The following is a 140673-nucleotide window of genomic DNA, read 5'->3' on the forward strand; positions in this document are numbered from 1 at the left end:
TTCCCTCTCTTTCCTGGAGTAATTGTCTTCCTGCAGAAGTGTCAATAGGCATTTTTATGTGGAATCCCATTCTAAAGAACTGCTATTTAAAGGAACCAAGCTTAGGGACTTCGATGGTGGTCCAGTGGCTAAGACTCAATGCTCCTAGTGCAGGGGGCCTGGGCTCCCTCCCTGGTCAGGGAACCAAATCCCACATGCCTCAACTAAGAGTTCACAGGCCAGGAATAAATATTCCACATGCTACAACAAAGATTAAGACCCCCAAGTGCAGCGACTAAGAACCCTGTGGCCAAATAAATAAATACATATTTAAAGAAGAAAAAAAAAAAAGGAAGCAAGCTTATAGAAAAAGAAACTTTTTTGTGTGTACCACTGTTAGCCCATCAGTAACTCATTCCCCTGCAACTAACTAGGTATATATTAAATTTCTGTAAATTGAATCCAGATTTCTCATCACTTACATGGGAATTTTAGCAATGTGTTCTAAGGGCTCCCGATTTTTTTACCCCCTCCATCAGGTTAATTTTTATCTCTCCCTGATGCCTGTTCTCTTTGCCATCGCTCTGACAAATAATGCAGTTCAGTTCAGCCACTCAGTCGTGTCCGACTCTTTGCGACCCCATGGACTTCAGCACGCCAGGCCTCCCTGTCCATCACTAACTCCTGGAGTTTACTCACTCATGGTCCATTGGGTCGGTGATGCCATCCAACCATCTCATCCTCTGTCGTCCCCTTCTCCTCCCGCCTTCAATCTTTCCCAACATCAAGGTCTTTTCAAATGAGTCAGTTCTTCCCATTAGGTGGCCCATCCAGTTACATAGATAATTTTTCTGAGATTCGGTTACCTCGTCTGAGAAATAGGGGTATCTACCTCCCAGGAATGTTTCAGAGGCTGTGAGACAGAATATGACTTATTTGCAAATTTGTTACTATTTGCTAATTCCCTGCATCCTCACGGCTTAGCACACCGCGTTAGACTTCTTGGACTAAGTTACTTCTGGCTAGAAAAGGCCGATCAGAGGGGAGTTAAAACACGCCCATTTGACCCTCCGAAAATGTCGGCTCCACGCTCTACTTTAAGAAATGTCTGCCACACTCAATATGGCGTCCTGAGGTACGTCACCGGGTACGAGCTTCTGAAGTCTCGCGTTAGGCGGGCGGGGCCAAGTGGTAGATTCTCGCGAGAGGGCACGTCAATCCCAGTTAGGCGTCGTGTGAACAGCAGCTGGTAGAGGAGGCTAAGGAGTCGCTAGAGCGGTGAGGGGTGGGTTGGAGGCCGGGGTGGCAGGCCAGGGGGTTGCTGGGGGCCAGGGAGGCGTAGAGACTGTATTAGGAGCTCGGGAGGTATGGCAGGTGGCGTGGGGGGAGGTTCTCTTTCGGGTTCACGGTTACTAGAACAAGGCTGCCGGAAGTGCGCCTAGGGGTTTTCCTTCTCCCTGGAAACCCTAGGGGAAACTGAGGCTCGGGGTGGGATTCCGAACTGGGGGTTGGTCTGAGGCCGCTGTCTTTCCCTGCGAGCAGAAGATGTCGGACAGCGAGGACAGCAACTTCTCCGAGGAGGAGGACAGCGAGCGCAGCAGTGACGGCGAGGAGGCCGAGGTCTGTGGCCGGGACGCTGGGGGAGACATGCGGCTTGGGGACAGGACCAGGGTAGAACGGCTCCTGTGGGAGCTTAGAGAGGATCAGGACGAGCTCTGGTCTCTGGGAACTTACAGGTTGTCCGGAGGGAGAGAGAGAGAAATAGGCAAGCCCAAGTCAAGCACAGGTGCTGGAGGCCTTGGTTGGATATTCCAGATGCAGTGAGATAGCAAGTGATGTTTTTGAAGGACTTGACACATAGTAAGAAATATTAGTTTTTATTTTTGGGCATGCTCAGTCTTTGGAGAAATATACTTTTAGTGTTTACTGCATGCTAGACACTATTCTTAACCCTTGGACCAAACCAGTAAACAAGGCAGGTTTTTTAAAAAAAATCTTTTCTTTGCTCTGGTGAAGGTAAACAAACATAACTGATCAGTAAGTCATTTATTAAGCTAGAAGACACTGGAGAAATGTAGAGAAGAGAAGGGGACTAGGGAGTCCTGGTTGAACTTTCAGTAGGACCATGGTGCATCTGTGAGGAGGGTGACATTTGGCGGTGGTGGAGTGAGTCATGTCGTATGCAGGAAGAGTGTTCCCATAAGGGGGAAGAGCAAAGTTGGGAGCGTGTCTCTGGTGGTCAGAAAGTAACGAGTCCAGTTTGCCTGTATCAGAGAGCAACATAGCACTAACAGGAGCCAGATCATGTCAGATCTTGAAGGCTGTGGTGAGGAATTTATCCTTAACTGAGTGAGATGAAGCCATGAGAAGTTTTTGAGCAAAGGAGGCACATGATCTAATATTTTGAAAAGATCACTGTGGCTTTGGATCTGTTGAATGTCAGTGTTTAGGAACCAAATACAGACATTTCCTGGGACATACCTGATTGTAGATATTCTTTTATTCTGCTATTAGCCTCTTATTTATTTTTGATTTATTGATTTGTTGAGCAAATGAATATTTGAACAACTTCTGCTCTGTTCCAGAGACTTCCTAGGTGTTAGAGAGAGTGGAGCAAGGCAAATTTCTGCTTTCACAGAGTTTACATTTAGTAGGCAGTGATTACAGACTAACAAAGAGATGACACTGTGATTACAGAAATGCCAGTTTATTGTTAAAGTTAGTTGCAACACTTGTAAAAAATTTTATGTAAAAATCAGGTGAAGCCCACAGCAGCCCTTTGCTCAAAAAGTGACACACCACCCCCCCTCCCCTTTTTTCACTGTAAATGGCATATCGGATCTTAGTTCCCTGCCCACAGATCAAACCCGTGCCCCCTGCAGTGGAAGCTCAAAGTCTTAACTACTGGACCATCAGGGAAATCCTGACATCCACCTTTAAAACTGGGAATTTGTTTAGTTCCCAGAGTATATTAATTGCCGTTTGTCATTATGCAGATTTGAGAAAAGGAAGATTTCTGGAAAACATCAGATAGGTGGAGAGTGCCATAGGCCTCCCTTGAACTGCCTCATTTACTTATGTTTCCTGCTTGCCCACTTGCGGGCATCTGATTGTCAAGCCTTGTCATGCTCTTTGAGGAGTCCTTAGCTTGCCAGAATAGGAATGGGGCAAATGGGAAGATGACAAGAAAGGCCTTTCCTTCAAGCTGTCTCACTGGGTCCTTGGTCCTCTGACTCATGGCTTCAAGACACTGAGCTTGTGGTTAAAGCCTGGTGGTAATGAGACCAGGATCCCCAGTTCCTTTGCCTGGCTGCGGTAGTGTGATTTGTACTGTGCAAGTCTCACTTCCTTAACACCACATCGGGCTTTTTTTTTTTTTTTTTCCCACATCAGTCTTTTAACTCACCTGCTGGCCCACCTGCTCTCACCAGGAAAGGCAGGAGGGCAGTGTGAGGGCTTTCCTCACCTCCAGAGATAGGTCTGACTGGGCTTTATAGTTTTATTTTAGTTGTGCTGAGTTTTCGTTGTGGCACAGGCTTTCCCTAGCTGTGGCTCACGGGGGCTTCTCTTGTTGCGGAGTGTGGACTCTAGTTGTGGCACATAGGGTCTGGTGCATGCAGGCTCAGGAGTTCGCTGCACTTGGGCTCAGTTGCTCCCTGGCATGTGGCATCTCGGTTCCCTGACCAGGATCAAACCTTCATGCCCTGCTTTGTGAGGCTGATTCTTTTCTTTTCTTTCTTTCTTTCTTTTTTTTTTTTTGAGGCTGATTCTTAACCACTGGACCACCAGGGAAATTCCCTGGCTGGGCTTTTTAGATAGCCAAGTGTTGACGTGGTCCTTAAAGAACTGTCTCCTGTGAATAGACAGGTGTGTGTGTGCTAAGTCTTTTCAGTCATGTCCAAATCTGCAACCCTATGGACTGTGTGTAGCCCACCAGGCTCCTCTGTCCTTCTCCAGGCAAGAATCCTGGAGAGGGTAGCCATGCCCTCCTCCAGGGAATCTTCCCGACCCAGGGATCAAACCCAGGTCTCCTGCATTGCAGGCAGATTCTTTACCATCTGAGCCATCGGGGAAGCCCTAGATAGACAGGTAGATAAGGCAAATAATGAGCCACCAGTTATCTGGTTTATTATTCAGCTTAGTTCCATTACCAGGGATTAAACCAGTACCCCTTGCAGTGGAAGCACAGAGTCTTAACCAGGGAAGTTCCTGAGTGACCTTCTTATTCATCCATTCAGCAAGTGTTCTTTGAGTTCCTGTTATGTTAAGATCACAGTCTCCCTCATGAGCTCCGTATTGAGGTCGAGATAGTTTATAAGCCGATGGTTAACTCCAGGGCATGCTGAGGATGGACTGTGTCAGAGCATGTTCAAGCCCTGAGGTAACAGAGATAACAGTGAGAACTGTCTCCTCAGAGAATGGGGAGCCAGGTTTGGAAAGAAGACTGCTGGAACTGACCCAGGGCGATGATGCAGAGTTCCTGGAAATCAGGCTGTGGTCCTAATTTGAGTTTAAATAAGGGATACTATGGGCTACTCAGAATTCTGTTTTGAGCAAATACAATTGACCCTTGAACACAATGGGTTTGAATTGCTTGGGTCCAATTATATGCGGATTTTTTTTTCAATAATATATTATACCCCAGGTCCAAGATGGGTTAAATCCTGAGATTTATAATGGTGGATACTGAGAAACCCTGTATTTGGAGGGCTGCCAATAAGTTATGTGTGTATTTTTGACTGCATAGAGGGTCAGAGTCCCTAACTCCCATGTTATCTGAAGGGCAGCTGTATTTTTAAAGTTGTCTTCTGTTCCCAGCCCTGGGTTGAGTCGTGTTGAGGACCTAGGAGTGTCTGGGCTGCCTTGGGCCTTTCACTCAGGGAGCTAGCTCACGTGGTCAGGGCTGTGGTGGTGGAAGCCCAGAGGGTTGTGAGCCTAGAGAATGTGCCTGACTCTCCCTGGTGGGGAGAGGGCAAGCATCACTTCCTGAAAGCGTGTTTTGATAGAGGTATGAGCGAGAGGCAGAGGAAGATGGCTTTTCATGCTGAGGATGGATGGTGGCCAGTGCTAGGAGAGCATGCTGTAAGAGGTTCGGTGGGTTTGGACCTAGCACTTAGGAGGGCAGCCTGGGGAGGTGGCACAAGAGAGAGAGGCAGTGGGCACACGTGCACCTCCACACCAGGCTGCCAGGGGGCTGGTTCTTTCCCTGAGGGCAGGGGAGCCCTGGCTGTTTTCAGCAAGGGACTCGATGATCAGATTCATGCTTTAGATCATAGTTTCCCAAGACTGTAGGATGCTTCCCAGGTGGGAAGTAATGAGAACTGCTTTTAGGTGGAATAAAAATAAGAGCTGAAACCACAATGAATCATTTAGTAAGACAGTTATTCCTTTTTATTTGCACATCTTATCTTTTAATTGGATCATGGAAAGTAAGTTTCACTTTAGTGCTACTGTGTCTTGAACACCTTTCTGAAATTTGCTAGTCTCTGTGTTTGGCAGGGAGAACAGGCTTTAGGCTTACCCTGCAGGAGGCAACAGTATCATGTTGGAACTTAGTTAACATTATTTTCCTTTTAACTTTATGGTTACTTTCTATTTATAACAAGTGAAGTGAAAGTTGCTCAGTCCTGTCTACTCTTCGCAACCCCATGGATAGTCCATGGAATTCTCTAGTCCAGAATATTGGAGTCAGTAGCCATTTCTTTTCTTCAGGGGATCTTCCCTACCCACGGGTCAAACCCAGGTCTCCCACATTACAGACGGATTCTTTACCAGCTAAGCGACTGGGGAACCCTATTTATAACAAGCTAACCTTTAGAGTCTTAACTTCTGAAATGTTTAAAAGCAAAAGAAGTGTCTCTTCAGTAAAATTTCCAGTGAATTTAAAGAAAAATACCAAATCAGTTTTTCTGATGTGGAGATGGTGAGAAGTCATGAAGTTAATGAGGGAAAGGTTAATGTTTGAGGATACTGTTTGGTATGAATCATTTCCTTTTGTGATTTGTATGAGGAGAGGGATTGGAGGTCATGAGACAGGAAAGGAGGCTGGGGCAAAGATTCAACTTTAGAGGGCAGTGTTCTGGCCTAGGCTAGGGGACTCTGGGGATGGAGAAGGGACATATTGAAGAGATAATGTTCAGAAAGTAGAAAGATCAAGAGTTTGGTGCCTAGCGGGAGCTAGAGGAGGCTAGCATGGGTCTAGGGAAAGACCCTGAGGTCAGTTTGTGACATGGTGAATGTGAAGAGCTCAGAGAACATCAGGGGAAGGTATCCCGGAGGCTGTTGGCACATGAAGGTGTCTAGTTCTGGGAGAAAGTTGGGGACTGGAGACAGATGGGGTTGTCATCTACAGAGACAGGAAGTGAGATCATGGAAAATAAAAGGGCCAGAAAGAGAGAGTGCATAGAGGGAGAAGGAAAGTGGGCCTTTCGCTGAACCCTGGTGATTGACACCAGCATTTGAGGGGTGAGCCCAGTAAGGGGAGCCTGCAGAGGAGCAGGTGGAGAGGTTAGAGAAAAACCAGGAGAGAGTGATGCGACAGATACCAAGGGTGGAGCATTTCCCTAGGGAGAGAGAAGTCAGTGGGGTGAGAAGTCTTACGGATAAGGACCAGAGACTATCCACAGAATTAGCTATGGAAGGTGATCAATGACCTTGGCAAGCAGTGTAGACTGGAAACAGATATGGGAGTCATTGTCACAGAGATGTCACCACAGCCAAGGGAGTGGGTGAGATGGCCTGGGGGAGTCGTAGTATAAAGACAGGAACCAAGGAGCAAGCCTAAAGGAGAGATAGTGTTCAAAGGCTCGGCAGAGGCTAGCAAGGAGGTCTAGGGGAGGGGGAGCCCGGGTCGGCTCCCAGATACTGGTTGGGTGGATGGTGGTGCCGTCACTGAGATAGGATGGCTACCAGGGAGGCCCGACCAGGGTGGAAGGGCGTGTTCATAGAGCAGAGGGGCCGGTGACTGGCCAGGTAGAGCTGAGGTCAGATTTAGGGATGGAGAGCACGGTGTCTGGATTTGGGGGGTTCAGAACACTGGTTCCAACCCTCCCTGACCCTGCAGGTAGAAGAGGAGCGGCGGAGTGCAGCGGGCAGTGAGAAGGAGGAAGAGCCCGAGGAGGAAGAGGAGGAGGAAGAGGAGGAAGAGTATGATGAGGAAGAGGAGGAGGAAGATGACGACCGGCCCCCCAAGAAACCCCGCCATGGTGGCTTCATTCTGGATGAGGCTGGTATGTGACAGGGCCGGCGAGTGCTGAGCAGACGCTGGACTTCCACCTTCGGTTCTGTCTCTCCAGTGTACTAGACCTGTTGAACTTTTTCTTTTGGTGAATGTCAGACACGCAGTGGTAGGACTGTATATGGTGCCCTGTGTGCCGCCAGCAGTGAGCAGCTCAATGATGCACTGGTTTTATGTATTCCTCCTCACTCCCACCCACTACCAGAAGATGGTGAAGCAAATCTCAAATACATAATTTTACCCTCAAATAGTCCTCTGAATAACCTGTGAAATAGATCCTTTTAAAACCCAGAATTAAAATACCATTGTCATGTTTTTAAAAACTAACGATATATCGTGCTACTCCTGAAAAGCTCAGGTGACCTAGAAGTAGGCAGCTAGACAGGGCAGTGGAGGCGGACAGATCCTGGCCTGGCTCTGCTGTTTTCCCCAGGGGCCCTGGGCAAGTGGCTGCCTGTCTCTCTCAGCCTCTTTCCTGTTCAGTACAAGGCAGCGGGCAGGTCCGCCTACTTCAGCAGGGATTTTTTCAGGGATTTGGGGGATCAAGCATGTAAAGCACATCAAGTTGGTGGCAACCCAAAATGTAATGGCCAGTCTGCAGTAAGCCCTCAGAAAACAGGGTGGTTATTTTTTCATGTTACGTGGGCCCACATCATATCTAACTGTTCTGTAACTGCTTTTCTGTTCAATGATTGTGGAGGTGTATATAATGTAGACAGCTTAGGTTAAATGAGTTCAGTTAAATGTAAGGAAAGTTTTCTTAACATTTGGCAGGTCCTCAATACATTTTGGCTGTTAGTATCATCATCACAGAAATGTTTTTTCTGATGGCTGCTTAGTGTTGCATTCTAAAATGTGCTTTGTGGAACCAGTCTCCGTGGATGTTGAAGCTGTGTGTAATTCTCAGCAGTGCGAGCAGCATTGCCATGAATAGCTCCATGTAATCTAAACACAGATATGCAAGTTATTACCTTGGCTAGGGGTTCTTAATCTTTTTTTGTGCCGTGGCCCCTTTTAGAGTCTGGTGAAGCCTATGGCAATGTGAGTCCCTAACCCTTCTCAGAATCATGTGAAATGCGTTTAAAAAAACTACATAGGATTCCAAAGAAAACAATTATAGTGAAGTACGGTATCTAAATATTAAAAGAACATTGTAATGTGGATTTCTTTGGTGGGCTATTGGTTAAGACTCTGCACTTCCACTGCAGGGAGTGTACGTTCAATCCCTAATTGGGGAAGTTCTCTATGCTGTGCAGTGCAGCCAGAAAAAAGAACACTGTGATGTATGTGCTGCTTATTTTAGCACATTGAAAAAGCAGGGTTTAATGGAGGATCTGTTAAGAATCTAATTTTGAAGTAGCAGTGACTGTGAGTAATATTTTGAGGTATTTGTAGTTATACTATGCTATGAAAGTATGAGACGTCACTGCTTAACACTGCTGTGGTTTGTTGCCATTGTTCATGATAGATGTAAGTACTTAGAGATCAGTGAAAATGAGGATGCGGTTTTTTCATCTAACATAGACCCTGCAGATTTTCTACATGGTAAATCCCTAAGTCAAACTGCTGGACAAAGGGGATACATATTTTTTTTAAAGCTTTTTGATACCTTTGGCAAAATATAAGCTCCCAGAAAGGTCACACTACTTGATACTCCCACCATCTCTACAAGCGATGCTTGTCTCTGTGCTTGTTGGCTATGCCCAGGCATAGGGGAGTGACTTGGAATGCCACCCCTCATTTTCTTGGGACCCTCTTACCGGGGAGGAAACCAGGGCAGAAGGGCAGGAGATGCCCTGGGTATTCCTGGTTCTCAGAGAGCTGCAGGCCTTTTCTCAAAGGCTGAGGGGGAGGGAGTCCTTGCTTAGAGAAAAGGTCTTAGCAGATGGGCTCAGATCAAGAGAGTGGATAACATTCCATCTGACACAGATGGTGGTCACTAGGGACACCCACTTAGTGGCGGTGAGAGCGTCGCTAGGTACTGCAGTGGGAAAGCTACGTGGCAGTGCTCATTAACACTCACCATGCAGGGACCCTCGGAACCAGCAATTCCCTCTGAGGACTTCACCCCCAGGTACGTAAAGATATGAGAACAGATGCTTGCTGCAGTCTGGTGAGCAGCTGCAAGTGTTTGGAGACTTGAGTGTGCACTGATGATTAGGGCCTGGTATAGTGAACTCCGGGCTTCCCTCGTGGTTCAGCAGTAAAGAATTCGCCTGCAATGCTGGAGCCGCTAGTTCGATCCCTGGGTCAGGAAGATCCTCTGGAGAAGGAAAGGGCAGTCCACTCCAGTATTCTTGCCTGGGAAATCCCTTGGACAGAGGAGCAGGATACAGTTTATGGGGTTGCAAAAGAATCGGACATGACTTAGCAACTAAACAGCAACAGCATAATGAACTACAGGGCCAATAATCAGGTAGCATTCGAGGCATGTGCTGCTGTGGAAGAGCTCCAAGCTCGTCTTATTGCTTAAAGAAAGGGTGAGACAGAAATGGGTTAAAAAATTGTGTGGAGGGAAAATAGTCGTGGGGGAGTTTATAGGCATTTCTTAGGTGTGGCCAGATTATCTCTAGACTAGAAGCTGGTCACACAGTTGCATCTGGGAAAGGGGACTGAAAGGGCTTAGACATGGGAGGGAGACTCACTGAACACTTACATCTTCTGTACACTTCAGAATTTTTTGTCATGTTAAGTTTTTAGTGTAGTCTTTGGTACATGCAAAAGAATATATACTAGCGAAGAGGTTAAGTGCATGAACCCTGGAGCCAGACTGCTTCTCAGGTACCAGTTTAACGCCTTTGGACAGGTTAGATGACCTCTTTGTGTCTTGGATCCCTTACTGTGAAATTAGAAGGACAGTGGTACCTCCCTTAGGGTGGCCAGGAAGATTCAGTGAGTAATCTGGCAAGTACTCAGAGGAGGGGCAGGGCACTTGGTACCCTCACATTAAGTGTTGGCTGTTAGAAATGTAAGAGAGTAGTAATAAAACCAACAAACCATGAACCCTGTCTTAAAAACAACAACAACAACAAAAAAAAACTATGTACCAGTCTTCCCTTAATAGTTAGGAGGGAACTTTTTTGCTTGCTTATTTGGATCTTGTTTTTAAAATGGATCTGTGGGTGGTGGGAAGGAGGGATGACTTTTAGAGTCAGGTGGAACCACACGTGCAACTGACCCTGGGGCTTAAAGCAGCTCTGAGGCCTTGGGAAGGACCCTCGCTTGTCCGAGCCTCAGTGTCCTGATCTGGAAGCTGGGAGTCTGTAGTACCTGTTGTCCGGAGGAGATGTCTTCTGGGAGCTGGTGTTACAAGGTCACCTTTGCCCTGGCTGCACCCCTGACCACTCGGCATTCCCGTTTCAGATGTGGATGATGAGTATGAGGATGAGGACCAGTGGGAGGATGGAGCAGAGGACATCCTGGAGAAAGGTGAGGTGGGCCCCACCTCTGGAAGACCACCGGGGGTGTGGCCGAGAGGGTCTTGAGAGCCCATCCCCCACACCCCTGCACTATCCTACCCCACACGCTCCTCACCTTGCTTCTTTCTGTCGTTGCCAGAGAGACCAGCTCTGTACCTTTTTCCTTTTAGGCCCATGAGTTGGGGGGTTGGGGGCTGTGGGGAGAGGACTCTGGGATCCCAGGGCCCCAGTGAATCCCTTCTGGGGGTTGTGTGGCGGGGGGCAGGCTGTATCCCAAGATACCCCCCACTTCTTGGGCCAGTGCCACCCCTTCCCTGTTATTTTCCGTTCTGTGCACCTCATACATTTCGGCTTCTCCCCCAACCACCTGGTGCCTGGCCTTTACTTTTGATTTTCAACCTTCTTGTGTCCCTCCCTTCCCCTCTCCCCAACCCATTGGTTGATTTCGCTGCTATAATTTGGCTCATACTTTGTCTGCCCTCGCCCACCACCACCACCACCACCACCACCACCACCACCACCACCACCTCCTCTTCCTCCAAGTAGAAGAGATTGAAGGTAAGAGTTTGAAAAGTGTGATTCCCCACCCTCCTCCCATATCCTGACATCTCCTCCTTCCTGCCCGTGACACCCTCCCTCACCCCTGACCCTGTCCAGCCCTGGGGGCTGTGCCTCATGCAGGGTCCACAGGCAGGGGCTTCTGGGGCCAGATCTGGCCTGGGAAAGTATGTGTGTGTTTATGTGTGCGTGTGTGTGTGAGTGTTGTGGGCTGCAGGGGTGAAGGGCTGGGTGAGTGGCATGGGATGGAGTTCAGGGTGTGCTTAGACAGTGGTTGTGAGTGGCTATGAACAACTGGGTGTCCCCAACTCCTGGGTCCCACTCCCAGTGGTCACCGAGAGCAGGATGCTGGCGGGCCAGAACAGGGGCTGGGGGGTGGGGCTATCCTCAGTGAGGTGTTTCCTGCCCCAGGACCCAACTCTGACCCCCAATCCCCCACTGCTTTCTCCAGGCCCCCGTTCTTCATCTCCCCTTACTCACCCTGTCTGCCCATTTCTTTGCAGCCTCCAACATCGACAATGTTGTCCTGGATGAAGACCGGTCTGGGGCTCGCCGCCTGCAAAACCTCTGGAGGTGAGCTGAGATGGGAAAGGGTGAGACTGGCTTCCATGGGGAGATCTGGGGGCAGGTCAGCCCACCCTTCTCTCCTCAACCTTCCATTCTCATTCACCTTCTCTCACACACCCCAGGGACCAGCGAGAAGAAGAACTGGGCGAGTATTATATGAAGAAATATGCCAAGTCATCTGTGGGAGAGACGTAAGGGCATGTGCTGGGCCGGGGTGGGGCTGGGAGCATGTGGTCTCTTAGAAGGATCGAGGTCTGTCAAACCCCTTCCTGCCTGACTGCCCCTCTCTCTCCAGGGTATATGGAGGGTCTGATGAGCTCTCGGATGACATCACCCAGCAGCAGCTGCTCCCAGGAGTCAAGTAAGAGGGTGGACAGGAGGGCTTAGGTGGGAATTTTTATGGGGTGATGTGCCAACATGGCTCACTCCCTGAAGTGAATCAGGTCACAGAGTTGCACAGACAGAGTGGTGGCTGGTGGGGAAAGAAGGGAATGACAAGTAGGCGCTTTTCTCTCTCCTTCCTTCTGCCTGTGGATGGCAGGACGGAGAAGAGAGGGGGTGTGGAGGGAGAGGAAGAGGGGTGGGTGTGGTGATTTGTATGTTTCCCATGAGGAGATAGTTGTACTAAAGGGCTTCTTTTTCCTCTCCTGTCAGGGATCCCAATCTGTGGACTGTCAAATGTAAGGTGTGTGCCCTGCCCTCACGGCTTGAGGGAGGCAGAGGATTGGAGAAGCGGCCTTGTCAGGGGAACTCACCTTCTGTCCTTCCCGGGTCTCCTTGACCTGTCAGTCTCTTGGTCCTTCTTTCTCTGCCTCTACATCCTTCTCTCTCCTTCCCCCACCCTCTTCATCCCCTCCCCTCTCCCTCACTTAGTGAGGTTTTCTTGCTGTCTATGCCTCTTGCCCTCTAACCCCTCCATCTCTCTTGTTCTTCTTTCTTTCCTGGTTTGTTTTTGTTTGTTTGTTTTTTTGACCACACTGTGTAGTTTGTGCAGTCTTAGTTCAAGCAGGGATTGAACCCAGGCCCCTGGCAGTGAGAGCACTGAGTCCTTTCTAACCACTGGACAGCCAGGAAAATTCCTGCTATCTTACTTTATCTTTTGCCCAATGACACTGTCTGTCTTTATTTTTCTAATTGAGGTGTAATTGACTTATGATATTATGTAAATTTCAGGTGTACAACATAGTGATTTGCAATTTTTAAAGATACTGCTTTCATACTTATTATAAAATATTGGCTGTGTCCCTTGTGCTGTGCAGTATATCCTTATAGCTTTATTTTATTTTATACATAGTAGTTTGTAGCTCTTAATCCCATACACCTATCCTGCCCACCCTGAGTCTGTCTTCCTTACTGCTCTCTCCTGCCCACTTTTCTGTTTCCTGTTCTCCATCTTGTCATTTCTCTTAAGCCTGCCTTTATTCTTCCAGATTGGGGAGGAACGGGCCACAGCCATTTCCTTGATGCGCAAGTTCATTGCCTACCAGTTCACAGACACGGTAAGTCGGATAGGCAGGCAGCCTCAGTGTGAGAGATGGGTAAAGCCCAGAGTGAGAGACAGAACAGGTTCAGGGGTACCAGGTACCCCAGCTGAGCAGCACTGCCTGTTAAGGGAGCTGCTTCAGCTAGAAAATGACCCCTTTCTGGATTGAAGGGTTCTTTTGTGCCTGTCGAGGTCCTGTCTTCATTCTCTCTGCATTTCTGGCAGAGTTTCCTACATCCCTGTGAAAATCAGCCATCTAGCTTCCTGAGCCTTTTCTGCCTGAGAGTGAGTTCTTCCTGTTCACCCACCCTGGTGGGCAGCTGTCACCCTCTTACTGTTTGGTTGAGAGCCCTAGCAGAGGGCAGTGTGGCTAAGTGCATCACGGAACAGGCCTGTCAGAATTCCTTTCTTCCCTTTTTCAGTGTTATCAGAGTCCATTGAGCCCCTCCTCTGGGCTGGTCCCGGCATTCAGAGATGCTGAGGGTACAGCAATGACCATGCCAGAGCTGGTCCCTGCCCCTTCAGGGCTCACTTACGTGCAGCACACAAAGCATGAAGTAATGCTGACTGCATGCAGGGCAGCAGATGCTGCAGGAATGGCATAGATCTGTCTTTAGACTATTCAGTTTTGAACCCCTGCCCCTGCAGCTTCCTCAGTCTATGACCTTGATCAAGCCGCTTCCCCTCTCTGCGCCCGTTGTTTGCACCTCAGCACCTTTAGAATTAAGTTATCTTTGAACACGTCCAACTGTAAGCCTGGGCTTGTTCTACAGCTTGTGTTCGGTACTTGTAATTGTTTTCAGAGGTGTAATTGTTAGTTTTGGAACCAAGTCGTGCTGACTGGTAACTTTCTCACTGAATGTAATTTGTGTTAGACCGAGTGCATTGCTTTTACCTGCGAGCAGTGGGTGTGTGTCAGTGGGACTAGTGGACAGTTGCAGGATGTGCAGATCGTGGAAATGTGCTCAGAGTTCTGCTTTGTGCCCTGGGCAAGATTCTAGTAACCCCATTTGAGATAGGACTGAAGTGGTACATGTATATCATAAAAGCCAAAATCTCTCCATACCCGAGTCACATTTTCCAGAAGTAATTATTGTTGATTTGTGTGCCTTGGCTTCATAGGTGGCTCAGTGGGAAAGAATCCACTTGCCAGTGCAGGAGCCACAGGAGATGCGGGTTCAGTCTCTGGGTTGGGAAGATCCCCTGGAGGAGGAAATGCAACCCACTCCAGTATTCTTGAGGGGAAAATCCCATGGACAGAGGAGCCTAGCAGGCCAGAGTCCATGGGGTTGCAGAGTCGAACATGGCTGAGGGACTGAGCAGACAATCTTGTGTGTCTTTCCAGACCGTCTTCTCTGCATCCTGAAAAATGTGCTGTGTGCTAAGTTGCTTCAGTTGTGTGACTGTTTGTGACCCCATGGACTGTAGCCCGCCAGGCTCCTCTGTCCATGGGATTCTCCAGGCAAGAATACTGGAGTGGGTTACCATGCCCTCCTCCAGGGCATCTTCCTGACCCAGGGATTGAACCCAAGTCTCTTAAGTCTCCTGCATTGGCAGGTGTATTCTTTACTGCTAGCACCACCTGGGAAGCCCCATTTTGGGTATGTGTATTGTCAAAACTAGGAAAACATGGAATAAAAACTTGAATTTCTATATTTAAATGAATATTAAAATATCTAATACCTAATAGGTATTTTAAAAAATAAAATAGTATTATATACATATCATTCTGCAGAGAGCTTTTCTCAGCACCATGATCATCTTTCCATGCCCAGGAAATGTAAAGTTGTTTCCATTTTTCGCTATTAGGAATAATACTGAAACAATCTGGTGCTTTTTAAAAAATTGAAATGCAGTTCCCATACCATATGAAATTATGTTGCTGGATTTAATGTTCTGTTTCATTGAAGGTTTTTGCATCTGTTTATAAGGGATTTAGTTTGTAGTTTTCTTATGTTGTCTTTCTTATGGTTTTGGTGTCAGGGTAATAATGGATTCACAGGACTGGTTGGGAATGTCCCCCTCCTATTTTTTGGCAGCTTTTGTGAAGGAGTGGTGTTAATTTTTAGATGTTTGGTAAATTTCACCAGTGAAGCCACCTAATTCTTGGCTTTGGGTGAGTGGGTGGGTGTGCGTGTGTGTTTTTTGATTATTAGTTCAAAATTGTTACCTTGTATAGGTCTATTAAGATTTTCTATTTCTTTTTGAGTCAGTTGTAGTAGTTTATGTTTTTCTACAAAAAAGAAATGTTCATTTCATTTAGGTTATCTAGTTTATTGGCAGGCAGCTATTCATAGTATGCCTTAAAATTCTCTAGGTTTGGTTGGTAGTAATGTCCTTTCTTTCATTCCTGATTTTGGTAATTTGAGTTTTTTCTCTTTTTTCCATTGGTCAGTCTGGCTAAAGATTGGTCAAATTTGTCAATCTTTCCAAGCAACCACCTTCAGTGGTCTTCCCTATTTTTCTAACCTCTGTTTCACTTATTTCCAGTCTGATCTTTATTGTTTGTTTCTTCTGCTTGCTTTGGGATTAATTTCCTCTTTCTTTTCTATTTTCTTAAGGTGGAAATTTAGGTTATTGATTTGAAAAAATTTTTAAGTTGGTGTTTACAGGTGTAAATTAACCTCTAAGCACCTTTTTTCTCTACGATAATAACTGCAGTGAACATCCTTGTGATGGGGTTGTTGCACAGCCTGTTTCTGTGGGATAAATCCCTGGAAGAGAGCTTGCTGAGCTGGCAGTCTTGTCTCACTGTCTCTGCCCGCCGACTTGGCCCTCCAGCCCCTGCAGATCAAGTCAGTGGTGGCACCAGAGCATGTGAAGGGTTACATCTACGTGGAGGCCTACAAGCAGACCCACGTGAAGCAGGCCATCGAGGGTGTGGGCAACCTGCGGCTCGGCTACTGGAACCAGCAGATGGTGCCCATCAAGGAGATGACGGATGTGCTCAAAGTGGTGAAGGAGGTGGCCAACCTGAAACCCAAATCCTGGGTCCGCCTCAAGCGGGGCATCTACAAGGATGACATTGCTCAGGTGCCTGGGGCTGGGCTCTCTGTTGTATCCTCCCTTCCGTTTGCTTTATCCTTTCCAGCCCCCTGATTAGTCAGAGAGGAGAACCCCACTCAGGTTAGGTGAAGCAGAGTCTGGACTTTGTTGCGAACACATAGGAAATGGAGGACCATTTTCTGTGGGTGTTGGATGAGTGTTAGGTAATGATCTGAAGATGGTGAGGAAGTGAGCCATGTGAAGTTCTCAGGGAAGAGGTGTGGCAGAAAGTAGCATGTGAGCCAGCACCATCCCTGGGTGAAGCGGAGTGAGCGAGGGTGAGAGTAGCAGGAGATGAGCTCAGGGAGACAGTGGGGTCTCTGGCCCACCCAAGAACTTTGCCTTTGACTGGAGTAAGATGGGAGGCGCCAAGGGAAGCCTGATTCTCAAGCAGGGGTACCCCCAGGGGACCTTTCACATAGAATGGAGACATTTCTGGTGGTTTTAACTGGGAAGTGAGTTGATTCTAACATCCAGTGGATAGAAGTCAGAGATGCTGCCAACATCTGACAAGGCCTGGGATAGTCCCCCACAACAAAGGATCACCTGGCTAAGGAAACCCTGCAATAGAAAGGATTGGGCCACAGGAGCAGGGAGACCAGTGAGGATGCTGCTATCTGGGGTGCTGGTGACGGTGGACAGGACCGAGGTCGCAGTAGTAGAGGGGGGAGAAGAGGTCAGAATTGTTAAAGGCAGAGCTGACAGGTTTGCTTCCAGGTTGGGTGTGGGTGTAACAGAAAGATGGGAGTGAAGGATGCCTCCCACTTTGTGTGCCTGAGCCAAAGGAAGAATGGAGGGGACCTGTGGGGAGAGGAGCAGGTTTGGAGGCAATCAGGAGGTTAGTTGCAGTTATGCTTGGTTTGGCGGGCCTTTTAGACATCCAGGTGGAGTTGTCACGTCGTCAGTGGGTACTTAATTTCAGGCTGGTGGGAAGACAGGCTGGAGAATGAATCTGGAGGAGTTGTCAGCAGTTTCATTTCCTCTCATCATGCTCTGTCCCTGGCCTTTCCTGGCATCTCCTCGCCCTCCCTGTGTCTGGAGTTGGGGAGGGAAGTCTGGGGCCCTGCTGACCTCCCAACTGGACTTCTCAGGTGGATTACGTGGAACCCAGTCAAAACACCATCTCCCTGAAGATGATCCCACGCATCGACTATGACCGCATTAAGGCCCGCATGAGCTTGGTACTGTGGGGATGTGCTGCTGGGGGCGGGGAGGGAGTGCTTGATCTCTGCTGGTGGCCCAAGCCCTCATCCCTCACCTTCCGATCCATGTCTCTTTTCCTACACAGAAAGACTGGTTTGCCAAAAGGAAGAAGTTTAAGCGGCCCCCACAGAGGCTGTTTGATGCAGAAAAGATCAGGTGAGTGTCCTTGGGCTGGGCTGGGTGCCCAGATCTGTGGTGTAGGATGTCCCTTTGCAGGTTCTCCTGTAGAGCTGGACTCCCAGAGCTGTCGAGGGTTTAGTTTGTGAGTGGTTAGCTTGGCAGTGTAGCCTTAGCCAAATTTAACGTACCTGTGCCTCAGAGTTTCCTCTGCTGCAAAGATCAGTAAGAGTAACCCCTGCTTCCTAGGATTGCACTGAGACTCAGAAGAATTAATATGTGTGTGAGCCCAAAATAGCATTTGGTACCTAGTCAGTGTAATGAATGGTATCACATATTGAAATGAGATTTATCGACACATCAGGCCTTATAGTCTCTTTCCCTGATCTCCTAATGCCTGGACACCTCAGATGGGGCTGCAGAGCCCCTTCTGCTCAGGACATCTCTGTCCCCGCCTCCCCGCCCAAGCTGGGTAGACCTCTGGAGCACCCCAGGGTTTTCATTGTCCCAGGGCTGCTGGGGGATCCAGTGGGGAGGGCAGGCGGGGAGGAGATGGAGAAATAAAAGCAGCCAGTGACACTTGCCCTCTGTTCCTGCTCTGGAACACATCGTGAACGTGAGCAGCCAGTTTTTCATTCTGATAAAGGCTGGATTGTAGAATGAGCCTTTTAATCTGCCAGACTGGGCTAATGCCTCCAGGCCAGGCCAGATTAATACTTCACATGCCTGAATTGGACTCATTTACAGCACTGGTCTCCCCCCAACTGGAAATCCCCTTATTGAGAACAAACCAGAGTGACCTTTCCCTGCCCTGCAGCTGTTGGTCTGACGCAGTGCCCAGACCTGCCCAGCTGAGCACACTCGACCCCCTCTCCCCAGATGCACCCAGTGCGTAAGAAGATGATCGGCAGGAGGAATCCAACCTGCTCCACACACTCCCCTTTTTGAGAAAGGGACAGGCTTTCCCTCCCCACTCTAGCAGCATGAGGCAGGATCTGAGGGTCCCCCTGCTCGACCCCACGTGCAGGCCAGTAGAGTTAAAGCACAGGCTTGGGAGTCCTAACCCCTGCATTTGAACCTTGACTCTTAGACTCATAGGCTTGGCCACCTTGGCCATGTCGTGTACCCTCCCTGAGCCTCATTCTCTCACTGCCCTGGAAAAGGAAGGTCATATTACTGATGTCACGGGCTTTGGAGAGGAGTCAGTGAGGTCACGTGTATGTGAATGTTAACTGTTAGCACAGTCTGATACTTTGTCTAGCTCGTACTCACCAAGTGAGTGCCTGCCGGGTGCCAGGCACTATTGTAGGTTAAATAGTGAATAAAAGATGCTGAGTCCCTGCCCTTCTGGAGCTGCCATTCTAGGGAGATGTATCAAACAGGAGCTCCTCAGAGGGTGTTAATGAGTTGTTATTAAAAATGAAGCAGGGAAGGGAGCAGCAGAGTGCAGAGGGGTGGGAGCTGTGTACCCTTCCCTTGAGGCAGGGCCTTCGGGCTTTGTGAGAGGTCACTCCCACCCACAGTGGGTGTTTGGGATGGGATGGCTCAGGCATCCCGTGTCCTCTTCCCCCTTTGCCAGCAGAGGAGACTGAGGCCCAGCAAGCCTCTTAACACCCTCTTCTCTCTCCCACAAAATCCCAGATCCCTGGGGGGTGACGTTGCCTCTGACGGTGACTTCCTCATCTTCGAGGGGAACCGTTACAGCCGGAAGGGCTTTCTGTTCAAGAGCTTTGCCATGTCTGCTGTGGTAAGGGTCCCAGAGGGAGTCATGCTAAGGGTGGTGGTGAGCAGGGAGGCCCAGCTTTCTCCCTCCTGCAGTCCAGGCCCCAGAGCAGTGGGTTATCTGGGTTTGTCCCAGGTAATCCTCAAAGGAGTATCCCCAGGAGAATAGCCTCACCAGCTTCCCAGCCTGGTAAGCTGGGGCTGTGCCACTGATCTTCCTCTTCTTCCTTCTCTTCCTCTTGTTTTGGGGCTCAGATCACAGAGGGTGTAAAGCCCACACTCTCTGAGCTGGAGAAGTTTGAGGACCAGCCAGAGGGCATTGACCTGGAGGTGGTGACTGAAAGCACAGGTATGAGGTCACGGTCGGTAACCCAGTTCAAGGAGAGGGCGGCCCACGGTGAGCAGCCCCCAGGTTAGCCTTGTGTTTGCCCCCACAGGGAAGGAGCGGGAGCACAACTTCCAGCCCGGGGACAATGTGGAGGTGTGTGAGGGCGAGCTCATCAACCTGCAGGGCAAGATCCTCAGCGTGGACGGCAACAAGATCACCATCATGCCCAAGCACGAGGACCTCAAGGTGGGGCCATGCCACCCGTGTGTGCGTGCTGGGTTGAGAGCATGACGAAACCATGGAGTATTCTTGAGGTCACTGGTTTTAGTTTGCTTGGGGGTAGGTGCGTCTGACACTTGTCCAGACACTTGTCCAGTGTGTGTCTAGGGTGAGGCTGTCTCCAGGTGGGTCTGAGGAGGTCTCTGTAGCCTGGTGTCATATGTCTTGGGGATGGCCCAGGGTTAAGGCTTGTCCAGGCTGATATCCTGGGTCTCTGGGGCAGGCTGAGGGTGGTCCCAGTGACCTGAGATGGTCTCTGGTTGGGGGCGTGAGCCTGGCGTGGGTTGTAGCCTGGGCTTTCTGGGAATATGGAATGGAATCTGAAGGCGGGTGGGCACATGGTCTGTGGTGACCTCCTTAACCTGCTCGCTGTCCTCACCCCCATCCCCAGGACATGCTGGAGTTCCCAGCCCAGGAACTTCGCAAGTACTTCAAGATGGGGGACCACGTGAAGGTGATCGCTGGTCGGTTTGAGGGCGACACAGGCCTCATCGTGCGGGTGGAGGAGAACTTTGTCATCCTCTTCTCTGACCTCACCATGCACGAGGTAGCTGGTGGGGGGCCAGGAGCGGGGTGGGATGTGCACGGAGGAGACCCAGGCCAATGAGCCACGTGGACCCTGCTTCACCCACTCCCATCTCCTACAGCTGAAGGTGCTCCCCCGGGACCTGCAGCTCTGCTCGGAGACGGCATCAGGTGTGGATGTCGGGGGCCAGCACGAATGGGGGGAACTGGTGCAGCTGGACCCCCAGACCGTGGGCGTCATTGTGCGACTGGAGCGGGAGACCTTCCAGGTGTGTGTGCTGCACTCAGGGGCCTCCTCTCCCTCCGGCTCTTCATCCTGGGAGGTGGCGGAGCAAGGTGGCTGAGAACCCAGATTGCTCCGGGTGCAGACCCGGCTCTGTCACGCAGGGCCCGCTGTGTGGCATCGGTCGGGCAAGTGCACGTCAGGTACCCTCGCTGTGCCTCAGTGTCACACCTTGTGAAAAGGCAGTAGCAGCGGCACATGCTGCACTAGCTGTGACCGAATCCCTGCAGTCAGATGTGTACCTGGGCACTGGGTGCTGGGCTAAGGGCTGGGTACTGCCGGTGTCTGCCTCCCCTCATTGAGGGTGTGGCAGCCAGAGTATAAATGCTGAGGACCCTGGACTCTGGATTCACGTCTCAGCTCTTTTACGTTCTGCTTTGTGACCCTGAGCTACTGACTTGCTCTCTCTGGGCCTGAGATTTCCCCTCTAAAATGGGAGCTGTGATAGCACCCATCTCAGGGAGCTTTTAAGGCCTCAGTGGAGTCTTGTGTGAAGAGTTTAGCACCCGTCTGGCACAGAGTGATGGATAGACATTAACTATTATGTTAATGTTTGTTTGTCTGCTCATCTCAGGTCCCTGATTCTCAGTCAGAATGGAGTATCCTTCTAGAGGGTGTTTTGGAATGATGGGGGACATTTTTGGTTGACCCGGTGCCCAGATGGTGGTTCCTAACATCGCCTGCCCCAGAGTCAGGAAGTCTAGACATCCTGCAGCGCTTGGGACAGTCTCCTATAGGAAGAACCATCCCACTGCAGGGAAGCCCTGCCCCACATGACCCCTTTCCACTCTCAGCCGCTCGGTATCCCCTCCCCTCCCCTCCCTCTGTAGGTGCTGAACATGTATGGGAAGGTGGTGACTGTCAGGCACCAGGCTGTGACCCGGAAGAAAGACAACCGCTTTGCCGTGGCCCTGGACTCAGAACAGAATAACATCCACGTGAAGGACATCGTCAAGGTCATTGACGGCCCCCACTCGGTGAGTATAAGCTTTGTCCATCTGTTACAACTGAGGGATTTGGGATGGGGCATGGCCACGAGCTGACTGTCCTTCCCCTGTCCAGGGCCGGGAAGGTGAGATTCGCCATCTCTTCCGAAGCTTCGCCTTCCTGCACTGCAAGAAACTGGTGGAGAACGGCGGCATGTTTGTCTGCAAGACCCGCCACCTGGTGCTGGCAGGGGGCTCGAAGGTGAGGCGGGCATAGTGGTACCCTGTCTACTGGCTACCTGGCTCAGTCCTCTGGGCTTGTGGAGGGTTAGGAGGACAGATGTCAGTGTCAGGTCCTTGGCAAATTGTGAAAAAAACGGTTTTGAGATTCTGATCTATTTACCAAATCATTTATTCATTCAGTTTTATTGAGCACCTGTTGGGTGTCTGACACTGGAGTTGCAGCAGTGAACAAAAAAAACTCTGTCCTAGTGCTGCTACTCTGGAGATGAACAGATAAATAAATACATGCATAGTACAACTTGGGCTGATGATGAAGAAAAATAAACCAGGATAAGGAGATAGAGAGTATGGGGGTTGCTGCTTTAGAGAGGACGTTAAGGACAGACTCACCTCCTTGAGGAGGTGGCATTTGAGCCAGAGACCTGAAGGGTCAGGGCACCCTGTGAATGTCTCGGGACAGCACAGTTCCTGAGGTGGGATTTGTAGGAAGTTGTGCAGAACTAGGTATTCGAAAGGAAATCAGACGTGGGGTCTGGGGAGCTGGGGTCAGGAGATGGTTTCCTCAGGGCCCTGCAGATGGAATGCTGAATCCCCATGGCTTACAGTTTGTATGTCACTGGGGGTTTAAATCCCTGACCACCACATGGTATTCCCACTCCTTGCCTCTTGATTGACAGGCCCACAGTGGCATAGGGGTGGCAGTTTTCCTAAAGGGAAATTGAGGCATTGTGACCAGGAGGGAGCGATGGCTGCTGGGCAGGTTCACACAGCAGATGTGGGATGTGTGGGGCCTGGGAACCTGTCACTCGGGCCCTGGCTGCCAGTTCACTTCTTGTCCCTACCCCTAGCCTCGAGATGTGACCAACTTCACAGTAGGAGGCTTCGCCCCTATGAGCCCCCGGATCAGCAGCCCTATGCACCCCAGTGCTGGAGGTGAGGGGGATCTAGGGTGTGGGTGTGTCTGGGGGTGGAGGGGGGAGGTTGTTCAGCCTGCACTCACTATCTGCTCTGGGCTGGCCTGCACATGGTGAGACTCCCAGCCCAGGGGAGACCCGACCCCCAACCCCCACCGGCAGTGACAGCCCAGGGTGGTCAGGGCTGTGAAGGGAAAGCCCAGGGCTCTGGTGGGGGGCCCCCAGAGGAGACTCCTAACCCAGAGGTTGGGGGGAGTCAGGCAAAGAGGGGGCTGGAAGGGACCCTGGCTATGGGCACAGCATGTGGGGGGTGGACCAGGACTAGTGACATTCTGCCTTCCCAGGTCAGCGCGGTGGCTTTGGCAGCCCAGGTGGCGGCAGTGGTGGCATGAGCAGGGGCCGAGGGCGGAGAGACAACGAGCTCATTGGCCAGACTGTGCGCATCTCCCAGGGGCCCTACAAAGGTGACCTGCGGGGCCATGTGAAGGCCTGGGGAGGGGTGTGGGGAGGAGAGCCCACCCGCTGACCTCCTGCCTCCCCACCAGGCTACATTGGTGTGGTAAAGGATGCCACGGAGTCCACTGCCCGCGTGGAGCTGCACTCCACCTGCCAGACCATCTCAGTGGACCGCCAGCGCCTCACCACCGTGTACAGGCCAGGGCAGGGCTGGGAGGAAGGCTGTTGGGTGGTGCGAGGGCCCTGCTCACCCCACTTGTTTTCTGTGTCTATAGGGGCTCACGGCGCCCAGGTGGCATGGCCTCGACCTACGGGCGGACACCCATGTATGGCTCCCAGACGCCCATGTACGGCTCTGGCTCCCGCACGCCCATGTACGGCTCTCAGACGCCCCTCCAGGATGGTGAGCACTCCTGGCAGACAGGGATGAGGGGCGATGTGGAGGGGTCTGGAGACAGGACAGAACTGATGGACACACCTCTCTCCCGTTCCAGGCAGCCGCACCCCGCATTATGGCTCTCAGACGCCCCTGCATGACGGCAGCCGCACTCCTGCCCAGAGTGGGGCCTGGGATCCAAACAACCCCAACACACCGTCACGGTGAGCTGGGGCTGGGGGCAGGGTTCCCTGAGTGTGTGTGCCCATGTGCGTGCCCGTGTGCATGAGTGGTTCCATTGGGTGTCTGCGGAATGGTCAGGTCTGTGTGACCTACCCTGAGTCCTCTGCTCCCAGCCCCAGGCTGGTCAAATGAAGGAGGGTAGGCCTTGCTGGGGCTGGGGGCAAAGTAATTTCCCCATCTCCCATCAGAGTAGTGAGCTGGGATTAAGACCTGGGCCTGAAAACAGTGTGTGACCGTCGTCATGTGGCTGGTTGCGTGATGTTGGACGGGCAACCTCATCTGTTTCCCAAGTCTGCTCACCTGTGAAACGGAGGCCTCTGGACGGGGCTTTTTGTGAGGATGAAGTTGCCTTGGTTTTGCCTGGTGTTCGTGCTGTCCTGGAGGCATTTGCTACCTTGTTGTGATCACCATAGTCATTCTCAACAGACCTCTCTCCCCAACAGGGCTGAGGAAGAATATGAGTATGCCTTTGATGATGAGCCTACCCCATCCCCACAGGCCTACGGGGGCACCCCCAACCCCCAAACACCTGGCTACCCAGACCCCTCGTCCCCGCAGGTCAACCCACAGTACAACCCACAGACTCCAGGGACACCAGCCATGTGAGTCCATTGGGGCTAGCCCTTATCAGCTGCTGCCAAAACCTTCCCGCTGCCAAAGCTTCCTCACTGCCATCACCTCCTTCTCTCCTTCTAATATTTATTTATTTGGTGCATTGGGTCTGCGTTGCATCATGTGGGATCTTTCATTGCAGCATGTGAACTAGTTGTCGCCTGTGGGATCTAGTTCCCTGACCAGGGATCGAACCCAGGCCCCCTGCATTGCAAGGCGGATTCTTAACCACTGGACCACCAGGGAAGTCCCTTCTCTCACCTTCTAATGCCCCCAACTAATACCCGCTTCGCTCCTTGTCTCTGCAGGTACAACACAGACCAGTTTTCCCCCTATGCGGCCCCCTCCCCGCAAGGCTCCTACCAGCCCAGCCCCAGCCCTCAGAGCTACCACCAGGTGGCGCCAAGTCCAGCAGGCTACCAGAATACCCACTCCCCAGCCAGCTACCACCCCACACCCTCGCCAATGGCATATCAGGTACTGGTCAACTTACACGTCCTTGAGTGTGGTGGGCTAAGACGGGCCTTGGGCCTATAGGGACCCAGGCCAAATGACCTGTTCCCAGCAACCGCATCCCCTTTTCCCTACAGGCCAGCCCCAGCCCGAGCCCCGTGGGCTACAGTCCGATGACACCTGGAGCTCCTTCCCCTGGTGGCTACAACCCGCACACGCCGGGCTCAGGCATTGAACAGAACTCCAGCGACTGGGTGACCACTGACATCCAGGTGAAGGTGCGGGACACCTACCTGGATACACAGGTGGTGGGGCAGACAGGAGTCATCCGCAGTGTCACGGTAAGTAAGGCCCCAGCTGGCGGGTGGGCGGGCATCCTCTCCTTTGGGGTCCCCAGTCTCTGTGGTTACTGGTTTGTTTTGGTTTTCATTGTTGTTTGTTTTTCTTCCTGTGTATCCACATCTTCCAGTAGCTATTTATAGCTCCAGATGTAGATGTGGAAAGGTTTGGCATGCAAAATTTCACAAGGCAGGGAGGTCTGCCTTTTATGCTCATGGCCCCCATCAGCCTGGGAGATCTAGTGACTGGCACCCAGGAGTATGGTTATTTTTTGACATACTTTTCTATCAGTTCAGTAACAAGAACTGAGTGCTCCTCTGTGCTAGGCTTTGGCTTAGCACCAGACCCCCATACCCCATGGGCGCCCCCTGCTTTGCTGACCCTTCATTCTTCCTAGTCACTGAATTCTCTTCAGCCGCAGGGCCTTTGCTCATTACTCTCCTTTGTCTAGAACTCTCCTCCCTCCGTTCTTTGTCTAATTAACTCCTACTCCTCCTTCAGGGCGACACCTGGGCTGTCCCGGGTCTGTCTCTTGCAGGTCCGTGTGATTATTTTTCATGTTATCTACCTGCTGCCTAGAAGTTTAGTTTGCCCATATGTGATTCTTTGATTGCCAGATCTGTATTTTCTTCCTAAGTAGCCCCAGTTTCTCGATGAGGGACTGGCACTTTGTTGGCCTTTCAGTAAATATTAATTGAATTAATTAAACACTAGAGATGAAGACAGCTCCAGCCCTACCCTCACAGATCTCACATTCCAGTGGGAGAGATAGACATGTCCCCAGACAGCCTGAATGGCCAGAGCTGGCATATGGGAAGCACAGAGTGAAAGGGGAGCTATGTGAACCCTGGGGAGGCACCTTACCCAACGTTATAAGTGTTCAAGGAGTGCTTCAGGGAGAAGGTTACGTCTGTGTCGAGACCTGAAGAATGAATAGGAGAAAGCCAAGGGAAATGGCATGGGAGCGGGTTGAGGGTGCTCTAGCTAGAGGGCATGTGCAGAAGTCTGGAGGGGAAGGAAAACCTGGCACATGTGGGGGATTGAAGTCTATTCATTGTGGCTGGAACTTAAAGAGTCAAGGGGGAAGGTGAGTCATGAGGCCAGAGGAGAGGCTGGAGCAGGTTACATGCCAGCCTGGAGAACTTGGATTGTGTCCTGAGGACACTGGTGGGTGGGCATCTCAGCAGGGATGGAATCAGATGTGTGGTTGGGAATTAACTCACTTGTTGCTGTGTCATAGTCGGATCAGGTGTGGTGAGACTGGACCAGGGGCTGGGAACCAAGGGGGAGGTCAGGTTGCACTACTGGGCTGTGGGAAGGAGGGAGGTGGGAGAGAGCCTAATTTAGCCTCAGGAGCCTAAATGAACAGGCCAGGGACCTTGGGGCCATCCTTGAGACAGAGGCCCAGGAGGAGGAGCAAGTGTCAGGGAGAAGCTGAGGCCAGCGTGCGACACGAGTGAAGGGCCTGAGCAGCAGTCTCCCTTCTGCCCTGTTAGCTTCATGCAGATGCTTCTCTTGCTGGTCTGGTCACCCTGCCCCCCATCCCCTCTGCACCACAGACCCCAGGCCCTGGAACCAGGCCCAGCCTTCCCCTTCCCTGCCCCTGTGTCACCTTGGGAAGTGACTTCTTAGAATGAGTCCTGATCCTGGGTCCCTTGAGGGCAGGGGAGTATCAGTCCTGTGTTGGGCGCTGGCCAGGCTGACCAGGCTCTCCCCACCCCCAGGGAGGCATGTGCTCTGTGTACCTGAAGGACAGTGAGAAGGTCGTCAGCATCTCCAGTGAGCACCTGGAGCCCATCACCCCCACCAAGAACAACAAGGTAAGGGAGGGCAGGGCGACGTGGGGGCATGGGGCTGCTGCCATGGCCCTGACCCTGTGTACTGTGCCCCTCCAGGTGAAGGTGATCCTGGGTGAGGATCGGGAAGCCACAGGTGTCCTGCTGAGCATCGATGGCGAGGATGGCATTGTCCGCATGGACCTTGACGAACAGCTCAAGATCCTCAACCTCCGCTTCCTGGGGAAGCTCCTGGAGGCCTAAAAGCAGGCAGGGTGGACTTTGGCAGATAATCTGGCAGATGGAGAGCATCCCTCTTTCCTTCCCTGGCCCTTGGCTCTGACTTGGGATCCAGGGCCGGGAGCAGGGCTAGCCTGGTGGTTCAGGATTTCTTTTATTTTCCTTTCTGCGTTCCTATCTCCCTCCCTGATATTCATGGGAATCAGAGTAGAGTCTGGGGGAGGGTCCCCACCTTCTTATTCCCCACCTTCTCTAGCTTGCTTTTGTGTTACGGTCTTTCAATAAAAAACTGTTTGTTCAAAAGGCCTGTCTGTTTGTGTACTGGTTTGTAAGTGGGGTCACTTGCAGACCCAACTTAATACCTTGCTGTGGGGTCTTCAGCAGATAATAGTCCTACTTAAGCCTCATGTTACTCAATGGACATGAGTTTGAGTAAACTCCAGGAGTTGGTGATGGACAGGGAGGCCTGGCGTGCTGCAGTCCATGGGGTCGCAAAGAGTTGAACACAACTGAGCAACTGAACTCAACTCAGCTAGGAAATGATACTCCCTGCCTCAGAGACTATTGAATGTATGAGAAGACACTGGACAGAGATTTTAGAACAGAGACTGCCATGTGATTGACAAAGTTACATCTAACTCATGCATGAGTTAAGTGAAAGTCAGTATCCCTCTGCGAGGAGATCAAACCAGTCAATTGTTTGGAAGAACGGAATGCTAAAACTGAAGCTCCAATACTTTTGCCACCTGATGCGAAACCCGATTCAATAGAAAAGACCCTGATGCTGACAGAGATTGAGAAGGGGACGACAGGACAAGATGGTTGGATCCCATCACTGACTCAGTGGACATGAGTTTGAGCAAGCTCCGAGAGATGGTGGACAGGGAAACCTGGCGTGCTGCAGTTTATGGAATGGCAAAGAGTCGGGACACAACTGAGTGGCGGAACAATTCCTCCACAAATCTAAATAGGAGGACCTATGATGCAGGCTACAGCATCTGATGGTCCTTTCCCTTGAGTCCACCTAGCAGTAACATCAGAATCGCTGTAGCTTGTCTAAGGGCTTGGGTGTGGGGCTGGAGAGAAGTGTAGAGAATGGGGCTTAGTACTTTAACCACCTTCACTTTTCTCATTTGATGTTCACATGTCTTTTTACAAACGTAATATAACTTGTATTATATTAAAATAGTTCAAATGTTTTAAAAGATAAGTCAGGAGCACCCATGTCTCCACCACCCAACTTAGGAGCCATCTGTGTACCAGATAAGAAGGACCAGTCCATTCTCCTCCAGAAGTAACACAACCCTAAAATTCTTTCGCCTAACTTCGCATGTTTACTACCTTAGTTGTTGCTGTTGTTCTGTCGCTCAGTCCTGACTCTTGTGACCGAGCCCATGAACTGTAGCCCAGGTTCCTCTGACCATGGGATTTCCCAGGCAAGAATACTGGAGTGGGTTGATCTTCCCCACCCATGGATGGAACCTGCGTCTCCAGCTTGTCAGGCGGATTCTTTACCACTGAACCACCTGGGAAGTCCTTACTATCTTAGTATTTATCTCTAAATGCTGTATGGTGATTTACATGTGGAAGATTCATCATGGCTCCCGTAGCCTCTAGTTCACGGATTTCCTCTCAATACCCCGAGCCCTTAGCTGTTCGTCTGGCTGAGCCTCCATGAAACTCTGACTTTCCAGACCCAGTTTAAGAAACTCACGCAAGAAAGATTTGGTAGAAGGGGAGGGAAGGTGGATGAGACCTCTCGGCCGCTCGTGAGGAAGAAGGTGTGTGAAGCTGGCTTTTAGTTTTTAGGACAAATCCAGCAGCAACTGGGTCCCTTCCTTATGGCCTCCGCTTGACCTCGGGCAGTGGGTGTCCCGCCCGGTCCTGTGGCGTGGGCGGTGGAACCCCCCTCCGGCCTGAGCATGACGCGGCGCCAGCAGACTCCCAGCCCTAGCGGGAGCGCCCGCGGCACTACGCCCGCAGCCCTTTGTCTCTCTCGGGCTCCCGTCCACCCGCCCCGCCCCTGCATCACCATTGGTCGCGGCCCCGCCCCGGGGCGGGGAGAAGAGAGTGAGGAGGCGGGGCCGCGTGGCGTCAGCGCAAGATGGCGGCCTCGGCGGCGCTGTTCCTGCGATTGCGGAGCGGGCTCCGGCAAGGCGCGCGGGGGCTGTGTGCGAGGCTCGCGACGCCGCCCCCTCGGGCCCCGGACCAGGTGAGCCGGATGGGGTTGGCCCCCGGGTGCTGGGGCTCCCTCCTGGAGTTCCGGGCGGACCGGGGCCGCCCGGGGCTTCTGGAACGCAGCACCTCAGGGTGCTGAATGGAACGCCACCCGCGTTTTGAGTCTTTTCCCCGCTTCCCGGGGTTGGCAGCGCTTGCTCCCCCGGGATAGATGCTTGGGGACTCAAGTGTGTCCTCTGAACCTTACCTCTTCTGGATCCCACCTCTTCTGGACCCCACCTTCTCGACCCCACGTGGGCGCCGGGGAAGGAGGGGTCACCCGTTCTCCTGTCTCAGGGACTGTACAGGTAATACTTGAGGGGGAGGGGCCCGGGACACTGGAGTCCCAGCCTGGCCTCGCGGGTATTTTCCCCGCCATGGTGGTGGTGGTGTTGCTCGGGCTTCTGATTCGACCTGCCTCCATCTTGACAGAGACCCTGTCCTTCTGACCTCTGGGTCCATTACTTCTGTGCCATGCTCCCCAAGTCCCAGCAAGCGATTGCCCCTCCCATCCGTCTCCCTCGATACACCGCTACTGTGAGCTCCAGACGTCCGGAGGACTTAAGTCCCCGTCCTATCTTCCTGCGTGTCCTTCAGTGCTTTGCTCCAGGAATCTTAGTCAGTGTTCAGTCAGGGTCCCTGGTCGTATCTCCCTGCCCTGCTTCCCCACCCCCGCTCCGGGCCTGTAGGATCCTGGGCACAGGGCTTGTTATCTCTTGAACCCCTGGGATCCTAGCGCCAGACAATTTAGTTCTTGACTTTTTTGAGAGACCCAGTCTCCTGCCTGCCCCTCCAGGGACACAACACCAGGAGGCCATATGGGTGACCTCTTCCTGGCTCTCAACCTCGATTCTTCTCAGACCAGGGTGATGGAACCACCCTGACCTTGTTTCTCTCCTCTCTTGGCCAACCTACCCCTTCTCAATTGCAGGCTGCAGAGATTGGGAGCCGAGCAGGCACTAAGGCCCAGACCCAGGGACCACAGCAGCAGAGAAGCTCAGAGGGTCCCAGCTATGCCAAAAAAGTCGCACTCTGGCTCGCTGGGCTGCTCGGGGCTGGTGGGACCGTGAGCGTCATCTATATCTTCGGTGAGGAACATATTCCTGTCCCCCAATTATGTTCTGTTGGCCCTCTATTCTGCTGGGGGGACTTGCCCCTCTTTCCTCTTAAGGGCTTCATTCATCTTCATTCCCTGGCTCCTCCCTCAGGAGGGCAGCCAACTGGAGCTTGGAAGTGAGGGAAGTCCCCCTACTACCCCTCTACTCAAGGTTCTACTTCTAGTTAGTTCCTGTACTAAGCTATAGGGAGTCAGTTTGAAGAGGGGGAAGGAGAGGTCTAAGCTACCTCTCCCTCAGCACCCAAAATTCCAGTCCTTCCTCTAGTCCCTTTATTCCTCAGAGACCCAGGAGACCCTGCCCCAGCCCTCTTGGTCTCAGAGGCCCAGGTATTCTGGCTACCAGTCCCCTCCTCTCTCTCAGGAGACCATGCCTCTAGCCCCCTTCCCTCAGACCCAGGAGGCTAGGCCCTCTGCCCTCTTCCTCCCATAAGTCCCAGGAGACCAGGCCTCAAGCTTCTCATTCATCACTATCTCTCTTGCAGGAAACAACTCTGTGGATGAAAATGGTGCCAAGGTGAGTGGGAGAGAGACCCAGAGGTCTTACCAGGAGTCGCATCCTGTGGGTCTCCTCCCATCTGGTCTGTTCAGGCTCCTTTCGGGTCTGGAGTGAACCCTCCCTCCCAGGGACCTTTGCCTGCTCCTCCCAGAGCCCCATTCTTTGTCTGGGTGTGATGGGGTTCTGCCTCTGCCATCCCAAACCCTTCTTTTTTCTCTCTACCTCCCAGATTCCCGATGAATTCGACAACGGTGAGTATACAAGCGTAGATTCTGGGGTCCCCTGATCCTCTCTACTGTGCCCTCCCCATTTGGTGCCCCCCACTTCCATTGGGAGGTGGGGGAGTCAGCAGCTGTATGGCTTGGGGGGAGAGGGGCATACAGAACTCCAGCCCCCTTCCCTGGCCCCTCAGCCCAGGAGCAGATGGTCAGGGACAGTGGGGGAGGGGGATCCTGGGTAGATGGAACTGCTTGGGGGAGAACTGGGCTTTCTCTGCCAGACACATGGCTTCCTGTGCCTTAGATCTGAGCATCTGCAGCCCCTCACCCCCTTCTTTATGACAGCCTCTTTCCCACCAGGCCATAGCCCATCCAGCTCATTTCCAAAACAATGCCTCCTTCCTCCCTCCCCGCCTTCTGATTAGCCAGCTTTTAGGGAGTTTCTGACAAATTGGATGGCAGAGGGGAGCTGCCAATTCTATCACACCTGGTCCTTCCCAAGAGAAATATAAAACTGGTAGGTCCAGAAAGCCACTTGTTTGTGCTAGGGATGTTTGCAAGCCGGCACGTTATTATGTTGGTGTTTTAAACTCGCAGGTAGGTAAGTATGTTTTAACTGGGCAGATGTAGAGTCATACTATTTTAAACAAGTCAACATACTGATTTAAGGTGAACAGGTAAACCTCGCAGGTAGGTAAGTATGTTTTAACTGGGCAGATGTAGAGTCATACTATTTTAAACAAGTCAACATACTGATTTAAGGTGAACAGGTAAACATTTAAAACCTACCTTAAATCAACATACTGATTTAAGGTAGGTTTAAAGTGTGTGTGTTCACAGCTTAAGTGGTGTTTCAGTATTTTGGTTTCAAAAAGACAGGTCTAGAGATAGTAGTTTAACTACACTAAAAATACCGTATTGAAATAGGGAGTCATGTAAGATTTCTGTTTTAAACTGGACTTGGTGTATTCCTTTAAACCAGGATTTGCTAACCTCAGCCATGTTGATACCTTGGGTCATATAGTTCTTTGTCGTAGGGGAGTGTCCTGTGCATTGTAGGATGTTTAGCAGTGTCTTGGGTGTCTGTCCACTAGATGCCAGTATTGTGACAATCAAAAATGTCTCTAGACATTGTGAAGTTTCCTGGGAAGCGAGGAATAAAATTGTGTTTTTAGTTGAGAACCAACTAGTTTAAAGTATATAGACGGTGTGCTACGTCGCTTCAGTTGTGTCCGACTCTTTACGACCCTATGGACTATAGCCTGCCAGACTCCTCTGTCAATGGGGACTCTCCAGGCCAGAATGCTGGAGCGGGTTGCCATGTCCTCCTCCAGGGGATCTTCCCTACCCAGGGATCGAACCTGAGTGTCTTATGTCTCCTGCATCGGAGGTGGGTTCTTTACCTACCAGTAGTGCCACCTGGGAAGCCCATGTAGACGTGTGTGTATATTTATTGTGGCTTACCTAGATTCCACATACTTGCTTAAAGTGGGCACACCCGGAGACCTAGAGGTTGAGAGTTGACAAAATATACTGCCATAATGTTAGCAGATTTATTTATACACATGTGGGATTTAAGTGGGCAGATACAATATTCTATTTTATACCTAGGGTAATGTGCGGATATAAGTATTCAGATTAAAACTTGACAGGTGAATAAACACATTTGTTCCTACCCGGCAGTGGGTTATGTCATTCCCTTTTGCCTTGGTTCTTGGAAATGAGCTGTTTCAAACCAGGTGGGTGTTTTAGGCCTGTTTGTATCTGGTAGATAAATAAACCCCTGGTTTATCCAAGGGGTTGAGCAGCAGCTTATCCTGGAATCCCTTTTTGCCCTGGTGTTCTCCTAGATCCAATTCTGGTACAGCAGTTGCGCCGGACATACAAATATTTCAAAGATTACAGACAGGTGAGCAGGAGCCCTGGGCCGCAGCCCCGCCCCACCCCACCCTCCGCTGGCCTCCCGCCCCCGTCCGCCCCCTTGTCTGAGTGCCGAGACCTGGTCTCTTTTTCACAGATGATCATCGAGCCCACCAGCCCCTGCCTTCTCCCAGACCCTCTGCGGGAGCCGTACTACCAGCCGCCATACACACTGGTCTTGGAGCTCACTGGCGTCCTCTTGCACCCTGAGTGGTCGGTGTGTCTTGGGGAAAGCAGCGGGTTGGGGACACCGCATAGGCCTGGGCGGCTGGCTTGTGGTGACATGGTCAAGAGCATAGATGCTGGAGCCAGGCTGGGGTGCAGCCCCCATCCTGCTCTGCGGTCTTGGGGAGGAGGTATCACCCCTCCTGGCCTTGCTTTCCTCCCCTGTGCCGCTTCCCCGCTCGTAGTGATTGCAAGTGTCCCTGGGCACACAGTCAGTGCTAGAAGGGAGTCGGCTGTTATTGGGGGACCCAGATCCTGCAGACCCTCAGTCGCAGCCCTGTGCCCGTGAATCCCTCCATGAGCCACAGAGACGGGAGAGAAGGCTCTGGGTCTCAGTGTGTCCCTGTTCTCACTGCATTTCCAGCTAGCCACTGGCTGGAGGTTTAAGAAGCGTCCAGGCATTGAGACCTTATTCCAGCAGCTCGCCCCTTTGTATGAAATTGTCATCTTTACGTCGGAGACTGGCATGGTGAGGGCCCGGGGCTGGGATGGGGTGGTTGACGTGGTAAGAGGTGAGGGAGAGCTGCAAGGCCAGGGCTCAGCCTGACCTTGTTCTTCCCACCCCCATGCGCCACCCCCAGACTGCCTTTCCACTCATCGACAGCGTGGACCCCCACGGCTTCATCTCCTACCGCCTGTTCCGGGACGCCACGAGATACATGGATGGGCACCATGTTAAGGTGCCATGTAGGGGCTGTGGTGGGCCTCTGGGATTTGGGGGAAGGCTGGCACTTGTTTGATTTGGAATCTGTTACTGTGACCGGTGATAGGGGTCCAGGAGTCTGTGGGGCTGTGAATTGGGCCTCTATGGGTTGTTGTCCGAATTATCTTGATGTCTATTGGGTTTCTGACTGTCTTGGTGTGTCTAGGGGTCTGTGGAGTTTTTCAAGGTTCAGAGGGACATGGGTTGTAATGGAGGCTCTTGAAGGGTCTGTGTGGGTGCCTGTCTTCGTGTGACTCCATGTGTGTTGCTGTGGAGCAGTCTGCACCTTTACCTGTGAGAGGTTCACAAACTTGCAGCCTGTCACAAACCCCAGGGGTCTGTGGTTAAATGCACAAGTGCCCACTTCCCTCCTAGGGAACCTCCAAATCAACCTGTCTGTGCGCCTGGCCTCGGGTCCAGGAGTCTGTATGACTTGCTTCCCACTCCTGGGAGGTTGGGTGTCATCATCCCAGCCTGGTCTTCGAGAGGCCCTTTTGTGGCGCTCTCAGTGTGTGTGTGGCCTGTCTGTCTGCCTCTCTCCCCCTCTTTGGTTTCCTGCCTGGAAGAGAAGGAGCACAGGCCTTGACCTGACCTTTCATCCACTTCCAGGACATTTCATGTCTGAATCGGGACCCGGCCCGAGTAGTAGTCGTGGACTGCAAGAAGGAAGCGTTCCGCCTACAGCCCTACAACGGCGTTGCCCTGCGGCCCTGGGATGGCAACTCTGATGACCGGGTCTTATTGGACCTCTCTGCCTTCCTCAAGAGTGAGGCTGACCCCTGACCTCCTGGCCTCTGACCCTGAAGCCCTTGACCCCCAAGAGGAATGATCGTTGCTTGATCCTGGCTTGTTTTTTATGGAAAACTGGGGATTTAAGATGCAGGAGATCCATAAGCATCTTGCATTCTTTAGAAGCTTCCTAGAATGTTGGGGATGCTCTTCTGGAATGGTTAGAGGATGCCCAGGAATGTTCAGGGGGAGCCCTTTTAGGCTACTGAGAAGGGTGCATGTAACTCCAACCCCCCCGCCCAAGTCTGGCCTTTACCCTTGTGGGCCCCACCTCCCTTTGGCCTTCATCCTGGCTGACCCCCACCTGCTGTGTCCACAGCCATTGCTTTGAATGGTGTGGAGGATGTTCGAACTGTGCTGGAGCACTACGCCCTGGAGGAAGACCCACTGGAGGCTTTCAAACAGCGGCAGAGCCGGCTAGAGCAGGTGGGTGCTCAGATCCCCACTGTGGGTGGGGGATGTCCCATCAGCTCCCCAGGCTCTTGATGGAGGAGCCCTAAGCAACCTGTCTCCACTCTGGCTGTGTGACCTCATTACAAGGGCTTTCTCTTCCACACCACCCATCCCAGAAGGCCCTTGTAATGAAGGTTGAATAGATCCTATAGCCTACTCTGAGGACAGGAGGCAGGAAATGCCAGGCATTTGAGATAGGTCCAGAGACCTTGAGGGTTTCCCTGGTGGCTCAGATGGTAAAGAATCTGCCTGCAATGCAGGAGACCCAGTTTGATCTCTGGGTCAAGAAGATCCCCTGGAGGAAGGAATGGCAACGCACTCCAGGATTCTTGCCTGGAGAATTCCATGGACAGAGGAGCCTAGCGGACTCCAGTCCATAGGGTAGCAGAGTTGGATACAACTGAGCAACTAACACTTTTGTCTCTTCTCAGAGACTTGATGTTCTGGGGGTCCTAGTATTTTGTGGGGTGGGGGTTTGGATCAGGTCTGGGAAGAGGGATCCTTGGACACTTGGCCCGAGGTTTGGGCAAGTTCTGATGACCTTGGTGTGATCCTCATCATTTGTAGATGGGGCTAAGAATATAGATTGAGAAAGAGATTCCCAGGCGTCTAGGCTCCGGTTGACCAGGTTTGGGGTTGTGTTCCTGGCTGGTGCGCCTGAGGGCACAAAGTGGGGATCCTTGGAGATTTGGGCCTGGCATCCTTCAGCATCCAGACAGGGGTCTTAGGGCTCAGGGAGCAAGATGATGTCATCAGGGTGGGGCCTGGGCTAGGTGCCCAGGGTTCAGGGGACGGGGATCGTGAGAGTACCTGGGGTCTGAGTCTGGGCTTCTGTGGCTCGCATCTGGCTTTCCTAGTGTCTGACCGCAGTCTTTGCAGTCTGGCCTCACCCTGTGTCTGGGCTGGTGTTCTGAGATTGTGGGTAAAGGAGTCTGGGCTGGGCCGAGGTTTAAGGAAGGAGGTGGCCCTCAGGCTGACTCTCCTCTCTGTCTGCCCCCAACTCCAGGAGGAACAGCAGCGCCTGGCCGAGCTCTCCAAATCCAGCAAGCAGAATCTCTTCTTCAGCTCTCTCACCAGCCGCTTGTGGCCTCGCTCCAAACAGCCCTGACCTCTGGGGCCTCCGCAAACTCAGTGCCTGGGTTCCAGGCCCGAGGCCCGCGCTCCCAGACCATGGCTTGGGCAACCACGTGTCCAATAAAGTTAATCCCAGACGCCACACTCCAGTGTCCAGAGGGTCTCCAGATGGGCGCGTCAGGGTGCAGTGCGGGACAGTGGGGTCCTCGTCCCACAGTGGCTGATCAGCTGCCAATCACAGAGTGGGTGCTCTGGTGGATCAGGTTTGGTCTTTGAGCCTGGCCTGGGAATCTGAAACCCTGGGCAGGACCCTGCCCTGCCTGCGTCTTCCTGTGTGCCGTGTGGTCTGCACAAGTGTGTCTCCCTCTTTGGCCCCAGATTCCCTACAGAAAAAGAAGAGAGGACAGCGCTGTGGGCTTGGAAGACGGAGCCACCAGGCTGCTGCGTAAATGTGTCAAATGTGGGCTTGTGGGGCACCGTGGACCAGAGATGCCTCATGTCAAGGGGGCAGCTGCTGCCCGGCTGGGGCCCTGGAGTGGGCCTGGAGTTGCTTGATCCTCTGATGTTTCAGTAGAAGCCAGGAAAGGGGATGTTTATGTTAAATCTCTCAGTTTTAAAAATGTTGGCTCCTAACTCAGACTGTAGCAGAACTCTGCAGTGGAACTTTCCACCATGTTTACCCCATGTACTGTCCAGTGCAGCTGCCAGGGGCCACGGGACCGTGACGAACTTGAGATGCGGCGAGGGTAACTGAAGGATGAGATTCTTAATTTTGTTTCTTTTTAAATAAATAGCCACCTGCGGCCCCTGGCTCCTGCATTGGACAGCACATTGGGTATCGTTGAAGAGTGTGAATTCCACACTGTCTTTGGAAGCACAGAGTCTCAACCACTGGACAGTCAGGGAAGTCCCTCCAGACTCTGAAATACCCAAATCCAAGTTCAGATCCAAGCCCTCCCACTCCCTGACTTGTGTGGTCACAAGCAAATGAGCAAGTTAACGTCTGCTCTCAGTGCCTCAATTTCCACATCTGTAAATACTAGTACCTACCTCACAGGCTAGGCTTGAGGGTGGACTGAGACCCTCCACGTAGACACCCTGATGGTAGCTGTGGGAACCTCAGAAGCACCTTTCTGCCTCCCTTTCCGCAGCTCTAAAATGGGGGCGATGGTAACACCTGTCTCAGTAGGGTGGTCGTGAGGAGTAAGGGGACAGCTTATGCTCAGGCTGTATGTATGTTCAACGGAGCTTACTGTTGCCAGGCCATATTGGTTCTTCACAGGCTGAACTGTCCTGTACCATCTTGGCAGTCCCCCCCCACCCGCCGTCTGTCCAAGCCTGCTCCAGCCAGCATTTAGTGCTAATACTAGTTAAATACTTTCAGAATGCCCTTCCCTGGTATTTGTTAAAATAATTAAAATGTTTTTGAAACTGCAGGCCAGATTGAACTTCTGAACTCTAATAGATTTTTTTTTTTTTTTTAAAGCTCACAGATGTCTATAAAGAATTAAAAATTGCAATTCCCCATCCCCACCTGGAAGTGTTACCATGAGATATACCATTTGTAATCCAACAGTTTCCCAAAATCCAGGACACCCAAGCTTGAGGGCATCTGCAAAGCCTGTGTTTTTGCACATAGCTTTGAGAGTTGGAAACCCCTAACTGAATGCAGCATATTTGGGGCTCATGATCCTGGGGAGAGTGGATTGTGGACGGAGGGAGCCATTGCAAGTGAATGTTCACCTGCCACAGGAGGTGACACATGGAACCTTCTGAACTAAGACTCAGATCTGTCCACCCACGGGGCATGAAAGGAGGAAGTACCTCTGTTCATTGGCCTGTAGCCCCTGGGAATTAGGGCTAGCACTCTGGGCAGTGCTTCAGTCCAGTGGATTCTCCCAGGCGTTTTCCCCACCGCTGTGCTGGTTTGGGGATGGTGTGGTCAGGTCACACCTGCTCAAAGCTGGAAGGGAGGAGCGGGCTTGACTTGTGCCAGGTGGTCTCTGCCAGGAGACACTGCTTATGCGATGATGTGGCCTTGGGTGTTTATATTAAATGCTGGGGCATCAGGGCATCCTTCAGTGGGCAGGTCTGGGCCAGCATTAGGGCAGAATTCCCAGGTTGCACACCACTCACAAGCCATGTGACCCTGGGCAAGGTCTCAGCTTGCTCATTTATAAGAAGGTAATAATAGGACTTCTCTCAGCAACTCTAAGTACCAACTGCCAGGCCTCATTTTAGGCACAAGGGTGCATCAGTGAACAAATTATAGAGAAAAAGCTCTGCTCCCGAGGTGATGTTTTCATGGAGGAGACAGAAAATGGTCTGATTGCTTGGGGTACAATAAATGCATAAAGAAAATTACGATAGGGAGATAGAGTGGTTTGGGGACTGGAGTACTGTTTTAGATTGAATGGAACAGTCAGGGAAGGCCTCCTGGAAGGGTGTATTTGAGCAGAGATAAGAATGAAATGAGGCAAACCATGGAGAGATTTGTGCCAGGCATGGTTACCCCAGGGCCTTTGCACTTGCTATTCTGTTTTCCTGAACTTTTTTTTTCTGAGATCCATAGGGCTCACTCCTTTCCCTCCTTTAGGTCTTTGCTCAGATGTCACTTCAGCATGGCTTTCTGTGGGCTCTAAGGTGGGCACATAAGGGAGAGTTCTAAATAGCCAAGAAGATGCTTGGAAAGCCCTTAAAGTACACATGTAGACCTAAGAGAATTCACAGGAAACATGCCTAGCACAAGCCCTCAATAAAGGCTGGCAATTTTTACAGTCTTTAAAATTTTTGATCTGTATCAGACCTGGAATCTGTTACCTTTCCCAGTTAGAGTATGGGGAACGTGTCAGTCACTCAGTCATGTCCAATCCTTTGCAGTCCCATGGACTGCCAGGCTCCTTTGTCCACGGGACTCTCCAGGCAAGATACTGGAGTGAGTAGCCATTCCCTCAAACCCAGGTCTCCTGCATTGCAGGCGGATTCTTTACCATCTGAACCATCGGGGGATCTCAGAAGTCTGAAGGCACTGGGGAGCCATGGAAGAGTCTATGAAGGAGGGGGCCATGGTCAGATGTGTGCTTAGAAAGACCTTATTAGCCACAGTGGTTGGGGCTGGCATAGAGGAGACATGGGGGGAGTGGGGCTGTGGGAACTCAGAAGAGGTGCCTGACCCCCTTGAGGAGTGTTAGGGAAGCCCTCCTACAGAAGGAGAAGTCTGAATGGTAAGAACAGAATTAAAGAAAGAAGGAAGTGGAAAGCACATACAAGTAGAAGGAAAATCTGTGCAAAGAAAGCTGGGATGTTCTGCACAATTGACCATGGCCCTCCCCGCCCAGAATCCATGACTTCCATCCTCAGGATGAGGAGCAAACTGTTCAGATTGAGTTCTTTCATTCGTTAAAAATGACAGATCCCTCACTGTATGCCTGGCTCTACTGGGCTGTACTGGATTGAACACCTTTTCCAAAAGAAAAATATGTACGTATATAACTGAGCTTGTATTTTCCTTTTTAATTATTAGCCTCTAAGTAGGATTTTTTTTTTTTTTTTTAAATTCTGGGAGGCGGGGGTGGGGGAGTTTACTACATCTAAAGGGCTTTGCCCAGCACCTGGCACGGAGTGAAATGATTATGGCCAGCGGGCTGGAACATCTGCTCTAACTGGCTGGCCTTGCGGACGTCCTGGAACACTAAGGGGCTTCTGGAGGGCGCGGGGGTGGCCCCCTCTTCCATTCATCCTAGAGTGGAGGGAGCGGGCCCCTGATCCGCGAGGACAGAATTTCCTGCCCATTTGCTGCTCACACCTTCCGGAGGCCAAACGGGCAGCCCAGCTGCGGCCCGAAGGGGGAGGGGCGCGGCCGCCCGGCAGATGGCGGCATTTACATACAGCTGGGAGTCCCCTCTGGGGCGGGGGCTCCTCGCCTGGGCGTCTGGTGCGTCTGTGATGGGGTGGGGGGGAGGTTGGGGGGGTGGCTTTGTTTTGGGGAGGGGAACATACTCGAGCATGCAGGCATACACACGCACACAGAGGTCCACAAAGAACAGTGCATCTTCATCCTATCCACACAGGGCTACATACACCCCTGGACCTTCCACACCCAGACTCCGGCACACACAAATCTTCAGTCGTTCACAGCCTCGCGCAGACCTTACCATGTACACAAACACAGCCACCTAGAGGCACCTGCACAGACCACAAAGTCACAGGTTCCTACATCTATCCAGGAGCTCACATTCACGCATTCACCTGCACGGAGAAGCATCTACACAGCCACGGCAATCTCAGAAAGTCACACAACCATGAGATCGTGGTCGTCGACATTCTCCCATGCAGCTGTGTGCGTGCGACCACCCCCACGCCTCCCCCCACCGCACACACAATCTTAGAATTACTTACGACTTCACGAAGAGGTTTAACCATACAGTTTCAGGCACACGTGGAGCTACACAATCTCACCTAGACACCCAAACACAGTCACGTGGACCCTCTTCTTCCTGTGACTCTCACACCACACACATACTTACTGAGCCTTAAAATCATACCCAACCTGACACACGAGCTTAACCTCCAACCCCACCCTGTCCTCAGTCCACAACGGCAGGTAAGATCACACACTCACTGCACTGTGGCCAGGACAGGATCTCACTGTCGCTCCAGCGCGCTGCTCTCCTTCCCCTGCGACCTCCTCCCCTGGGGTCCCCCGAAGCCCGCGGCTGCCCGAAGGGGCGGAGCCGTCCTCTCAGATATAAGGCTCCGAAGTCCGCAGCTGCGGCTCCCAAGGCCCCCTGAAAGGCCATGGTCGCCCCGCAGATGCCCCAGCTCCTCTCCTCGACGGTGATCCTGGCGCTCTTTTTCCTTCCCCAGGTCAGAGCCGAAGTGGAAAGGGGGGATGGGAGGGAGGGAGACCCGGGGGTCTTGGGGATGGGGCGCGGGGCGGATGAGACGCCTGGTTCCCCCCGACCCCCCTCACGCGGTTCCCCTCTCCGCCCCAGGTACAGCCGGCCGGCGTCTTCGAGCTGCAGATCCACTCTTTCGGGCCGGGACCAGGTCCGGGCGCCCCGCGGTCCCCCTGCAAGGCCGGGGGCTCCTGCCGTCTCTTCTTCAGGGTCTGCCTGAAGCCAGGGCTCTCCGAGGAGACCGCCGAGGCTCCGTGCACCCTGGGCGCGGCGCTGAGTGCGCGCGGACCGGTCTACACTGCGCAACCGGGGGCTCCAGCGCCCGAACTGCGGCTGCCTGACGGCCTCCTGCGCGTGCCTTTCCGGGACGCCTGGCCGGTGAGACCCAGCCCCGGGGCATTCCCGTGTGGGGGCCTCACCAGAACCTCGGCTGCCATCTGCCCTCCAACTTCCAACACCCTGCCCTCCTGGGATTCCAAATTCCCAGTACCGCTATCTCGAATTCCACATTCTCACACGCAGAAACCCTGCCCATGCGTGCATGCTCAGTAGCTAAGTTGTGTCCGACTCTTTGCGACCCAATTTTCTGACTCCAACTTGCCCTCTAGGGATCCCAAGTCCACCCTCCCCCCACCCACATCTGGAAACCCGAATGTCCAGAACCCCATGCTTACCTTCTGGAAATTCTCAATTCACTGACCCCTCGCCATGTTCCTTGGGGATCCCTAAACACTGGGATCCTAATTTTTATACCCAAATTTCCTTGCACCTGGGGACCCTTCTACACTCTGTCTTGGGTACCCCCAATATCTTCTCACCTTATCTCACACCTTTCAGTTGGGGCCTGTAGCCATGACTTTTTCACCTCCAAAATCCTATTTCCCATCCCACAACCCCCAAAGCATAGAGGCGAACACAGGTTTTGGGTTTTTTTTTTTTTAATTCTAGACCCTTGTCCTTTTAGGGAAGAGACTTTCTCTTTTCCAGCCTCAGCTCCCTCATCTGTTAAACAGGGGACCATCATGGTACATCACAGCGGTCCTTTTTGAGGGGTCCTTGAGTATAGTGCTTCCTACATAGTGAGTGCTCAATTGTTATTGTTCAGTCACTCAGTTGTGTTCGCCTCTTTGCCACCCCATGGACTGCAGCACACCAAGCTTCCGTCCTTCACCATCTCCCAGAGTTTGCTCAAATTCACGTCTATTGAGTTGATGCCATCCAACCATCTCGTCCTCGGTCATCCCCTTCTCCTCCTGCCTTCAATCTTTCTCAGCATCAGGGTCTTTTCCAATAAGTCAGCTCTTCGTATCAGGTGGCCAAAGTATTGGAACTTCAGCACCAGTCCTTCCAATGCTCAATAAAGACAGCCAAAACAGTCATTCCTTCCCTGGGCCAGTCCATCTGGGAATTGTCCTGTCCGAGTCTTGCGTCCAGCACGGTCATCACTCTTTACCCCTGAAGTCTGGCCTTGACCAGTACCTGCCCTGACCACTGTCTTCATTCTTTCCTCCCACCTTCCTCCACCCACCCAGGGCACCTTCTCTCTCATCATCGAAACCTGGAGAGAAGAGTTAGGTGGACAGATTGGAGGTGAGTGTCTTCAGTTCTGGGTCTTTGCTGCAGAGTGTGGGGGCTCCAGGGAGTTGGGGCATGATGTGAGGTCAAGGAGAGTGACACTGGGCTGTCCATAGGGTGGGGTGTTCACAGAATTGCTGCCCCCATGGTGTCGTCACAGTTCTGGAGTGTGCTGCAGGGTGTTGACAGCCCCAGGACTCTTGGCATGTCGATACAGAAATGTCCTGACATCAGACAAAATGGGTTGGGGAGTCGGGGGAAGCTCTCTTACTGTCTTGAAATTGAGTCAGTGGACCAGGATATAATATTTAACAGTCCTGTTCTGTCACCATCTGATTTTGAGAACCCAGGGTCCAATATGAGTTACTTTCTCGTTCTTGTGTGTAAAGCTCTGTCACCTTGGCCACATAGAGGGCCCCAGGAGCCCTTTGGGATGTTGCAGTTTCACCAGACAGGTTTCAGGGAGGGACAATGGATGATCTTAACCTTAATTGGAGGGGATCTCTGGTGCTATATAAGACCCACAGTGGGGGTTCTGTCATCATTTTCATATAAGATCCTGAGACACAATTTGGAGGTGTTTTGACCTCACTTCAAAGACTGTCATTGTCCCTTGGCCATAAAGGGGTATCATACGTCCCAGGGTGGTTAAGAGGTCTCTTTACTGTACAAAGATCCTAGGGCAAAATACAGGGGCATTTCAGCTTCGGGAGAACCGTTATCATCATGATGGTCACCGGGATTGCGTCATCAACGATTCCCAAGGCGCACTGGCAGAGTTTGCAGCCTTGCTGAGTAACTCATCCTCAGGACTCAAAAGGAGTGTTTTGACCTCCTTGAGATGGGCAGGGAGAGTGCGACCCTGAGACTGAGTCGGGCTGCACCCCAGCACATCTCCCTTCTCCCCGAAGGTCCCGCCTGGAGCCTGCTGGCGCGCGTGGCGGGCCGGCGTCGCCTGGCGGCCGGCGGCCCATGGACCCGGGACGTGCAGCGCGCAGGCTCCTGGGAGCTGCGCTTCTCCTACCGTGCGCGCTGCGAGCCGCCGGCCGTCGGAGCTGCGTGCGCGCGCCTCTGCCGCTCGCGTGGCGCCCCCTTGCGATGTGACCCGGAACTGCGCCCTTGCGCGCCCGTGGAGGACGAGTGCGAGGAACCGCGTGAGTCCTGCGTTCAACCCCACCCCATCCCGTCACCGTCCCCAGGCCCCTTTCACCACCTAGTTACCCGCTTCAGGGAACTGGGGACCCGAGGACCCCTCCCCAGTTCCATTCAGAGTCTTCAGCCCGCTCCCAGGATCCAGCTACCACCTTCAGGGAAAGTCCTGCCTGGACACTCCAGCCCCGTTCCCTCTTCCCAGCACTCGTCTCCCCCAGTTGGAACCCCACACCCATTTCCCATCTTGTACCCCCAGTTCCTCCCCTAATCCATACTCACACCCCTTTCCCGATGCTCGGACCCCAAAGCTCTTCTTTCTAATTTTGGGGCTTTCCTACTTCTACTCAGGAACTTGGGAGGCTCCTCCCATTCCCCCGCCGCCCTGCCCCACCAATCCGCGCTCCCTGCGATTGCACTCCAGACCTCACTGTGTTCTAAAGCTTGGGATCCCCACCTACCTGGATACCCCAGTGTCTGAGTCCCTAGAACTCCCAGGCTTGCCATAGCCTCCCAAACCTGCCCTAATCCAAGGCCCTCCCATTTCCCCTGAAAGGCTGGAGGTCCCTCCTCAATCTTCTTTCTTCCTTCTCTCTCCAGGCTCAGACCTGGGATCCCTCACTCCATTCTCCTTCCAAGAGCACAGACTCTGGAACTCATTGGTCTGGGTTTTAAATCCTCCCTCTACTGCTTCCTTGCTGGGTGAATCACCCCGCCTCTTGGGGCCTCAGTTTCCCTGTCTGTAAACTGGGGATCTCAATACCATGTAGCTCAGTAGGTTGTCAGTCACAAATATCAAATGAGGGATGCAGGGAAAGTGCTCAGAATCATCTCTGATTTCCTATCCTCCTGACTCTGCTCTTCATCAATATTCCTCTCCCCTCTGCCTCTCTCTCCTTCCCCCCACAGCCGTGTGTCGAGCAGGCTGCAGCCCAGAGCACGGCTTCTGTGAGCAGCCGGATGAGTGTCGATGCCTGGAGGGCTGGACTGGGCCCCTCTGCACGATCCCTGTCTCCAGCAGCAGCTGCCTCAGCTCCAGGGGCCCATCATCTGCCACCACTGGATGCCTTGTACCTGGGCCTGGGCCCTGTGATGGGAACCCGTGTGCCAATGGGGGCAGCTGTAGTGTCAGTATCAACCCTCCCACCTCATCCTGGACCATACTTTACTCGGGGAGTCCCCTGCTTGGGGCTCCATGACTCAGCAGCCTCAGGGAGGCTAGCTATCAGGGAGGGCTTCCTGGAGGTCTCCAGCCTGCATCTGGGGCTCTGAAGTAGGATGAGGTGATGGGGCTTGGGGAGAGCAGGCCCAGTGGGTGGCACCTAATGGGGTGTATGTGGGAGTGCTGAGGGATCCTGTGGGCTAGGGAAGAACTCAGGGCTCAGGTAAGGGTGGTGGGACCAGGTGGGTTGAGGATTCGGGATGGGCGAGCATCAGAGAAGACTTCCTGGAGATGGACCAGGGCTGGGCTTCTGAAGTCTGGTTTGGTGGATGGGGGGTGACTGGAGAAGCTAGACCAGATGAGTGGCCTGGGGGAAGCAAAGGTGGTGGTGGGGGTAAGCCTGGGATGAAGCAGAGCTCAGTGAGGGGGACAGTGACAGAGTTCAAGTTAGAGGCAGGGTGTGAGAAGGAGAGACCCAGGGAAGTCTTCACGGAGGAGGTGGGCTTAGAGCTAGGATCTGGAATTAGGCCTGGGCCATGCAGGCAGCACCAGGGAGGGCAGACAGGGCGGGCAGCATTTGATCGGCAAAGGTATAGTGGTGGGAATGGAATCTCTCTGGGCCTCCAGAGCCTCCCCTCTGTGGGGCCGGATGGGCAGACCCAGAAACACGGAACAGGGGGGTTGTCTTGGCCCAGGGACTTCCCCCAGGAGGCCTCTGTGACCTGGGAGGTGGGACTGGACAGGGAGCAGCCCCCCAGTGACCCAGGGTGAGGAGCGGGATAGGGTTTCACTCCAAGGGAATGCTGACCCCAAGTTTTCTTGTCTGTGCCCAGGAGACCCTGGGGTCCTTCGAATGCACCTGTCCCCGAGGGTTCTACGGGCTGCGGTGTGAGGTGAGCGGGGTGACATGTGCGGACGGACCTTGTTTCAACGGTGGCTTGTGTGTGGGAGGCGCAGACCCCGGCTCGGCCTATATCTGCCACTGCCCGCCCGGGTTCCAAGGCTCCAACTGTGAGAAGAGGCTGGACCGGTGCAGCCTGCAGCCATGCCGGAATGGTGAGGTGGGGAGAGCAGAGCGGGGAGGGATGAAGGCGGGGGCCCCGCACGGTCAGTGGGCAAGAAAAGGGCTTGGCTCACGCAGTCCCGGGGTGGTGGGGGGGCGGGGGCGGGGATCCTGACTTTGCCCTGAGGCCTGAGGAAGTGATCCTCCCCCTGGCTGCCCAGCCTCAGTTTGTTCTGTGAACCGGGTGAGATGATATTCCTATCTCAGAAATCTTTGTTGACCATCCACTGTGTGTCAGGCCCTGTTCTGGGAATGCAATAGGAAATGAGATGAAAACCCCTACCCTCAAAGAGGAACTTCCCAGGTGGCGCTCGTGGTAAAGAACCCACCTGTCAATGCAGGTAGACATAAGAGACGCAGGTTTGATCCCTGGGTCAGGAAAATCCCCTGGAGGAGGGCACGGCAACCCAGTCCAGTATTCTCGCCTGGAGAATCCCATGGACAGAGGAGCCTGGCGGGCTGCAGTCCATGGGGTCGCACATGACTGAAACGACTTTGCATTCACACACACACACAATGAGTAAATAAAGGTTAGATAGTGATAAAAACCTAAGAAGAAACAGTCAGAGGGGGAGTGTGTATAGGTGGCAGATTGACATTTTAGCTAAAATGGGTAGGGAAAGCCTTGCTGAATGGAGGGAGGGAGTCATGTGGGGGTCTGAGGGAAGAGTATATTCCAGGAGGAGGGATGAGCACGTGCAAAGACCCTGAGGCAGGAATGTGCCTGGTGTGCTGAGGACTGTGGGGAAGCGAGTGTGGTTGGAGCAGAGTGAGTGACGAGAGAGTGAGGTCAGGGAGGTGACGGGGACAGAGCCTGTAGGGCTTCATGGGTTACGGGGAGGATTTTGGTGTTACCCAGAGGGAGACGGAGCCACAGGAGGGTACTGAACAGTGGAGAGACCTGATTTGATATAGATATTACAACATTAAAGGAGATCACGAATGTGAAGGCCTCAGTGAGCTCTTCTTATAATACTTGTTTAGTCGCTAAATCGTGTCGGACTTTCTGTGACCCCATGGTCTGTTGCCCGCTAGGCTCCTCTGTCCATGGGATTCCTCAGGCAAGAATACTGGAGTGGGTTGCCATTTCCTTCTCCAGAGGATCTTCCCGAACTGAGCCACCAGGGAAGCCTATTAGAAGCCTACTGCTCTCCAAAACACTCATTGAGTGTGTTGACTCTGGGCTGAGTGGTACTGGGGACACAGTAGTGGCCAGAACAGCTCTGGGCTCTGTCCTCAGAGGGGTGTCAGTCCAGAGGGGAAGGCAGAGTCGTCCTCAGACAGAGCCAACAGTGGCTAAGCGAGCGCAGGGCTGGGATGGAGGAAGAATCAGGGATGGCTTCCTGGAGGAGGGGGCGCCTAAGTGCACCTGAGAAGAGAGCAGGGGAAAAGAATGGGAGAAAAGAAGAGAAAGGGGAAGTGGAGGCGTGGGCAAAGGCAAGGTGGTCCAGACCCGTCGTTCTGGAACTGTTAACTATTTCAGTACGGTAAAGCCGAGACAAAAGACAAGAAACACAGAAGTAAAGAGGTTGTGAGGCTCAGTCAATCCAAGACCACTCGGGGGGAAAGGAGGCGGGTTGGCTTTCCAGGCAAACTCCAAGAGCCCTTGAATTAAACGAGATAGAGGGGCCCAGAGAAGAGGTAGGGGCGAGGATTTCCGAGTTGAGAAAAAGAAGCGCGGGCGGGGTGGGGGAGCCGCTACCCTGACGCTCCCTTCCCCACAGGCGGACTCTGCTTGGATCTGGGCCACGCCCTCCGCTGCCGCTGCCGCGCCGGCTTCGCGGGGCCGCGCTGCGAGCACGACTTGGAAGACTGCACCGGCCACACCTGCGCCAACGGCGGCACCTGCCTGGAGGGCGGCGGCGCGCGCCGCTGCTCCTGCGCGCTGGGCTTCGGCGGCCGCGACTGTCGGGAGCGCGCCGACCCGTGTGCCGCGCGCCCCTGCGCCCACGGCGGCCGCTGCTACGCGCACTTCTCCGGCCTCGTCTGCGCCTGCGCGCCGGGCTTCATGGGCGCGCGGTGCGAGTTCCCGGTTCACCCCGACGGCGCGGGCACATTGCCCGCGGCCCAGCCTGGCCTGAGACAGGGGGACCCACAGCGCTTCCTTTTGCCGCCGGCTTTGGGACTGCTGGTGGCCGCGGGCTTGGCCGGCGCTGCGCTCTTGCTGGTCCACGTGCGACGCCGTGGCCCTAGCCGGGATACTGGGCCTCGCTTGTTGGCGGGGACCCCGGAGCCGTCGGTCCACGCGCTCCCTGATGCACTCAACAACGTGAGGACGCAGGAAGGTCCCGGGGACGGCCCGAGGTGAGGGGCTCGATCGCAGACGTGAGCCTTGTGCTCCTTGGCTGCTTTCGTCAATCTGTGGTGCAATTGGCCTGAGTCCTTGATGGACCTTCCTGATTGGTCCATTTCTGTCCAGCCTTTTTCTGGTTGGGTGGTTTCACAAGTCCCTTAGTTGGCTTTGGGTGGGAAAACAGAATATGAGAATTTAAAGGGTCTAGATCTTACTTTTCTCCCCCGTAGCCCGTCCTCAGACTGGAATCACCCTGAAGATGGAGACGCTCGTTCGATTTACGTCATATCTGCTCCTTCCATCTATGCTCGGGAGGTAGTTAACCCGCCTCTCCCCCCTCTGCGCACTTTAGGCACAGTGGACAGAGGCAGCCCCTGCTTTAGCTGTAGATCCCCTTTCTCTGTAAAATGGGGGTTGGGTGGGGGTGGGTAGAGTCTCTGGAAGATTCTAAAGGCCACTTCTCAGTTTTGACTTGATTTAGTTCTGTTTGCATCCCTTTTACTGTCCTTTGAGCTCCTTGGCATCTTCTCTTTAGATGACCTTTGGGCCTCAAGAGGTGGGGAGCTTCAGGCTAGAGCTTCTCCAGTGATGTCCACTCACTGGAGAAAGGGAAGAGCGGCAGAAGGACAGCCCCTCTCCCCCTTATTTTGGACCTACCCATTGGCTTGGGAGATCTTAGTTCCGGTTCATGGATGGAACCCAGATCTCCGGCATTGAAAGCCTGGATTCTTAACCACTGGACATCCAGGGAAGTCCCAGAAGGCAACCCTTTCTAATGCTTCCTACTTATTCTGTTTCTAGGCTTGACCTGGCCCTTCTCCATCAGCACGTGGAGACAGAACCTGAATATTTTTGTGTTCTCTGCTTCAGACACTTTGGAGTTCAAGCTGGAAGGGGTGACAGAGAGAATTTTGCCATTGGAAGTTGTACATAGTGGTTATTTATATCCTGTCTCTCTCTCCCCATGCCTCCAGAGATATCTATAAAAGCTCTTAGTTTGATCAGCTTTGACTCATCAAGTTGAGTGCTTTGTATGTGGTGTTGGGGCTGAGGGAAGAGATTTTTGTCTCCTGAGAATAGACAGGACTGTGTTGCAGAGGGTCGGAAATAACTCAAAGTTGTTTAAGCAAGAGAATGTATTAGTTCATAAAACTGAAAGCCCCATGGCAGGTGTCGCTTCAGCAGGACTGAGTTCAGAGGCTCAGTGTTTTTCTCCAGTTGTCTCTGGGAGGACTTCATATGTAGGATGGATGGGCTTTCACTGCCCCTGGCTTGTCACATGGCCTTACTTGAACTAGTGGCCAGGCAAGTATGACATATTTTTATTGGCCAGGTTTGGCCATTTGTCTGGTGTGTGGCGGGGATTAAGGTTAGCCTGTTCAAATCACATGGAATATGTGGGCAAAAGAGTGTCCCTTTGTCTAGCAAAAGTCAGGGTTTGTTATTAATACTAGGTGTAAGTACTGTACGTGGCAGGCAAACAAACAGAACCAGTTGGTGAGAACAGAAAGAACCTTTTCTACAGAGGAGTGGGAGGCTCAGAGAGTAGGGTAATTGTTGCAGCTCCTTCCTAATGAGATGGAGCAAATCTAAGATCTAGTAGAGAGGGGGATACCTTCCTAAATTTGAGGACTATCCTAAAACTGCATTATACATCTAATACTACTTCTACCACTGAAGCTATAAAAAAGTCTGCATCAGGACCTCTGGCTGTCCAGTAGTTAAGACTCCACACTTCTCTGTGTGGTGTGGTGCAGCCAAATAAGTAAATGAATAATCTTTTTAAAAAGCCCACATCAGCCAATTTCTGCCAGTCCTCCTTCCCCATATTTTCTAATGGCGGGGACAGTGCCCAAACACCTTTGGAAATGAGCAGAATCATAGGGGTGAAAGAAGAGAGAACAGTGAGAAAAGTAACAACAAATGAAGGAGTCCTTCTATGAAGGACATCAGCCAAGGGATCCACATATTCTTTAAAAAAATTTTTTTTATTGAAGTATAGTTGATTTAATTTATTATAAATTCTTTTAATTTATATATTACTTCTTTTAATTTAGTTGATAGATATCATGTTGAATACATACCTATATGTACAAATTCCTCTTTCATGTTTCACCATATTGAATTTCTGTGTCATGAGGATTCTCTGTACCATTAAGGAATATGGACATTGAGGGACTTCCCTGGTGATCCAGTGTTTAGGACTCCACGCATCCAACACGTAAGGCTCAGGTTTGATTCCTGGTGGGGAGCTCGAATCCCACATTCCACATGAAACAGCCAAAAAGTAAAAATTAAAGAAAAAAAAGGGGGGAATATGGACATGGAAGCAAAAGCCTATCATCAAATAATATTTAAATTGAGATTAAAGGCAGACATCAACACCAGCCCCATTATTCCTTCAAAGACAAGCTGCTATTCAGAGCCCATGTCTTTGCTGCCTTGAACAAATTATGCCATCTGCCCAGAGTGCAGAATTCAGTTTATTTCTTTTTAAACTTTTTTCTTTTTTTAAAATGTATGGCAAAAACCACTACAATAAGAACTCAGTTTAAAAGCAAAGATGGAAAGATAACGTTACCCTCATCATGTGTTTTTGATCAACGACTGCGTAAAATCTGAAAGCGGGCAGCTGAATCCCATGCGCTCTCTCTTTGATGTAGTTCCTTGTGTTAAGGATGCCTTACCTGTCTCAGAATCTTGATACCATCACTGTACATATCTCTGAGTCATCACAGGAACAGTGCTGGCTGGATTATCAAAGAGTGCTGGCTGGATTATCAAAGAGCGATGGCCAGAGTTCTGATTCACCACCATAAGGGAAGAGTCACATACCCAATCCTTCACTTTAAAGGTGTAAGGAGGGAGAGCCGCAGAGGACTAAGGGGTAAGGTATTCCTCACCAAGGAGAAACTGGTCCTTTTTTTTCTCTTTTGGCAAAGCTTTAAATCTTTCAGGTGTACACTTACTGCATTTAGCACAATGGCAATAGTAAATAAAGTAACCTAGATGACCACTCCAAAAAAGAGCAAAAACAAAGACAGTTCCCCACAACCTCACCTAGCCAGGGACTTCCCTGGTGGTCCAGTGGTTAAGAATCTGCCTTGCAATATAGGAGTTCGATCCCTAGTGGGAACTAAGATCCCACATGCCTCAGGGCAACTAAAGCCTGTACACTGCAAGCTTACTGAGCCTGTGTACCACAATTAGAGTTCACGGGCCACAAGGAAAGATCCAGCATGCCGCAACTAAGATCCGATGCAGCCAAAACAAACAAACAAAACCCCAAAGCTTACAAACACAGAGAAATCCGACTGCTTTGGTTCAGATCTTGGTTCTGCCACTTATTCAAACAAGTCACTTTACCTCTCTCTTCTGTAAAATGAGACTAGTAATAGAATCTGCTTCAGAAGGTTGTGAGTAGTGAGTTAATAACTACAAGCATTTTATAACAGAGGCTGGCATATGATAGCTGCTCAGTAAATGTTAGTTCTCAGTATTATGCTATAAGAGGAAAGCCTGTTTCAAGTTCATTTCACAGAGGGGCAAACTGAAGCACAAAGATGTGGTAGAGGCTTACCCAGCATCACACAGAAAGTTCAGTCTTTCTTGATCCTCCTGGTTTTGGGAACCCAGGCCCAAAATTTACCACAGAAAGGACTCTCAGAGGTTGAGAAGCACTGTAGGCTTCTGCTTGAAACTCTTCCATGAATCTGAATAAGGTCTGTACCTGACCTAATAGTATTGGACTAGTTGGTTTTAATAACTTACTGTGGTTACTTAAGATGTTGTTATTAAGGAAAGCTGAGTGAAAGTGACACTGGGATTCTCTGTACTATTTCCCCAATTTCTGGTAAGTGTTACAACTGTTCCAGGGGCTTCCCTGGTGGCTCAGTGGTAAAGAACCTGCCATTTGCCAATGCAGGAGGCATGGGTTCGATCCCTGGTCTGGGAAGATCCTACATGCCATGGAGCAAGTAAGCCCGTGTGCCAGAACTTCTGAGCCCATGTTCTAGAGCCTGGGAACTACAATTCCTGAAGCCTCTGCACATCCTAGAGCCCGTGCTCCTTAACAAGAGAAGTCACTGCAGTGAGAAGCGTGAGCACCACAACTAGAGAACAGTCCCCGTTCACTGCAACTAGAGGAAAGCCTGAGCAACAATGATGACCCAGCACAGTCAAAAATAAATAAAATTATATTTTAAAAAACTGTTTCAAAATAAAAAGACAGATTTATTGAGTGCCTACTGTATGCCAGGCCTTGTTGTAGGAGCTGGGGATTCAGCAGTGAGCCAGACAAGTTCCCACCATGGAGGAGCTCACAGTGTGATAAGATCCCTGTACCCAGGGTTCTGTGTCCGGAGCCTGAAGTCTGATAGCTGTGGTTTGAATCCTGGTTCTGCCACGTCCCAGCTATGGGCATGTGTATAGCATTTAGTGCTATGTGAGTGTAGGATCTGTTGTTGTTCTTCTCCAGGTCACCTCTTCTAGGAAGCCTTCTCTGATTGCCTCAGACTTACTCTAGCACCTCTGCTGGGGTCCCCCAAGTCCCCATGTTTCCTCACCATATCTCTAACTCCTCTGCCTCTGCCTCCTCCACCCTCACTCTGACCTCACTGGAATGTCATTGGTAAGGGGTGTGTCTCCCCTGGGCTTTGCAGGTGGCTCCCTGGTAAAGAATCCACCTGCCAGTCCAAGAGACACAGGCTCCATTCCTGGGTCAGGAAGAACTCCTGGAAGAGGAAATGGCAGCCCACTCCAGTATTCTTGCCTGGAGAATCCCATGGATAGAGGAGCCTGGCGGCCTACAGTCCCTGGGATCGCAGAGTCGGCCATTCGCGCATCTCCCCTACTGGACAGGGAGCCTGATCTCCGGACCCGGTCTTTCCCGACTGCTGTGTCCGAAGTCGCCCAGCTCAGGAGGGCGCACATTGCAGGCTCTCGATAAACATAGTGAATGCCTGAACATTAAGGACGTTGGTAACTGGAGGTAGGGATTCAGGGGATGGGAGTTATCGGGTGAGATCCAGAGATCCCTGCCGCCTCCCCCAGTAGAATCCGCGCGGCCAATGGAACGCCGCGCAACAGCGCCCCATTGTGGTCGCTAGAATCCCGTGCGGATGAGGCGCTTCCAGCCCCAAGGCAGGAAGGTCGGGTGGGATCCCCACCCCGGCTACCGGGGGTACTCCCCGAGACCCCATGAACAACCAGCCGCGGACCCCAGCCCCTACCCCGGTCCGGGCCTCGACTCCGGTCCGGGGTTCGACCCTGCGCAAGACCTCCATCCAGGTTCGGACTCCGACTCCGAGCCCGGACTCGGGCCCGACCCGGATCACGACTCTGGTCCGGACGCCGGCTCTCATCCGGACCCTGACCCCCATCCGGACCCCAACTCCGGTCCGGACCCCGACTCCGGTCCCGCCCTCAACTCCGGTCCGGACCCCAACTCCGGCCCGGACCCCAACTCCGATCCCGCCCTCGACTCCGCTCCGGCCCCCGACTCCCGTCCGGCCCCCGACTCCTATCCGGCCCCCGACTCCTATCCGGCCCCCGACACCGATCGGGACCCCGACACTGATCCGGTTTTCGACTCCGGTCCAGATCCCAACTCCGGACCCGATCCAAACCCTGATCCCATCTCGGGTCCTGATTTCTGCCTTGGAATCCCTCCCCGACTCGGCTCTGCCTTCGGGCCCGCCCCTGGAACTTGAACCCACGCTCACTGTGTCACCTGCCAAGAACCTTGAGCCAACCCCGAGGGTGAAGCAGGTTTCATCAGTCGCCAATGGATTTCCTCCCATCCAAGAGCCCCTTCCTGCTGTTACTCCATTGGCCACCGACTTACAGTCCCCATCCCACGGGTCCCCTCTGGGGACAGACCCATCCACCACCAAGTTGATAGCTTCTTCTTCTGGACATGTCCCAGGGACGCCCATCCTAGGGGCCATCCAGGCCATCTTGCCGGTTCCTGCATTAGCCTCCATCAGTGGGAGCCTCAAAGCAGAAAACAAGATCATGATTCGAGTGGTCTACTGGTAAGGAGCTGTCCCTGCCCACACCTGCTTCTCCCTCTGGACCTGCTATTCTCTTTGGGACGGGAGAGCTCTGGGTTCATTCATTCACTCTCCTGCTGCTGTGGGCCAGGCCTTCAGGAGATAGAGGGCTGAGCCAAGCCATGTTTTCCTGGGGTCGGGGCAGGAGATGGCGGCAGGAAGAGGGAAGAGGAGGAATGGGAGAACTTCAGAGGCTGAGGGCTTAGAAGCAGCCTTTCTTGGGAGGTGGGTCTTAGGCTGCAACTTCTCAGTGATGAGGCTACCAAGTGGGGTGGGGAGGGTCGGATAGAAGTAGGGGGACCCAGGTAGCAAGGGAAAGGGGGAACACCCAATACAAAGGCCAGAGGGGTCCACATTTGTGATCCCAGAGCAGAATCTTTGTGTCAATGACAAGAATAAACAGCAGTGACCTTCCTTGACTTCCTTGAGACCCAGGACTGAATGTGGCTGGAGGTGAGGCTTTGTCTTCCCCTCCAGTCCCCCCCCAACCCTGCCCCTCCCCACCCCCATGTGATGATCTTTCTCTAGCTCTCCAACTCACTCTCTCTTTTCCTTTCCTCTTGTGATGTGTAGCTCTTTCTCCTTCTATCTCTCTTTCCCCCTCTCCCCCACCTCTTTTTCTCTGCCCATCTCCTCCTCCTCCTTCTTTTTTTGGTCAAACCTGTGCTTCATGCAAAGCTTCCCTGACCAAGGATCAAAGATCAAACCCATGCACCCATCAGTGGAAGTGTGAAATTTTAACCACTGGACCACCAGGGGGTTCCCCATCTTCTTTCTCTTTCTCTGACTCCATGGATTCATTCATTATTTTATTCACTGAACAATCATTTATTCAGCACCTGCCATGTGCTGACCCTATTCTCAGCATCAGAGACACAGCAGTGAATAAGACAAAGATGCCTGTGGCACTGACATTCTGATGTGGAGGGGCAGGAATGGGCAATAAACACAGCACATGGCAAGTTATCTAGTATCTTAGAAGGTGACCAGTGCTATGGACAAAAGGCATCTTGGGGGAGGGTGTCCCAGGTTAGCTGGAGTATCCTCAAGGAGGCAGTACTTGACCAAAGATCTGAAAGAGGGGTGAGAAGGAGCCTTTGAGCTACCAGGGAAAGAGTATTCTGCAGAGACAACAGCCAGTATAAAGATCCTGAGGCAAGGCATGCCTGGAGTGTTGGAAGAAGGGCTAGGAGGTCCCTATGGGTGGAGCCAGAGGGACAGAGGGAAGAGATGGAGCAGAGAGGCGATGGGGATGGATCCTGTTGGGGCTTGTGGACCATGGGGAGGACTGTGTTCTTTTTGTGTTCAGATGCTTCTGAGCAGGGGAGGGACAAGATCTGACTTCAGATCTTGTCTCTCTGGACTTCAGGAGATTCTAATGATGTATCTTCCTTCCACCTCTCTCTGCCTCCCTCCTCTCTGCCCTTGGCCCCCCAGTGGCCTCTGAAGCTACAGCCTTCGGGTAAGTAGTTTTGGCTTTGGAGGTGGGGGGAGTTTGGGCCACGATGTCTGGAAGGGGTTCCTGTTTTCCCTCCCCTCAAGACCTCTGACCCTGTGATCCCATAACCACATAATCCTGTCTCCTCCCCACAGTACATCCTACTGAGAAAGAGTCTGGAGCAGCAATTTCCAAACTCTCTAATCTTCGTGAGTGTTCTGGTAGCTTGGGAGAGTGGGGGGGGGGCGGCAATCAGGGCTCCAAGACCCCCCAAGGGACTTGGAGGGGAGTTCTTTGCCTCCACTAACCTCCAACATTCCCTCCCCAGGAGGAGGAAATATCTGCTCAGGCTACAGGGGAGTTTGAAGTGTTTGTGGATGGGAAACTGGTACATTCAAAGAAGGTGACTCTGAGCAAGATTCCTGGACAGGGAGGGAGGCTGGAGCTCCCAGGGGATGAGAGACATACATGTCTGTGCTCTTTCCCTTCTGTGCCCAGAATGGTGATGGCTTTGTGGATGAGGCCAAACTACAGACAATTGTGAACCTGCTCAATGAGGAGTTCAAGAATAGGGTAGCAGGCGACTAGTTGGCTGGAGGTGAGGTGAGGGCAGTGAGGTGGGAGGGGTGGAGGTTGGACTATGGGTGGGTGGGCAGGCAGAAGGCAGGGCCCTGTCTTGGATTCAAAGATACCTTAGCCCCAATCCTAGCTCAACCAGTCCTCACTGTTAAAATGAGGTTAAGTTATCTATATCCTTTTCTGAGCCTCAGTTTCCTCATCTGTAAAATGGGGTTGTTAATTCCATAAAATGTGTCTTATAAGGTAATAAATAGTGCACGACTCAGCATATGTCAGAGTAGGCTCAGCGTATATCAACTATACAGTTTTTTTTTTTTCAAATAACTTTTTTTTTAACTTTTAGTTGTAAAGCTGTGCTGTGGCAGTATTTGACAATAACAACATGTGACTTTTCACCTTAATGGAGTTAATTAAATTAATACATTAAAAGTTCAGTTATTAGTCCCACTAGCCACATTTCAAATGTTCACAGCCACATGTGGCAGCTGTTTTGGACAGTGCAGATACAGAACATGGAATCAACAATTGCAGAAAGTCCTATTGCTAATGTTGCCTTAATGTTTTAAAGCATAGACACAGCAATTTGTTTTCCACCAGTACTGGATTTTTAAAACCACTCACTATGTAGCTATTTGTAAGCTGCTACTGATTTAACACTTTGTCTATTGTGTATCTACTTTACAATTGTTTCCAGCTTTATTGAAGTGTAAGTGATGCATAAGAACCAGTACATGTTTAGAGCACACAAGTTGTTGAGTTTTGATACACTCGTCATAAGTATACCATAATCCCGGCAAAGATTCCCATCGGCGTGGATCAAGTTACATGTCCATCTCTGAATGAATCACTCAGAGCCAAGGGACTGTCACTACACTGCTCTCATTGGCAGTGCTATCACGGCCCGTCTTGAGTCACGTGTTTTTAACCTCACTGGGTTTCATTATAATAAAGTATTTCCTAAGTACCTACGAGGTGTGGTTCTAGGTCCTGGGGATGATACAGTGGTGAACCAAATAGACACAAGCCCTTGGCCTGGTGGAGCTGACAGTTAATGGAAGACAGTGAACAAGACCCTAGGAGAAGAGAAGGCCTTTCATTACCTTTTATTTCTTTTTCTGGCCGCACCGTTCAGCATGTCCAATCTCAGTTCCTCCATGCTGTACTGAGTCGCTCAGTCGTGTCTGACTCTTCGAAACCCCATGGACTATAGCCCCCCAGGCTCCTCTGTCTATGAGGATTCTCCAGGCAAGAATACTGGAGTGGGTTGCCATGCCCTCCTCTCTTACTTTCTCTACCAGGGATCAAACCTGTGCTTCTAGCGAAGTCCCTAGAAGGCGCTTTAGGAGATAAGTGATAAGAAGAAAAATAAAGTAGGGAAAAGGCTTTGGAGGCTGCTGGGGATTTTTTGCAACTCTAAGTTGAGTGGTCAGAGACAATCTCATTGGGAATGTGATATTTAAACACTTGAAGGATGTAAGGGACTGAAGCGAGTGAATATCCAGGGGAAAGTATTCTGGGCAGAAGGAACAGAAAGTGCAAGGGCCCTGTAATAGAAGTGTGTCTGGTTTGCTTCAAAAATGTCAAGGAGACTCTGGCAGGCATTATAAGCCCTGGAAATGGAAAATCTTAGAAAGGTGCCTGAACATAGTAAGCCCTACAAATGCTATTTTTTTTTTTAAGAGTTGCTGCTGTTATTATTATTATTTTTTCTTTCTTGTTTCCCCATTTCAGGAGCCTCAGCAGGATGGTGAGAAGGGCTGAAATGATGTCGAGTCAGGTCCTTTTCTGATGGCGGCTGGGACAAGGTCAGGGAGAGGTGAAGAGGGAAATACAGAGTCTGCCTGCCCGTGTTCTCGTCTGATTGCTACTGTCACCGCGCTCACTTCTGACATCTGGGGAAGTTGCCTGCTACCGTGCTCCCAGCATCTCCTGGACCGGGTGGGCGGGGACGGGGAGGCCAACTTGGAATAGAAGGCTACTCCTGTTGCTCCCCACCTGGTGTGGCCTCAACGTTCTCACACTGTCAAAGTCAATTTATTTCTTTTGTGGGATCTTTATTTCCCATGGCCTGGTTTGGAATTTGAAAACCTCCCATTTCATTGGCATTTGTAGGGGTTGAGTCAGAAATAGGAATGGTGGCAAGCCTCAAAAGACATTCCAAACTTCTATACCTGTCAATGTTCACTTTCGAAACCCACAGATCTTAGAATGTCAGTGCTGAGAGGGGTCTCAACTACCTGGGAGAAGACCATTCGTGCATTCAGCAGGCACTGATGAGCCCCCTGCTCACCATCTGTCTCCGTGGGGTCAGTAGGCACGTGCCAGAAGGCCCAGTGCAAGCCGTGGGAGTCAGACCTTTACCACGGAGCTGCTGTCTGACTTCCAACAGGGGACACTACCTCTCTGATTCTCAATTTCTCCTGCAAAATGACCGTCATACTGCTTAATTATGAAATTTCCAAAGTTTGATAGAGGATACATAGGTTTCAGTTAGAAGTAGATTTGGGGGGACTTTCCTGGTAGTTCAGCTGGTAAAGAATCTGCCTGCCATGCAGGAGACCCCAGTTCGATAGCTGGGTCGGGAAGATCCCCTGGAGAAGGGATAGGCTACCCACTCCAGTATTCTTGGGCTTCCCTAGTGGCTCAGAGGGTAGAGAATTCACCTGCAATGCAGGAGACCTGGGTTCAATCCCTGGGTTGGGAAGATCACCTGGAGGAGCATGTGGCAACCCACTCCAGTATTCTTGCCTGGAGAATCCCCATGGACAGAGGAGCCTGGGGGGCTACCGTCCATGGGGTCACAGAGAGTCCGACACGACTGAGCAACTAAGTGCAGCACTGTTGGTCCAATGTTAAGAATCTGCCTACCGATGCAGGGAACATGGGTTTGATCCCTGGTCTGGGAACTAAGATTCCACCTGCTGAGGGGCAACTAAGCCCGTGAGCCACAACTACTGAAGCCTGCGTGCCCTAGAGCCCTTGCTCTGCAACAAGAGAAGCCACTGCAGTGACCGCACACCACAACTAGAGGAAGCCCACATGTAGCAACAAAGACCCAGGGCAGCCAAAATAAATAAATAAAATGTAAAAAGTAGACATTGGTTAGGATGGCTCTTGCCTTCGAGTAACAACAAGCTGGACCGTCAGTGGCTCACAAAAGATGTGCTCAGTCACTTCAGTCGTGTCTGACTCTTTGTGACGCTATGGACTGTAGCCCGCCAGGTTCCTCTGGGATTCTTCAGGCAAGAACCCTTGAGTGGGTTGCTCTTTCCTACTTCAGGGGATCTTCCTGACCCAGGGATTGAACTCAAGTCTCTTATGCCTCTTGCATTAGCAATCAGGTTCTTCACCACTTAGCACCACCTCAGACAACAGAAACAGCAAATGATTTTGATTTCAAACTGGTGGGGGAGGGCTGAGTTTAGCCAGCTGTCCAGCTCTGCCATGGGAAGCCCGGAGTTTTTCTCCACTTCTTTTCTGCCATCATCAGTGTATGACGATGTGTTGGCTTTGGAGCTCATGCATGTGATTTCATCATTGCGCCCCTACCGGTTATGTCTGTTTTCTAGGCAGAAGAGGGTAGAAGAAGGCAAGGACATGCCCACTGGATCACTTTATTAGGAGAGTAAAACTTTCCCAGAAGTCCCACTCAGTCTTCTGTTGTGACTCCAAGACAATGCCCTGCCCCCTGCCTACCCATCCACCCACAGCCCAGCCTGCACCCTTCCCCACTCCCCTCCCTCACCGCACCTCCAGTTCACCAGCTGCCTACTACCTTTTCCTGATCTCATTAATAGTGTGTATAAATTTTCTGTATCCTGGCCTCATCCACAAAGCTGTCTGGATTATGAGAACAGGGAGTGATTCAGCAGAGGTTGAGTAGGGATAGGAAGCAACAGCTGGGGATGCCATGAAGCCCCCATTCTGATACATACACTAGCATTGGGAGCATGTGAGCAAGAGAGCAGTGGGTGAATCAAAGGGTTTGACTCGAGTTCTTAATATGTCATAAAGTGAAAGTGAAGTTGCTCAGTCATGTCCGACTCTTTGCGACCCCATGGACTGTAGCCCACCAGGCTCCTCCATCCATGGAATTTTCCAGCCAAGAGTACTGGAGTGGGTTGCCGTTTCCTTCTCCAAGGGATCTTCCTGACCCAGGGATTTTTTTTCTTTTTAAGTTTGAGAAAGTTTATGATTATCAGGATTTGTATACATGATCACAATCAAAACAAAGAGATAAACCAAAGAACAGGACTTTTTTAACCCCCCTGAAAGCATAATAAATTACAATTTCTGGTCAAATGTTATTCCTATGCTATATTCATTGTGATCTCATTTTCCATTTTATACTCTGGCATTTCTTTTCTGAATACAGGTTACATATAATATTTTGTGTTAACTCCCTAGTCCTAATACCACAAAGTCACCTGTTTTACCATGGGTATATTTTTATCATTTAGAGTAGGATATGCTTGTTAATAAGCCAGTTATACTTAAGTAACTTTGTGAATGCAAAAACATTGAGAAGTAAGAACAAATAATGGAGTTATTATTTCACAGATCCTCATTCAAGTTCAGGAAAATTACTTCCAGAAAGCTGCAATTCTGCCAAATATATTCTATGTTTAAATGGAATCTGAAAAGTGAAATTACTGGAAGCCTTTGATGGTTCACTAGACATTGTGTGCTTTAAATAGTTCAACACTGTTATGCTTGATAATCAAGAGTAAATTAATAGGCTAACATTTTAAAATATATACTTTAATTAAGGTATAAAGTATATAAACAATCAGGTAAGCTTATAGAGAAGCTGACCAAGATACATAAATTAGGAGATATAAGTGTCTATCAATTTTCTATTACTTCATCTTTTTTTTTTCCTTTTTACAGAATATTTATTAAAGTTGTTTAATATACAATTTCTCATTTGTCATTTTGGAAGTCCTTTTTTAGAAAGCCTCTTCTTTGTCTGATGACAACAGCCACATTGTCAGTGATTATTCTGAACCTCCACATTGGATAAATTCAATTTCTTCTTGAGACACAAGTTTCCTTCTGTGTTTCTGAGGTAAAGTTTGTCTTATCTCTGCGGTGTCTCGTGGACCCTGATGCATCAGCCAGTCTGGCGATTTACTTCCCTTAGAATGCTATGAGGGAGAAGGCAATGGCACCCCACTCCAGTCCTCTTGCCTGGAAAATCCCGTGGACGGAGGAGCCTGGTGGGCTGCAGTCCACGAGGTCGCTAAGAGTTGGACACAACTGAGCGACTTTCCTTTCGCTTTTCACTTTCATGCATTGGAGAAGGAAATGGCAACCCACTCCAGTGTTCTTGCCTGGAGAATCCCAGGGACGGGGGAGCCTGGTGGGCTGCCATCTATGGGGTCGCACAGAGTCAGACACGACTGAAGTGACTTAGCAGCTGTGGCAGCAGAATGCTGTGAAATTGAAGAAGTATGAGATGGTAGTCCCGCTGATCTTAGAACTTCTGAGACATTTGGTTTAGGATGTCTCTTCTGTCAGGGAAACTTATTAATGGAGTCTGTGGCTTGACTACCTAAACGAACCTGCTGGCAGACGCCATCTTGCTGCCCACCATGACCCCCGAGAAGGGGCAACTTCCGGGGCGCTGGCGAGCCGCAGTTATATCAGGAGTCCTGGGCGGCTGGGGGCCCTGACCCAGGGATTGAACCCGGGTCTCCCGCATTGCAGGCAGACGCTTTTACCGTCTGAGCCAACAGGGAAGCCCAATATGTCATAAGATAAATATAAGGAACCATAAGGTAGTAATTTAATAAAGGTTTTTATTGTAAGCAGAATTCTAAGGTGATCCTCAAAGACCTACACCTTCATATAACCCCCACCCCTTTTTTACAAACAAACATGTTTATTTATTTGGCTGTGCCTGGTGTTAGTTGCAGCACAAAGGATCTTCTTTGCTGCCGGTGGCACCTTTAGTTGCAGTAGCATGTGGAACCTTTTTTTTTTTTTTTTAATTGCGGCATGTGGGATCTAATTCCCTAAACAGGGATTGAACCCAGGCCCCCTGCATTGGGAGTGGAGCGTCTTAACCACTGGACCACTGGGGAAGTCCTGGGTTCAGTTACTGTGTCCTTCATTTCTGGTAGTTCTTCATATTTTTTAGCTCTTTTGTTAAAAAAAAAAAAAGTCTAACTTCTCACTCTGTATATCTGTTCTCCTCCTAAGTTCTTTATCATCTTTGTGATAATTACTCTGAAAACTTCTCAGGCAGATTGCCTCTCTCTACCTTGTTCTTCTGGAGTTTTATCTTGTTCTGCCATCTGAGACATAGTCCTCTACCATCTCATCTTGTGTAAGTTGCCGTTTGTCTTTTTATGTATGTGGCAGGTCAGTTAAGATTTTTTTCTTTTTTTTTTTTTAGTTTTTTGAATGTGGAGTTATTTTTCTTTTTCTTTTTTAAAAATTTTATTTATTCTGTAGTTTTGGTTCTGCTGGATCTCCGTTTCTACATGAGGGCTTTTCTCCTAGTTGCAGTGAGTGGAGACTGGGGGCTGCCCTTTAGCTGTGGTGAGCAGGCTTCTCATCACAGGGGTATTTTTCTTTTTAAAAATTTTATTTTTATTTTAAATTAATTTTATTTTAATAAATTTTTAATAAAATTTTTAAATAAAAATTTTTAATAAAATTTAAAATTTTTATTTTTAATTAATTTATTTTAATTGGAAGATAATTACTTTAATATTGTGGTGGGTTTGGTCATAGATTGACATGAATCAGCCATGGGTGCATGTGTCCCCCCATCCTCAACCCCCCTCCCACCTCCCTCCACACCCCATCCCTCTGGGTTGTCCCAGAGCACTGTAGTTACATTTCTTGACCTTGGAACAGTGACCCTCTGTAGGATGCAGCCTATGTATCCTAGCAGTGCACTCCCCTCTCGTCAACCAAGCTATATGCTCTGGGGGTTCCCCCTAAGTGGGCTCTGTGGGTCTTTCTGTAACGGAGGGCTCCCTGTGTGGGTAATCTGATAGGCTTGGTTGGCCCCCACTCAGGTCGGTTGCCAAGCCCTGACTTGTGTGAGTGCTGCTGGCTGTTGTTTGGGGGGGAGTGGGGTCTGGTCATGAGGTGGCTGGTTGCAGAATACTAGGCGCCCCAGGGCTAGCGCTGGCTAACTGGTGGATGGAGTCAGAGTCCTGAGGACTCTGGGGCTGTTGCCCACCCACTGGCAGGTGAAGCTAAGTCTTGGGGTTAGTGCCAGAATACTGGCAGGTACAACTGGCTCCTGGCATCTGGCTGCAGTGGTCAAGGATCCCAGAGCTCATTTCAGATCATTGATGGTGCAGTAGGGGTGGGAGGTGGCTCCTGACACCGCTGGATATGAGCTCTGGCGTGTCCCAAAGGTTCATTGGCCTGCTAGTGGCTTCTGGGGCCAGGGTAGGGTTCTGGCCTGCACTGGGAGATCATAGCCTTTTCTCTTTTTTTGTGACTGCACTGGCTTTTTAGTGCTGCATGCAGGCTTTCTCTAGCTGTGGAGAGCAGGGGCTGCTCCCTAGTTGCGGTGTGTAGGCTTCTCTTGTGGAGCACAGGCTCTGGGGTGCAGCGGCTTCAGGAGTTGTGCTTCATCGCTCAGTAGTTGCTGTTGAGTCCTGCCCCAGGCTACAGGTGCAAGGCTTTGCACCAAGGCCACAGAAGCAGAGCCCAGAACCAAGGTCACCTCCGAAGCTGGCTGACCCCCTTTGTAACCTTTCCAAAAGCCCCCTGATCATCACTAACAAGCTGCCTGACCCCCAATTAGGCAAAGATGTCAGTAAACACCCTATGGCGCACCACCCAATCACCTAAGGCAATCTTCCAGCAGAAATTTTGTCTGGAGGCTATGAAAGTTGGCTAGTAGCCCCGGAAATGCTTCGCCTCTTCCTTGAGCTAAGCCCGCCGTTTTAACAGCATCTCCTGTTCAATAAATTCTACTCTCCCCTCATTCTGCCTTGTGTCTGGAAATTCTTTTCCAACCTGAATTCGGACCAAGACAGGAGGGACCATGGCTCTGCCCCTCTAGTCGCCTGGCCGGAGGCATCCAGAACCCACACCCCGCAGGCGGCTGGGCGGGGCCCGGTTCCCGCACCCACGAGCCAACGTGGCAGCCGCCGCGCTCTCTGGGCCAAATGCTCCTCAACCTGTCTGCTACTGATGTCTCTGTTTCCACCGGGAGTCACAGTCACCCCCATCTCCGCAGGAGGCTCTCCAAGACCAGCAGGTAGGTCTGGCCCAGGCTCCCACCAAATCGCTGCTTTTGCCCTGGGTTCAGTGCAAAGTGCCTTTTGAAAGGGACGTTCCCCACCTCCCCGAGTTCTGTGGGGCTCCCACAATCCGGCACTGAAGTGAAGTGTTAGTTGCTCCATCCTGTCTGACTCTTTGCGACCCCATGAACTATAACCCACCAGGCTCCTCTGTCCATGGGATTCTCCAGGCAAGAATACTGGAGTGAATTGCCATTCCCTTCTCCAGGGAATCTTCCCGACCCAGGGATTGAACCTAGGTCTCCTGCATTGCAGGCAGATTCATAACCCTTTGGGCCACCAGGGAAGCCCCGCTGAACTTTAAAGCCAAATGCTCAGGGGGCTCATCTTCCTGGTGCCGAGGTCAGGGCTGGGGACCCTGATGTGGTGCTCAGAACTCTCTCTCCTGAGGGAGAGCCTCCACAGAACGTCTGTTCTCCAGCTTGTGGGTTGCCCACCCTGGGGTATAGGATTTGATTGTATCACGAGTCTACCCTCCCACCTGTCGCACCATGGTTCCTTCCCTGAGTCTTTTTGAAAGTATGTGGTTTTTTCCTACTTACGTGGCTGCACCAGGTCTTAGTTGAGGCAGGTAGGCTCTTTAGTTGGTGCATGTGGGATCTAGTTCCCTGACCAGGGATTGAACCTGGGCCCTGGAGTTGCAGCCACTGAACCACCAGGCAAGTTCCCCTCCCTAGGTCTTTTTTTTTTTTTTTGGTCCCACAGCGAGGCATGCAGGATCTTAGTTCCCTCACCAGGGATTGAACCCGAGCTCTATGCAATGGGAGCACGGATTCTTAACCGCTGGACCACTAGGGAAGCTCCCATTTGGCAGGCTCCAACTCCTTTTCATTGATGGCTGTTCTGCCGACAGCCGTGACCCCAGCGCGCTGGTGAGAGGAGGTGAGCCCAGGGCCTCTTCACTCTGCTGCCTTGGCTGCTTTTGTATTATTTCTTTATCTTTCTTTTTTTTGAGTTGGAGTAGACCCAGGGTTACAGCAGTGCCCCCTCCCAAGCCCATTTTTGTTATTTTGGTTTTGATGCTCTGTTCTACTTGACAGAACAATGTCCAAATCTACATGATGGGGTCATGGTCCATCAGAGACATAAGGCTAAAGAGGCTTCATGTAGCTCCTTGGCAGCTGGGTTGGTGGCCTGGTATTCAGGCCTCCTCCGGAAGCCTGTCCTTTCTCTTCCTGGCTGAGCCAGCGCTGGCTTTTCTTTTTCCCCCACGCTGCTTGGCTTGTGAGATCTTAGCTCCCCAACCAAGGATCGAACCCCGGCCCTTGGCAGTGAGAGCGCAAGGGTCCTAACCACTGAACTTCCAGGGAATTCCCTCCTATTATTTCTTTTTTTAAATATAAATTTATTTTAATTGGAGGCTAATTACTTTACAAAATTGTAGTGGTTTTGCCATACATTGACATGAATCCCCGACGGGTGTACATGTGTTCCCCACCCTGAACCTCCCTCCCACCCTATTATTTCTTTAAATAAATTCTCAACCCTCTCCTCTCTTCTCCTGAGACACCCACTCCCCTAATGTTGCCGTTGCTAAAACAGATAGCCCTCCTAGAATTTCCTCATTTAAAAAATCTTATTGCTACTTTCTCTTCTACTTGTATTACTTATAGATTTCTATCTTCAAGCTTGCTAATTGTCTTTTTCAAACATTGTGTGCTCTATTTCCAATGCTTTCTGGTGCATTCTTCATCTCATCTACTGAATTGTCCCGCTCCAGAATTTGTAATTTCTCTTTAGAGTTTCAATTTCTTTGGTAAAGTATTTCATCTGTTCATTAATTTTAATCCCGAGTTCACTGAACTACCTTTCTGAATTTTCTTGTAGCTCTTTGATTTTCTTCATAGAACTATTTTGAATTCTCTACCAGGGAGATATCAACACTCTGCAAGTTCAAGTTTAGTTTCTGGAGGATTGTCACTTTCTTTTGGGTCACAGTGTTTCCGTGGTTCTTCATGGTTCTTGACGCGTTGCTCCTCTGCCGTTGTATCTGAAGTATGGTGCTAACGATTTAACAGGTTAGAAATTGAGGCATTCCAGAGAGTTCCCTGGCGGTCCAGTGGTTAGGACTCTGAACGCTCATTGTCAAGGGCCAGTGTTCAAATCCCGATTTGGGAACTAAAGTACCGCGAGCGAGGGGAGACCTGCAAGAAAAAGTTGAGGCGTTTCTCCCATTTTCCAGTAGGTGGCGCTATAGCCCAAGGTTTGGATTTCTCTTTTCGGCGCTGCCTCTGGTTACACTGGCCTTTGCCACCCTCCATGGCTTTTATGGTTGCTCCAAACCCTCCTTATTGCTCCTTGTGCCTCTGGAGGCACCGATGCCTTGTTTCTGCCAGTATTGCTGGTATCGCCGCCTGGGGCTCGGAGACCGTGGGCTCTTCGCTTGCTTTCGGGATCCGCGCTCCTTGCAGACTCCGCCCCCTGAGGGGAGGGCGAGGGTGGCGGGGAGCTGGGTTGCACCTGGCTCCTCTGCCGTGTCCAGGGTTGTAAGGTTTGTCCCCGCCCAACCCCCTCTACGTGTGCAGATGTGTGGCATTCTCTGGACACCTGGTCTGGTGGACCGAGGTGCCTTTATTGTGTTGTGAATGTTTTAGTGGCTGTAGATTGAAGAGCAGAGTTTTTCATCTGCCAAGTTGCTGATGTTATCTTCTGAAAGTTATTTTTCGTGCCTGCTTCAGTCGTTTCAGTTGTGTCCAACGCTTTGCGACCCTATGGGCGGACTGTAGCCTGTCAGGCTCCTCTGTCCATGGGATTCTCCAGGCAAGAATATTAGAGTGGTTTGCCGTTTCTCCTCCAGGGAGCTTGGGTTTGATCCCTGGGCAGGGAACTAAAATCTCACATACGCTGAGCAGCCAAAAGGTTTTTTAAAAAGTGGAATTTTTCTTCAGATTGCAACATAAATATTCTGCCTGAGTTTCTAGCCTTCACATTCAAGACCACAACATGAGCTTTACCTGTTACCAGACTGCTGGCTTCGCCTTCGAATTTGGACTTGCCAGCCTCCACAATCCTGTGAGCCAGTTCCTTAAAATCTCTTTTTCTCTTTGTCTGTACAGTATGCATGTTCAGTTGCTTCAGTCATGTCTGCCTCTTTGAAACCCTATGGATTGTAGCCCACCAGGCTCCTCTGTGTGGGATTCTTCGGGCAAAGAATACTGGAGTGAGTTGCCATGCCCTCCTCCAGGGGATCTTCCCGACCCAGGGATCGAACCCATGTCTCTTATGTCTCCTTTATTGGCAGGCGGGTTCTTTACCACAAGTGCCACCTGGGAAGCCCGTATACAGTATATATGTATACATGTATAATGTACGTTATACGCACATACACACAAACATAAATGACAGAAGTTTTTCCTATTAGTGCTATTTCTCAGGAGGACCCTGATTGAGACAGCTAGTAAGCCTCAATTTTCTTATCTGTAAAATGCATATGCTAACGCTAATAGTCTTTACAACTGTGAAAATTCCATGAGATGCCATATATAAAGCACTCTTAATGAATGACCATGGTGGGTATATCATCTATGTGACTGGTTTCCAAAGATGGCCCCTCATGAACCACAGCGCTCAGGATTTGCCTCCTTGGGTATGGCCTCCCCTCCCCTGAAATGAGCTGGGACTTTATAACCCATAGAATGAGGCAGAAATGTGCTAGCTTGGGGCGTGAGCTATCGGAGGGCCTGGCAGCTTCTCACTTTTGCACTTTTGGAAGCCCACTTTTGGAGGCAGCCACATAAGAAATCTGGCAGGACTTCCCTGGTGGTGCAGTGGATAAGAATCTGCCTGCCAATGCAGGGGACACGGGTTCGATCCCTGGTCCGGGAAGATCACATATGCTGTGGGGCAACTAACTAAGCCTGTGTGCCCCAACTACTGAGCCCGCATGCTGCAGCTACTAAAGCCCGTGTGCCTAGAGCCTGTGCTCTGCAACAAGAGAAGCCAACGCAATGAGGAGTTGATGCATCTAAATGGAGAGCAGCCCCTGCTCTTCACATCTAGAGAAAGCCCAAGAGTAGTGATGAAGACCCACTGCAAGGAGGAAGAAAAAATTAAAGAAAGAAATTTGGCTACAGTGTTGGAGAGGAAGAGGGTTTGGAACTCCATGAAGGGAGAGGCCCAGCCTTCCAGCCTGCCCCTACCAGGGTGACAGACGGGTGAGTGACATGTCCTGGACATTCCAGCCTAATTGAGCTTCTGGCCAACATCCCAGGAGCAGAACTGCTGAGCTGAGCCCGTCAACCTACGGAAGAGTGAACAGTGAAAAGATAGTTGTTGCTTAAAGCCACTAAATTTTAGGGTGATTTGTTGCACATAGAGATAACTGGGACATCAATCTTGGGGGCAGAAACTCTCTTCCCCCAGAATTCATAAAGAGAGGCCAGTATTAGTTTGGAAGAACTGTCATGTTAATTTGCCTGGACTTTGCCCCTGGTTCCCAGAAGGTGTCATGTAAGTCTTTGGAATTTCCAGCGACAGAGTTTCTGAATGCAAGTCCAACGCACAGTGAGGTCAAATAACACCAAGACGTCGGGGTTTGAAACAGAGAAATGTTTATTACAGGGCCGCTCAAGGAGATGTGGCTCGTGCCTTAAAAATCCCAAACTTGAAAGCTTTCAGCAGAGCCCTTTTACCGGCAAGGTGAGGGAGAGGCATGTTGTTGTAAGCTTCCTGGTGTCAGATCCTTTGTGCTTGAAGTTAGGTCAAAGGTCAGGTAATGATGTTCCTGTAAATCTCCTAACACGTTACTCTCTGAAAAAAGGGCAAGGTCCCAAGGCACAACTTTCACCCTCTGAATCCGGGTCCTGGCTAGGGGTGGGGGGGGTCCCTGCAGGGTCATTACCCCGCCGGGGAGCGTTTATCCAGCACAGCACCCAGTCTGGGTCCTCCCACAGTGCCCAGGTCTGGCTGAAGAGGCCAATCTAAGCTGGCGGTACCCTCCAGGCCAGGCCCCCAGGCCCTGCCCAGCTGCCATGTCTGAGGGGCTGGGTGCCCAGGATTTAACAGGCCCTCAGACTTCAGGCTGCCCAAAGAGGGGCCGGGTCCCGCAGACTGTGACCCACGCTGGCTGCCTCTGCCGTTAGGCCATGGTGGCAGGGACAGAAGCGGCTCGCCGCTGCCTCAAGGCCTGGGCCCTGCCAGGGTGGCCTTGGTGAGGACCCTGGCGTCCCGTTGGACACAGCCCCAGCCTGTTCCCTGGGCCTCTTAGCTCCCCCACCAGCCCGAGGCTGGAGAGTCTGGAGGGCCCCTGGGAGAAGGTTGTGATCCACCTCTTCCCTCAGCCTCCACAGGAGAACCACCAACCGCAGGATCACTGGCCAGAGGAGGCCTCTAACCTCCCAGCTCGCAAGCTGAATGGTGATAACGGTTGCCTGGTAACGGTAGTCTGTGCCTGCAAGCAGCAGCCCCTGTTATAATAGGAGTGTCTTTGTTACTCAGGTGGGGAGAGGTTTGGGCCACCCCGGAGTTTTAGGGAGTTTGAACCTTGCAATTTAAGTCTGAGCCTGGTGACCCAGACGGTAAAGAATCTGCCTACAATACAGGAGACCTGGGTTCAATCCCTGGGTCAGGAAGATCCCCTGGAGAAGAGAATGGCTACCCATTCCAGTTTTCTTGCCTAGAGAATTCCATGGACAGAGGAGCCTGGGGGCTACAGTCCATGGAGATGCAAAAAGTCGGAAGTGACTGAGTGACTAACGTGTTCAGGGCTCGGTGAGCTTCCCTGGTTGGTAAATAGGCTGCATGTTTTCAGGCTTCCCTCATATCTTAGTTGGTAAAGAATCCGCCTGCAATTCAGTTTTCAATTAGCAGTACTCGCGCCTCGGATAAACCTCACTGGCTATGATACAGCCACTGGGCAAAGCTAAGAATCCGCCTGCAATTCAGGAGACCCCGGTTTGATTTCTGGGTCAGGAAGATCCCCTGGAGAAGGGAGAGGCTACCCACTTCAGTATTCTTGGGCTTCCCTTGTGGCTTAGCTGGTAAAGATTCCACCTGCAATGTGGGAGACCTGGGTTCGATCCCTGGGTTGGGAAGATCCCCTGGAGAAAGGAAAGGCTACCTATTCCAGTTTTCTGGCCTGGAGAATTCCATGGACTGTATAGTCCATGGGCTCACAAAGAGTCGGACACGACGAAGCGACTTTTGCTTTCATTGCATGTTTTCATACATGGATGTGTTGGCAGGATGATGTGTCCCTGAGGATGGCAATAATGTCACATTTGGGAAACCCTCCCAGATCTGGTCCCACTTGTCTCTTCCTCTGAGCTGGGGTTATGATTTGTATCTTTAGCTATCATGAAACTGTAATCATAACTATGGTGCTTTCTTGAGTTCTGTGAGTCATCTTAGCACATTATCGAAACTGCATGGGGAGTGAGAATCCTTGAACTTGAAGCCAGCCGGTCAGAAGTGGGCGAGGCCGGGACCGCTGAACTTACAGCAGGTGTCTGTAACTGAGCGCTGTGTCCCTGACCTGGGGAGCTGGTGTGAAGTCACTACATGGTGACACTGCCGCTTAAATTGTCCGGGCAAAAGCAAAGGCTCCTTAAAGTACTTTGGGAGACAAAGAGAGGACTTGATTTTGCTCCTGAGATGAAAGGGGAAGAGGGGAGAGGGGGAAAAGGGTTGAGGTACAGAGACGTTGAAAGGAGCCAGCCAGGTGGGGAGGACTGTCCTCCATGGGGTGACCCCAGCCCTGTGACCATTCCCCCCACCCCCCTATCTTCAGTCAAGGCTACCAAAGTGAAAGGGTATGTTGTGAGAGTGGATTTGATTGGAAATGTTAGGTAGTTAGAATAGGGAAAAGGAGTCCAGAACGGTGGTGGCTAAAAGACCTGGAAGGGAAAAGCCCGCGAAAATAGAACAAAGGAAGGTCCGAGGACTGGAGTGAGAACCTCAGGTAAAACAACACTTTAATCCTGCTATTATCTAAATAAATAGAGCTGTAACACGGAGCTATAACACTGATTTATTTAAGAGCTACAACACAGTCTGTCCTCTGAGAGCTGTGACCCGCCCAAGGGGCTTTAATGTCCGTCACTCCAAATTTTTGTTGTGATGAGACAAAGAACCGAGGAGCATACACTCGCGTGACAGAAAGATATGAAGGAACTGGTAGGGAAGGGGAAATTTCCCCCTGCATCCGTCCTGAGGCCTCCTGGCTGGACTAATAGTGAAATTAACACAAGACAGATTAACAGGAGAAAAAGAAACAAAATTTAGTTTCTGTGCATGCAGGTCTCATAGAAATGGAATCTAAGAAGTGGCCAGGGGAATTCCCTGGTAGTCTGTGGTTAGGACTTGGCGCTTTCACTGCTGAGCCCTGTACGGGGAACTGTTCCCCAGTTTGGAGAACTAAGATCCTGCCAACCGCTTGGCAGGGCCAAAAAAAAGGGGGTGGATTGTACCTCCTAGGATCATCGAAGAATGCAAGAATTGCAAGAACGCAATCATGGTGGTAGATAGAAATATAATACCCTCATAGATTATGAAAATGCCTTTGAGAGCGTCCCTGGTGGTGTAGTGGTAAAGAATTTGCCTGCCAATGCAGGAGACATGGGTTAGATCCCTGATACAGGAAAATCCCAAAATCCCGTATGCTGAGGGGTAACTAACCCCCTGAGCCACAACTACTGAGCCCAAGCTCTAGGGCCTGGGGGCTGCAACAAGAGAAGCCTCCACAATGAGAAGCCTGAGCACCACAACTGGAGAGTAGCCCCCACTCTCTGCAACTAGCGAAAAGCCTGCATGGCCGTGAAGACTGGGCACAGTCAAAACAAAAAAGCTTCTGACAAAATTTGGGATGTTTCACTATCATTCATATTATTTTACACTAGAAAGTACTAGCCAAGGAACTAACAAAGAGAAAGAAGTCAGAGGTATGAAGATTATAAAAGGGCCATACTGTCACTATTTGCATATGACATGTTCCCCGATCCAGGAGATTCAAATGAAAAACTACGGTAAAACAGAGAATTCAGGATGTTAACAGGCTATCAAATAAATATGCAGCAATGAATTATTTTCAAATATACGGGGGCAAGCTTTTAGGAAGTATAACACAGGGACTTCCCTGGTACTCCAGTGGCTAAGACTTTGAGTTCCCAATGCAAGAGGCCTGGGTTCGAGCCCTGATCAGAGAACTAGATCCCACATGCTACAACTAAGAGCCCGCATGCCACAGCTAAAGATGCTGCCTGCTGCAAATAAGACCCGGCACAGCCAAATAAATAAATATTTAAAAAGGAAGGAAATATAACACAGATAATCCTCATTTACTACAGAAAAACCATAAAAGATAAAATACCGACAAATAAATGATTAGATCCATGAAAGACCTACTTTAGGAACTTTCATTTAAGGACAAACATTAATACTCTTCTGGAGGATACAAAGGAAATTTTTATTTTTTATTTTTTATTTTTTGTCACTCAGTCATGTCCAACTCTTTGCGACCCCATGGACTGTAGCCTACCAGGCTCCTCCCTCCATGGGATTCTCCAAGCAAGAATAATGGAGTGGGTTGCCATTTCCTTCTCCAGGGGATCTTCCCGACTCAGGGATCGAACCCGAGTCTCCTGCACTGCAGGCAGACGCTTTAACCTCTGAGCCACCAGGGAAGCCCCCTCAAAGGAAATGTTTAATGGAAAAACAGGACTTACTTTCCTGGTGGCGCCCTGGGTAAAAATCTGCCAGCCAATGCAAGAGACATGATGGGGCGAATTCCACATGGAGCAGAGCAACTAGGCCCGTGAGCCACAACTACTGAGCTTGTGCGCCTGGATTCTGTACTCCACAACAAGAGGAGCCACCGCAATGAGAAGCCTGCGCACCGCACCGAAGCGGGGTGACCCCCGCTCACTGTAACTAGAGAAAAGCCTTCCCAAAGCCACGAAGACCCACCGCAGCCAAAAATAAATAAGTAAATAAAGTTCAATTTTTAAAAAATGGAAAAACGAATCATTTGGGTGCGTTAGAAATAGCAGTTATTCCAGATTTATTAAATATTAAATGTAATGTGATTCTGATAAAGAACTTTGTTCGAAATAAGGTAAGCTGACTTTGAGGTTGATATAGTAATAAACAGAAACAAAAAGAGCCAGAACACTCTGAAAATGGAGTATAAAGAGATGGGCTTCCTTGGTGGTTCAGCAGCAAAGTATCTGCCTGCCAATGCAGGAGATGCAGGAGACGCGGGTTTGATCTTTGGATTGGGAAGATCCCCTGGAGAAGGAAATGGCAACCCACTTCAGTATTCTTGCCTGGGAAACTTCATGGACAGAGAAACCTGGTGGGCTACAAACCCTGGGGTTGCAGAGAATGGGACACAATTTAGTGACAAAGACCATTGCCATTACATGTAAAATTAATTAGAAAATTTAAGCTACAGTTTAGTATATGATGAAGAAGCATCTTTAAACAAAGTTAGGAGGGAAAAGCTGGGCTGGTTAGTAACTGGTGTTGGGGCAGCCAGGTAGCCATCTAAAAAAGAAAATTAGATCGTTACTTTATACTGTATGTACATCAGGATAAATTCCATATGGTTCAAAGATTCACATATGAATAATGAAACCATACACATACATACATACCAAGAAAACCTTGAGATTCAAAATCTTGCAGGTTTCTCTCTCTCTCTCTTTTATGGCCATGCCTGGAAGCTTGCAGAATCTTCGTTTCCCCACCAGGGATCAAACCCATGCCCCAGTACTGGACTGGTAAGAAATTCCCCAAATCTGGCAGGTTTAAAAGAAAAGAGGAAACAAAAGCAAAAATCTCCATGCCAAAAGGCTTTCAGGAAAATGAAAGACAAATGACAAAACAGGAAAAAATATCCATAACTCACATTATAATCTATTATCATATCTCATCTCACTATGGCATTAGTAGTTACCACAGTCCATAAAGAAAGGACAAAATGATTCAGGAGGGAAAGAGAGAAAAGATATGAACAGGGGCTTCCCTGGTGGCTCAGTAGTAAATAATCTAGCTGCCAATACAGGAAACACGGGCTCAATCCCTGATCTGGGAAGATCCCAGAGGTCTTGAAGCAACTAAGCCTGTGCGCCTCAACTATTCAGCCTGTGCTCTAGAGCCCGGGAACACCCTACATGCCACAACTACTGAAGCCCGCAAGCCCTAGAGCCCAAGCTCCTCGACAAGAGAAGCCACCACAATGAGAAGACACTCACTGCCAACAGAGAGTAGCCCCTGCTGTCTGCAACTAGAGAAGGCCCACACAGCAAACAAAGACCCAGTACAGCCAAAAATAAAGTAATAAATAAAATTACATACATACAAAAGAGATGAACAGGTAGTTAATGGAAAAGGGAATACATGTGAGTCAAACGAAGAGATATTTAACTTCACTCATAATGAGAGAAAAGAAAATTAAAACTCTTATGCCATTTCCCACCTTTCTAGATTGGCAAAATTCAGACATTTGATAACACTGTTGGTGAGGCTATAGGGGAAATGCCGACCACCAGCAATTGCTGGTGGGAGCGCAAAGTGGTACAACAAGGATGGAAGGCAACATAGCAATATCTATAAACTTTCAAATGGGTGCATTCAGCTCAGAATTCTCACTTCTGGAAATCCTACAAACTTATGTACTACAGAGAGCTTCCCAGGTGGCCCTAGTGGTGAAGAACCCGCCTGCCAATGCAGGAGATGTAAGAGATCCTGGTTTGACGCAGGTTCAATCCCTGGGTCGGGAAGATCTTCTGGAGGAGGGCATGGCAACCCACTCCAGTATTCTTGCCTGAGAATCCCATGGACAGAGGAGCCTGGCAGGCTACAGTTCATAGGGTTGCACAGAGTTGGACATGATTGAAGCGACTTAGCATGCACGCACATACTACAAATATTCTATATAATAAAGAATCTAAGATGTGCCATTATTTTTATGAAAATGCTGTATTCACCATCAAATGTAAGATAGACCTCAATATCAGAGATGTCAGTATATGAAAACTGTATTTAGAATTAGAGTAATACTATATTTGTGCCCATGCTTTGAGATATGCAGGTAAGATTATTATAGCTTTTTATTTTTTGGCCAATAGAAAATGATGGGAAAAGACCTAAATGCCCACCAGTATGTTCCTGGTTATGTAAATTACAACATAATCACAGAATGGAATGAAACGCACCTCCTCCGGTTCTTACTGAAAATGCAATGCATAAATCAATAAATATAATTTGCCAACTTCGGTAATGAAGAAAGCAAAACCAAAAAACCACCCAGCTTTGCATTTACTTGTGTATATATAGGGAAACTGGAAAGACAGAAGTACTGTGGTTACAGATGGGAATTGTACTAAGCACTGGGTGGAGGGGGGGCAGAGATAGAAGAATTTTCATTGTGCATTTTATATATGGGGGACTTGTAAATATTTACCAAAAAGGTACTAAAAAAGGAAAAAATCCAGAAATTTCAGATATTCTTGAATACACAATTTATCGTATAATATATAGGGCATTGACTTTGCTTGTCCTTTGTAATGCCTCATAAAGCACAAAACCAATCTTACACTAAAAACTTCTGTTGAAACTGACATGAAGAAAACTCAAGAAGAATCATCAGAACTGACAATTTCCAGTTCTCTCCATGGCCTTCCAGTCCTACAGGAATTCCTGTTCCCATCACTGCTATTTGATGATTTCTTGCATCACCATGGGCTCTATTGGCAGTTTTTCTTCATCAAGTCTCAATTTTAGAAAACCATTCTTCACTTCAGTGAAGCAACTTGAAAAGCCATTTCCACAATGCTGGGAAAAGAATCTGGGTCAATCACAAACTCAAAGGACGTCAGAAGAGTCATAAGGCTTTGACCTTTTTTCCATTTCTTCTGAGTTTTTCTTGATAAGCTTCCTTTTTTCCCCCAACTGTGCTTTGCCTTATTCTCACATACTTTGACTTTGTAAAATCAAGTTACAGGAGTGGTATATAATACTGTCTTGAAGGCAGAGGTTCTGAAAGTAGTTGCATCATTAAACTATTCTCTACTGATATACTTATCACAACCAAGTTCTTCTATCAGAGGATTGATAATTTCAGATGCAGTCAGAGTTATACTAAATGTTAAAATATCAAAATCCATCCTCTGAGGATTCCGCTGATACTCGGCGTCAAACGCCGCTTCTCTGGCTCTGCAGGCTTCCACAAATCTCCTGCGGCGTCCTTCAAGCTCCTGGATTCGGCCAGGAGCAATCGGGTAGTGTTCCAGATAGTGGCGGAGGAACTGCTGGTAATTAATTCCTAAAACGCCAAGTGGGTGACGGAGGCGGAGATATGGCAACGCAGCAAGGCCTGGGCCGTTCCCGGGCCTGGACCGGGGTCTGCCCTCGGGACCCTCTTCCTCCGCTGGCTCCGCCAACAATCGGGCGACCTCTGCCATCCGGGCTTCCCTGGCCGCTGCCCCCAGGCCTTCTCTGGACGCCGCCATCGGACCTTCCCTGGCCTCCGGCACCGGACCTTCCCCGGGTGAAGCCATTGGACCTTCTCCGGCCGCCGCCATCGGGCTCTCCCCGGCCTCCACAGGCTGCGCGGGGGCCGGCTCCGGCCTCCTGCCGCCTACCTCCGCCTGCCGGACGTCGCCGTTGTCATTTACTGCGCCCGCCGGTGGGACACCTTTGTCCGCGGGCAGCTCGGACATCCCGGGTTGCGGGGTCAGCTCGGCCGCTCCCACAAATACTGGGATAACGGCACAGCGCGGTCAGCGATGTGCACGTACGTGCACGTAACTGCGCGTGCGTGAGCGCTGTGCACACTGCTCCACGCTGTGTGTGCAAACTCAGGTGCACGAGCGTAGGGTGTGCGGCTGAAATTGAGCACTGCGCATGCGTCCTGCCCGCGCGCCTGCAATCTTCCAGGTGCCACCTAGCGGAGACACACCTGAAGTCTTCCCGGGAACGTCTGAGGGCGGTGTTAAGCCGCTTCAGTCTTGTGTCCCACGCTTTCCGACCCTACGGACTGTAGCCCGCCAGGCTCCTCTGTGCATGGGATTCTTCGGGCACGGATACTGAAGTGGTTTGCCATTCTCTCCTCCAGTGGACCACCTTTTGTCAGAACTCTTCACTATGACCTGTCTTGGGTGGCCCTGCACGGCATGGCTCATAGCTTCATTGAGTTTGGCACGTCTTTTCACCACAAGACTGTGATCCATGAAGGTGTGCGCCACCAGGAAAGTCCTCTAAACTTTTTTTTTTTTTACAACATACCATGCAGAAAAAAATATACAAAATATAAATATACAACCGAATGACATCGCAGAGTGAACGTCCGTATGACCACCACTCGGGTCAAGGAATTATTTCTAGTATCCTGGAATCCTTCCTCCCTTCTTATCACTTTCTACCTGGGGGTAACTACTATACTGATGGTATAGTAGTGGTAATGGTGATCATTTTCTTGCTTTTCTTTTTGTTTTACTACCTAGGGGTGCATTCCTTAATTTTGCTTGTTTTGTTTTTTTTTAAGTTTATGTACTCTTGTGTCTGGTTTCTTTCACACATTATTTTTACGATTCACCTATGTTTTTCATTGTAATTATAAATGGATCATTTTCTTGATAGTTACATGTTCATTACCATTATTTTTATGTCTCATAATATTGCAACATGCATCTTAAGTACTGACTCTCCAGTTATTTTTTCTTTATTCTAATTAACATGAGAAATATAAAGAAATTCCCCCTTTAATGTTGTTCTCAATGTTATGCCCGATGTCCGAATCCCCGAGCGGGAATAGAGAAGGCCTCCAAGACAATGCAACTCGCAGGAAGGGAAGTTTATTACTGACTCGAGCCAGGACTCTCTGCCACAACCAACGCAGTGTTGTTATTTGGGGGCTCTCGGGGATTCGGACATCGGGCATAACACTCAATAACCCCCGTTGTGATGCCATGATTCACAGGCATCAGCAAATATAGTGACTCACTGTTTTCTGCCCTGTCAGGAGCAGTTATTTTGAGGCATTAGGTCTCATCTGCAGATCATAAAGTTGAATTTTTATTTTCCTAAGCACTACATGGATAAAACAACATCCAGCCTGCGTTGCTTCAAACACAGCTTCCCCCCAGCCTCTCTGCAGTCTCTTAAGTGTGCGTGGCTCCTTTAAGGTGCCCAGGCTAGTTTGTAGACCTAAGGTTCATTGCTGCCACCCTCAGGCTGCCTGGAAAATCACAAATATTTAATAAAAGAATTTCCAGACTTAGATGGGATAGGAATAGCTCTAAACAAAATCATGGTTTACTCGGGTCTTCCCTGATGGTACAGCGGATAAGAATCCGCCTGCCAATGCAGAGGACACGGGTGCGATCCCTGGTCCTGGAAGATCCCTCATGCCACAGAGCAACTAAACCTGAGAGCCACAACTGCTGAAGCCCGTGAGCCTAAAGCCTGTGCTCCGCAACTAGAGAAGCCACTGCCGTGAGAAGCCTGTGCACTACAGTAAAGAGTAATACCTGATCGCTGCAACTACAGAAAGCCCGTGCATAGCAACAAAGGCCTGGGGCAGGCAAATAGATAAGTAAAATTATGATGTTTCGGGAATTCCTTGGTAGTTCAGTGGTTAGGACTCTGATCTCCCTGCCGAGGGTATAGGTGTGTGATGTGGCCCCCAAAAATCTAAAACATCCCCCCCAATTTTGGTGTATTGAACAAAAATGCTCATGTGGGGGAGATGAAAGCAAATGTTTGAGATAGATTCCAGGTTAGCTATTGCTCCCAATATTTTTCCTGTGTAGTGGCTGCAGGATCCTTGTCTCTGACTCATTACCAGTGTTTCAGAGTCATTTGAGGACAATTTCAGTCATGCTGCAGACTAAACAATCAAGGGAGCTGATACCAGGGGCTCCACACTGATATATTCTTTACAGGAAAAATAAGAGCAATTATAAGGAAAGAGACAGGATCTGCTTTTCCCAAAGGCTGCAAAGTCTGTGATAAATAGCACTGGTGGGAAATTTGTCCTTCCTCTGACCACAGATATCCTTTAAAGGATAAATACCCATGTTAACCTCGAAATTAAACCTGTACTTTTATGGATATGGGATGAAACCACAACTCAGAATGTGCACTTGGCTTAAATAATTGGGGGAATCATAACGTCCTTCTTGCATCTGTTTTTCCCCCAAAGACTATTTTTTTTAAATTACAATTTTATTTATTTGTGGCTGCGCTGGGTCTTCATTGCTGTGTGTGGGTTTTCTCTAGTTGCAATGTGCAGGTTTTTCATTGAGGTGGCTTCTCTTGTTGCGGAGCACAGGCTCTACGTGCATGGACTTCAGTAGCTGGAGTACTTGGGCTTAGTCTCTCCAGGGCATATGGAATCTTCCTGGACCAGGAATCGAACCTGTGTCCTCTGCCTTGACAGAAACAAAGAAGAAAAATGTAGCTCAGTTGTGTCTCTTTGTGACCCCATGAGCTATACAGTCCATGGAATTCTCCAGGCCAGAATACTGGAGTGGGTAGCCTTTCCCTTCTCCAGGGGATCTTCCCCACCCAGGGATCGAACCCAGGTCTGCTGCAGTGGCAGGCAGACTCTTATCAACTGGACCTCCAAGGAAGTCCCATTCTTGCATCCTTATTACCCATGATTATCCTAGGCTTTACATCTGCTCACTAGATGGGCCTGAACTGACTTAATGGGAGATATGACCCACCTAGACAGCATATTAAAAAGCAGAGACATTACTTTGACAACAAAGTTCCATCTAGTCAAAGCTATGGTTTTTCCAGTAGTCATGTATGGATGTGAGAGTTGACTATAAAGAAAGCTGAATGCCGCAGAATTGATGCTTTTGAACTGTGGTGTTGGAGAAGACTCTTGAGAGTTTCTTAAACAGCAAGGAGATCCAACCAGTCCATCCTAAAGGAAATCAGTCCTCAATATTCACTGGAAGGACTGATGTTGAAGCTGAAACTCCAATACTTTGGCCACCTGATGTGAAGAACTGATTCATTGGAAAAGACCCTGATGCTGGGAAAGATTGAAGGCAGGAGGAGAAGGGGATGACAGAGGATGAGATGGTTGGATGGCATCACCGACTCAATGGACATGAGTTTGAGTAAACTCCGGGAGTTGGTGATGGACAGGAAGAGCTGGTGTGCTGCAGTCCATGGGGTCGCAGAGAGGAACATGACTGAGCGATTGAACTGAACTGAGCGACTGGTAGATATAGGTGCCTCTTTCTCTAAAGGGCTTTTCCATATTTGCCTCTCTCTCCTGAGCTACTTAATGCTGCCGTGAGACCTAAGCATGATGTTACAAGCCTTGTCTCTTTTCCCAAGATTGTCACTGTGCTAGATTAATTGTAAAAGTAGCCCACATTCTCCATCCTCTCTGTTTCCTACACCCTTCGTGATAAGACTTTGCAGTTCTTCTCATCAGAATGTGGATTGTTTTCCTCTATCCCTTGAATCTGAGCTGGCCTTGTGACTTGCTTTGACCAGTAGGATGAGGCAGAAATGATGGTGTGTCAGTCTGGAGACTGAGCTTCAAGAAGCATTTCTTTCTTCCATTCTCTCTTGGACTCCTGTCTCAACCATGAGAACAACCCTGGACCAGCTTGCTGGATGGTGGAAGACAATTTGGGGCTGAGGAAAGTGGTCTCAGACAAGGCATATAGACCAGTCAGTCCTTGGATTTTTTTTTTTTTTTTTTCGGTCCTGGGAATTCTGTCTGTTTAGTGCTTAGGACTCTGGGCTTACACTGTTGGGGCCTGGATTCAATCACTGGTCAGGGCAGACCCCCCCAAAAAAATCAGTCCCCAGCTGAGCTAGACTTAGGCTTAGGCTCATGGGTTAAATAAATGCTTGTTATTTTGTGTTGTTATGATGAATGTGAATTGCCATGCAACATTATTACAACGACAGATAACTGTTCCAGAAATTGGTATCAGGAGTTAGGTAATGTCCTAAGAAAAGGCTAAAATACAGACGGAAAGCTGTGAGGAAATTGTTAGTGGAGCAGAAAAAATGATGATGCATGTTACATTGTAGTGAAATAATTGGCCAGCTGTTGCCTGTGATTACCCAGAAATAGAAACAGAAATAGAAAATGGAAAGTATTTGGCTAAGGCAATACTGACACATAACGCTGGTTACTCACAGCTGAGTATCATAAGGGTTAGCAAGAAAGGGCTGAGCTATAGAAGGAATTGACTGATTTCCCAGAATTTAGAGGAACTACAGAAGGCCTATGACTTGCTAGGTTGGGAAGGAAAGGCTTTGCTCGCATCCAGTCTCTCCAGTCACAAAAGGCGGTCAAAGTGAAAAAGCCTGTGAGTACTGATCAAATTAAAGGTGTGGCTTTATGACCCTTTATTAAGAGCTCAAAAATATGAGGCAGTGCCTCCCAATGAGACAAAAGGATTTCTAGAAAGTTTATGGGCATGGTCCTGTGGAAAAATGATCTTCATACAGGAAGAAGTCTAGAGAGCAAGGTGCCCCCAACTTTTTGAGATGAAGTGACATGTAATATTGTTTAAGTTTTGGGCCTCCAGGTGGCTCAGATGGTAAAGAATCTGTCTGCAATTCAGGAGACCTGGGTTCGATTCTTGGGTGGAGAAGATTCTCTGGAGAAGGGAATGGCTAACCGACTCCAGTATTCTTGCCTGGAAAATTTTCATGAACAGAGGAGCCTGGAGGACTACAGTCTGTGGGGTCGCAAGGAGTCGGACATGACTGACTGACCAATTCTCCCCACTTCCCCCACTTCCCAGTCCCTAACAACCACCAATCTACTCTCTGCTTCTGTGACTATGGATTTTTTAGTTTCCACATATAAGTGATAACATACAGTATTTGTCTTTCTCTGTCTGACTTATCTCACTTAGCATAATGCCCTCTAGGTACATCCAGGCTGTCACAAATGGCATGATTTTCTTTTTTCCCACAGTGGAACAATTTGTTGTCATTCAGTCATTGAGTTTTGCTCGACTCTTTGCAACCTCATGGACTGTGGCACGCCAGGCTTCCCTCTCCTTTACTATCTCCTGGAGTTTGCTCAGATTCATGTCCAATGAGTCAGTGATGCTATCTAATCATCTCATCCTCTCCCACTCTCTTCTCCTTTTGCCTTCAATCTTTCCCAGCATCAGGGTCTTTTCCAATAAGTCGGCTCTAGCATCAGGTGGCCAATGTATTGGACCTTCAGCTTCAGCATCAGTCCTTTCAATGAATATTCAGGGTTGATTTCCTTTAGGATTGACTGGTTTGATCTTGCTATCCAAGAGACTCTCAAGAGTCTTCTCTAGCACCACAATTCCAAAGCATTAATTCTTTGGTGGTCAGCCTTCTTTATGATCCAACTCTCAAATCCGTACATGACTACTGGAAAAACCATAGTATACAGACCTTTTGCCGGCAAAGTGATAGCTCTCCTTTTTAATACACTGTCTAGGTTTGTCATAGCTTTCCTCCTGAGGAACTAGCGTCTTTTAATTTCATTGCTGCAGTCACTGTCCACGAAAAGAAAATCTGCCACTGCTTCCATTTTTTCCCTATTTGCCTTGAAGTGATGGGACCTGATGCCATGATCTTAGTTTTTTGAATGTTAAGTTTTAAGCCAGCTTTTTCACTCTCCTCTTTCACCCTCTTCAAGAGGCTCTTCAGTTCCTCTTCATTTTCTGCTGTTAGAGTGGTATCATCTGCATATCTGAGGTTGTTGATATTTCTCCTAGCAATCTTGATTCCAGCCTGGCATTTTGCATGACGTACTCTGCATACCTGGGGTTCCTATATGGCACTAGTGGTAAAGAACCCATCTGCCAATGGAGGAGATGCAAGAGATGCAGATTTGATTCCTAGGTTGAGAAGATCCCTGGGGAAAGGCATGGCAACCCACTCCAGTATTCTTGCCTGGAGAATCCCATGGACAGAGGAGCCCTGCAGGCTGCAGTCCATAGGGTCGCACAGAGTTGAACAGGACTGAAGTGACTTAGCATGCACGCACTCTGCGTGTAAGTTAAAGAAACAGGGTGACAGTATACAGGCTGTCGTACTCCTTTCCCAATTCTGAACCAGTAAGTTGTTCCATGTAAGGTTCTAACTCTTGCTTCTTGACTGGCATACAGGTTTCTCAGGAGACAGGTAAGGTGGCCTGGTATTCCTTTCTCTGTAAGAATTTTCCACAGTTTGTTGTGATTCACAGTCAAAGGCTTCAGCATGGTCAATGAAGCAGAAGTAGGTGTTTTTCTGGAATTCCCTTGTTTTCTGTATAATACAATGAATGTTGGCAATTTGACCTGTGGTTCCTCTGTCTTTTTTAAACCTAGCTTGTACATCTGGAAGTTCTCGGTTCACATACTGCTGAAGCCTAGCTTGAAGGATTTTGAGCACAACCTTACTGCATGTGAAGTGAGAACAGTTGTACAGTAGTTTGAACATTCTTTGGCATTGCCCTACTTTGGGATTGGAATGAAAACTGACCTTTTCCAGTTCTGTGGCCATTGCCGAGTTTTCCAAATTTGCTGACCTATTGTGTGCAGCACTTTATCAGTATCATCTTTTAGGATTTTAAATAGTTCAGCTGGAATTCTATTACCTCCACTAGCCTTGTTTGTAGTAATGCTTCCTAAGGCCCACTTGACTTCAGATTCCAGAATGTCAAACTCCAGGTGAGTGACCACACCGTCGTGGTTATCTGGGTCATTAAGACATTTTTTCGTTATAGTTCTTCTGGTGTATTCTTGCCACCTCTTTTTAGTCTTCTGCATCTGTTAGGTCCTTACCGTTTCTGTCCTTTATCATGCCCATTCTTGCATGAAATGTTCCCTTGATAGTGCCAATTTTCTTGACGAGATCTCTAGTCTTTCCCATCCTACTATTTTCCTCTTTCTTTCTCTCTATCTCTCTATATGTATATATATATATATATAAAACATATATATAGAATATATGTATATATATATGGTTTCTGCCTATCTATCTATCTCATTCTCTTTATCCATTTACCCATAGATAGAAATGTAGGTTTTTTCCATATCTTGGCTATTGTGAATAATGATGTAATGAGCATTGGTGGGTACAGACACCCCTTTGAGATTTTTATTTCATTTCTTTTGGATGTATACACAGAAGTGGGATTGCTGGATCATAGAGTAGACCTATTTTTATTTTATTATTTTTTTTAAGAACCTTTCATACTGCTTTCCATTGTGACCATACCAATTTACATTCTCACCAAGAGTGAACAAGGGTTCCTTTTTCTCCACATCCTTGCCAACACTTGCTATTTCTTGTCTTCTTGATCACAGCCATTCTAACAGTGTGAGGAGATACCTCACTGTGGTTTTGCTTTGCATTTCCCCAGTGATAAGTGATGCTGAGCATCTTTTCATGTACTTCTCGGCCATTTGTATTTCTTCTTTAGAAAAATGTTCATCCAAGTGCTCTGCTCATTTAAAAATCAGATTTGTTGTCTTCTTTTGCAATTGAGTTATATGAGTCCCTTATATATTTTGGATGTTAACCCCTTATCAGATAGATGGTTCACAATCCATTCCATGGATTGCCTTTTCATTTTGTTGAGCATTACTTTTCCTCTGTGGGAGCTACTTATTTATTTAAAATTTTAATTTTTATACAATTTTAAAGCTTATTTCTCATTTACAGTTATTACAAAATATTGACTATATCCCCCATGTGGTACAGCACATCCTTGAGCTTATCTTATTCCTAATGGTTTGTATCCCCCACTCTTCCTCCACGCCCCCACTGGTAATCACTTGCTTGTTCTCTGTGTCTGTGAGTCTATACAGAAGCTTTCTAGTTTTATGTAATCCCACTTACTCATATTTTTTTGCTTTTGGTATCATATCAAAATTATTGCCAAGATCTATGTCAAGGTGCTGTTTCCCTATGCTTCCTTCTAGGAGTTCTGTGGTTTCATGTTTTATGTTTAAGTCTTTAATCCATCGCAAATTAATTTTTAAAATTTTATTTATTTATTTGACTGTGCTGGGTCTTAGTTGTGGCATGCAGAATCTTCATTGGGGCATGTGGCCTCTTTAGTAGCGGGATGCAGACTCTCAGTTGTGACACGTGGGATATTTCACTGCAGCATGTGAACCCTTAGTTGTGGCATGTGGGATCTAGTTCCCTGACCAGGGATCGAACCCAGGCCCCCTGCATTGGGAGTTCACAGTCTTAGCCATTGGACCACCAGGGACCCCCCCCATTGCAAGTTAATTTTTGTGAATGGTATAAAATTGGGGTCTATTTTCATCTTCTGTCTATTTTAGCACCCCACACAGTGTTTTTTTTTATTTTATTTTTTATGTAGTGGGCACTCAAAAAATATATGTTGAATCAGAGTGAAGTTAAGCTCCCTCTTCCCCACCACTGACTTTCACATACCAAGGTGTCCAATAATCCTGAAGCTCCGTTGAAGCCTCCCAAATCCCCGAAACTAAATGAATGATATGGAACTCACAAAAATTCATTCAATAGGTTTAAAATATCTTATCCAACGGGTGTGCAAAGAAAATAACTATCTTGCTTGACTTTTATCTGGATCATTTTTGGTTTCCTTTCATCTGTATCTTATAAAAGCTCTGAAGCTACCAAAGAAAATAACCCACACCATTCATCTACTGCCTGGGACACAATATTTCTGCAGGACATGTGACGGCCCAATAACTAGGACAGCTGTTCTCAGGACCTAGAGAGACTCGCTTGTTCTGAGTTTCACAAATTCGTCTCTTCGTATTTGTGACTTGCTATTGCCAACAATGGAATTAGGATATTGATCTGTCATGCACGTGTGTGTGCTAAGTTGCTTCAGTTGTGTCCGACTCTGTGTGACCCTATGAACTGTAGCCTGACCCCCTCCCGAGGCTCTTCTGTCCATGGGATTCTTGAGGCAGGAATACTGGAGTGGGTTGCCATGCCCTCCTCCAGGGGATCTTCCCAACCCAGGGATCGAACCCATGTCTCTTAGGTCTCCTGCACTGGCAGGCGGGTTCTTTACCACTAGTGCTGCCTGGGAAGCCCTTGAGCCCAATAATGAATTCTTTCTAATTATATCAAAATTACTTTCTTTTACCTTCAAAAGAGTGACATTATACTGGAAATACTGATACAAAACTGCAGTGACAAACATCTTCCATAACCTACTGCGGTTTTCTTCTAAATGCAGAAATTTCTGTTTCATTTCCTTGTCTTGTTTCCATAGCTGCTGTTGTTATCAGAGAAAGAATATAGACACAGTAAAGGCCCATCATTTATAAAGAACTTCCATCTTACCCAGTCTTTTTTAATAAAAAATAAGTTTATTTGTTTTAGTTTTGGCAGTGCTAGGTCTTCGTTGCTGCGTGGGCTTCTCTCTAGTTGTGGTGCTCGGGCTCCTCGTTGCCACGGCTTCTCTTGTTTCCGAGCACGGGCTCCAGGCTCTAGGGCTTCAGTAGTTGTGGCTCCCAGGCCTTAGGGCTTCAATAGTTGCAGTGCTCCAGCTTAGATTTGCTCCACACCATGTGGGATCTTTCCTGACCAGGGATCAAACCTGTGTCTCCTACATTGGAGACACAACTACGGAACCCATGTTCTTTACCACCGAGCTACCAGGGAAGCCCTTATCCAGTACTTGAGCATGAGACTTATTTGCTTTTATAGGGGCTCAGTGACTAAGTCAGTACATTGAGTATTAACAGTGCAGTGGCCAGAAAGCATCACAGAGCTTGCTCTCTGATACCACGTGGTTGATTTTTTTTCCGTATGGCTAAGCTGTGGCTCATAGGAACTTAGTTCCCCAAACCTGAGTACTTGGCAATAAAAGCTCAGAGTCCTAACCATGGACTGCCAGGGCAGTCTCCTCACCTAATTGATGTGAGCCGGGATGGGTAATTGTATTCATATCCCTCGGTGGCCATAACAGATGAGCACAAACTGGATGGTTTAACACAACAGCAGTGTATCCGCTCATAGTTCTGGAGGCCAGGAGTCTGAAATCAAGGTGTTTAGCAGTGCTGCACCCGCTCTGGAGACCTCAGGGGAGAAGGCAGTGTCTTATCTCTTCCAGTTTCTGGGGGTTGTTGACCTTCCTTGCCTTGTGGCTCTATCACTTCCATCTCTCTGCATGGTCACATTGCTTCCTTCTCTCTCTCTTTTTAAAAATGATGTGGAACACGGGTTCTAGGGCTCAGGCTTCAGTAGTTGCGGCACACGGGCTCCTTTGCTCCATGGCGGGTGCGATCTTCTGGGACCAGGGATCGAACCCGTGTCTCCTGCACTGACAGCCGCAGTCTTTACCACTGAGTCACCGGGGAAGCCCACAAGTTATTTGCTAACCAAATCCTTGTGATAGGCTCAGTCATACTGTCTGATAGCTAATCCGATGAATAGTGACACAGTCAAGATTCCCATGATGTTATTAATTCAGTTATATTATCTTCATCCCTTTTTCTTCCCAACCCACCCACAATAGAGGCCAGTTTACTAACTTGGTAAGCAGTTTCTGTTGCAATCCTACTTGAGCACTGATAATGGTGTCTGGTATAGAGGAAATGCTTAATTCTCATTTACTGACTGACATAATAAGTTCTTTCTTTCCACAGAAAAATTTTTCCAGCATAGCATGACAATGTCGTTCTTCACCCCAATTCTAAACATATTATTGAGGTCACACTGAGCTTCTGACCAATCAATAATCATTTATTAGATTGATGACCTGACTCTTGTTCAAAGCGAATATATTTTATTTATTTTTGGCTGCAGCCTGGACGTTCTCTAGTTGTGGCAAGTGGGGGCTACTTGGGGCCACTCTTTGTTGCGGTGCGCAGGCTTCTCATTACGATGACTTCTCCTGCAGAGTGTGGGCTCTAGGCTTGAGGGGTCAGTAGTTGTGGCCCCGGGCTTAGTTGCCCTGAGGCATGTGGGATCCTCTGGGATCAGGGATCGAATCGGTGTTCCCCTACATGGCAGATAGTTTCTTAACCACTGGCCCACCAGGCAAGTAAAAAGGTATATTTTTAAAAGGTGGTCATCAAGTACGTCAATTAAAAAAAGATAAATTAAAAAAAAAGATGGCCATTTTGTTTTAATCTATAGCCTACAAGGGTGAAAGTGAAAGTTAGTCACTCAGTCCTGTCCTACTCTTTGTGACCCCGTGGACTATAGCCCACCAGGTTCCTCTGTCCATGGGATTCTCCAGGCAAGAATGCTGGAGTGGGTTGCCATTTCCTTCTCCAGGGGATCTTCCTGACCCAGGGATCAAACCCAGGTCTCCCTCATTGCAGGCAGACTCTTTACTGACTGAGCCACCAGTGAAATCACTGGTGAGCTACAAAGGTAGCTCATATATTTGGTAACATTCTTCTGCTGTCCGAGTTTGATTTTTTTGATATCCTTTCCCCCAAGTCACTACTGTGAATAAACCTTGGAAAGAAAAGTTTGCACATAAACCACTAAATAGGGGGAATTCCCTGATGGCCCAGTGGTTAGGACTCTGTTCGTTGACTGCCAACCAAGCACCTGGGTTCAGTCCCTGGTCAGGGAACTATGACTCCCCAAGCCATGCGGTGCGACATGAAATGAAATAAAATAAAGAGTTTCCCCAGTGACTCAGTGGTAAAGAATCCTCCTGCCAATGCAGGAGATACGGGTTCAATCCCTGGTCTGGGAAGATCCCACAGGCTGAGGAGCTACTAAGCTGGGGAACCACAACTGCTAAACCCATGAGCTGCAACTCCTGAAGCCTGAGCGCCCTAGAGCCCGTGCTCCACAGTAAGAGAAGTCTCCACAATGGCAAACCCGTACACCGCGAGTAGAGAAAAGCCCAAGCCACAGTGAAGACCCAGCACGGGCAAAAATAAACGAAAAATAAATAATAGAAACCTCTAAATAGAGTTCAGTCCTCAGAGGATCCTAGAAATGGCTGTCCAGAAGCCACCCTCCAGTTAGGACCACTAGGTGGTGTGGTTCATTCATTATTTCCCAGGACTGGTCACCTTTGGGTCAGTCTTCTGCCCTCTAGAGGGCAGCCAAGACAAATTCTTGATAGAAACAAGGGCTGAAAGGAGTTAGAGGGACTTCTCAGATTTGCTGAGGGCTTCTGAAGTCGTTGACCCTGTGAGAAAACTCTAGGCAAGCTGTCAACCACTGCTCATGTCTTCCCATGAGGGTTGTTTGGGGATTATGTCAGAGTAGTTGATCAAGTGCTTCCTCTCTCATTAACTTGTCAAGGGAAAGTCTTTTCTGAAATTTTGTATGTATTTTGAGATGCACTATTTCTGAAAGTCTCCCCTGAACTGAAACTGATCTTACCATTCAGAATCTACTTGCTCATTGTCTTCAAATAGGCAAAAAAAATTAGGCGAAACATTCTTAACCTTTTTCCCCTTTATGTTTCACTGAGGAAAATGAAGTGGAAGCTGGTCTTATTCATTCTACTGGGCCAGTTCAAATTAGGCTACACTCTTTGCAACCCCACAGATTGTAGCCCGCCAGGCTCCTCTGTCCATGGAATTCTCCAGGCAGGAATACTGGAAGTGGGTTGCCATTCCTTTCTCCAGGGGATCTTCTCCAGCCCAGTGGTTGAACCCGGGTCTCCCACATTGCAGGCAGATTCTTTACCAACCGAGCCACGAAGGAAGCCCAGGCTACACTCACTCAGATAAGCGTTTTCCCAAATTTTCCCAACACCTCTTGTGGAGGCTATGACTGTGCTCGTGTAATAACATCAATCCTGTGACAAATTATTCTTCTAACCCACTGGTTCTCAGTCTTGTCTGCACACTGGAGTCGCCAGGAGCTTTACTGGTGCCCATATCCCTCTTCTCTAGATTCTGACTTGATTATTGTCAGAAGCAGCCTGGCCCTGTGGTTTTTAAGAGCTCTCTAGGCAATGTTAATGCATAGCCAAAGTTAGAACCATGGTAATAACCAAACTCTTGCAATCACCCTGCAATTTTTGTTTGAAAACTAATGAGAATATCTACTCATTTGTTAATTCAGTTATGTTGCCTTCATTTCTCTTTTTAAAAAATATTTATTTATTTGGCTGTGCATGTCTTAATTTCAGCCTGCAGGTTCTTTTTAGTTGTGGCATGTGGGATCCAGCCCTGCACTGGGGGCTCAGAGTCTCATCCACTGGACTACCAGGGAAGTCCCCTGTTGCCTTCATTTCTGATTGTTCCTAATCCAGAAACAATTTTGGCCAACTAATATACTATGAACTATGTCACACCTACATTCCCTAGCCCTTGTTTATTCAGGTACCTTTAACAGTTTCTGACACAAAGTGTGTATTCAGTATGTAATTACTGGATGAAGGAACTAACATTCTTTGGACATATTCTTTCATAAAACCAAGGCCTCCAATATTCTCAGAACCATTCTCTTTTGATGCAACTTTTACAATGTAAGGAACATTGTGTTTCCTACTTAATACACTGTTTTCTTTTGCTTTTTTTAAAACTGTTTTTTCCTTCACCAGGTGTATTAAAGAAAATTGGCATTTTGCTTCCATGTCTAGCCTGGAAGACCACAGAGCTTACAAAGTATAGAATTTTGGTAGTGCTCGACATGACTCTGAAACCATTTGGTTGTTGTTATGATGATGATGATGATGTGAAGTCGCTCAGTCGTGTCTGACCCTTTGCGACCCCATGGACTGTAACCCACCAGGCTCCTCCGTCCATGGAATTCTCCAGGCAAGAATACTGGAGTGGGTTGCCATTTCCTTCTCCAGGTTGTTGTTATAGGGGGCTCCAAAGAGCTCTGTACGGTACCACAGTCCTTTATGTCTCAGGGCAGAAAAGAATTCAGCCAAAGGCAAAGTGATAGGTAAAAAGTGATTTATTAGACTAGGACCCTTGCGAGGCTTACAAGTGGGTGGGTGAGAAATGCCACACCCCTGAGAACTTACTGGGCTACTGTTTCATGTGTGTGACAGTTGTTCAGTTGTGTCCTACTCTTTGGGATCCCATGGAGTGTAGCCCGCCATGCTCCTCTGCTCATGGAATTCTCCAGGCAAGAATACTGGAGTGGTTTGCCATGCCCTCTTCCAGGGGATTGAACCCAGGTCTCCTGCACAACAGGCAGATTACCACCTCAGCCACCAGGGAAGCCCACAGTTTTATAATCAAAGGAAAAGTAAGGAGGGGGAGAAGTACTTCTTTGTCATTCTTGAGTAGATGTCATGCTTCCATCATCAGCTCCTCCTCCAAGTTGAGCAGGGGAGTTTTCTTGTCCCTACCTGGTCAAGCCAGGTCCATAAATTATTGTTTTTTTATGTGTGCAGAGAGAGTGTCCTAGAGATCATTTATCTTACTGAGCTCACTGGGCAGGCTGTGGGGCTCATGGCACTAGTATTTTATTGTTTGGGGGCATGTCTTGCGCTTCTGTTGCTAAGCAAGCCTGCCTGATTCTGTGGTTAAGCAAAACCGCTTTCTTTCCTTTTTAAAGAAAGTGTCTTCTCTTTCACTTATTTATTTTTGGCTGAACTGGGTCTTCGTTGCTGCCCAAGCTTTTTCTCTAGTTGTGGCGAGTGAGGGCTATTCTTCGTTGTAGTACACGGGCTTCTCATTGCCGTGGCTCCTCTAGCTGTAGAGTATGGGCTCCAGGCAAACGGGCTTCACTAGTAGCTCCCGGCCTCTCGAGCACAGACAGGCTCAGTAGTTGTGGCACATGGGTCTTCTCAGGCCAGGGATTGAATCTGTGTCTCCTGCATTGGCAGGCAGATTCTTACTGAGCCAGCAGTGAAGCCCCAAACCTGCTTTCCTGAGTAATCATTAACTTACAGGGGTCTCCCATATTTTTTCTGCTTATAATCTTTTAGTGGAATTAACTATTTATCTACTTTGTCCCTATCAATTCCACTGTCTACAAAACCATAATCCTGCAGGAGAGTGATGGTTCTCCACAGCCAGGAGAGACTGTTCTCTCTCTCTCTCTCTCCGACGCCGTTCATTCTGGAGGTACCCCCTGGATCCTGCCAAGGCTGGACCCCGGCATTGTATCTTGTACATAATTTGCCTCAACTCTGCAGCACGCAGTTATCTTTAGTTCCTTATAGTTTCTTTATATTTTATTGCTCTGGGAGGCCCTTGTCCAGGTGCAACCACTGCAGCAAAGGGTCCCAGGTTCGAGCTCATCTCACAGGTACAAATGTTTTTATTTTTGAAGCTTGGTGGGAACGTGACTATTTTTTAAAATTTCATTTTAATTGCTCTGATTTCTTATATAAGGTTTATGTGCATGATACATTTTGCATTTTAAACTTCGCATGCCTTTTATTGTTTTTGAATTTTAGAAACGTTAAGCATTTGTTTGCTGTTGTGAATGGGCTCTTTATTGCAGTGGGACTCTTAGGCTGGTGTATAAGAAGGCCAATGGTTCCCATGTTGTCTTGTCCAGTAACTTTGCTGAATGTTTGTAAGTTCTAATAGACACTAAAAATAGTTTCTTTGACAATTGCAAATAATTTGAGCTTTCTCTCTTTTTTCTTGGTCAGTCTCCCTAACGGTTGTCAGTTTTATTAATCTTCTCAGGGAACCAACTTTTGATTCTTGATTTTGTCTGTTTCGCTTCTCTGTTTCATTTCTGTTTTAATCTTCATGATTTCTTTCTGCTTGTTTTGGATTTAGTTTGCTCTTCTAGTTTCTTAAAGTGGAATGTTAAGTTATTTATTTGAAAATTTTCTTTTTTGTTAATGTATTTGCAACTCTAAATTTCCCTGCAGACAGTACTTGTGCTGCACCTCATAAGTTGTGTGTTTTTGTTTTCATTTATCTCAAAATATTTTAAAATTTCTCTTGTGATTTTTTTCTTTGACCAGATGATTCTTCAGGAGAGTATTGTTTAATTTCCACACATTTGTGAATTTCCCAAATTTTCTTCTGTTATTGATTTTAGTTCTGTTGTACTCAACATACTGTGAAAGATTTCAGTCCTCTAAAAATGTTGAATTGGCGGGGCCGCCCCGCCCTGCGGGCCTGGGTGCTCTTAGTGCAGCGCAGAGACCCTCTGCACACCCGCGAACACTCTCTGCACACCCGCGAACACGCGCTGCACACCCGCGAACACTCTCTGCACACCCGCGAACACTGTGGGCGGGTGCCGTCCGGGCGCTATGCACCAGCCACACTCTGCTGTCGGTGCGGCACAGAAAAACACGAATGGGTTACAACAGAAAACGGCGTTGAAACAGTGGGAATCAGCAATTTTGCACAGGAAGCTTTGGGTGATGTTTACTGTAGTCTGCCTGAAGTTGGGACAAAATTGAACTAACAGGAGGAGTCTGGTGCTTGGAAAGTGTGAAAGCTCCTAGTGAACTCTATTCTCCATCAGGAGAAGTAACTGAAATTAATAAAACTCTAGCAGAAAATCCAGGACTTGTCAACAAATCTCGTTATGAAGATGGTTGGCCGATGAAGACGACATTCAGTAACCCTTCAGAACTAGGTGAACTAGTGAAAGGCAGCCTGATGGCTCAGATGGTAAAGTGTCTGCTTACAATGCGGGAGACCTGGGTTCAATCCCTGGGGTGGGAAGATCTCCTGGAGAAGAAAATGGCAACCCACTCTAGTATTCTTGCCTGGAAAATCGCATGGACAGAGGATCCTGGCAGGCTACACTCCATGGGGTTGCAAACAGTTGGACATGATTGAGTGACTTCGCTTTCTTTCTTTCTTTATTGAGGAGTGAAAATGGAAACCCTAAATAAACTAATTTGAAACAGCTTAAAACACTTGAACTTCTAGATGTTCAAACTGGATTTGGAAAAGGCAGAGGAACCAGAGATCAAATTGCCAACATCCATTGGATCATCAAAAAAGCAAGAGAGTTCCAGAAGAACATCTACTTCTGCTTTATTGACTACGCCAAAGCCTTTGTGTGGATCACAACAAACTGGAAAATTCTTAAAGAAATGGGAATACCAGACCACCTGACCTGCCTCCTGAGAAATCTGTATGCAGATCAAGAAGCAACAGTTAGAACTGGACATGGAACAACAGACTGGTTCCAAATCGGGAAAGGAGTATGTCAAGGCTGTATGTTGTCATCCTGCTTATTTAACTTATATGCAGAGTATGTCATGAGAAATGCTGGATTGGATGAAGCACAAGCTGGAATCAAGATTGCTGGGAGCAATATCAATAACCTCAGATATGCAGATGACACCACCCTTATGGTAGAAAGAGAAGAAGAACTAAAGAGCCTCTTGATGAAAGTGAAAGAGGAGAGTGAAAAAGTTGGCTTAAAGCTTAACATTCAGAAAACTAAGATCATGGCATCTGGTCCCATCGCTTCATGGCAGGTAGATGGGGAAACAGTGGAAAAAGTGTCAGACTTTATTTTTTGGGGCTCCAAAATCAGTGCAGATGGTGATTGCAGCCATGAAATTAAAAGAGGCTTACTCCTTGGAAGAAAAGTTATGACCAACCTAGACAGCATATTAAAAAGCAGAGACATTACTTTGCCAACAAAGGTCTATCTAGTCAAGGCTATGGTTTTTCCAGTGGTCATGTATGGATGTGAGAGTTGGACTATAAAGCAAGCTGAGCGCTGGAAAATTGATGCTTTTGAACTGTGGTGTTGGAGAAGATTCTTGAGAGTCCTTTGGACAGCAAGGAGATCCAACCAGTCCATCCTAAAGGAAATCAGTCCTGAATATTCATTGGAAGGACTGATGTTGAAGCTGAAACTCCAATACTTTGGCCACCTGATGTGAAGAACTGACTCGTTTGAAAAGACCCTGATGCTGGGCAAGATTGAAGGTGGGAGGAGAAAGGGATGACAGAGGATGAGATGGTTGGATGGCATGACTGACTCAATGGACATGTGTTTGAGTAAACTCTGGGAGTTGGTGATGGACAGGGAGGCCTGGCATGCTGCAGTCCATGTGGTAGCAAAGAGTCAGACACTACTGAGTGACTGAACTGAACTGATGGTCTACCCTGGAGAATGATTCATGTACACTTAAGAAGAATCTGCATTCTTTTGTTGGGTGAATGATAGATTTCTGATAGGACTAGTTGTGCAAGTCTTCTGTGTCCTTGGCTTTCTGCCTAATTGTTCTGTCCATTATTGAGAGTGGAGTACTGAAATTTCCAACTATTATTGTCAAACTGTTTGTTTATCCATTTGATTCTGTTTTTTGCTTCATGTATTTAGGGGCTCTGTTGTTAGGTGCTTATATGTTTGTTATATCTTCTTGATGAAATTATCTCTTTTAATATGTCATTCTTTGTCTCTAGTAAAAAAAAATTTTTTTGTCTGTAGTAATAATTTTTATCTTAAAGTCTAATTTTAAAGTGTTCACATAGCCACTCTAGCTTTCTTTTGTTTACTGTTTGCTTGGTAGATCTCTTCCCATATTTTTACTTTTAGTCTATTTGTGTTTTTGAATCTGATTTGTGTCTTGTAGATAGCATATAAATGAAAGTGTTAGTCGCTCAGTTGTGTCTGACTCTTTTTGACCCCAGGGACTGTGGCCCGCCAGGCTCCTCTGTCCATGGAATCCTTCAGGCAAGAATGCTGGAGTGGGTAGCCATTCCCTTCTCCAGGGGATCTTCCTGATCCAGGGATTGAACCCGGGTCTCCCACATTGCAGCCAGATTCTTTACCATCTGAGCCACCATATGTTTGAATCATAAAAAATAATTTTTACCAATCTCTGCTTTTTAATTGGAGTGCTCTGTGCTGTCATTCAGGGAGCCAGGCTGGTCTCAGCCCTGCCATTCCCACACATGGGTTCCCAGGTCACCTTGGAGATTTGCTTCCAGTCAGCTTGAAGAAGAAGGGAAAATGGTGCCTGCATAGGAGGTTTTTGTAGGACAAGCTTGGACATGGTGCTACGACTTATATTCCATTGGCTACAAGTCAGCCGTAGAATTACTTAACTGCAAGGGAGGCTGGGAAGTGTGCTTATCTCTATGACAAAAATGACAAGGACTTTATGAAAGACTAGCAGAGCCCACCACAGTAATATAAGAGAAGGACAGTGTATTTGGAGAATAACATTACCATTAATGAGGTTGTATATTCCATTTTCTAAAAGATCTTGGTGATAACTTCTTTGGATTAGATGACTTGAGATAGTGGCTATTGGAACTATAGTCCTGCAGAATTCATGGCTCTGGATTTTGCTTGGCTAGCAGGAGGATTTAATATTGCAATTGTCAATTTATGGTAGACCTTAACTAGTAGAAGGGATGTGTACTGTCACTGGTAAGAAATATCAGGCCTGTGTGACCCAGAAACTGTTAATTGAAAATGTCCATAAAGAAGCATTGAGGTTGCACAAGACTAAGAGCTGGATTCTGTTTACCTACTTGTAGCCTTTTGGGAATTTGGGGATAAATATTTTACAGTTATTTTAGTAATACTAGAAATAATAATTGGCACATATACAGTAGAAGTGCTTATAAAAAGTGTCAGTCATAGGAACACATCAAGAGCTTTCTCACCTGAAACAAAACAAGTAATGTGCCTAGAAAATGAAACCTGAAGAGAGATGAAGAGTCTTGGACATAGGCAAATTTAAGATAAACTATCCTTAAGGTTTATCTTAAATTTGCTTATGCCCAAGAAAGTATCCTTAAGCTGGGCTTCCCCAGTGGCTCAGTGGTCAAGAATCCACCTGCAATGCAGAAGCCACAGGAGACACGGGTGTGCTCCCTGGGTCAGGAGGATGGCCTGGAGGAGAGCATGCCAACCCACTCCAGTATTCTTGCCTGAAGAATCCCATGGACAGAGGAGCCTGGTGGGCTACAGTCCATAGGTCACAAAGAGTTGCATATGACTGAATCGACTTAGTGTGCACGTATCCTCAAGGTGCAACAGAAAAGGGAAACTGTTGAAAAATATTACAGAATGTCTATTCATTTGGGTTTTTCCAGAAGTAGACCCTTAGACCTGGGAGCAAGTGCCAGTGATTTATTTGGGAAGTGAAGGGAGTGAGGATGTATTAACAGGGAAGGGAAGGCAGTAAAGAGTGCTTTATTAACCCAGTGACTACACTGCAAAGCAGAAATTTAAGGCCACATGAAAACTCTGGAAAGTAACGCAAAACATACCTCAGAATTATCTCATGGGAGACTGAGGGTTTTGGGCAGTTTATACACCAACTCCTGAGCGTCTTTGATTAGGGTTGTTTCCTGGTACATGGTAATTCTTTGGCATTTCCAAATTGCCATGCATCTATGGGGAGTATTGTTTCCTATAGTTCCAGAAAAGGACAGTAAGGCTCTGATGAAGGTACTGGCTGTTGGAAATGCACTGGTGCCCAGACACCAGGGAGTATAAGCAAGGCGCTGATGGTTTCTGTTAGAGTCTCCCCTGCACCGCTCATGTCCACTGGTGCCTCAGGGAAGTTCAGTCCATCCTGCCACTGATCTGTTAAGTGGCAGCAAGTCACACTTGGTTTTCAAAAAGGTATACCATTGGACAAATTAAGGTCTTCACTGCTGTAGTTGGCTGGCCTTGGTCAAATTTTACTTCTATATTATTCTAGACTCCTCTCATGCTTGGCCAGTACTTCTCTTGATCTGTATTGCTTAGTTGCCGGAATAAATTATATACCTTCTTGTCTGAGCAATCTGAACCTGTGGTTACTTTTCCCTCATCACATTGATGCTGCTGCAATCCTCTTTCTACACTTAGTTCTAGAACATCAAAAGTTCTAGGTGTATTCTTCCTTGTTCCTGTTACATGGCGTCAGTTCTGTATCCTGCCAGTATAGTAATCTGTTTCTTTGCTTGATGTTCTCTTGGCATGAAGAGCCCAAAAGTGATTGGGTGGCAACCAGAGCTTAAGATTAATGAAACTCTGGCTGTATCCTCTGGTGGATATGGTCCCTCTCCTGAGAACCAAGACCTCTGGAGCTGCAAGCTCTGGAATTTCCAGGACAGAAACTCATATTCTCCAAGTGGGTCATAAGAGTCATGGTGAGAGGGGTCACTTCTCCATCCACCTCTCGTTTGCCCGAACCCGGGTATTCTGCTTATTGAGAACTATACCTTACAATGGCTCTTGGTTTAAGGTGTCTCGAGGGACTGCTGTCCAGCACCACAGGGTAGACTCTCAAGCTGATGCCTTAGCTGTGCTTGTAAAGGGTCACACAGAGGCAGTAGTGAAGCCTGGATTCTGTTCTCAACTGCTTTTGATATACTCAGCTCATTCAGATCTGAGGCATGCTCCCATTAGAGTCTGGGCTATTTTCAAGAATTGCCCTCTTCCCTATATAGATGGAGTTTCTCTTCTTGTCCTGCCCCAGCCTTTCACCATCAAGGGAGGTGGGAGGAGACATCACCCTTGTAGATCTTGTATATCAGAGAGATCTGTAAGAAACAATGTCCCAGGTTTACTCTTCAGGTTAGAAGGGGGCACATTCACTCACTCGGTTATTTGTGCACTCCTTCCAGACGTCTGTTTTCAGTAGCTTCTCTATGACAGGCCCCCTTGAAATAAACATCCCCTGATTTCCAAACCATGCTTTCTGTCCATGTGACAGCTTTCGCAGCAGAGGTTCTGGGGATGGGACAGTCTTCAGGGGTGGGAGTCACTTGTCTTTCACCAATTGTTCTATTTAATAAATGGTATCTGATGGCAGAAGATGACCTGTTGCTTTTCTTGTAGCTTCCCAAGGCTCACAAGTGTACTTAGAACCAAACATAAGCCTCTTATGTTGGTGCTTAAAGTCTTTGTGATAGGGATCCTGCTTCTCTGATATTTACCAGAACTTCTTAACTCATCTTGAGAGCCCTAAAAATAAAACATTGAACTAGTGCCATAAACACGCTATGATACATTTCTTTTTTCCATTGGTTATATTGCAACTTCTGCTTAATTTTTATTGATAGAAGATACTAGTACTTTAATATTAAGAATAACTGCCAACTCTTGTTGAATTATCCCTATATTAATATTTTGTCTATTTTGTGAGGGAAGCATAAGGAAATTCCATCTCTCTTAATATATGGCTTATAAGACCATAGTATGGAATGTAGGTTTATTTTACTATTGCAGTTTTTAAAAAATTTTTTTATTTTATTCATTTTATTTTCTGGGGGTTGTGCCAAGTCTTTGTGTACAGTCTTTCTCTAGTTGTGGGGAGCAAGGAGTACTTTTCATTTCAGTGCACAGGCTTCTCATTGTGGTGGCTTCTCTTGTTGCAGAACACAGATTCTAGGTGCACAGGATTTAGTAGTTGCAGCACACAGGCTCAGTAGTTGGTGACTCTCGGGCTCCAGAGCACAGGGTCAGCATTTTGGCACGTGGGCTTAGTTGTCCCACAGCCTGTAGAATTTTCCCAGACCAGAGATCAAGCCCATGTCCCCTGCATTGGCGGGTGAATTCTTAACCACTGTACTGAAAGGGCAGTCCATCACTACAGTTTTATGAAAATGAAAATAGAAAAATTTTTACACAACTCTACAGCATCTTGGTTCTTTGGGAGAAAGAATATGTAAAAGATTTTTTAAAACTTGCTTTATTTATTTGGCTGTGCTGGGTCTTAGTTGCGGCATATGGGATCTTTGATTTTCATTGCCGTATGTGGGATGTAGTTCCCCGACCCAGGCCTCCTGCATTGGGAGCTCAGAGTTTTAACCACTGGACCACCAGGGAAGTCCCTGTAAAAGATTTTAATAGTTGTTGAGGAGTCAATATAGGAAATGCTGATGAAAATGGAATTTTCCTCTAGTCTTAAACTCTGTCGCATAAGAATTCCTGTTAGAACAATCTGAAACAGTTTGCAAATTTCTGTTCAGAAAATCCAAAGTGAATTTGTGTTTCATGCATCATAGAGACTTAGAGCTATGACTTATCAGGGGAAAAAAGTGTGTTGCCCGCCCCTCACTTGAAAACAGGCAGGCTTCCACATTAGGGCCATCATCATGAGTCAGCACCGCAGAGGCGACCCAGCTTTTGGGGACTTAAGCATCAAAGATCAAACTATCACAGAACAGAACTTCTTCTTTGGGGAGGAGGGGGGCTTTGGCACAGAATGGGAAGAGTGAAAGGCACTGAGAAGAGAAGGTTTTAGGACCCAGGACTGGCTTTCCATTTCTTGAGAAATGCCCTGTTTGCTGAGAGATGATCAGGGACTTGGATTGAGGAGGATTGAGAAAAATGGGGTCTGGGGAAGCCCCCAGAAGCCCTTCAAAGATTTTTTGTTCCCTGGACTCTCTCTCTCTTTTTTTTTTTTATTAGTTGGAGGTTAGTTACTTCACAACATTGCAGTGGGTTTTGTCATACATTGACATGAATCAGCCATAGAGTTACACGTATTCCCCATCCCGATCCCCCCTCCCACCTCCCTCTCCACCCGACTCCCCTGGGTCTTCCCAGCCCACCAGGCCCGAGCACTTGTCTCATGCATCCCACCTGGGCTGGTGGTCTGTTTCACCATAGATAATATACATGCTGTTCTTTCAAAACATCCCACCCTCACCTTCTCCCACAGAGTTCAAAAGTCTGTTCTGTACTTCTGTGTCTCTTTTTCTTTTTTGCATATAGGGTTATCGTTACCATCTTTCTAAATTCCATATATATGTGTTAGTATGCTGTATCCCTGGACTCTCTATATTTTAAAAAACATACTTATATTTATTTGGCCACCTTGGATGTTAGTTTCATCATGTGAGATCTTTAGTTGGAGCTCTCTAGTTGGGGCACACCATCTTGGTAGTTGCTGCATGTGGGCTTATTTGCCATGTGACATGTGGGATCTTAGTTTGCCAACAAGGAATCGAACCTGCATCTCCTCATTACAAGGCAGATTCTTAACCATTGGACCACCAGGGAAGTCCGTGGACTCTCTGTTTTATATTTGTATCTGAGACATCTCTACTGGCCACCGTGAGCACAAGCAGTATCTAAGATAGAGATGAACAGTCCTTGTGAAGTGGACTGGTTGAGAAATATCATTCAAGGAAGGGCAGTTATTACATGTTTGTTTAGCAGGGCCTCCATGTACAGTTGGGTAGGTTATTCAAATAAAATAGCCACCAGCCAAGGGACAAGTAGAAATGAAATATAACTCATGCTCTGCTCAGTAAGCTATGGGCCACAGGATAGTTTTCATTCACTTAGAGTAAGAATTTCCTAGTTCTCCAAAACATGAATTGCAAGTTACTTGATGAGGTTCTGTGATCCATTATGAAAATGCTGAAATGATCAAGAGTGAGGCAGGAGATTGTGTCAAATCAGAACCGAAGAGTTAAATAGGAAATTTCCACTGTGGAATGAAAGCAGGAAGAAAGGCCTGAGGAGTACTGTTAGCTGTGAGTTGCCACCTCAGTGTGTCTGCAGGTTAGGTTGAAGGACGTTTAAGGCAAGAGGCAGACCACTTAGTAAGATTGCTGTTGAACAACAAACTGTGACATTGAACACAGTGTGAGATGACTGTTGTTGTCGTTCAGTCACTAAGGCGTGTCCAGCTCCTCTTTGTGACCGCATGGACTACAGCACTCCAGGCTCCTTTGTCCTTCACTGTCTCCCGGAGTTTGCTCAAATTCATCTCCGTTTACTCAGGAATGCTATTTAACATTTCATCTTCTGTCACCCCCTTCTCCTTTTGCCTTCAGTCTTTCCCAGCATCAGTCTTTTCCAGTGAGTTGGCTCTTCCCAGCAGGTGGCCAAAATGTTAGAGAGCTTCAGCGTCAGTCCTTCCAGTGAATATTCAAGGTTGCTTTCCTTTAGGATTGACTGGTTTGATCTCCTAGCAGTCCAAAGGACTCTCAAGAGTCTCCTCCAGCACCACGATTCAAAAGCATCAGTTCAAAAAAAAAAAAAAAAAAAATCAAAAAAACAAATGCATCAGTTCTTTAGCGCTCACCCTGCTTTATGGTTCAACTCTCACATCCATACATGACTACTGGAAAAACCATAGCCTTGACCATGCAGACCTTGTCAACAAAGTGATGTCTCTGGTTTTTAATACACTTTCTACGTTTGTCATAGCTTTCCTTCTGAGGAGCAAGCATCTTTTAATTTCATGGTTGTGGTCACTGTCCACAGTGGTTTTGGAGCCCAAGAAAAGAAAATCTGTCACTGCTTCTACTTTTCCCCCTTCTGTTTGCCATGAAGTAATGAGATCAGATGCCTTAGTTTTTTGAATGTTTAGTTTTATGAAAGCTTTTCCACTGTCCTGTTTCACCCTCATCAAGAAACTCTTTAATTCCTCTACAAATTCTGCCATTAGAGTGGTATCATCTGCATATTTGAGGTTGTTGATATTTCTCCTGGCAGTCTTGATTCCAGCTTGTGCTTCATCCAGTCCAGCATTTCACATTATGTACTATGCATATAAGTTAAATAAGCAGGGCGACAATATACAGCCTTGTACTCCTTTCTCAATTTTGAACCAGTCCGTTGTTCTATGTCCAGTTTAACTGTTGCTTCTTGACCCTCATGCTGGTTTCTCAGGAGACAGGTAAGGTGGTCCGATACTCCCATTTCTTTCAGAATTTTCCAGACAGTTTGTTGTGATCCACGCAGTCAAAGGCTTTAGCATAGACAGTGAAATTTGTGGACATACTGAGTGCAGCATTACTAGTATCATCTTTTAGAATTTGAAATACTTCAGCTGAAGTTCCATCACCTCCACCAGCTTTCTTCATAATAACGCTTCCTAAGGCCCACTTGACTTCACACTCCAGGATGCTTGGCGAGTGTGAGTGATCACACCATGATCGTTTTCCCAGTCTTTGAGACTCTTTGTGTAGGTCTTCTGTATATTACTGCCACCTCTTCTTAACCTGTTCTGCCTCTGTTAGGTCCTTACTGTTTCTGTCCTTTATTACCCCTGTCCTTACATGTAATGTTCCCTTGATATCTCCAATTTTCTTGAAGAAACCTTTAGGCTTTCCCATTCTATTGTTTTCCTCTATTTCTTTGCATTATTCATTTAACAAGGCCTTCTTACCTCTCCTTGCTGTTCTCTGGAACTCTGCATTCAATTGGGTTTATCTTTCCCTTTCTCCTTTGTCTTTCATTTCTTTTCTTTCCTCAGCTATTCTTAAAGCCTCTTGAGGCAACTACTTTGCCTTCTTGCATTTCTTTTTCTGTGGGATGGTCTTGATCACTGCCTCCTGTATGGTGTTACAAACCTCTGTCCATAGTTCCTTAGGCACACTGGTGCCTATTATATTGGTGTTAGCTCTACCAGATCTAATCCTTTGGATTTATTCATCACCTCCACTGTATAATCATAAGGGATTTGATTTAGGTCATACCCGAATGGTCTAGTGGTTTCCCCTACTTCCTCAGTTTAAGCCTGAATTTTGCATAAGGAGTTCATGATCTGAGCCACAGTCAGCTCCAGGTCTTGTTTTGGTGACTGTATAGAGCTGCTTCATCTTTGGCTGCAAAGAATATAATCACTCTGAGTTTGGTATTGACTGTTTGGTGATGTCCATGTGTAGAGTTGTCTCTTGAAAGAGACGTTGTTGGAAAAGGATGTTTCCTCTGACCAGAGTGTTCTCTTGACAGAACTCTATTAACCTTTGCCCTTCTTCATTTTGTACTCCAAGGCCAAACTTGCCTTTTACTCTGTGTATGTATTGATTTCCTCTGTTTACATTCCAGTCCCTTCTGATGAAAAGGATATCTTCTTATTTTGGTGTTAGTTCTTGAAGATCTTGTAGGTCTTCATAGAACTGGTCAACCTCAGCTTCTTTGGCATTAGTGGTTGGGGCAAAGACTGGGATTACTGTCATGTTGAATGATTTGTTTTGGAAACAAACTGAAATTATTTTCTTGTTTTTGAGGTTGCAGTAAAGTACTGTATTTCAGACTCTTGTCGACCCTGAGGTCTACTCCATTTCTTCTAAGGAATTCTTGTCCACAGTAGTAGGTATAATGGTCATCTGAAATTTAATTTGCCCGTTCTGTCCATTTTAGTTCACTGATTGATAAAATTTCGGTGTTCTCTCTTGCCATCGCCTGCTTGACAGTGTCCAAATTAGCTTGATTCATGGACCTACCATTCCAGGTTCCTATGCAGTGTCATTCTTTATGGTGTGAGATGATATGAATTATCAAAACTGATGCCTAAGATAGTCCTTGTAAACACTGAGGTGAAGTCGCTCAATCGTGTCTGACTCTTTGCAACCGCATGGCCTGTAGCTTACTAGGCTCCTCCATCCTTGGGATTTTCCAGGCAAGAGTAGTGGAGTGGGTTGCCATTTCCTTCTCCAGGGGATCTTCCTAACCCAGAGACTGAACCCAGGTCTCCCGCATTGTAAGCAGACGCTTTACCATCTGAGCCACCAGGGAATTTCTTAAATCTGTCTTGGTCTGTTTTTAGGCAGCCACTTGTGTCTCCTAAGTGGTTCTCCAGTGTTATAAGGAACAGATGGTCAGAGCCTCTGGAAGGGAGGAGTTGTCATTCTGTCATCTTGCAGGCGCTAATAGAAGCTGATAATGAGTTTGGTGCCAGTTGCCACAGAGAAGGATTCCCGTGGGCAGTGATTGATTGGAGCACGGCCGGTGCTCGCAGTGATGGGAACCAGGGGCTGCTGTTTATCCCCTGTGGCCCCCTTAGCATGGGGGTGTGGACTGTATATTCCTCCGTGCCTGCTGTAGCGCTCTGTGCTCGGTGTGCGTGAGGCCGATGATTTGTCCCTTTAGTGCACACACTGAAAGGAACTGCGCCTGAGAATTTCTACTCGTTTGATTTCATGAGTCCTGATTTAGATGTTGAGATGCTGGACGTCAGTCCGGAGCCTGTTGCTGTGATTGTACTACATTTGGGAGTTCTTCAGAGTGATGTTAGTGTTTTTGGTCTGTGGGAAGTGGAAAGGTAGCTAGTCCCCAGGGATGACTTCTCAGGAACCACAAGTCAGAACACCCATGCCCCGATGTTGCCTCTTCCCCATGGTTTTGGCTGTCTCTCTAACTTGGTTTTGAACAACAGGATGTAACAGGAGTGACACTGCATGACTCCCAGAGCTAGGTCCTGTTATATCTTGTACCTTCTGCTTCACTGGTGGAAGCCAGTCATTAAGTCCAAAACCCATGAGACCTTCATAATTTGAGGTGATCTGGGATAAACTTGAATGTTTGTAAGAAAGAAATAACCAGCCAGTCCCTAGCTGTTTTAGCCACCCCAAGTGAAGTGTCAGGCATGAGGAAAGCATCTGTCTGGTCATCTGGACCAAGAGATCCTTCAGAAAACTTGATTCCTGGGAATTCCCTGGTGATCCAGTGGTCAGGAGTCAGCGCTTTAACTGCAGGGCCCCAGGTTTGATCCCTGATCAGGGAACTAAGATCCTACATGCTGCACAGTGCAGGCAAAAACAAAAAATAAGAAACTTAATTTCCCACCACAATGTGGTACCCATATGAGTCTGTAAAACTGGGAGAGAGCATAAACTGTTGTTTTGAACCAAATGATTTTGGGGAGATTTGCTATTCTACAGTAGTTAATGGAAACAACGTCAACACCAGACTCTGATCACTGCATTGATGTGTATAAATTGTGATTTTTCCAGCAGTAAATTCTGTCCTTCCTGCTCTAAGACCCTGATAGTTCATTTCTAAAATGCAAGCCTCAGGTTTCTGCCCATATAAATTGAATAAATATTGTAATTTTTGGATAAAAAGATTTTTTGAAGTTCATTTTCCATTGTTCTCCAACTCTTTCTTGGATTAAAATTTCAAATGCTGACCATGTCATTTTCCCTCTTAATTTTTCTAGTGCGTCTTGCACAAAGCAAGGCAGAATGTCAGTTAACAATAGACAACCTTAGAATAAAGGAAGAATTAAGAAATTTCACCTGAATTTTAAAAATTTATGTGAAGCACTGTTTTTAAAAAATTAATTTTCTTGAAGATTAGTTGATTTACAATGTTGTATTAATTTCTGTTCAGCAGAGTGACTCAGTTATACACACATGTACATTCTTTTTCATATTCTTTCAGATAATGGTTTATGACAGGATATCGAGTATAATTCCTTGTGGTATACAGTAAGACCTTGTTGTTTATCCATTCTAAATGTAATAGTTTGCATCTGCTGATCCCAAACTCGCAGTCCATCCCTCCCCTAACCCCATACTGCCTTGGCAACCACAAGTCTGTTCTCTATGTCTATGAGTCTGTTTCTTTTGTAGACAAGTTTGTTTGTTTCATATTTTAGATTCACATGTAAGTGACATCATATCACTTATATGATATCGTATCACATAGTCCCCTTTTCTGGCTTACTTCACTTAGTATGATAATCTCCCGGTCCAGCCGTGTTGCTGCAAATGGCATCGTTTCCTTTCTATGGCTGAGTAGGATCGCATTGTACACATGCACCGCACCTTCAGCCATCCATCTGCAGATGGACGTTCCGTTTGTCTCCCTGTCTTGACAGTTGTAAATCGTGCTGCTTTGGACATAGAGGTGCGTGCATCTTTTCGTTGTTGTTTTGTCTGGATATATGCCCAGGAGTGGGGCTGCTGGATCCTATGACAACTCTTTTTTAGTTTTTTGAGGAACCTGCTTGCTTTTCCCACAGTGGATGTTATCTATTAACATTCCCACCAACAGTGTAGGAGGGTTCCCTTTTTTCCATATCCTCCTGAGTATTTGTTATTTGTAGACTTTTAAGTGATGGCTATTCTGACTGGTGTGAGGTGGTACCTCATCGCAGTATTGATTTGCATTTCTTTAAGAATATAGTGGTATTGTGCATCTTTTCATGTCCTGGTTGGGCAGCTGTAAGACTTCTTTGGGGGAAGTGTCTATTTAGGTCTTCTGACCATTTTTTTATTGTGTTGGTATTTTTTTTTTTTTTGGTATTGACTTGTATGAATTGTTTGGAAATTAAGTCCTTGTTGGTCGCCTCCAAATACCCTCTCCCAGTCTGTAAGTTCTCTTTTTGTTTTCTTTGTGGTTTCCTTTCCTGTACAGAAACTTTTACGTTTGGCTAGGTTCCATTTGCTTAATTTGCTTTTGTTTTTGTTGCTTTGGGAGACTGACAGCTGTCCTTCACCATCTCCCAGAGCTTGTTCAAACTCACATCCATTGAGTTGGCGATGCCCCCTTCTCCTCCTGCCCTCAGTCTTTCTCAACAACAGGGTCTTTTCTAATGAGTTGGCCGTCCCCATCAGGTGGCACAAGTATCGGAGCTTCAGCTTCAGCATCAGCCCTTCCAGTGAATATTCAGGACTGATTTCCTTTAGGAATTGACTGGTTTGATCTCCTTGCTGTCCATGGGGCTCTCAAAAATCTTCTCCACCACCACAGTTCAAACGCATCAGTTCTTTGGCGCTGCTACTGCTACTGCTGCTAAGTCACTTCAGTCGTGTCTGACTCTGTGCGACCCCATCCCTGGGATTCTCCAGGCAAGAACACCGGAGTGGGTTGCCATTTCCTTCTCCAATGCATAAACGTGAAAGTGAAGTCGCTCAGTCATGTCTTTGGTGCTAGGCCTTCTTTATGGTCCAGCTCTCACACCCATACATGACTACATGCAACAGTAAATACTTTATTATCCATAGAGTGAACTTTATTATCCATAGAGTAAATAGTAAAGGAGTTCCCCAGAAGACGGCTCAGCTGGCAGGGAGTGAAGTCAGAGCAAAGTGGGGCAGGAGGCTTTGGCTTTATTGGGGAGGAGGTGGGTCCAGGCTCTGGGTTTATGAAGGGCCAGAAGCCTCTATTTGAAATTCCCCTGCTGGACCCTTGCGCTTTGTTGATGTGGCCCCAGAGGTAGTAAGCATTAAGCAGAGAAAGGATAGGGTGCCTGTCCAGGACCCGACAAGACATGTTTATAAATTAGGGACTTCCCTGGTGGTCCAGTGGTCAAGACTGCTTCCACTGCAGGGGGCACGGGTTGGATCCCTGGTTGGGGAACCAAGATCCCACATACCTCTTGGTGCATCAAAAAAAAAAAGTGTTTATAAATGTAAATAACATAAACATGATTGCACTTTTCCCCCATGCCAGCACACTCAGGCCTTCCTGCAGCAGAGAAGCAGTCCACCGTCCGTCTTTGTCTCTGTCACAGCAGCTCAGGCCAGACCTGAGTCATCCCTGCCCATCTTTCCATCACACCTGGAATGTGCTCTGTCCACAAGTCCTATTGGCTCTGCTTTAAAAGTTGTCAGTGATGGAGCCCCGCTTTTCACTTGACAGCTCAGTGAAGCCAGAGATTGTATCTGAAATCTTACTGTTCATTCCCATGTCCCTGAAATTGCCTTGCTCCTAGTAGATGCTTCATAGTTATTTTATAATCCTTCGTTTAAATGAATGCTTTCTCTTCCCTCTGTAATAAAAGCCTAGTGTTTCTCAGAAATCCTCAGTAACTTCTATTGGTTAATAAATCTCAACTATTTCTTCAGAATCTCTTTATGATTATATAACCTAAAGAAAAGTAAATAGGTATTTCATGTTTAAAACGTAGTCAGAATAAGGAAAAGAAAATTCTGGCGAACACATGCTGAGATATCTTATCTTAGGATTTAATCCAAAAAGTATTTAGTAGCCATGTCAACGTTGTTGTAATGCCAAGACAGTAGGAAATGTTAAACAATATAAAAAGTAATGTGTGTAACACACAGCGATGAGGAAATTGCAAATAGTATCAACACTGCTGTCAATTGCTTCATTTTCTAGAAGAAGAGGTGACTGCTTTCTTATGTTCGTTGGGCATCTTCATTTAAGGTTGGCGGGAATGATTTTTAACACTGGCTTCCAGGGACTTCCCTGGTGGTGCACTGGTTAGGACTCTGTTCTTCCACTGCAGGGGGTGCAGGTTCGATCCCTTGTCGTGGAGCTAAGATCCCGCATACCACAGAACAGCTAAGCCAGTGGGCCACAACTCCGGAAGCTCACACACCACAATGAAAGCGTCTGCGCACTGCAATGAAAGACCCCGTGTGACACTAGTTTTTTAAAAAGCACAAGGCTTTGTTAGAAGTTAAGCAGTTTTTGCATGTCCTCGGTGTGTTTGTGTGAGATACCACCTCATTTTGTCATGTGTGTAACCGCCATGGAAACACCGCCACAGCTCACGCACACAAACTCCCTTGTGCTGTCCCCTTTATCGTCAGGGCCTCAACCGCATCCTCAGCCTTGATGAGCACTGAGCTTCATCACTAGAGTTTTGTGCTTCAGGAGTTGAGTCCTACAGTAAGTAACTGTTGAGATTGACATCTTTCATTCCTCACAGTACCCTTGAAAGTCATTCTGTTTTTTTTTTTTTAATCATCAAGTAATCTATAAAAAGTCTCCTTAACTCTAGGCAGGGTCAGACTTTCTGTTCCATTTATTTTATTTCCTTTTCTTGCCTTATTTTGCTGACTAAAACCTCCAGTACTAGGTCAGGTTGTAGTGATAATAATGAGTCTTGGCTCGTTTTGGATCTTAGACTGAAAGCATTCAGTTTTTCATTATTGAGTGTGATGTTGACTGTAGATTTATTATAGCTTTCTATCAGGTTGAGAAATTTCCCTTCTATATCTAGTTTGCTGATGATGTTTGACAGAACATCATTAATCTTCAATTAAATCAGCAGACGAATGGATAAGGAAGCTGTGGTACATATACACCATGGAATATTACTTAGCCGTTAAAAAGAATTCAGTTCTAATGAGATGGATGAAACTGGAGCCCATTATACAGAGTGAAGTAAGCCAGAAAGATAAAGAATATTACAGCATACTAACACATATATATGGAATTTAGAAAGATGGTAACGATAACCCTATATGCAAAACAGAAAAAGAGACACAGAAGTACAGAACAGACTTTTGGACTCTGTGGGAGAAGGCAAGGGTGGGATGTTTCGAGAGAACAGCATGTATATTATCTATAGTGAAACAGATCACCAGCCCAGGTGGGATGCATGAGACAAGTGCTCGGGCCTGGTGCACTGGGAGGACCCAGAGGAATCTGGTGGAGAGGGAGGTGGAAGGGGGGATCGGGATGCGGAATACATGTAACTCCATGGCTGATTCATGTCAATGTATGACAAAACCCACTGCAATGTTGTGAAGTAATTAGCCTCCAACTAATAAAAATAAATAAATTAATTAATTAACAACAATTTGTATGGAAATACAAAAAACGTCAAATAGCCAAAGGAATCTTGAGAAAGAAGAATGGAACTAGAGGAATCAACCTGCCTGACTTCAGACTCTACTACAAAGCTACAGTCATCAAGACAGTATGGTACTGGCACAAAGACAGAAATATAGATCAATGGAACAGAATAGAAAGCCCAGAGATAAATCCACGAACCTATGGACACCTTATCTTTGATAAAGAAGGCAAGATTATACAATGGAGAAAAGACAATCTCTTTAACAAGTGGTGCTGGGAAAACTGGTCAACCACGTGTAAAAGAATGAAACTAGAACACTTTCTAACACCACACACAAAAATAAACTCAAAATGGATTAAAGATCTAAATATAAGACCAGAAACTATAAAACTCCTAGAGGAGAACATAGGCAAAACACTCTCCGACATAAATCACAGCAGGATCCTCTATGACCTACCTCCCAGAGTAATGGAAATAAAAGCAAAAATAAATAAATGGGACCTAATTAAACTTAAAAGCTTTTGTACAATGAAGGAAACTATAAGCAAGGTGAAAAGACAGCCTTCAGAATGGGAGAAAATAACAGCAAATGAAGCAACCAACAAAGAATTGATCTCAAAAATTTACAAGCAACTCCTGCAGCTCAATTCCAGAAAAATAAACGACCCAATCAAAAAATGGGTCAAAGAACTAAACAGACATTTCTCCAAAGAAGACATACAGATGGCTAACAAACACATGAAAAGATGCTGAACATCACTTATTATCAGAAATGCAAATCAAAACCACAATGAAGTACCATTTCACGCTGGTCAGAATGGCTGCTATCCAAAAGTCTACAAACAATAAATGCTGGAGAGGGTGTGGAGAAAAGGGAACCCTCTTACACTGTTGGTGGGAATGCAAACTAGTACAGCCACAATGGAGAACAGCGTGGAGATTCCTTAAAAAACTGGAAATAGAACTGCCACATGACCCAGCAATCCCACTGCTGGGCTTACACACCGAGGAAACCAGATCTGAAAGAGACACATGCACCCCAATGTTCATTGCAGCACTGTTTATAATAGCCAGGACATGGAAGCAATCTAGATGTCCATCGGCAGATGAATAGATAAGACAACCAGGGTACATATACACAATGGAATATTACTCAGTCATTAAAAAGAATATATTTGAATCAGTTCTAATGAGATGGATGAAACTGGAGCCTATTATACAGAGTGAAGTAAGCCAGAAAGAAAAACACCAATACAGTATACTAATGCATATATATGGAATTTAGAAAGATGGTAACGATAACCCTATATGCGAGACAGCAAAAGAGACCCAGGTGCATAGAACAGTCTTTTGGACTCTGTGGGAGAAGGTGAGGGCGGGATGATTTGAGAGAATGGCATTGAAACATGTATGGTATCATATGTGAAACAGACCACCAGTCCAGGTTCATTGCATGAGACAGGGTGCTCAGGGCTGGTGTACTGGTATGACCCAGAGGGATGGGATGGGGAGGGAGGTGGGAGAGGGGCTTAGGATGGGGAACACATGTACACCTATGGCTTATTCTTGTCAATGATGGCAAAACAACTACATTGTAACATAATTAACCTCCAATTAAAATAAATAAAATTTAAAAAGGAAAAGATTTTTTTAAAAGAAAAACTTTTTTTGGAAAGAATTACGAATTCTCAGGAAGCTGCAAATGTTGAAGAGTGAGGTCCCACGCATCCAATGCCTGTGCTGTGCTAAGGCGCTTCAGTCAAGTCTGACTCTGCGATCCTATGGACTGTAGCCTCCAGGTTCCTCTGTTCATGGAATTCTCCAAGCAAGGATACTGGAGTGGATTGCCATGCCCTCCTCCAGGAGATCTTCCTGACCCAGTGACTGAACCCATGACTTTCACGTCTCCTGCATTGGCAGACAGGTTCTTTACTGCTAGTGCCACCCATTGCCTAGTTTTTCCCAATTGGATACATCTGACATAATTATAGTCCAGGGTCAAACCCAGGGATTATACTTTGGTACAATGTATGCATATAGTTCTGTGTCATTTTATGAGAAATGTAGGTATATGTAACCAGCACCACAACCAAGATAAAAAATTATTCCAACATCAAGATAGACCGCATGTTATTCCTGTGTAGCAGCATCTAACACTTCTCCCTGACCACCATCTATAAGCCACCACCACCACCCATCTACTTTCTGTCTCTAACTTTAAAATTTTGAGGTTGTTAACAAATGCACTTATACATTATGTGACTTTTTAAGGTTGGCTTTCCCATTCAGGACAGTGCTCATATAATCTCTTGATTTCTTCTTAACCTCACTGTCCTTCACCTCTCCCTGTTTTTCTTTTGGGTCCTTGATCTGAACAAATCAGTGCCAATTCATTCCCATTGTAAGCTGCACTCACTCCCTTGGTGATCTCAACCTTTCACAGTTTTCATTGCTATCTATATGTTAGAGTTTCAAATTTTATATCTCTGACCAGAGCTCTCTTCCAAATTCATGCATTAAACCCTGTACAATAGGCATCTCAACCTCCGAGTGCCCAAAGCTGGATTCCTTATCTTTTTCCTCCCCAATGGTTCCAGCCACAGTTTGCTGACCTCAGTGTATGACTTCAGCAGTTGAGTAATAAGACCACAGTCCTACTAGTCATTCTTGATTCTCATTTGTAATTTTTTATTGACGTAACACTGGTTTATAACATTATAAAAGTTTCATGTGAACAGCATTATATTTCTGCATCTGTATACTCTGAATCACGAAAATTGTGTCTTTGTCCGTCATCGTACAGTTGATCTGCTTTACCCATTCCCCTCCACCCCACCGTAACTACTATTCTGTTTTCTATGCATTTATTTTCATTAGGTTTGTTTGTTTATTTTGTTGATGTTGTTTGCTTTTTATATTCCACATATGAGTGAAGTCGTATGATATTTGTCTCTCTCAATCTGACTTATTTCACTTAGCATGATACCCTCAAGCCCTGTCCGTAATGGTTTGATAAACATAGGGGTGCATTTATCTTTGGAGAAGGCAATGGTAACCCACTCCAGTACTCTTGCCTGGAGAATCCCATGGACGGAGGAGCCTGGTAGGCTGCAGTCCCTGGGGTCGCTAAGAGTCAGACACGACTGAGTGCCTTCACTTCACCTTTCACTTTCACTTTTCACTTTTCACTTTCATGCATTGGAGAAGGAAATGGCTATCCACTCCAGCATTCTTGCCTGGAGAATCCCAGGGAGGGGGGAGCCTGGTGGACTGCCGTCTGTGGGATCACACAGAGTCGGACACGACTGAAGTGACTTAGCAGCAGCAGCAGTATTTATCTTTATGAATTAGTGTTTTTGTCTTCTTTGGATACATACCCTAAAGTGGGATAGCTGGATCGTATGTTAGTTCTGTCCTCAATTTTTTCCATAGTGGCTATACCAATTTACATTCCCAGCAACAGTGTATGAGGGTTCCATTTTCTATACATCCTTGCCAACACTTGTCATTTTTTACCTTTTTGTTAATAGTCATTCTGATAGGCATGAATTGATATCTAATTGTGGTTTTGATCTGCGTTTCCCTAGTAATTTGTGGTGTTAAACAATCTTTTCATGTGCCCATTCACCATCTGGATGTCTTCTTCCAGAAAATGAAAAACTGTCTATTCAGCTTCTGTCCACTTTTTTTTTTTTGGAAACAGTTCTACCTTTTATTTGTATAGAATCACATTTGAAAATAAAGGTTCCATAGTTTAAAAACCTCTGACCTGAATTTTGGACTAGGACCAACGAGCTGACAGTTTGTGTCAGCGGCTGTCATAATACTCCTGCACCAGGACCAGACGAGGAGAAGGGACACAAACTATCTGTTTTCACTTTCTGTACATATGAAATTTGATCAAATAATGTGTCTTTTACAAAGCAATCCTGTACATGAAAGACCCTGGATTTTAAAAGGCAGTGAGTTTGAGACCTGCTTTACAACCCCACCCCAGTCATGATACTGAATATTCTCACTTTTATATCAGAAAATGAAGCTCAGCTCCAGCCTCATCCTGTGTTGCGATCCCCTGACGAACCCCAGCCCCTGCTTGTGCATCTCATCCTGCAGGTAGAAACCCCACCTCTGAAAGCATCACCTGGGGATTTCCCTGGTGGCCCAGTGGCTAAGACTCTGCATTCCTAACATAGGGGTCCTGGGTTTGATCCCTGGTCAGGGGAACTAGATCCCACATGCTGAAATTGAGAGTTAGCATGCTGCAATTAAATATCCCAGGTACTGCAACGAAGACTTGGCACAGCCAAATAAATAAATAAATATTCTTAAAAAAAAAAAAATGAAAGCATCACCTTTTCTTTAGAAGGCTGTCCAGTACTCACAGACTGCAGTCACAGAGTCCTTTGACTAAGCCCATCCTTAAGGAAACATAAAGAAAACCAGTTCTCTGTATGTCATTTAAAGACACCTGTGCCTCCCCAAGGCTTTTTCAATCAAGGTACATGAGTGATGTCAGGGCAGAGACCTTAGTGACATGCCTGGGACTGAGGCCCATCGGGTACCCACCCTGGACCTGCCGTCCAGTCTGCTCCCCATCACCCCTCCAGGGGGACAGTCCACACACTGCTCTCGGCTCCAGCCCGCCCTCTGTGGTGCTGTCACGCACATCACTTCCCTTCCTTGGAGACACTGCCTCCCTTTCACCCCCATTAATCCCTCCCTTGTTCGCATCTTACTTCTTTCTCTCAAGACCCAGCGGAAGAGCTCAACTCTCCACCGAGCTGTTCCTAAGGCCCCCTTGCCTTCAGCAAGTCTTGTGAAGTTGGGGACGTGGCAGAGCCGGGGCAGCCCTCTCTCCTCGCGGCACTGACAGCAGAAGCGGAGGACACGGGGCTTCCCCTGAGGAATCCGAGCTCTGTCTGGGTAAGGCCTGAAAGGTCTTATGAAGTTGCAGTAACCACTTATTAAAAATATTTATCTGTTCCTAAGTTAAATAAACAAGTTTTAATGCAAACACTCAATAGGGCATCTTCCCCATTGCTCCTAAGATCTTGTCTCTCTCTGCTGTCATGGGCATGGGCGGCTTCACTCCATTCTATCTTCTCTGGATCATGACAGGGTTCCAGAACTTCCAGCAGTTCTTGTACTTTAAGAAGTGAAAGGAACAGCTCTCCTTGTCATAGTTATTTTTGGCCATGCATCTGGTAGACGCATCCGATTCCGACAAACAGGGTTTATGTTAGGATCCCTCAGCCTCCGTGTCACCGTGGGCATCCCAAATGTCTTCTCCCTAGAAGCTTCTTCCTCTCCCGAACACAATTTCTTTGCGGGCTTGACTTCTTCCTAAGACAGGTGAGGGCACAAAATGAACTCACGGCTTTCTTGTCTACATGTGTCCCGTGCTCTGAATACAGAGCTCTGCTCTGCTGTTCACACTCCTTGGATGTAACCTCAACAATGATCAGATGCAGACTGAACTCAGGTTGCCCCCCTTCCGTGAAAGCGTTCTACCTTTTATCACCATCGTCGGACCACCTCAGGCGGCCGCTCCACCAGCGCCCAGGCTGTCTCCAGCTCCAAACACCTTCAGTCCACTTTTTAATCAGGTTGTTTATTTTCTTGTTGTTGACTTGTATGTGTTCTTTATATACTTTGGCTATTAACCTGTATCAAATACATCATTTGCAAATATCTTCCCCTGTTTGGTAGGTTATTTTTTCATTTCCTTGATGGTTTCGTTTACCATGAAGGAGATTTTTAGTTTGATGTTTACTTTTGCTTTTGTTTCCCTCCAATCAGGTGACATATCTAGAAAGATACTGTTAAGACAGGTGTCAGTGAGCATACTGCCTATGTTTTCTCCTTGGAGTTTTATGGTTTCAGGTCTTAGATTCAAGCTTTTAATCAATTTTGAGTTGTTTTTTGTATATGATGTGAGATAATAGTTTCTTTTTTTGTATGCCCAACTTTCATAGCACTTATTGAAGAGACTGTCCTTTCTCCATGGTCTGTTCTTTGTTCCTTTGTCATAAATCAATTATCCATTTATGTGTGGATTTTTTCTGAGGTCTCAATTCTGTTCCATTGGTTATGTATCTCTCTCTCTCTCTCTCTCTCTTTTTTTTTTGCCAGTACTGTGCAGTTTTGATTATCATGTTTTTTCTGCCAGGTACCATGACTTTTTAATATAGTTTGAGACCCCAAGAGTATGACTTTTAGCTTTGTTTCTTTTCTTCAGTATTTCTTTGGCTATTGGGGTCTGTTGTGGTTCCATACAAATTTTAGCATTTTCTATTTGTGAAAAATGTCTTTGAGATTTTGATAGGGATTGCATGGAATATGTAAGTTGTATAGGTAATATGGACATTTTAACATTTTATTTCATTCAATTCATGAACATGGACTATCTTTCCATTTGAGTCTTCAGTTTCTTTCAACATTATATAGGTTTCAGTGTATGGGTCTTTCACCTCCTTGGTTACATTTATTCCTGTGTATTTTCTTCTTTTTGTTGTGATTATAAGTGCAATTGCTTTCTTAATTTCTCTTTCTGCTAGCTCACTTTTAGCATGTAGAAATGCAACATGTTTTTCTCTATTGTTTTTGTACCCTGCAACTTTATTCATTTATGTGCTTAGTCACTCAGTCATGTCCGGCTCTTTGTGACCCCATGGACTCTAGCCCGCCAGGCTCCTCTGTCCATGGGGTTTCTCCAGGCAAGAATCCTGGAGTGGGTTGCCATGCCCTCCTCCAGGGGATCTTCCCAACTCAGGGATCGAACTCAGGTCTCCTGCATTGCAGGTGGATTCTTTACTGTCTGAGCCACCAGGGAAGCCTTATATTCATTTATAATTTTTAATAATTTCTGGTGGAGTTATTTGGGTTTTCTGTGTATAAAATCATGACATCCAAAAATAGCATCAGTTTTCTTTTTTCCTTTCCGATTTGGACATCTTTTTTTTTTTCTTTTTCTCGTCTAATTGCTCTGGCTAGGACTTCCAATATTATGTTGAATAGGAGTGGCAGAGTGGACATCTTTGTCTTGTTCTTGATTTTAAGGGGACAGCTTTCAGCTTTTCACCCTTGAATGTATGATGTTTGCTAGGAGTTTGTCATATGTCACCTTTACTATTTTGAAATGCATTTCTTCTGTATCCAATATTGAGGTTTTTTGATCATTAATGGATGTTGAATATTGACAAATGCTTTTATGCGTCTGTTGAGATAATCACATAGCTTTTATTGTTTTATTTTTCTTTGCTGTGGTGTATCACATTTATTGCTATCTGGATGTTGAACCATCCTTGCCTTTGGTTAGCACTTTCCACCTTCCACTGCCTGTGTCAGGAGCAAGGCTCCAAGCCCTGACTATCACTGCTTCTGCCTCCAGGGTCCTTGGTGCCTTGCAGATGCCAGTGTCATTGGTTTCACTGCCTGGGACACTGGGATGGTGAGCTCCTCTCCTGAGCTTGCCTGAGTCACAGCCTCTACCGCTCTTGGGGAGTGGGGAGGGTGAATGGGAAGCCTGGTTGCATGGGTCTCTGCCATGTCCAGGGCTGTAACTAAGCCTTGAAGGCTTCACTGCTATGGGTGGGGACCTCTTTACTGAACTCCACAGTTCTACCAACTTCCCTTCCACAAGCCTCATCCAAGTCCCTGTCGCTGCTCTCCAGGATGACTATAATGGCCTTGTGAATGGTCTTTCTTATTTTGTCCATGTCCATGTACAGTCTATTTTCCACACAGCAGCAGAGGAGATCCTTTTAAAACACAAATGAGAACAGATCCCTTCTCTGCCTCAGGCTCCCATCTCACTTAAAGCAAGAGTCCTGCAAAGGCCTGTGATCTACTTTTCCGTCTCCTGAGCTCAGCCCTCCTTCTCTGCCCCTTTACTCCAGTCACAGAGTCACCCTTTTGTTCCTCGAAACTTCATGTTGTCCTTTCACATCGTGGTCCATGTTGGTGGCTGATCTCGCTAACTAGAAGTTCTTCCCCAGCATACTCATGGCTCTTTTCTTGACCTCTAAGCCTTTGGTCAGATCTCATCTCCTCAACAAGGGCCACCTTAACCAGCCTATTTGAGATTAAGCCCTCTGTTAATAACCGACATCTTTTTCAAGACACTTATTCCCTTCTAACACATTATATATTTTGCTTGTGTATTATAAGTTTTTACTGCATATATTTTCCAACCGGAGTTTAAGCTCCAAGGAGCAAGATTTTTATCTGTTTTTTTTTTTTTCCCACTTATGCAGATAGTACAGAGCCTGCTGCCGGTTCATCATTCAATAAGCATTCATGAAATGAATGGCTAGATGGTTGGATCCCTCTGATTGCTTTACTAACAACCCTCTGATTTGGGATTGTGGTCATCAGGTATTCTATGTGTAGGAAGATTTGGTCTAACAGAGGTTACAGTTTTAATAAGGCCTCACAGTGGCAGAGCTGGCAGTCACATCCAGGTGTTGTGTCTTTTCAAGTCTAGAGTGGATAGGGAAATGGCCAGCAAAGATTCTGGAATAGAGTTGATGTCAGAGAAAAAGTCAGTTGCATACAGCATGGGATGGGCACCACTTTTATGAGGAAGGGTAGCCAGGGAGCTCTCTGTTACAGTTGTATCATTGTTGCTTATCAGCAGACATAAGCAATTGCACTTAAGACTAAGCATATCAGCATCTCTAGTACAGTTAGAAGCCACTTCTTATTATCACAGTGGACTTTGGATGGTGTGGACTGAATATACGTTTGATGTCACGAATTGCAGAAGAATAGAGGGCAGGGCTCTATAGCCTGAGTGACAGGCTCAGTGGTAACTCACCTCCTAACTGTATTTATAGGGCACCTTCTCCAGACAGACTCGCACACACAGTTTCAACAGAGAAGAAAGGCCCAGCTGGAGACTATGGCCTCCTTGGTATGAAGGATGGGAGGAAGGAATCTGATTAGTTCTGCTGCTTGTGCCAGGTCACCTTGACACAAATCATTGCATGAATGCTGGTAGAGAATGGGAAAGAGTGTGTGTGTGTGAGTGGGAATCACTGAATTTGCATTATTGTATGTCCTTTTGCATATTGTTTCTCTGAGTTTGGAAGTGTTTGTACATACTATATGTATCTGTGCCTCTGAGTGCATGTCTGGACGTGAATTAATGTCTCCTTGTTGGAGGTATACTAATGTCTCTTAGCTGCGGGAGGAGATCATGTTTTGTGTCCTGATTCTGCTTGGGCCGTGATGTGGGGGAGAGAACACCGGCTCTTCATTTACTGATGCGTCCGTCTCTTCCATAGCCGATCCCCTACTACCAGTCTGTTTCCCTGTCTGTGGGTTACATGGTGAAGATCAAGGGAAATTTTCAGTTTCCTTGTGGGTGAGTAGAGGCCAGTTTATGTCTGATGGAGGGTTAAGCACAAGGGGAGACTGTTTGCATGTCTTGGGGACACTCTTTGAAAACAACTTGATCTTCTTTAATCATCAGAATAAGCTGAGATGTCACATGCAAAATTGTGTGATTACACTCCAGGCTGGATTTCCTTCCTCTGTATGTGTCTGTATGTTTGTGTGTGGTGGCGGGTGGAGGGGGGATGGGGCAAGGCAGGGGAGGAAAAGGAAAGAGAGAAATGGCAAAGTGAGAAAGGTATAATTATTTTGAGAAAGAGGGCGGGGGGAAGGGGGAGGAGGGAGGGAGAGAGAGAGAGAGAGAGAAAAGACTGTGGTTGTTCCTGAGGAAGTTGTTTTCTGCAGTAAATGCCTGTCTGCAGGAGCCATCCTCTTGTCTTTGCAGGGGGAACCCAGAGCTTGTGGTGGAATTCTGCACAGGTATTGAGGAAGACAGCGACATTGCATTCCATTTCCGACTCTACAACAGCATGGTGGTGATGAACAGTTTCCAGGACGGGAAATGGCAGGAGGAAAAGAGAGTGTCTTCTGACAATTTCGTTTTAGGCCATTCATTTGAGTTGCGATTCTTGGTGCTGGAGAACGGATACCAGGTGTGTGGGCCCTCCAGGGTGTGGAGCACCATGGCTGTGTTGGGCCTGCTGTGGAGAAACACATGGAGAGTCCAACTCTGATGTGATTGCAACAGACCAAAATTTTTTTGTTTTGTACTTTTAACACATGTGCTTTTTAAAATTGAAGTATCGTTGGTTTACCTTACTGTGTTAGTTTCAGGTGTACGACAGAGTGACTGAGCACCTTGTCCCTGGATAGCCTAGGCATCTATACTCAGTATCTCGAGCAGTGTGTGAGCTGTACAGGCGAGCTTCTGAGGTGAACTCCACACCGCTCTTGCTGTATCGGACAGGCAGCAGTGTGGAGGGAGACATGCAGGCCCCCCGCCCTCAGGGTGAAGCAGGGATGGAGGCGAGGAAGTGGATGTGGAGCATGACTCCTACAGCAGTGTCCTGGCAGGATGACCTGGAGGAGAATTTCTGCTTTACTTTCACAGAGTAAAGAATTTTTACAGCAGGCAATGAAAAGAGGAAAGGGAAAGAGGAGGCCTAATTGTTCTGAGCTCACAAGCAATATATCTCCTTCCTTAGGTGTTTCTGAATAACAAGTCCATCCTCATCTTTGCCCACTGCCTGCCTCTACAGTCTGTGAAAATGCTGAAGGTGAGGGGAGATGTTGTGCTGACTTCAGTGGATACGTTGTAAGGGGCAGAAGATCTTCCAGTGAAGATATACACCCCGTTACACTCTTCTATAATGTTCAGGATCACTGCCACTCCCAGAAGATGCTGGGATGTCCCTCTGCCCTCACAGTTATGCCAGTGCTAATAAAATATTCCTGACATGAACCAGGACTTGGCTCTTGCTCGTAGGGAAGACATCAAGTGCAGGTTTGGCGCAGAGAGTACGTTGTTCCAGGTGTGGAATGGGGAGTGTGGTTTGGGAAGGGCCCAGTTGGCCAAAATGTCAAGGGCTGTCCCTGAAATAGACACACAGAGAGAGTGTCTCAGAATGTCATGAAGAAGATGGTCAGGTGTGGGGCTGTTTAAAGAAGGGATGCGACTTTATATGTGAGCCTCTTTTGACTTGTTTTTTCATTCCACAAATATTTATTGGTCCCTGTATTTGTCAGGGTTCTCCAGAGAAACTGGTGTGTATGTGTGTGTGTGTGTGTGTGTGTGTGTGTGTGTGTACACATGTACACACAGGAATTCGTTTATATGATTATGGAGACTGACAGGTCCCAAGATGTTCAATGATGTAGTTCAGGTCTGAGTCTGGAGGCCTGAGACACAGGAAGAGCCAGTGTTTTGGTTCCATTGAGAAGGCAGGAGAAATCCTCCCTTCTCTAGACTGGTGAGCTTTTTTGTTCTGTTCAGGTCTTCTGATGATGGGAGGAAGCCCGTCCACCTTAGGGAGGGCAGGCTGCTTTACTCAGTCTGGATTCAGCTGTTAATCTCCAGGAACACTGTCACAGATACACTGAAAACAATGTGTAACCCAAGACTTGACCACCCAGCATCGCGTCAGGATGACACAGACGATTAACTGTTACAGCCCCTTTCTGTAACATGCCTGTATACGTGCCAGACATTCCCTATGAACCCTACGTGATGCTGAGAGGACTAGAGAATGGGGTTGTTGGCACAAGGAACTTGATACTGAGAAGTCAAGGATAAAGTCAGCCCGGTGGGGCGTTTGGAACTCAGGAGCTGAATGTTAGATGTTCAGGCAGATACAGCATAAACCATGGTGCATGGCTTTCCTGGTTTCTGTCTCCCCTCACTTAGGAATATCTCCAGCTTACAGGGGTTATGAAGTGTGATGTAAGAGGCTGCACCAGATCCTTCCAGACCCCTCCAGTCTGGGGGTCTTGTAGAGACATAGGACCTAATGAATCCCTAAGTTTCTGAGTGCCTAGAGTTTCCCAGACACTCCACATATAAAGGAAGGCTGCTTGTTTTTGTCATCTTTGGGCCCTCTGAGCTTTCTTCCCTATTTCTATACCTTGACAATGAACAACGTGTAAAAGGAATGTAAGAAACCAATTCTTTTAGAGTAGTGTAAAAAAGAATACAATGCTTAAGACAAAATCTAACCAGGGAGGTGTAAGACTTCTACATTGAAAATGACAAAACACCATTGATGGAAATGACAGACGAGGAACCTCAATAAATAAAAGACGTTCCATGTTTGTGGGTTGGAAGACAATATTGCTAATACTGTTAATGATTCTAAATACTGTTATCCAGTGCGGTTTGAGAGATTCAGTGCACCCCCTGTCAGAATGCCGGTGGCCTTTTTCTGCAGAATGGAAAAGAGATCCTAAAATTCATCTGGCACTGAAAGGGACACCAAACAGCCAAGATAGTCTGGACAAAGAACAGGTTTGGAGGATTCCCACGTCTCGGTTTCAAAACTGAATACAAAGTTATGCTAAGAGCTCTAAGGAAGAAAGTACAGCCTACAGGAACAGATGGATAATAGAAGCAGAGTGATGGAAATTCTGAGAGTCAAAAAGAACCTCTACGGATTAAAATATTTACATAGGTGAAGACTGCATTTGATGAGCCCATTATCTAGATTAGCTATAGCTAGGAAAAAATCTCGGAGGTTGAGGATATGTCAATAGAAACTTCCAAAACTGAAAAAAAGAAAAAAGACTGGAAAAATACAGAATATCAAAAAACCTCTGAGACAGGTGCAGAAAGTGTAGCGTGTTTTTAATGGGAGCACTAGACGCAGAAAAGAGAAAGGAACAGAAGGAATACCTGAAATAATAATGTCTGAGAATTTCCCAGATTTTATGCTAAACACCAAAGCCACAGACACAAAGAAGCCAGAGGGAAGCAGCACGTGCCCACATAGGAGCAAAAATAAGAATTATGTCGAACCTCGCCTTAGAAACCATGCAAACAAGAGGAGAGTGGAGTGAAAGTTGAGAGAAATTTGGTGCAAGCATCATGGGAAACAGTATGGCGATTTCTCTAAAAATTGAAAATGTAATTGTCATATAATCTAGCAGTTGCACTTCTGGATATTCCTCAAAGGAAATGAAGATCCCCGACTCAAAAAAATATACAGTAGTGGCCCCTTAGAAACAGGGGTTACGTTCCAAGCCCAGAGTGGATGCCTGAAATCCTGGATAGAACCAAATCCTACATATGTGTATATAGTTAACCCTTGAGCAAGGGAAAGCCACTGGGGAACTTGGTTGCAGAGAATCAAGTCACCTGAAGCTGGAAGGAATAACTTCCCCCTCAGTCCAGAGTTTACAATAGACATCAGTCAATAGCTTGTAGATTCTCCCAATTACTTCCTTGTCCTTCACCCTTTGGACAAGCACTGACCGGGTTCTCAACAGTGCTGTGCACGTTCTTGAAATGACATGCGTTCCCCTTGGTAATTTCGATGCATATGCATCCCACACTTAGGGGGTTGCTTTCCCATTAGTTCCTTCTCTCTTTCAATAAATAGTTTTCACTGAAGTAAATTTTTTCTAATCAATGACTTTTTTTCAAGATTTATTTATTTATTTACAGCTGCACTGGGTCTTTGCTGCTGCGTGCGGGCTGCTTCCCATTGCGGGGAGCAGGGGCTGCTCTCTAGTTCTGGTGCGAGAGCTTCTCACTGCAGTGGTTTCTCTTGCTGAGGCTCCCGAGCCCTGGGGCACAGGCTTAGCTGCCCTGTGGCATGTGGCATCTTCCCAGACCAGGGTTCAAACCTGTGTCCCCTGCATTGACAGGCAAATTCTCTCCCAGGGAAGCCCTGCAGTGAGTTTTTTTCATTTCTACATTTTTACATCCTTAGGTCTTGTTTTTAGAGTTTAAGATGTTAGAAAATAATACAAGAATGGTATTTCGGAAAGGGTCCTCCCTTTCTGACAATTCCCCCCCTGCATGTGCCAGTGATTAGGCTAAAGGTTTACATATACTAGCTCATCTGTTCCTGAGCACATCCTAGGAAGTAGGAATTTCTGATAACCCTCCTTGTGCCAAGGAAACTGAGACTGGGGGAGTTTAATGAATCTTAAGATCTCACTGTTAGGAAGGAACCGAATCAGGACTGAATCCAGGCAGCTGGCTTCTGAATCTGTGCTCTTAATCTGATGTGAGGAGACAACTCAGTGGAAAAGACCCTGATGCTGGGAAAGACTAAAAGCAACAGGAGAAGAGGGCAGCAGAGGGTGAGATGGTTAGATAGCAGCAGTGACTCAATGGACATGAATCTGAGAAAACTCCAGGAAATAGGGAAGAACGGGGGAGCCTAGCGTGCTGCAGTCGTGGGGTCACAGAGTCAGATACAACTTAGCGACCCCAAACAGCAAGAGTCTGCCCTTTGATGTCTAACCTGCTGCACCCCTGGGAACTGCTGTAGGGCAGGAGCCCACGCCTGGCCTTGCCCCTTACCCACTCTCATCTCCCCTGGCAAGTCCCTTACACACAGCGTGTGTCCTTGACTGTTGGATCTTCAGTGACAATCAAAGGGAATCTTGCCGTCTCTTTCAGGTGGGTATGTTATAACCCATGGCTGTGGAGGTGAGGGAGGAGTGAGAACACTGGAGTGTGTGTGGGGACGGTCACTTCATGCATGAGTGATGCTCAAACGTGTAATCAGCATCAAGGTGACACAGTGCAGGGGCAGGATGGCTGGCAGGTCTCGGGGTCTGGGAGAAGGGGTTGGGGCTTTGGCTCTTTATCAGGGGATGTAGAATGTCCAGAAGATACAGGCCCAGGCCAGTGTCTGTTGCTCAACCTGAATCTTGGGCCAAGGACCAGGGCATCCCGCCAGCCCAGGCATGGTGAGCAGATGAAGCAGGTCTCCAGGAACAAGGATGACAGCTTCCCCAGGAAGGCCAGCCTTCCACGAGGGAGGAGCTGGGAGAGGAGGGGTGTGTGTGTCCCTTGTGGGTCCCCACACAAAGCTGTAGCTGGTTGGTTGTTCTAAGGATATTTATTGTATATCAAGCCCCTGCCTGGCTTTGTGCAAAATGCATGGGAGAAATTAAAGAGAGAAAATGGCCAAGTCAGCACTTGAAATTTTTAATTAAAGACAGAGTTAGAGAACCATAGAAAACTGACCTCAAGAATCTCTCTTTTTTTCTTGTATCCAAACAGTTGCATGTTTTTTTCCAGTTCATGTGGTCAGAAACCTAGGTCTTTATGTTTGGAAATGAATTGTCAGTGTTTTAGACTGAGGAGGATAGAATTTATTGTTGAACAAGCACGGTTATACACATGGATGCAGTGACCAGACTCTGGTTTTGATGTTCCCATTAATCATTGCAGAATAATAAATCTCCTGAAAATATATTGGTTTAAAGCAATGATTTATTATCTCTCCCAGTTTTGCAGGTTTTTTGCACTCATATGAGTATCATGTGGCTTTAGTCAGATTATGGTGGGAAATTCAGTTTAATTTAAATCTGCTTTTAAATGGATTATTGATATGGTTAAATATTGAATCTAATATATTGCTACTTTTTTTTTCTATTTGTCTCAGCTATTCTCTGTTCCGAAAGATATGGGCATACCAGACCACCTGACCTGCCTCTTGAGAAACCTGTATGCAGGTCAGGAAGCAACAGTTAGAACTGGACATGGAACAACAAACTGGTTCCAAATAGGAAAAGGAGTACATCAAGGCTGTATATTGTCACCCTGCTTATTTAACTTACATGCAGGGTACATCATGAGAAACGCTGGGCTGGAAGAAGCACAAGCTGGAATCAAGTTTGCCGGGAGAAATGTCAATAATCTCAGATATGCAGATGATACCACCCTTATGGCAGAAAGTAAAGAAGAACTAAAGAACCTCTTGATGAAAGTGAAAGAGGAGAGTGAAGAAGTTGGCTTAAAGCTCAACATTCAGAAAACTAAGATCATGGCATCCAGTCCCATCACTTCATGGCAGATAGATGGGGAAACAGTAAACAGTGGCTGACTTTATTTTTCTGGGCTCCAGAATCACTGCAGATGGTGATTGCAGCCATGAAATTAAAAGATGCTTACTCCTTGGAAGGAAAGTTATGGCCAGCCTAGATAGCATATTAAAAAGCAGAGACATTACTTTGCCAACAAAGGTCCGTTTAGTCAAGGCTATGGTTTTTCCAGTGGTCATGTATGGATGTGAGAGTTGGACTATAAAGAAAACTGAGAGCCGAAGAATTGATGCTTTTGAACTGTGGTGTTGGAGAAGACTCTTGAGAGTCCCTTGGACTGCAAGGAGATCCAACCAGTCCATCCTAAAGGAGAGCAGTCCTGGGTGTTCATTGGAAGGACTAAGGTTGAAGCTGAAACTCCAATACTTTGGCCACCTGATGCGAAGAACTGATTCATTTGAAAAGACCCTGATGCTGGGAAAGATTGGGGGCAGAAGGAAAAGGGGACGACAGAGGATGAGATGGTTGGATGATACCACCAACTCAATGGACATGGGTTTGGGTGGACTCCGGGAGTTGGTGATGGACAGGGAGGCCTGGCATGCTGCTGTTCATGGGGTCACAAAGAGTCAGACATGACTGAGCAACTGAACTGAACTGATCCTGAACCTGTGAAAGTGTTGTCTGCTCTAGTAAATAAAATAATCACGGGATGCTGGTTTCAGAGCTTTGAATCATTTAATGCAGTTAGATTTTACAAATTTAATTTGTGTAAGTAGACTTGTATGAAATAATCTCCTGGTATGCCTGCTAAACTTTTAATGAAGGGAGTGTTTATATATATATATATATATATATATATATATATATATTTTTTTTTTTTTTTTTTTTTTTTAGATGCACGCATTCTTAAAGCTTTAAATTGTGTTATCAATTAACACACGTGGATTAACTTTTCTAAGTGGATTAACTTTTCCAGGTAAGGAGATCAAACCAGTCAATCTTAAAGGAAATCAATCCTGAATGTTCACTGGAAGGACTGATGCTGAAGCTGAAGCTCCAATACTTTGGTCACGTGATGCAAAGAGCCGACTCATTGGAAAAGACCCTGATGGTGAGAAAGACCGAAGGCAGGAGGAGAAGGGGACTGACAGAAGATGAGATGGTTGGATGGCATCATCAACTCAATGGACATGAGTCTGAGCAAGCTCTGGGAGATGGTGAGGGACAGGGAAGCCTGGCGTGCTGCAGTCTATGGGGTCGAGAAGAGTCAGACAGGACTGAGCAACTGAACAACAGTGAGGATACATTCTTTCATCCAAATAAAAACAGAGCTGATTAGATTCAGTCTTACCTGCTTTGAGAGGTGATTATAATGATACACTTAATCTCCTAGGTACTTTAGCCTAAGGCGCTTATCAAATCTCCTCCCTTTGGCAAGTACCAAGCTCCAATTTTTATACCTTCCACTAGATTGCTAGATGTTCAGCTCTGCTCCTGCTTAAGAATTGGCAACTAATATATATATAACACATATTTAAGCTTCCCCAAATTGTCCAAACACGTGTCCTTTATAGCAAATTTTAAGCCCAGGATCCGGTCGGATTCCATGCATTCCATTGGGCTGCTGTGTCCCTTAGCCTCTTTTTGTTGTTGTTCACTTGCTCAGTCACGTCCAACTGTTCAAAACCCCATAGTGGCATTGCAGGCTTCGCTGCCCTTCACCATCTCCTGAAGTTGACTCAAACTCGTGTCCATTGAGTCGATGATGCCATCCAACCATCTCATCCTCTGTTGGTCCCCTTCTTCTCTTACCCTCAGTCTTTCCCAGCATCAGGGTCTTTTCCAGAGAGTTGGCTCTTTGCATCAGGTGACCAAAGTATTGGAGCTTCAGCATCAGTCCTTCCAATGAATATTCAGGATTGATTTCCTTTAGGATTGACTGGTTTGATCTCCTTGCAGTTCAAGGGACTCTTAAGAGTCTTCTCCAGTTCAGTTCAGTTCAGTCACTCAGTCATGTCCAACTCTTTGTGACCCGATGAACTGTAGCATGCCAGGCCTCCCTGTCCATCACCAACTCCCGGAGTTTACCCAAACTCATGTCCATTGAGTCGGTGATGCCATCTAACCATCTCCAGTACCACAATTCAAAAGCATCAATTTTTTGGCACTCGGCTTTCAGGAAAGCATCTGCCCACAATGCGGGAGACCTGGGTTCAATTCCTGGGTTGGGAAGCTCCCCTGGAGAAGGAAATGGCAACCTACTCCAGTATTCTTGCTTGGAGAATTCCATGGACAGAGGAGCCTGGCAGGCTACAGTTAATGGGATCACAAGAGTCGGACATGACTTAGTGCTATCTTTCCTTTTTCTTTATGATCCAACTCTCGCATCCATACGTGACTACTGGTAAAACCATATCTTTGACTAGATGGACCTTTGTCAGCTAAGTGATGTTTTTCTCTTTTTAATATGCTTTCTAGGTTTATCATAGCTATTCTACCAAGGGGCAAGCATCTTTTAATTTCATGGCTGCAGTCACCATCTGAAGTGATTTTGGAGTCCAGGAAAATAAAGTCTGTCACTGTTTCCATTGTTTCCCCATCTATTTGCCGTGAAATGTTGGGATCCGATGCAGTGATCTTAATTTTTTGAATGTGGAGTTTTAAGCCAGCTTTTTTACTCTCCTCTTTCACCTTCATCAAGAGGCTCTTTAGTTCCTCTTTGCTTTCTGCCTTTAGGATGGTGTCATCTGCATATCTGAAGTTATTGATATCTAGCCTCTTTTAATCGAGAACACTCTTCTGCCTTGTACTGGTTTTGTTAAGTTTCCAGGAGCATTCTATCAGTAAGGGCTCGTCTACCTATGGCCAAGAAAGACAGACTCTTTTGTGGGGGGGGGGGGGGGGCGGGTGTTTGTAGCAAAGTAAGGGTTTATGCAGGGCATCCAGGCAGGGAGTGGGAGACGAGCCATTAGATTCACTCCAACCTGGTTTTTGAGTTAGGGGGTTTTATAAAGGGGAAGAATGCAGAGATAGGGATCAAGCATCATGACATTCCTGAATATAATTTCAGGAATCAGGATGTGTCTGGTTATGATTCTCTGGCCATGTGGTCAGTAGCTCTGGAGTGTCTTAGCTCATTTTGCTCTGGAGAAACAACCTGCATTTGTACATTAATAATGATATCTGTAACAGCAATGTTAGTACATTAATGATGTTATTGAAAACAGCAGTTATAGCCATCTGTCCCTGGTGGAGTAGTGTTCAGTTAGCACAGGATTGCAGTCCAAGGGGACAAGAAAGAAGTTTTGAATAGAGAGATTAATCAGAAACTTGGTAAGGAGACTTGGTTTTAGAGAAATTCGGTTTCAATCCCCACTCTTGGTTTTAACTTCCCCGAAATCTTTGAGGAAACAAGACGACAGTTGCTCTAGCTAATTCTTGCTGAAACAGATCATCGTCCTGCCTCAATATGGGGAACTGACCCTGCTTTGGGATCTTCCATGTTCCAAATACTGGATCTGAGTCTTTCATGATTTAAGGTTTTTAGTCCCTGGGTCCACACTTTTGGGGCAACAGACCCAATTACGAGTAAGTGCAAGAGTGATGACTAGAAATTTAGTAAGTTTCAGAAAGCAGATCTCATTCCCTGAGGAAAGAAGGAGAATAATCCTGAAGAACAGGCTGGCCTGGGCACTTCTGGGGAGACTTCTTTTAGCCTGATAGGCAGTTGTTTAATTTTATCTAAGTAGGTCTAACTTTGTAATCTGGCCATTAACATATAAAACACGTATGGCTACTGCACATACGTGTCCTTTTTCTGCTAAAATCTAATCTAAAACAATTGTTTAGTACTATTCATGGTAAAAAAAAATCTAGTGTTTTATTCTGAGAGGCTGTAGCTTAAGCTCTCTCATTTGTTACTACTGTTCTTTTTTATTTTATTTATTTTTGGCTGTGCTGGGTCTTCACTGTGGCTCTTGGGCTTTCTCTGGTTGCAGTGAGCGGGGGCTGCTCTCTTGTTGCAGAGCATGGGCTGTGGAGCGCAGGCTCAGTAGTTGTGGCACCCAGGCTTAGTTGCCCCATGGCATGTGGAATCTTCCAGGACCAGGGATCGCACCCGAGTCCCTTACATTGGCAGGCAGATTCCCACTGAGCCACCAGGGAAGTTCTGTTACTACTATTCTTAAGTAAGAGAAAGATTTCATTGTTACCTTGAGACTATAATGCTATAGTTGGCAGCTGCTGGCAGATATTGTTTTGAGAATTGATGGTGGTATCCTTGATTCTGATACACTTCAGAAAATTCAAGTTCACAGTAATACAGACATTTGTCTGAAACCATGTCCACAAGGGCTATCCAGCTCTGTTTTGATTTCTAAATATATTTTTTCCTTAATGGTTAAAGCAGATGTACAGTGTATAAGCCAGAATGACTTCCCCATACCTCAATATATGAACATTTCTTCTGCCATCTCCTGTTTTGATTACAGATCTTTTGCTAGGTCAAAATATTTGCCCCTTGGTGCCAGGGTGGTTGGTCCATCATGTCCTGTGGTGCTAAGCATACTTTTTGTTTATATATATATTTTTGCCTAGCTATCCACATTGGGAGAAAACAGATCAGACATAGTGAACAAACTCAGAGGCATTTTAATGAGGAAACATTTTATAGGCTGTACATTTTATCAATTATACCAATTTGTCACAGAAACATTGTATTAATATGTTGCTTTTAGCATAGACTTAAAACAGGCAGTGATATGTTATGAGTAGCTACACTGTTAGAACTTCACTGAACAGTTTCCTTTCCGTCTTAAATATTGGGGGTAACAGTATGGTTGGAAGTAAAAAAAAATAATTTTCAGTGTTGTAGGAAGACAAACAGCTTGTGAACAGTTCAGTCACATGAACTGGATGGGTCTCAAGCCTGGCTCCGATTCTCCACCTATCACTGCTGTGGTCTTATCCTGATGTGGGTGTCTTTTGGCATCAGCAGGGCTTTCTATAGGCCAGTCCAACACAGAGCCCTTTCTTAAGTGGGAAATAAATTCAACAGTCAGTTCGCTTCAGTTTTGTTGCAGATGTGCTTTTTAAGAGTACCTGATGAAGGCCCTCTTATCTAGGTTTCAGACAGTCCTTTAAGTGATGCCTTCTCAAGTATACACAGTCTCCTGGTTGCAGTTCTTAGGGCATCTGATCTTCATCCAAAGATAGACTGCTGTGATCAGCTTCAGAAGTAAACTTAAAAGTGCCCTTCAATAATTCAATTAAACTTTACACAATAATGTAACATAATCATAAGGAGGTATCTTTGGAGGTGAGTCTTAGGCAGTAAATACAGATCTCAATCAACAAAACTAGGATTTAATATCTACTGAAATATAATCTTTTCTCTCTGCTTCAGTGTGCGTTTGCAGCCAAGTAAAAGTTAATTGAAGGGTGCCAAGCACGGGGGTGTGAGACGAGCCTTGGATCCCTTCTGACCTGGTCTTTGGGTTAGGTTTTGTTGTCGTTGCTTTGAGAGGAAGCACAAAGAAGCTGAACTGTATGGCCCAGGAGTCCCTGTCCTGGCCGACCCACTGGTGGGTGGGGCTGGGGCGCCCCGAGGGTGCTGGTGTCAGTGCTGGCCCATCGGCGGGCAGAGCCAGGTGCTGGTATGACTGGTTGAGGGGCCAGGGCCCCAGAGCTGGTGTTGTCCTGCTGTTTGCTGGGCCGGATTCTGGGGCAGCTGGCTCAGGAGCCCCAGGTAACTTGAGGCTGGTACCAGCCAGCTGGTGGGTGACCCAGGTCCCAGCCTGTCTGGCAGCGGGGTTGAGGTGGTCCTGGGTTGAGGTGGTCCTGGGCTGAGGCTGATCCCCACACACTGGGGAATGAGGCAGTGTCTTAGGACCGTTGCTGAACCACTGGTGGGTGGAGCCAGGTCCAGGGGTTTCTGGCAGCAGGGCCTGGGGTGCCCAGAGCTGGTGTCACCCACTGGTGGGCTAGCTGTGGGGCCCCAGGGTTCCCAGAGCTAATAGCAGCCCACTGGTGGGTCCCGGACCCTCTGGATGGTGGGGCCAGGACCCTGGGGAGTCGCCTGATTGATACTGGGTATCCCAGGACTGGTGCCAACTGACTGATGGGTGGGTCCAAGTCCTGTGCTAACAGGCTAGAGGGAGGGTTCCAGAAGGACGCGCACTAGCAGCAGTGTTCTTGTAGTAGAATGAGCACCTCAGAGTGGCTGCTGGCAGATGAGTTCCAGTTTCCTCCCGCCCCTCCAGGAGGCTCTCCCGGATCTGCAGGTGTGTCTGACACAGCTTCCTTTCAAATTACTGCTCCTGCCCTGGCTCTCAGAGCATCAGAGATTTCGTGTGCACCCTTTCAATTGAGTCTGTTTCCTGTACCCACTGACTCTCCCAGAGTAGGTCCCACTGGCCTTCCAAGCCAAACAGTCCGGGTGTCTGTCTTCCTGATGGAGAAGCTCTAGGTTGGGGAGTTCAGACTCCTCACTCCTCTGGTGAATCTCTGCCGTTGTAATCATCCTCTTGTTTGTGGGTTGCCTACCTAAAGCAGGTCTTGACTGCACCTCTGCTTATCTTGTCATGGTTTCTTTTTTATACCTTTGTATCTTTAGTTGTAGAAGATGTTTTCAGCTAGTTTTGGGGTCATTTTCATAGACAGTTGCTTTGTAAATAGTTGTAGTTATTATGTGCTCATGAGAGGAGGTGAGCTCAGGGTCCTCCTACTCTGCCATCTTGGCCACTCAGCCAAATACTTTTTTTTTTAGTATACCACAACTGACTGAAGAAAAAATATGTAATAATATAAACAGAACTATAAAAGTAAAGAGGTTGACTCAGTAACCTCCCTACTAGAACTCCCCTAGTGAGATGGCTTCACTACTGAAGTATGCGATACATTGTATGAAGTCAACATTACTCTGATACCAAAGGCAGACAAAGATATCACAAGAAAGGAACATCACAGATCAATATCCATATGTATTTTTCCACATGCCTGGCAAAGAGGAAATGTGATTGGTGAATATCTAGCTATCCTCTCCCACAGTGACTCATCTGTGATTTTTACAGGTTTGCAAATGACCCCTTCTAAACTAAATTCTCTCCAAATTATGGAAAATACACAATTTCAGAAAATGTTAGAATTAAATTATATTCATGGTAGAAGGTAATGAATATTGCTAACATTTCTGTGCTCTACAATGACCTAAATTAAAGTGGTTCTTTAAAAGAAAAAACTGCCATCAAATTTGGATGCTGAAAATATTTATAACAGATACAGAGTTGACCTGAGGCTTTATAGTTCATCTAGAAAGTCATCAGCAGGTTTCAATACATATGAAAAGACTACCCTGGGATTGCTAGAACAGTGGTCCTCTGAGTGTGGTTTCCAGATCAACAAATCAGCTCATCTGGGAATTTATTAAAATGTATATTTATAGGTCCCAATTGGTACCTACATATATAGTGATATATTGAACTCTGGGGGTGGGACCCAGCTTTATATGTTTTTATAAGCCTACAAGGTGATTCTCATGTATCCTAAAGTTTGAGAACTACTGGCTGACAAAGATATCTCTTCTGGTCAAAAAAAGGTCAAAACCTTGCAAACTCAAGAGAATGAGAAGGCCAGACACACATATTGGGAGAAAATAATTGCAGAACACATATCTGATAAGACTCTTGTCAAAACAAAGAATTCTCAAATACACAATAATAAGAACAAATCAATTTAAAAATGGGCCAGAGATCTGAAGAAGCTTCTCTGGTGGCTCAGTGGTAAAGAACCTGCCTGCCTAGGCAGGGTTCGATCCCTGGGTCAGGAAGATCCCCTGGAGAAGGAAATGGCAACCCACTCCAGTCTTCTTGCTGGGAGAATCCCATGAACAGAGAAGCCTGGCAGGCTACAGTTCATGGGGTCTGAAAAGAGGCGGACAGAACTTAGTGACTGAACAACAGCAGAGATCTGAACAGATCCCATAACAAAGAAGATACACAGATGCAAATAAGTATATATGATGCTTAACATTGATATCATTAGAGAACTGTAAATTAGAACAAGAAGTGAACACCACAAACCCTTTAGTATATGTGAAGCTAAACACAGACAGTAGCAAACGCTGAGGAGGGTGTGGAGGGACCAGGAGTCTCGTTCTGTGCCGGTGGGAGAGCCAGGTGGTACAGCTGCTTTGGGAGACAGTCTGATGGTTTCTTACAAAACTAAACATATTCTTACTGTGTTTACCACCAGTTGTGCTCCTATTATGTTTACCCAAAGGGATTGAAAACTTATGTCCATTGAAAAACTTGCACAGAAATATTTATAGCAGCATTTTTCATAATCGCCAGAAATTGAAAGAAATCAAGGTGTTTCTGGGTAGGTAAATGGGTAAACAAACTCTGGTACATTCAGACAATGGGATATTATTCAGCACTAAGAAGTGTGAGCTATGAAGACATGGAAGAATCTTAAAGGCGTATTACTAAGTGAAAGAACCCAATCTGAAAAGGCTACATACTGTATGATTCTGACATAGGACATTCAGTAAAGGTTACAACTGTGAGGATGGGGAAATGATCTTCACTCCCAGGGTGAAGATGAGTAGGTGGGGCACAGACGATTTTTAGGTCAGTGAAAACCCCCTGCATAATAGTTTAAGGGTGAATGTGTTAGTCCACATGTCTCTAGACCCACAGGATGTATAACCCCAAGAGTGAACCCTCAGGTAAACTGTGGATTTGGGATGATTGTGATGTGTTGGTGTAAGTTCATCTGTTATAAAAAATGTACCACTCTGATGGGGTGGGTGGATAATGGTGGGGGTGCTATGTGTGTGTGGCAACAGACGGTATATGGGAAATCTCTTTGTCTTACTCTCTTACTCCAGCTTTGCCTGGAACCTGGAACTGTCCTTAAAAAAAAAGTCTAAAAAAAAACATTAGGGGAGAGCTGGTGAGAGATAAAATAGTCTGGGAACTTCCCTGGTGGTCCAGAGGTTTACAATTTGTTGCCAGTGCTGGGGACATGGGTTCAGTCCCTGATAGGAGAATTAAGATCCCACATTCTTCAGGGCAGTTAAGCCTGCACACAACTAGAGAGCCTGCATGCTGCAGCGAAGACCCAGTGCAGCAAAAAAGAAGAAGAAAGTCTGAAACTTAGTTACTATACCAATGTAAATTTCTTGGTTTTGGCAAATGTACCTGGGTATGTAAGGCATTAAACATTAGAGGGAGCTGGATGAATTGTTTGTGGAAACTCTCTAATTATCTTTGCAACTTCTCTGTAAATCTAAAATTATTCCATTATAGAAAGTTTATTCACACAAACAAAAAACCACTACAAGCCCTAAGTGGATAGCTAGAGTGTAGGAGGCTCCAGTGACCAGTTCAGCGCAGTGCATGACAAACTCAACACGCTACATATGGTTTTTGAGAAAGCGTAATCTCCCAATCTGGGTCCTGCGAAAAATTCCTCAGAAAATACAGGAATGTTTACATATGTTCACCAAAATACATAAGACCTCTTGCAGAGAAAAACATTGTGAGGAAGAATAAATGAAAGTGAGAGGGAAAAAAATGAACAAAAGGTCAGGGAAAGGGAAGCTAAGAGGCAAGAGAGCAGCATGATTTTTTTTAATTTAGTTTGAGGATTTCCCTGGTGGTCCAGTGGAATCCCTGGCTTTCCTGGTGGCTTAGCTGGTAAAGAATCTGCCTGCAATACAGGAGACCAGAGTTCGATCCCTGGGCTGGGAAGATCCCATGAAGAAGGGAATGGTTACCCACTCCAGTATTCTGGCCTGGAGAATTCATGGACTGTATAGTCCTTGGGCTTGCAAAGAGTCGGACACGAGCAACTTTCACTTTCACTGGTGGTCCAGTGGTTAAGAATCCACCTTGCAATGCAGGGGACTCAGGTTCGATCCTGATCAGGGAACTAAGATCCCACATACTGCGCGGCAACTGAGCCCGTGTGTCTCAACAAAAGATCCCACAAGATGCAACAAAGATCCCAAAATGACCAAAAACAAAAAAGTCTTGAATTAAACAATTCAAGTTTGTTAAGTTCGCTTGCTTAGAATTGTCCGTGGACTTTCAGCTATCCCAAATTCGAAAACTCCTTAACCTAAGTTACAAGGACCTCTGTGATTCAAGCTCTGCCAAATTCTTCCCCCAAGTCGGCTGCTATCTCGTGTGGGAAGGCTGGGAAGACCTGATGTTGGGGGGGCTTTGGCAGTCCATCTCCTCCACAAGCTGTCCCTTAGACATTCATTCTTGACCCCCAGTTCACACCGAGAGCGGCCCACCCACAAAACCCCTTCTTTACCTTTTGATTTCAGGTGTCTCACCAACTTGTTCTTTCTCCCAGCATCCTGTTTATTTATTTTTATTCTGTGAGTGACAGTGTTGAACATTTTATCCATGTCCTCCTTGACTTTGATTGATTTTCCTCCACTATTTGAGGTCAGAAATGAAATCTGGATTCACACCTTATCCCCAGGACCCTGGACAACCCCAGGCACAGACTAGATTCTCATTAATCCTGTTGAGTGGATGATGGGAGGGTGTGGCATTAGGGAGGGGTAGGGTGGGGGCATGATTTTGTTAAAATTTTGCTTAAATATTAGGCCTCTAAACCCAGCAGATATATAAGACTACAATTCAGAGTCAGGCAACATCTGGTTGAATCACTGGCTTCTCAAGGATTTCTCATGGCAGGTAAGCTGGGTAAAGGCAATGCATGCTGAAGTTGCTAGAGGTGGAGTAGTTGGGTTGTGATCAACCGAGGTGAGAGTTTGTGGTAGTCTCTGAGCGTTGCCAATACTGGCTCATCAGTTTTGGGAACCATTGGGTTATACCAACAGGGAGTATTTGAAAAACAGTGCTTACTGCATGACAGGTCAATAAATCGACAGACGATTTTCTTTTTGTTGTTTTTGGCTGTGCTGGATCTTTGTTGCTGCTCGAGGGCTTTCTCTAGTTGTGGCGAGTGGAGGCTGCACTTCGTCGTGGTGTTGGGGCTTCTCATTGCTTCTCTTGTTGAAGAGCACAGGCTCTAGGGGCTTTGAGGGATGTGGAATCTTCCCAGACCAGGGATCGAACCCATATCTCCCGCATTGGCAAGCAGATTCCTATCCCCAGTGAAGTCCACAGACAAGTTGTGGGGACAAGGAATATCGACCTTATTCAGAAAACCAGCAGACCAAGAGGATGGTGGACTGGAGTTCCAAAGAACCTCCATGTCTGAGTTACAATTCAGGCTTCTTATGTTCTAAAAGGGGAGGAAGTAATGTCAGACATTTCCTGGTTCCCATCAACCTCCGGAGGGAATGTGTTAATGACTTTCCTGCAGTTGTTCTCAGGTGAGCCTGGTCTAGATACTTCTTATATGGTAAACAAAGATATTTTAGCTTAATGATCATTACCTGGGAGGGTTCCCAGAGATGGGCTGTTATATGTATAATTTAAGCTTATAGGCAACATTCCTTTAGTGAATAATGTGTAGTAGAAAATTACATCACCAGTAATTTAAGTTTTTGTTTCTCCACCTTCTTTTTAACAAGTGGTACTGTCATACTTTTAAATGTCAACCATTTGGTGGTGTTCAGAAAACAAAAGTGAACTGAGTAAATTTTAAAGATTTTATTGGCTTTATTCAGTGATTCATGAATCAGGCAGGATCCAGTCTAGCATATCAAAAGGAGTTCAGAGGAGCTGTGTCAAGTGAATGATTTGTATTGTACAGGCAGAAGGGAATAGGAACTAGGTTATACAAGGTGGGAAATCAGATTATTGCAGGGTTACTTCCCTTATGGGATAGCAGGGGTCTATCAGACAGTTACCTAACTAGTACTGATTGACCAATTACTGATTGATGGGCTTAAGATTCCATTTCTGGGAGAGCTGAAATTGTAAATTAAGTCTGTTGGCAGTGTGGAGCATAAGTGACTCCATTTGGCTTCTTTTGTTTTTAATAGTGGGTACATGAAATTTGATCCAGTTCCATTTCTTTATCAACCAATGAAATTGAGACTCTTCACTCTATTTTAAAGTCTGTTTTGCTTTTCTCTTTTGCTAATTTCCTACTTCTTTCCTTTGGCATTTTTCTAGTGTTTTTCTCCCCCTTTGAGGCTTAGTGGAACATTTTTGTTGTATTCTGGACACCAATAATTTATTTCTTATATTGGTTGCAGATGTACATGTATGTGTACTCAATCATGTCTTGACTGGGATTCCATGGACTGTAGCCCACCAGGCTCTGTCCACAGAATTTCCCAGACAAGAATACTGGAGTGGGTTGCCATTTCCTCCTCCAGGAATCAGCTCTGTTTGTTTTCCAGGCCTGTTGTATAGGACTCAACCTGGAAGTTCCCCTTGTCATCCTCTTGTGTGGATTCTCCTTTCATCCACACAAATTCCTCCTTGTTTGTTACCACCACCCCCAAAGCCTGCACTGGGTGGCATGGGAGATCTTAGTGTTTGACCAGGGATTGAACCCATACCTCCATGCATGGGAAGCTCAGATTCTTACCCTCTGGACCACGAGGGAACGCCCCTCCCTCTTGTTCTTTATTTTTCTGAGTTGAACTGTATCCTCATGTAGCACACAAAATAAGTTGGTTGAACCTATGAGTATCTGAATGTATCTTTATTCTGTTCTCATTCTGTTCCATTCTGTATCCATGGAAGGATAAATTTGACTGCATAGAGAATTTTATCTTGAAAATAATTTCCTTAAGAATGTAATATTAAAGTCCCCAACTATTACTGTGTTGCTGTATATTTCTCCCTTTATTTCTTTAATACTTACTTTGTATATTTATGTCCAGATGAGAGTGAAAAAGTTGCTTAAAGCTTAACATTCAGAAAACTAAGATCATGGCATCTGGTCCCATCACTTGATGGGAAATAGATGGGGAGACAGTGGAAACAGTGTCAGATTTTATTTTTTGGGGGGGTTCCAAAATCACTGCAGATGGTGACTGCAGCCATGAAATTAAAAGACACTCACTCCTTGGAAGGAAAGTTATGACCAACCTAGACAGCATATTAAAAAGCAGAGACATTACTTTGCCAACAAAGGTCCATCTGGTCAAGGCTATGGTTTTTCCAGTGGTCATGTATGGATGTGAGAGTTGGACTGTGAAGAAAGCTGAGTGCCGAAAAATTGATGCTTTTGAACTATGGTGTTGGAGAAGACTCTTTGAGAGTCCCTTGGACTGCAAGGAGATCCAACCAGTCCATCCTAAAGGAGATCAGTCCTGGGTGTTCACTGGAAGGACTGATGCTGAAGCTGAAGCTCCAATACTTTGGCCACCTCATGCAAAGAGCTGACTCATAGGAAAAGACCCTGATGCTGGGAGGGATTGTGGGCAGGAGGAGAAGGGGACGACAGAGGATGAGATTGCTGGATGGCATCACCAACTTGATGGACATGGGTTTGAGTAGACTCCGGGAGTTGGTGATGGACAGGGAGGCCTGGCGTGCTGCGATTCATGGGGTCGCAAAGAGTCATGTGTCCGCTCAGTGAACACAACTGAGCGAATGAACTGAACTGATGCTGGGGGCAGAAATGTCTGCAAATGTATCTTCTTGTTGGATTGACCCCTTTATCCTTCTGTAATGACCTTTTTTTTGTTGTTGTCTTTTGTTACAGTCTTTTGTTTTAAAGTATACTTCTTCTGATACAAGTATTGGTACCCCAGCATTCTTTTCCTTCCCATTGGCATTGCTGTTATTCAGTCGCTTAGTCCTGTCAGACTCTTTGCAACCCCATGGACTGCAGCTCACCAGGTTTCCCTGTCCTTCACCATCTCCTGGAGTTTGCTCAA

The 140673-nt window shown here is 47.4% G+C and overlaps 6 protein-coding genes and 3 pseudogenes across 8 annotated transcripts; 5 read left to right on the forward strand and 4 right to left on the reverse strand.

Moving 5' to 3' along the window:
- Positions 1-1186: 1186 nt before the first annotated feature.
- SUPT5H (SPT5 homolog, DSIF elongation factor subunit) lies at positions 1187-27625 on the forward strand. 3 transcript variants are annotated; one of them, XM_065926088.1, is made up of 30 exons: positions 1187-1257; positions 1522-1599; positions 7043-7208; positions 10580-10645; positions 11182-11193; positions 11697-11766; positions 11883-11951; positions 12056-12121; positions 12415-12445; positions 13191-13259; positions 16025-16276; positions 17380-17469; positions 17577-17647; positions 19250-19355; positions 19586-19679; positions 19768-19904; positions 20329-20484; positions 20585-20731; positions 21576-21722; positions 21808-21933; positions 22763-22847; positions 23173-23292; positions 23374-23476; positions 23560-23687; positions 23779-23884; positions 24347-24505; positions 24824-24992; positions 25106-25309; positions 27032-27127; positions 27203-27625. In XM_065926088.1, exons 2-30 carry the CDS (start codon positions 1525-1527, stop codon positions 27344-27346), a joined length of 3264 nt encoding a protein of 1087 aa, XP_065782160.1. In that variant the 5' UTR covers positions 1187-1257; positions 1522-1524; the 3' UTR covers positions 27347-27625. The 3 variants fall into 3 exon arrangements, with proteins under 3 accessions (XP_065782160.1, XP_065782162.1, XP_065782161.1); XM_065926090.1 differs by having other exon boundaries at positions 1193-1228; XM_065926089.1 differs by having other exon boundaries at positions 1207-1264.
- Positions 27626-29399: 1774 nt separating this feature from the next.
- On the forward strand, positions 29400-36676 carry TIMM50 (translocase of inner mitochondrial membrane 50). Its single transcript, XM_065926091.1, has 11 exons — positions 29400-29534; positions 30471-30627; positions 31139-31170; positions 31382-31403; positions 33221-33279; positions 33388-33507; positions 33880-33984; positions 34097-34195; positions 34828-34984; positions 35327-35433; positions 36467-36676. Exons 1-11 carry the CDS (start codon positions 29427-29429, stop codon positions 36566-36568), a joined length of 1068 nt encoding a protein of 355 aa, XP_065782163.1. The 5' UTR covers positions 29400-29426; the 3' UTR covers positions 36569-36676.
- Positions 36677-41331: 4655 nt separating this feature from the next.
- On the forward strand, positions 41332-49566 carry DLL3 (delta like canonical Notch ligand 3). Its single transcript, XM_065920586.1, has 9 exons — positions 41332-41400; positions 41529-41810; positions 42965-43022; positions 43919-44161; positions 45066-45283; positions 46152-46374; positions 48106-48685; positions 48905-48989; positions 49476-49566. Exons 1-9 carry the CDS (start codon positions 41332-41334, stop codon positions 49479-49481), a joined length of 1764 nt encoding a protein of 587 aa, XP_065776658.1. The 3' UTR covers positions 49482-49566.
- A 4307-nt stretch (positions 49567-53873) lies between these two features.
- On the forward strand, positions 53874-58567 carry SELENOV (selenoprotein V). The gene is made up of 6 exons (XM_065920587.1): positions 53874-54709; positions 56165-56189; positions 56321-56374; positions 56494-56568; positions 56664-56763; positions 58476-58567. Exons 1-5 carry the CDS (start codon positions 53874-53876, stop codon positions 56751-56753), a joined length of 1080 nt encoding a protein of 359 aa, XP_065776659.1. The 3' UTR covers positions 56754-56763; positions 58476-58567.
- Positions 58568-61741: 3174 nt separating this feature from the next.
- On the reverse strand, positions 61742-62340 carry LOC136158771 (alpha-ketoglutarate dehydrogenase component 4-like; annotated as a pseudogene).
- Positions 62341-70804: 8464 nt separating this feature from the next.
- LOC136161973 (U4 spliceosomal RNA) lies at positions 70805-70882 on the reverse strand (annotated as a pseudogene).
- Positions 70883-76464: 5582 nt separating this feature from the next.
- Positions 76465-77797, reverse strand: LOC136158773 (EP300-interacting inhibitor of differentiation 2). Its single transcript, XM_065920588.1, has one exon. The coding sequence runs from the start codon at positions 77677-77679 to the stop codon at positions 77020-77022; it is 660 nt and encodes a 219-aa protein (XP_065776660.1). The 5' UTR covers positions 77680-77797; the 3' UTR covers positions 76465-77019.
- Positions 77798-116028: 38231 nt separating this feature from the next.
- Positions 116029-116294, reverse strand: LOC136158774 (coiled-coil-helix-coiled-coil-helix domain-containing protein 7 pseudogene; annotated as a pseudogene).
- Positions 116295-119913: 3619 nt separating this feature from the next.
- Positions 119914-121666, forward strand: LOC136157495 (galactoside-binding soluble lectin 13-like). The gene is made up of 4 exons (XM_065919363.1): positions 119914-119925; positions 120299-120378; positions 120793-121000; positions 121553-121666. Exons 1-4 carry the CDS (start codon positions 119914-119916, stop codon positions 121664-121666), a joined length of 414 nt encoding a protein of 137 aa, XP_065775435.1.
- The last annotated feature ends 19007 nt before the right edge of the window (positions 121667-140673 follow it).

The sequence above is a fragment of the Muntiacus reevesi genome, chromosome 2 (assembly GCF_963930625.1).
Source record: "Muntiacus reevesi chromosome 2, mMunRee1.1, whole genome shotgun sequence".
Taxonomy (NCBI): Eukaryota; Metazoa; Chordata; class Mammalia; order Artiodactyla; family Cervidae; genus Muntiacus; species Muntiacus reevesi.

Excerpts from the sequence above, each read along its gene's own strand:
- SUPT5H (XM_065926088.1), top strand. The coding sequence starts at position 1,525 with ATGTCGGACAGCGAGGACAGCAACTTCTCCGAGGAGGAGGACAGCGAG. Across the intron at positions 21,723-21,807 it reads TCATTGACGGCCCCCACTCG|GGCCGGGAAGGTGAGATTCG; the intron begins GTGAGTATAAGC and ends TCCCCTGTCCAG. Across the intron at positions 25,310-27,031 it reads GAGTCATCCGCAGTGTCACG|GGAGGCATGTGCTCTGTGTA; the intron begins GTAAGTAAGGCC and ends CCCCACCCCCAG.
- TIMM50 (XM_065926091.1), top strand. The coding sequence starts at position 29,427 with ATGGCGGCCTCGGCGGCGCTGTTCCTGCGATTGCGGAGCGGGCTCCGG. Across the intron at positions 31,171-31,381 it reads TGGATGAAAATGGTGCCAAG|ATTCCCGATGAATTCGACAA; the intron begins GTGAGTGGGAGA and ends TCTACCTCCCAG. Across the intron at positions 33,985-34,096 it reads TTACGTCGGAGACTGGCATG|ACTGCCTTTCCACTCATCGA; the intron begins GTGAGGGCCCGG and ends CGCCACCCCCAG.
- DLL3 (XM_065920586.1), top strand. The coding sequence starts at position 41,332 with ATGGTCGCCCCGCAGATGCCCCAGCTCCTCTCCTCGACGGTGATCCTG. Across the intron at positions 41,401-41,528 it reads CGCTCTTTTTCCTTCCCCAG|GTACAGCCGGCCGGCGTCTT; the intron begins GTCAGAGCCGAA and ends TCTCCGCCCCAG. Across the intron at positions 45,284-46,151 it reads CCAATGGGGGCAGCTGTAGT|GAGACCCTGGGGTCCTTCGA; the intron begins GTCAGTATCAAC and ends GTCTGTGCCCAG.
- LOC136158773 (XM_065920588.1), bottom strand. The coding sequence starts at position 77,679 with ATGTCCGAGCTGCCCGCGGACAAAGGTGTCCCACCGGCGGGCGCAGTA.
- LOC136157495 (XM_065919363.1), top strand. Across the intron at positions 120,379-120,792 it reads AATTTTCAGTTTCCTTGTGG|GGGGAACCCAGAGCTTGTGG; the intron begins GTGAGTAGAGGC and ends TTGTCTTTGCAG. Across the intron at positions 121,001-121,552 it reads TGCTGGAGAACGGATACCAG|GTGTTTCTGAATAACAAGTC; the intron begins GTGTGTGGGCCC and ends CTCCTTCCTTAG.